The sequence below is a fragment of the Phocoena sinus genome, chromosome X, assembly GCF_008692025.1.
Source record: "Phocoena sinus isolate mPhoSin1 chromosome X, mPhoSin1.pri, whole genome shotgun sequence".
Taxonomy (NCBI): Eukaryota; Metazoa; Chordata; class Mammalia; order Artiodactyla; family Phocoenidae; genus Phocoena; species Phocoena sinus.
The window spans coordinates 101,553,082-101,696,671 of NC_045784.1; the positions used below are offsets into that span (position 1 = coordinate 101,553,082).

Consider the following 143,590-nt stretch of genomic DNA (forward strand, 5'->3'; position numbering starts at 1 on the left):
GGGGCTTCCCTGGTGGTGCAGTGGTTGAGAGTCCGCCTGCCGATGCAGGGGACACGGGTTCGTGCCCCGGTCCGGGAGGATCCCGCATGCCGCGGACCGGCTGGGCCCGTGAGCCATGGCCGCTGAGCCTGCGCGTCCGGAGTCTGTGCTCCGCAAAGGGAGAGGCCACAACAGTGAGAGGCCCGCGTACCGCAAAAAAAAAAAAAAAAAAAAAAAAGGAGCCAGACACTGAGAGGGGGCGGAAATCAAGGTAGGAGAAAAATCAGTAAAGTGTGGAGTCTTGGATGCAAATGAAGGGTTTCAAGAAGGATGGAGTGATCATCTGTCAAATGCCACTGAGAGGGGATTTAAATGAGCACTGATAATTGACCACTGGAACTGGTAACACGTTCGTTAGTAACTTTGACAAATATGATTTGGATGGTGAGGTGAGAAGGAAAGCCTGCTTGAAGTGAGGGCAAGAAGGAGTGGGAAGTGAGGATGCAGAGACAGCCCATATAGGTAATTCTTTTTAGAAGTTTTGCTATAAAAGAAGCAAAGAAATGAGGTTATAGCTGGAGGAGAATGTAGGATCAATGCGGGTAGGAGGTTATTTTCACGTAACATCAGAGCTGTTACAATATACTCGTATCCGGCAGAAAGGTTACAAAGTTTCTAGACGCAGAGTGGGAGGAGAGTGAGTATATTTTTTATGGAAGAGGAATTTAGTTTTGAGAGAGTTCTGGATACAGAATCACAAGGTTAAACAGAAAACCGAAAAGCTGCCCTGGAGTGGGGCGGGATGGGTACGGAGGATTTTGATGGAGAGGGAAATCCTCGCATAGACTCGGCTGCCAGATCACAGCCAGAGGAAATGCGCCCTCGAGAACCCGAAGTTTAGCTCCTTTCAGACTACTCACCCAGCACCAGGACCATCTGGCCGCATAAACAGTAGTAGACGTGAAGGGGCTTCTCGCCGTCGTCATACTCCTCGCGATCCCGGGTATCGGAGCAGACTACGGACCGGGAAACTACTTTAGGCATAGCTGAGAGCAGCACCGGAAAATGAAGGCAAAAGTAAGAGTCGCGCAGAAATGACGTCATCCACTCGTAGCGAATCTCCCCTACGTAGGCTGGTCACGTGTCCATAGTAGTCGTGTGAGCTTCCCGGCCGTACCATTAGGCTAAGATGCATCGTGAGTCTCCCAGAACCTGACCTAAGTTCTCTGGGACTGCTTTACTTGGGACACTTAATAATTTAAATTATTCATTTATATTTCTATACACATATACGTATGTATATGCATATATACATATATATAACTAGATATAAGAAAGAACTATTTACACTTTATATGCATGATACAGAGTTTAGGTGTGCCTCCAAATATGATTTTGATTGGCTGTATTCAGGATGAGTACCTAATGAAGTAGAGGAATCTTAAAAATTGAGATCTAAGGCTCCCCTGGTGGCGCAGTGGTTGAGAGTCCGCCTGCCGATGCAGGGGACACGGGTTCGTGCCCCGGTCCGAGAAGATCCCACATGCCGCGGAGCAGCTGGACCTGTGAGCCATGGCCGCTGAGCCTGCGCATCCGGACCCTGTGCTCCGCAGCTGGAGAGGCCACAGCAGTGAGAGGCCCGTGTACCGAAAAAAAAAAAATTGAGATATAATTCACATAACATAATTTACCCTTTTTAAAAAAATTAATTTATTTTTTGGCTGTGTTGGGTTTTCGTTGCTACACACAGGCTTTCTTTAGCAGCTAGAGGGGCTACTCTGTTGCGGTGCGTGGGCTTCTCACTGCAGTGGCTTCTCTTTGTTGCAGAACATGGGCTCTAGGCGCGAGGGCTTCAGTAGTCGTGGCGCGCAAGCTCAGTAGTTGTGGCTCACAGGCTCTAGAGCGCAGGCTCAGTAGTTGTGGCGCGTGGGCTTAGCTGCTCCGCAGCATGTGGGATCTTCCCGGGCCAGGGCTTGAACTCGTGTCCCCTGCATTAGCAGGTGGATCCTTAACAACTGAGCTACCAGGGAAGTCCCATAATTCACCCTTTTAAAGTGTATAATTCAGTGGGTTTTAGTACATTCACAGAGTTTTGCAGCTATCACCACTACCTAATATTTTCATCATCCCCAAAAGAAATCCCATATCCCTTAGCAGTCACTCTCCCCACCTTTTTCCCAGCCACTGGCAACTACTAATCTAACTTTCTCTCTCTGGATTTGCCTCTTCTGGACATTTCATATGAATGAAATCATATAATATGTGGCTGTTGGTATCTGGCTTCTTTCACTTATGTTTTCAAGGTTCAACCCTGTTGTACCATGAATCAGTAAAAAAGTAGTAATGAATCGGTAAAAAGGAACTTCATTCCTTTTTATGACTGAATAATATTCTGTTGTATGGATATACCACATTGTGTTTATTCATTCATCAGTTGGTGGACAATTGGGTTGTTTCCATTTTTGTGATATAAAAAGTAGTGCTACTATGGACATTGGTGTCCAGGTTTTTGCGAGAACATGTGTTTCTATGCTTTTATGTTTTGTGAGGACGTATGTTCTCTTGGGTGTTTACTTAAGAGTGGAATTGCTGGGCCGTATGATAACCTTATGTTTAACTTTTTGAGGAACTGCTAAGAGTGTTTTCCAAAGCAAGTTTATTATTTTACATTTCACATTTACCACCAGCAATGTATGTGGGGTTCTGATTTCTTCACGTCCTCGCCAATAATTATCTTTGTCTTTTTTATTACAGCCATCCTGGTGAGTGTGAAGTGGTATCTCACCGTGAGTTTGATTTGCCTTTCTCTGATGGCTAATGATACTGAGCACCTTTTCACATGCTTATCTTCTTTGGAGAAATGTCTATTCCAATCCTTTGCCCATTTTTAATTGGGTTATTATTATATTGTTCAATTGTGAGAGTTCGTTATATATTTTTGGATACTAGACCCTAATCATGTAAATGATTTGCAAATAGAGGCATCTTAATGATCCCGTTTGCCACAGGTTTAGGGAACATCTTCCACCCTTCCTTCCTCAACCCAGAAACTCTCCCAGAATGCTCTCTGTGGAGGACCAGAGCCTGGGGCAATCCAGAATAAGGACATTGAGACAGTTTGCATTGGATAGCTTCAAGTGATGACACCAAAATAGTGGATATTTAACAGAGAACTTACTGAAGGAAGCAGGAGCTGGTGACCAGAAAACTGACAGGTTAGCTGGAAGAAGTGTGGTGTTCAAGATACACAAGATGTAAACCAATGAGAATGTAAAGCAATCTGCTAGCCCTCAAATGAACATGAGTTAATAAAGTAGAAAAGAAATGTCAAGTCTTAAAGAATCATAACGTTTGCTCCTTAAATATTAGTCCAGTGTCATCCCTATGATTCTATGTTCTTTATAATAGTATTTATTGATCTTCTACTGTGTGTTAGGCACTGTGCTACATACTGGTTGCATAGTGATCAATTATAAATAGTCTCCCTCCCTCAAGTGGCTTAGTCAAGCGCAGGGGTGGGTAAAGGGCTAGAGAGTAAATATTTTAGGCTTTGAGAGCCAAGAGGAAAAATCAAGAACATTATGTAGGTACTTATATAACGAGAGAAAACAAATTTCCACAAATGTTTTATCAATGAAATTCAAAATATAATAATAACTGAGTATAATTTTTTGCATAATACAGATCTCCTAATAAGAATGGCATTCTTTTATGGAGAGGATAATATTTCACTTAATTAGGGTTCAAAGTGAGTGTTTCCTATCATCAAATCAGTTACAATCTCAATACACTTATTATTTTTTTTTTTGGCCATGCCACGCAGCATGTGGGATCTTAGTTCCCCGACCAGGGGGTGGAACCTGTGCCCTGGAAGCACAGTGGAAGCGCAGAGTCCTAACCACTGGACTGCCAGGGAATTCCCCTGTTTTGGGGTTTTTTTTCAATATATTTTTAAAGGTTTTTAACTTGTTTCAATTGGTCAAGATTTTTAGGAACCTCACTTTTAATCTGTAATAAAAGTTTACAACTTGATTTTTTTAAGAGTTAACAAACTGCAAGCACCTGTTAATAAAAAATCTGTTACAAATATTTATCCATTAATGCTTGTCTGTAATGAAATTTATGTATTTCATCTTTGAGAAAAATCTTAACACAGATAAGTACTGCCATATACTGATATCAATCCACAGGCACCTCCGGACTTCCCCGGTGGTCCAGTGGATAAGACTCCATGCTCCCAGTGCAGAGGGCCTGGGTTCAATCCCTGGTCGGGGAACTAGATCTCACATGCATGCTGCAACTAAGAGCCCACATGCCAAAACTAAAAGATATCACATGCTGCAGTGAAGATCCCACGTGCCGCAACTAAGACCCGGCGCAGCCAAAAATAAATAGACAGATAAATAAATAAATTTTTTTAAAAAGAATTGCAAAATGGTGACAATTGAGCATTAAGTCAAATGCAAGGTCCTTCTGAAAGCAGAGCTCTATGCAGTTGTACAGGTTACATGATTATGAATCCAATTCTAGTTTAAGAGAACTGGCTTCATAGGCATGTAAAAAAAATCCACAGGCATCTGAGTTTTAATTGAGCATATTCATCTCTTAGATGGCACTTATAGAATTCTATCAGATTCTTCTCTTGACATTTGCCTTTCAGTATGTTGTTACATTGCAGAATAATCAATTCCACCTGAAGTTTAGGTGGAAGCTCCTCAACTGCACAGTTAGATTGCTTTTGAAATACAGAAATTTCCTTTGCACTTGCATCAGGGTCCAAAAAGCACCACTGGAACTGTAATCTGAGCTCAGAAAATATATCCACTGCAAATTTGCATGGGATTGCAAATCTTGATTTTTTGTTTTAACATTTGACAGCACGGGAAGCAATTAAGTAACTAGACATTACTTGTGGTTCAAAAACCGTCAGTTGTCATCGAAGTGATTTCACTGCAGTATAAATTTCACATGTAAGCAGAGTTTTGCCTTGTAAGTTTAGGTTAAATTTATTAAGTGACATTGTTACCTCTACAGCAGAAGCTAATTCCACTCAGTGTTCAATAATAGTGGTTGAGGGTGATTCTTCTGGCTCAGAAAATTCTCAATCCCAGCCACGAGCTATAAAAATACAAAAACAAACAAACAAAACAACAACAAAAAACCTTACAACTGCTAAGTTGTTGAACTGCCGTTGGTAGGGCAAGTCAGGATATTCAGCCTCTTTTTCTGACAAAAATTCATGAAATTGACAATGGTTTAGTCCATGAGAGTGAATGAAGTTCACTGTTGACACGAATGGTTGAATAACACAAGATAGATTAAAATGTTTTCCTGCGAAGTACCTGCTGTTCAATAATATGTAACAAATAACTATAGGATTTAAACAACTTACATTTTCGCAAACTTTGTACATTTGTCCAGCTAAGCCTTTTTCTTCTTCATACACGTTTGAAGTGCATCTTAGCAGATTCTGCTTCAGGTTGTATTGAATTAGTGGTCTCTTCACTTTTTTGAAAATATTCTCATTTGCCATCATCTACAGATTATCCATACAGGCCAATTCTTCCATCGCTTTAAACTCAGCATTGACTCTTCAAATAAACAACAACAACTGAGGAGTATTATTAAGATCTGTCAACTTATAAAGAGACAAGGAAAACCACTTGAAATAATTTGCCCTGTTTTTTAAATGACTATTGATGTTGCTTCCAATGTCCTCAACTTTTTGAGCTGCTGTTCTTGGTGAAAGGCTAATAGTCTTTTAAAAGTTCATTTTCCCTGGACACATTTCTTTGGCTTCTGCAATCAAACACGATTTAATTAACTCACCATCAGTAGATGGCTTTCCTTGCTTGGCTAACAAATGAGCCACTCAGAAACTTACTTTGGCAGCCACCTCATTTTCATTTTTAATTTTTGTGAAGCATTTTGCTATGGTAAGGTATTCTATTTTAAACTTTCTAATTTTTCTAATCATTGCTTTCCTGTGAACTGGGAACATTGTAATGAGCACTTAGTTTGGTAATGTCGATGTATATCATATTCTTTTAGCCATGCTACAGTGTCATTGTGTAATAAACACAGTGTTTTGACATCTAAATTGATGACCAAGTAATCTACACTCCACTGTGCCTTAAAAGCACAACATTCAAAATCCACTTTTATTTTCTTGTTTTGACATGCTAGGTATGCACTTGTAATAAAAATAATAATAATAATGCCAAAACACAAGTGATACGAGTGGTACCCAAAATGCTGTTGAGATATAACTGTGTCACCATGGTTCGTAGTGTACCGACCAACAGTGGGAAGTGATGAGGGCACCACATACACTTTCTGTCACAGCTACTCCACTCTGCTGTTGCAGCACGAAAGCAGCCATAGTGAAACTTTATTTATGGACATTGAAATTTGAATTTCATGTCATCTTCATGTGTCATGAAATATGATTAAATACTATTCTTCTTTTGATTTTTTTTTCAACCGTTTAAAAATACAGAAAAACATTCTTAGCCTGCAGGCCGTAGGAGGAATGCTGGCAGGCTGGATTCGGTTTGTAGTTTGCTGGTGGATGTGGCTGATTTGTTTGAATTCTCACGTGCAACACTGTAGCCATTTGTATTAGTTTCCTTTTGCTGCTGTAACAAACTACCACAAACTCAGTGGCTTAAGAAAATTCAAATTTGTTATCTTAGGGTTCTGGAGATCAGAAGTCCAAAATCAATCTCAGTGGTCTAAAGTCAAGGTGTCATCCAGGCTGATTGCTCCTAGAGGCTCCAGTGGAAAAGTCATTCTCTGCCTCTTCCAGCTTCTAGAGGCTGCCAGCAACCCTTGGCTCCTTGGCTGGTAGCTGCATCACTCCAATCTCTACTGCCATCATCACAGGGCCTTCTCTCTGAATTCAGACTCCTCCTTTCCTTTTATAAGGACCCGTGTGATTATTATCAGGGCCACCTGTTTAATCCTGGATAATCTCCGTATCTCAAGATTCTAAATTTAATCACATCTGCAAAGTCCCTTTTGCCATATAAGGTAACATGTTCACAGGTTTAGGACATGGAGATTAGCACATGGAGGTCTTGAGGAGGGGTGCATTATTCAGCCATGCCTTTGTTTTCCTCTATTCAGCAGTTCAGCAGGTAGTGAAAGCCTATGTTCATGGCCCTAATTTCCCCATTTCTCTAAGCTTCACCATTTCTCTCTCCTCTCTCCCTCCCCCATCTCTTTCTCTCCTTGTGTTCTAGGGGCTATAAATGGACAGCATACTACTACCTTTACTGCCAAGAACACACACTGTGACAACTGGTGTCTCCTGTGTAGGTGATCCTCTTGATTTGTCTTCCAAGATTATTGGAGTCAAGAAAAATCTTTTGATTTTATTTTCTGTTGTTCCTTGGTTGTCATTTGTACTGAATTTTATTGATAGAAGTGGGAACTATAGAAAAATAAAATTCCTTGCCTTCACTGGCTAACAGAAATACAAACTCCCAGCCTCATAAGGCAGGAGATGATATTTTATTTGGTTTCTCTCTCCAACCCCAAATAGTTGAGGAAAATCACAATCTATTCTGCATTTTGAAAACAAGAACAAAATTCCACAATTTCCCTAGTCATATAGTCCCATATTTTTCCTCCCTTTTAGGAAAATGCTCAGATCCTTGCCTCTGAACAATTTGGAATTTTTAATCTTCTCTGCAGCTGCATTGCTAACACACTTTTCTTTAAATTGAAAAGGACCTCTAGTTTCTTGACCCCTGTTCTTGGGGGGAAGGGGGGATGCTTGCCTGTGAAGAGGGTATTTCTTCAAGATATCAAGGTGAGAACGGGATGGAAGGGATGCTCGGCCAGCTCTGCTATAGTTAGTATATTCCAGCCCTATAATCGCCTGTGCTGGAGAACAATCTTCTGTGTGCTGCTTGCTATGACAACCCTGCTTCTGATGGGGAATGTGAGGGCACAGCGTTCCTGCAAAGCAATTCCATTGTGCAGTCAGGGAACACTCTCCCCACATCCCAGTGCCCCAGGGCTTCCAAACTGCTTCGGTTCACGCTCTTGATTTTTCCTCATTAGGTAGTCAAAGAGCTATTCCTTAGCTATACAGCAAAGGAGTTGCAGAAAACAGGCCTGCAACAAACTCAAACACATCTCTAGCCTTCAATGAGTTTTAGACATTTATACCCAGTCCCTTATATCCAGGAGCCTCCCAGACTCTCTCCTCCTCTCCAGTACATTCTATGCTGCTTCTCAGTAGGATGTTTTCAGTACATCTCTCTTGGGCTCAAACACCTACAAAAGCTGCCTATCAAGCCTAAATTCCTCATCCTCGCATTTGAGGGCATTTCATTAACTTCTGTCATCCTCACTTTTCCAAGCCAAGGTCTCGTCGGTCTGCATTAGCCACTCTAATCTGCCCACTACCCCCAGATCCTGGTTAAGCTCCATGTCCATGCTCGTGCTGTTGCCCTCATAGAAACTGAGTTTCTCCCTCCCAAGCCCTGCTTTCATCTCTTCTGAAACAGCTTTGAAATAGACCCATTCCAGGAAGCTTCTTCTAACCCCACCAGACTGATGATTCCCTTGCTGTACAGCCCCTCAGCATCTGTGGATTCACATGTTTCTGCTATGTATCTTGCTGCTGCTCTGGAGGGAGAATTCTAAGATGCCACCCCCTTCCTCAAGATTTCTGGTCACTTCTTTCAGCTATTCAGTCAAACACTAATCTAGGTTCTGCTATGAGGCAAATTTGTAGATGTAATTAAGGTCCCAAATCAGATGATTTTAAGATCAGGAGATTATCTGGGGTGGGCCTGACCTAATCAGATAAGGCCTTAAAGTGAACTGGGCTCTTCCTGGAGAAAGAGATTCAAACTGTGAGATGAAAAAATATATATACGTTAAAAAAAAAGTGTGAGAGGGATTTGATGGGAGAGAAATTCTCTGTTGCTGGCTTTGAAGATGGAGTAGGCCACGTGGCAAGGTATAAAGGTAACCTCTAGGAGCTGAGACTGGTCCCCAGCTGGCAGTCACTGAGGAAATGGGGCCTTCAGTCTTACAGCCACAAGGAATTGAAGTTGGCTAACAGCTTGTGGTAATTTGTTAAACATCAATAGAAAACTAACGCACTTGCTTTCGTAGACCTTGCTTTTGTTGATTTCATATGTGCGTATTAGTAGACTGCAAGCTCCTAGATTAGAGGAAAAGGAGGTTTTAAATTTATTTTTGTAACCCCTTCCCATCACAGCCATAATGTGATGCTATTAGGGAGATTTGCCTTAACTCATACGTTGGAGTTAATGGGAGATATAAATCCTTGGCCATGAGAGTACTTGTTGTAAAGCAGCAGCTAGAATCACTACCACTGTCAAGTGCCTCCTGCCTCCCATGTTAAAAACAATTTCCTGCACATCTGATATCTTCTGGACATCTTCACGCGAATGTCTCACTAGTCCCATGAACTCAGTAAGTCCCCAAATGTCCTCTCCCAAAACTGCCCCTCCCTCTCTATTCTGTAATTCTGGTAATGGCACCTTCAAACCCCCAATTATCTTGGAGGTTAGAACTTGAGCCATTGTTTGTTTGTTTGGCCACGCCACACTGCAGTGCACCGTGGGGCTTGTGGGATCTTAGTTCCTGGACCAGGGATCGAACCTGTGCCCCCTGCAGTGGAAGCGTGGAGCCCTAATCACTGGACCGCCAGGGAAGTCCCCAGAACTTGAGCCATAGTTGACTCCTTCCTCTCTCTTGCCCCCACATTCTATCTGTTGCCAGGTCCTCTCCATTTATCCCCTCCTCTCCATGTTTATTGTCTTTGCCTGGTTCAGTATCTCTCACCTGGAATACTTCAAGAGTCTCCTAGTTGCTGTCCTGGGACCCATCTCTGATGAGCACAGCTCTGATCATGTCGCTTTTCTGCTCAACCACCTTCCAAGGAAGCCATTAGCTTGTCATTCAAAACTCTCCATGACTTAACCCAAACCTACCTTTCTCATATTTTCAAAAATCCTTAAATGAGTATTTTGCCTACATTCTATGTTATTTTGGGTTGACTTTTTTTTTTTTTTTTTCCCGGTACGCGGGCCTCTCACTGTTGTGGGCTCTCCCGTTGCGGAGCATAGGCTCCGGACGCAGCAGGCTCAGTGGCCATGGCTCACGGGCCCAGCCGCTCCGCGGCATGTGGGATCCTCCCGGACCGGGGCACGAACCCGTGTCCCCTGCATTGGCAGGCGGGCTCTCAACCACTGCGCCACCAGGGAAGCCCTTGGGTTGACCTTTTAAAAAATATTCTTTAAAACTGTTATTGCTTTTGCAGGTCCACATACTAACTGTGACTCTTCCCTGCAACCTGCAGCTTTTTCACGTGCATCTTACCGTTACTTTACTTCAGACTCACTGCTCTTCCAATTCTCTGCAGTCGGATATTCTCATACCTTGGACTCTTCTGAACATATATTAGCTGCTTGGCTTGTTGAACTGCCAAGGGGAAATGTGGTTCCAGAGCCAAATTGTGAGTGCCCAAAGCTAAAGCCTCATTCTGCTTGCCTGCAGCTCTCATTCCCTCCCCCAGGACACACAACACCATTTCATTCTGCTTTGGGGTGATCATTGGCCTAAATGTTGGGACCCAAATCCCGCACATTCACCCCATAGAGGACGGACCCACATTTCATAGAGAAGCGACCCTCGACCTCATAGTCGAGGTCGATTTATTCTTTGGATTTTCAGTCATTTTAAGCAGTCACACATCCTCCTCCCCAGTCTCCCGTGTCCGCAGGGGGTGTGTCCCCTAGACTTCCGGCTTTTGGACAACCGGTTTTGCCTCCACCCACTCCCACCTCGAGATCTCGAGATTGCGACTTTCATCGTTCTTCTCCCCCCTCAGCCACTGTGCTCACTTTAATAAGTGATCTGATCTCAAAAAAAAAAAAAAAGAGAAAGAAAGAAAGGGAAAAGAAAAAGGAAAACAGAAAAGAGCTTCCCAGGGTTCGTCTTAGAATTGGCAAATAGAGGTGCACCCCCTTCCACCACCCGATCCTAGTGAGTTCCAGGCAATTACGTGCGGCCCGCAGCTCGCCTCTCCACCACACCCCCGCCTCCCGCCCGGGTTTAATGACCTAAGCAACTTTCCGTCCCCCCCCCCCCGCCCCGTCTTGGTACGGCCTGTCCGGCGATCGGCGTTCCACCCCCGCCCTTTCCTTCTAGGTTGGTTCAGCCCCCGTCTACTCAGGGGTGGTGCTCAGCCGGCGCCAGACAGACCCTCGACTTCGGAGAGGCAGTGCAGTTCCTCTGGGAGCGTCCCCCTCGGTTCCTTCAGCTTCCCCAGCCTCCTCGGCCGCCTTACCGCCGGCGGGGACGCGAGAGCTCGGTGTATGCCCCACCCCTGACCCCGCTAGAGACATGTCCACCCCGGCTCGGCGGCGCCTCATGAGGGACTTCAAGAGGTAACCCGCCCGGGACGCCGGGGTCCGGGGGCTGCGGCCGGGGCGCAGGGCGGGGCCGGCGGAGGGCCGGGCGGGCCGCGGGGCGGCTGGCGGCACGAGCGGGTGCCGAATTGCGGGCCCCCTGTCTGTTTCCTTGAAGGTTGCAGGAGGATCCTCCAGCCGGAGTCAGCGGGGCTCCATCCGAGAACAACATAATGGTTTGGAACGCGGTCATTTTTGGGTGAGTCTGCGTTCCGGGTGGCGGCGAGGGCTAGGGACGCGTGTGCCCTCCGGGACCGGCCCGGTGCGGAGGCGGGGGCAGAGGGAGAGTGTTTGGGGCTGGCTGGGCCTAGGCGCCTCCCCGGAGCCTGTGCCTCGATTAGCTCGGTTCCCGCTGCCAGGGGAACCATTTGGGGTACTAAGGGGGGCGGGGCGGGGAGTGGTGGCGCTTCGGCGCGGCGGCCTGCCCGGGATTTCTGAGCCCCAGACCTCTGCTGGTAGTGGTTTTGCGACCCGGGAAGCGGTGGTTTACCAGCGGCGGAGCGAGCAGGGCTCGTAATAGCCATCTCCTCAGATGAATCGGGGAGAGGGGAGCCCCGAAGCGGGAACTGACTGGTTTTTCTCTGTGTTGCAGGCCTGAAGGGACCCCGTTTGAGGATGGTAAGAGAGTTTCTTTACCCACCTTTCAGGAGGCTGATCATCTGGGGAAAGGGTTCCCAGTCATCCTGGAAGTGCCTCCTACTTAGGAACCCGCTTCTCCCTAGCCTCTGCCTACTAAAGGCTTGAGTGGAATCCAGTCTGTGGCAGGTTGTTCTGGCTATTGTCCGCTTGACTAGAACTGCATCTTTTTTATTGCTTCTTAAAAAAAAATCCGGGTAAGGCAGTAAAAGGAGCATCATACCACTGATGTTAAGGGTCTGTGAGGTTTGGGCTGTGATCCTGCTAAATTCAGCCCCCCATCAAGATACTGAGTAAGTGTCAACCCAACCACTTGCTGATAGGCTCAGAGAGCCCAGGGACCATTTGATTCAGAATTCTTCACAAGGGCGGGAACTGTGTTCAGCAGGTGCTTAATGTGTGTTTGTTGGATGTTGAGTGGATGCAAGCATCCCTTGCACACAATTGTCTGGTTTCTACCGTCTGGCATTGAGTGCCTGTCAGCCTCACTGCTTTAAGATGGTCTTTAATGGCACCTTTAATAGCCAGTTTGAGCATAATGTTTCTAATTTTTAAATGAGTTTTCAGTATGTGCTTTTATCAAGACTTGATGGTCAGTAATCTCAAAGCAATTTCACAGTTGAGGGGAGCCTTAATGTACTGTCTTGACCAGTGTCCAACCTACTTCAAGGTACTACATGTACTTATAGGTACCTGATTTTTAATGGGTTTAGGTTTGACTTTTAAAAACACACGTTAGTTGCTTTTTAAGGATTTTTTAAAGCTTCCTATTTTGAGATAATTATAGGTTCATGTGCAGTTGTAATAAATAATATTACAGAGAGACCTTGTATACCCTTCACCTGCGCCCCTGCCCCTTTGGTAACAAGTCATCTTGAATGACTATGCACAACCAGGAAATTAACATTGATATAGTTTTAGTGCATTCAGTTGTGTGTGTGTGTATGTGTGTGTGTTTGTGTGAATGTAGTTAATTGTTTTTGAAAGCTTAATACATTTAAAAAGATGATTAAAAGTATTTTAACTACTAATCGACATCTTTAATATCTTGAGGTATTTTTAAAAAGAAAAGGATCTTTCTGTAATTTTTTTCTCAATGACTTACCTTCCTTTGGTCATGTAGCATTTGAGAGATATTGTACACATATGCACACACATATGCACATAACTCAGTTTGAAGGCGGGAACAAAAACATTTCTGCAAACTACTAAGTACAAACTTATGTTGCCAAGTCAGTTTGCTTTTTGATGCTACCAACCACAAGATGTTGTGAGGTAGGTCAATATTAACCAATTCTATGATTTGTCTCAAACACTCAACATTTCCCTAGAAGACTGTAGACAGTAGCCTAAATACTTGTAGTTTCCTCTCTACCTTTACCCACTGGGTGGATATCACTGCTCTTCAGTGCTGCAATAAAAAGAAATGACGGCAGGGGAGTGTGATCCTCAAGCCATGCTATTGATACTTTGGTGCAGTAAATCATTTGAACTGATCCTGATCTGTAGCAAGAGCTAGCTAAGCTTAATTTTCCTCTACTAGGTTGGTGCTAGTTCTTCATACTTAAGTTTTATGTGCAGATTAGCTGTGTATTTGCTTTAGCTCCAGCAGGCTTTGTTTTCATTGGCTTCTTTTTTCCTCCTGATTTTACTCAGACTGCTTTACGCTGGGCACAGCTTTATTACTAGTACACCACTTTGCTGGGGTTGGCAACTTAAATATTTCAAGGGTGCTTCTCTCGTTTTAAGTGGTATGAGTTGAAAAGGTACTTGTGGAATCCATTATGTGCCTGGACCTTCCCCCTTGACATTACTGGCTCTTTTTTTGATGATGTGTATCTCCACCCTGACATTGCTGAAAGGAATTACTCCGGCTAAATGACAGTACCCTTTTCTCATTCATTCTTTTGAGCAGTCTGCTATCCATGGATGCTTTCTCAGGTGTCTAGAACACTGACCAAGTTTACAAGAAATTTTTTGACCATTTAAAAATCCCTGTTATTTACAGTTAGGGAATTTACTGGAAAGGCCCAATTAGGGACAAGTGGCATAGTTGATTTTGCTGTTGCCAATGTATTATATAAATCAACAGCTCCAAAACTACTTTTGCTGCTTCCTTGTAAACCATTTGTAGTGGAGGTTTCTGGAACAGCCAGACCCTAGTTAAAGAGATGAAATTTTAAGAGAAGGAACTCTTAAAGGTGTTTGATTTAACTTTACACACTTGAAGGTAAGAGGACTATGTTCCCAAGAGCTTACACTACCAAACAAAACATTGGGGAGAAATACTTCCTCATAAAATATCTTGGTATGTATGCTGAATACGAAGGTTAAGGAACAATGTATCCTCCATCACATCATCTGAAAATTGTTAATAGACACAGTAAGATACCAGTACTTGATTTTCATAATAGATATATTCTTAAGAATTTGGTGTCTTTTAAAAAAAATGAATCAAAGTCCACTAGGGGTGTTCTTAAGGTAAATAAATCCTATGATGAAGAGTATTTAGGTATTATCTTAAAAATCAGACTTTTTTCAGTCATCCAAAAAGAATTTTTTAAGTACATGTACTTTGCTTTCTCCTCAGGGGTCACAAACTGGTGGCTAAATGGCAGAAAACACCTACAGAGGTGCTTTCTTTGGCCAATACAATATTTTCAAAAAATTGAATTTGTGACAGGCAGAACATACACTCTCTGCTTTAACCATATCACTCCCTATTGCCATACACCAGCCATTTAACTCATTTATATAATTTTCCTGGTCCCTATACATAGATGGATTAATTGATACTTTCCTTACAATGTTGTGACCTCCTCAGGAAGATAAAAAAATCAGTACAGATTTATACAACAATGGTGAGGCTTAAGTTTCCAATTATTTTAAAGCCTAGCCTTCTAAATATTCAGAGGACAAGCTCTAGTCTCGATTGCATAGTATTAATTCTCAGATTTTAAATTTCCTTAACATTTGTTTTGGATCTCAGAAATTGGATTGAGAGTTGTACTAAAGAGGTTCTCATTGTTTAAGGTGGCTAAAAGTATGAAATATCCCTTTAAATGTGTGCTTTGAGTAAGATTTAGGTACGTCCTAATTTATATTCACATTGAATATAAATTATCTTGGTTTCACTTCTCAAGATATTGAATGAGCTGTTCTTAAAGACTTGATTAACTTCTTTGGTAGCTAAGTAACCACCTTGTTGAACTTTTAGGCAAGCATTAGGCAGAAAGTTCAAGTCAAGGGTTTTGTGAGCCATCAGCATATGTACTCAACTTGCTTTCACTGTGATTGATGTAGGTCAGAAAGAAAGTACTATTTAATATTTGAATTCATTAATTGTATTTTTCTTACTGATAGTGAAGTTTGGATTTTTGGGTTTTGCCTCCTTCAGCTGGGTCTAGAGATATGAAACTGTAGAATTATTGTAACTAAAATATTTATGAAGCACTTATTTTGTGTCACTGTGCATCTTTCCCTCATTTAAACCTCACAACAATGTTATGTAGCAGGTACTATTATTAACCCTATTTTACAGATGAGGAACTTGAGGTTTACTCAAGTTGAGCAGTTTCCCCAAAGGTTTCATAACTAGCAAGTAGCAAAGCAAGGATTTGAACCCAGATCTGTCTGACTGCAAAGCTTCTGCTCTGCCCCACTGCACTCCACTGTTTCCACCTACGCCTGCCTTCTGTGTGACTTTACCACCTTTAGGTATCATATTTAATGATGGTTTTAATTTAAAGTACTTGGGAGCTCTGCATGCTATTAAATCTGCCCAATTTTAGAGCAGTTTTTTTAGAGCAATTTCTTGATGATAAATCTCTAAGCTATAATTTAAGCGGGTATCAACACTGAGCCAAATGTGTTTATACTTGAGATACATAAGGAAGCTCAGAGTTTTGAACAGTCATTCCCACTTTTCCTTGCGTATTATAATATCAATAGAACTGAAAAGAAAGAACTATGCTTTCTTCCTCAAAAATAGGAAGAGTTATGACCAGGTGGTGATAAAGGTGAAGTGTGTTCTGATGGACTATAGCATGTTTATCCATTCCAAAATATTTTGCTTTTTGTCCTTAGTTATAATACATAGTAACTTCAGATCTGACTTTCAAGTTTAGGGAGTAACTATAGTTGGGGAATATAATATGTCTCCATATGTTGCATTTTTAAATTTTTATATATTTATTTATTTATATTTGGCTGCGTTGGGTTTTTGTGGCTGCACAGGCTTTCTCTAGTTGCGGCGAGCGGGAGTTACTCTTCGTTGCAGTGCGCGGGCTTCTCATTGCGGTGGCTTCTCTTGTTGCAGAGCACGGGCTCTAGGCGCGTGGGCTTCATTAGTTGTGGCACGCGGGCTTGAGTAGTTGTGGCTCGCGGGCTCTAGAGCACAGGCTCAGTAGTTTGTGGCACACGGGCTTAGTTGCTCCGCGGCATGTGGGATCCTCCTGGACCGGGGCACGTACCCGTGCCCCCTGCATCGGCGGACTCTCAACCACTGTGCCAGCAGGGAAGCCCTATAGTCTTTTTTTCTTAAGTGGAAAGGAGGAATGGAAGCAAGGAGGAAATAAATTGCTAACTCGAAGGAACCAGTAACAAATTATACTCTATCTGAAGTGTGGTCTATTGTATTAGAATAAGTAATTTATTAAATGGACCAGAGTAATATAGTGGAACGTGCATCACCTTAGATAATAACTGATTCCTTAAGATTACTTGAAGAAATTTCAGTCAGGAAAAAACAATTGCCCAGTTGTTTTCTTGAATTTATTAAACCCAATTAAAAATAACATTTTGAAGAAAATAATCTCCCCAAATCACAACATCCAACAATTCTTTTTTGGTGGGGGGCGGGGGCGCGCTGTGGGGCATGCGGGATCTTAGTTCCCCGGCCAGGGATCGAACCAGTGTCCCCTGCAGTAGAAGCGCAGAGTCCTAAACACTGGACCACCAGGGAAGTCCCCAGCAATTCTTCAATGAGATCCAGTTTGTCCATTTCTTATAAATAAGTCTGTTAACTTAGTATACTTTAGGGCCTCCTGCTACCTTAGTTGACACACATTCAAGAAAAATAATTTGTTTCAATAGTAGCGTAAACAAACATCATTAGAAAGAAATTTACTGGAGACATGAATGCAATCTAATATGATTTTTTAATTATTTCTGCCATTAATTCCTACCATTAGTGTGAATAATTGAGTTGGTTTTATAGTGAAGTAGCTTGTGAGTCATACTTAAGGGTTTTAAAGAGGGACTGTGAAGTTTTTTCTGGCTTACATTCAATTATGTTTTCATTATAGAGTTGCTATTACATGAAGAGGAGCCAGTGAACACTTTTCTTATTTCCTGCTATTTTAAAAATAATTTGATTACTGATTTGTATTTCTAGCATTGGTTTTTGAACTTTGTGCTCTCATTCTTTCTAGTGCATTTAAAAATCACCATTTAAGATGACAGCTGATTAAAATTGGCCTTTATTAAGGTCTTTCAGTCTTCTCAAGGAGGAAGGCCACGTTTTGGCTCTAGTTGCTTGTCATTTTAAGGATGTCTTCAAAATGTACAGTGGCTAAAGTTATCCTGCAGGCAGTAATTTTGAGTTTAAAATGGCTGTATTTAAGTTGAGGGGAGAATAATGGAAAAACAGAAAACAAACCACCTTTGAGTGATGGTTCTTACAGTGTCTGTCCATTTTTAGGGCAATCCCTGGAGCTGTATCTCTTACCTGGTCTCTTTCCTGTCTACTCTATATCTTTGCGTTATTTCATATAATACTTGAAAAAAGAAGTCATGTAGTATTAAAAACAAAGTACTACCGAACGAAGTGATAAGTAGGTTTTCTTAACCCTTTCTTTTCTAATTACAGGAACCTTTAAGCTTACAATAGAATTCACTGAAGAATATCCGAATAAGCCACCTACGGTTAGATTTGTCTCTAAGATGTTTCATCCAAATGGCAAGTATCACTTTTAATACAGTATTTCAAACTACTACACTGTTTATTTGGGAGGTATTCCACATTTCCTATTTGTCTGTAGCACCTGAGTATTTGTCTAGGCATCTTGCTGTTTCCTGAAAGCTGAACTTGTTCACGGTGGTCTGTTGCTGTCTTGGTCTGTGGTCCTAGAACTGAAGCAGTGAAGGGACATTGCCTTTGCTTGGAATCTGAGAGCCTCCTGGTTTGGATGATTTTATCATTTACTTACTAAACAAAAATAAGGATGTTCTTGAGGTTTCCTTTTAATGTAAGGCCAGATTGGGGTAGTTTTGTGTTGTGATTATTTTCACTAGCATTTAGAGCAATAGTTTTCAGCTTTGGATGCAGATCAGAATTAGCGTGGGACATTTAAAAGCCATGGATGTCCCGGCCCCACTCCAGACCCACTGAATATCAGATTCTGTGGTTGAGTCCAGGTATACGGTATATTGGAAAAGTGCCACAGGTGATTCTAACTTACTATTTTGCTCTTTTATTTTTTTTTCTAGTAGTAAGCCTAGAACAAGTTGCCTTTTATTCAGGTTAATCATGTATTTTCCAGGGTATCAGATATTTTTATCTTCATACCAAAATGAAACCTTGTGAACTCTCAGCTATCTTGGTTATTTCAGATAGGAGATAAAGTTTAAAAATTTAGTGGAGTGAATTTCCCATAAGTCTATCAATGATGAGGAACCCTCTTAAAAATTGTGCGTGGTTTCCTGGATAACAGGGCAGTCTTTTCAGAATAACAAGCATTAGGCATCTTCCAGTTTTATACTGATTATGTTTGACATTCTCTGATCATCCTGTTTCACTAGTAGTGATTATGACACTTCTTTTAGGAAGGTAACTAAGAAGCAGCTAAGTAATCTTTTTTAAACCTCAAAAGCAAAGTATTCTTGACTGTATTTGTCTTGACTATGATATTAAAACCTTAATGGTTTTGTTACGTTTAACATAACCTACTTTTATGCTCTTAGTCTATGCAGATGGTAGTATATGTCTGGACATACTTCAGAACCGTTGGAGTCCAACATATGATGTGTCTTCCATTTTAACATCCATACAGGTGAATTTTCCTTAATGTGACTATGGCCTTTGATATGTTTATATTAGCAATTGTTTTTGAAAGTCATAAGTAAAAAGTAGGTAAGACCTAACCCACCAGAAAACATATATGTTTGCCTAGCTACTAGCAGATTAATGTAACTGTACATTATTATGCTAAGAGAGCAAATTTAGCTGCTACCTAGGACAATCCGAGTGTGTTGAATATACATATTGGGTTGGCCAGAAAGTTCGTTCAGGTTTTGCATAAGATGGTACGAAAAACCTGAACAAAGTTTTTGGCCAACCACGTGTATATGTATATTTGCATTGAGGAACTGACTTTTTACAAATTGTCTCTATAGTCTCTTTTGGATGAACCCAATCCCAATAGTCCAGCAAACAGCCAGGCTGCTCAGCTGTACCAGGAGAACAAGCGGGAGTATGAAAAACGTGTTTCTGCGATAGTAGAACAGAGCTGGCGTGACTGTTGACCCGGGTGCAGGAAAAGAAGCAGCTGGTCATAAGAAAAATATATATTGATGTGTTTGTCACCTTCCTGTTCATCAGTGTCATTACATTTACTTTATTAAAAGCAAAATAGCTGTTGTGCTGTTTCCATCTTCCCTTGCCGGGCTTTTCCTACCCCTTCTACCCTCTCCTTAAACATCAGAAAACACCCTCTATGAGATCAAATGTACTGTACCTGGGTTACGTGCAAAAAGTCACTAATGCTTAATTAATTCCTTTTCTGTTGTATCTCATTTCCAGTTTTATGGCAGTATTGTGTTACTGTACTTTACACTAAGCTTTTAAAATGAATGGTTTTACAAGTGGTGCTTATGCATAGCTTGATGACCAGAATGTTATTTTTAACAGAATGATTACTGAAGCGTTTCACCCTGGCTGGTCCTTCACTTTTGTTGGATTTAGAAGTGAATTTTTGGAATATGGCCTATAGGAAACAGGGAAACAAATCCACATAAACATTCATTTTGAGAGAGCAACGGAAGCTAAAGAGGCTGTGATACTAATATCAAACTAACATGAGTTGTGTTTTGTACTGGTAGGAAGGAGAATGTTAAAGGGCTCAGCCAAAGGAGTGCAGCATAGTAACTGACACTTCCTCTCCTTGCAAGGTGTTCGATGGACACACCCAAGCTAAGATTCAGGATACTGAAGTCTTCTGGATTTTCACTTTTTAAAGAGGTGTGGGAGCAGAGGAATGGAAACAATCATTAGTTTTTAAGCTAGGGAAGGTTGGAGATCCTTTAATCCTTTTAAAGGAGCAGTGCTACCCTAGATGAACAAATTTATAATCATTGTTTTTTTAGAGTTTTAATTAACCCAAGGAAGGGAACATGTCTGTGGTAAACTATTTTCCACTCAAATCCTCTGTTAATGCTGCATGCTTTAGTTTCTTCCTCCCTTTCAGTATTATAAGAACCTTAAAGTCAATGTCTGTAATCTTTCTTTGGATATTTATACTTTTAGATTGACAGTACCTTTAAGTAGCAGTGTGGGACAAAGCTTGTAAATGTTTTGTCTGATGTTCCATTGTCACCTTTTGTGCATTTATCACTCTTCTGAATTCAACTTTGCACAAGTAACCCATGTAAAAAATGTACATTTTTCAAAACTTGTAAATAAAAATAACCTTAAAATTTTGTAGTCAAGGTATAATTATATTTTAGCTCAGTATGAACTTTTAGTATGAATTTATTGGACTCTCATATCTACTCATTCCCCCCCTTAAAATAAAAATTATGGTAAAAGCAAAAATACAGATTCTGGGAGAGGGAGAAGAGTAGATACTGCTGGAGAGGACGTATTTTCTTTTCAGTCATAAGTGTTTAAAGCTTTTTTAAAACGTGCTAACAGAATGTAAATCTATTAGGTGAAACAAAGTTACTTCACCACATATTACAGTCAATCGAGGGAACGAAATTGTGGTAAGGGGGGGAGAAGTAACCTGGAGATTTACCAGCATCCTCAGAGACCAAGATCTAACTTGTTGATCCTGACAGTCCACCTCTTAAAAAGGCCCTAGCTTAACAAACAAACTAAATAATAAAATGGTATTTTAAGTCTCATGTAAAGCTTGGGAGTACAGGTATCCTCAATGTTACCTTGTTTAAACAAAACTCTGCTTTCTTCTGAGGAGCAATCTATCTCATTTTAGAGACAAGGACAGTGACTGTGGAAACTCACTTCTTGGGGAGGGGGGGTGGGCGCTAATTGAAATTAAGTCCTTGTGGTGTGTGTACCCATACATCCTCTAAGACATGGCACTTAAAGGAGCCTCAACATGAGGGAGCTCATCCTACACTGAACACATGGACTGGTTAGTTTCACCTAGAAGCAACATCCTTAAATGCACTTACTTTCTCTTAAGTCCATTTCTACTTCAAAGTAGAATGACATTAAATTGGTCTTTATTTGGCAGATCAGTTTTACATAAATTTCTTCATCCTACTGTGGCTGGATATCTTTTTTTTGTTCTTTTTGTTTGTTTGTTTTTGCCACACTGTGCAGCTTGTGGGATCTTAGTTCCCCGACCAGGGACTGAACCCGGGTCCACGGCAGTGAAAGCACTGAGTCTTAACCACTGGACCTCCAGGGAAGTCCTGTGGCTGGGTTATCTTAAATATTGACACTGTTACTTATACTTGAAAAAATTAAGGTGAGATTGGGAATGTGCAAGTTTAATATTTTTTTTTTGTACACCTCCTGAGAAACACTATTCCCAATCGCTTTCGTGGGACAATCCTTTTAAAATCTTACAACGGCGTCAACAAGCTGACCTCCCAAAGCATCATATCCATGGTCAAAGGCACCACAAATCATTCATTTCAAAGTTTAATGCTAATTTGCCTTTTTTCTTTACAGTTTTTTTAAACAAATGCCACAGGCTGCCTGCATACAATAATTTATAACAACAATAAACCAGATTTGTGAGGTCCCCTTTTGAATGGCAGAATTGAACTTGAACCTTCAATTCTGCACCTGCTGGTGTGGCAAAGAGGGTATGATGAAGAACCAAAGCTGTAATTAAAGTCCTTTCTTCAGGACCCATCTCCAGCTTCAGGAGTTACTCATAGCACAGTGAATGCACCGTATACTATTTTAAAAAGAATCCCAACAGAATGCAGGAAATTTCTATTCATTTTCTAATCAAAGGGGAGGGGAAAAAATCCTCTCCTTGAGGGGAAAAATAAACAATAGGTCTGTGAGCCTCAAAGCTATAAATATAACTGAAAGCAGAGTTAGTTCCTCAGTATAATATATTTAAGTGACTCAAATAAAACTTAAAACTGCTCATGTACCTGCGCAGGTTTTATAGCAAGGTTACTGGGTTAAAACGGCTGCCATCTCAAAGAAAGGGAAAATACAAGAACCAACAAAAAGGGGACAAAACACAACAGCAGGGTTGTCAGCAGCTCATTTTTGCCAAACCCATTTCTCAACATTCTTTATTCTCAAGCAAGAGTTAAATGACTTCACCCTAATTCCACATCTATACCAAGGCAGATCTAAGAAGTTAGGAAATCTGGACTCTTCAATCGAGAACCAAATATACACTTGGCCCCATTATTTCAGAGCTTAACTATATTAATATTCTGTTCTATTGAACTTATATAGATAAACCAGATTTGTGTAACACTACCCTACTCCTCCAGCCCCCAAATCATTTTGGGAAGAGAAAAGAAATGTAGAGACATGAGTTTTCACACTCCTTAATCCCCAAAGCCACTCTTACCCAAGAGAGTTGAAGCCTGGCTTTTCTAACACTAATTGAACCACAGCTTCTCAGAGTTGGCATGAGACTTGTAGGTAAAAAAAAAAAAATCCTATAAAATCTATAAACATTTTAGCTTAGTTCCCTTTGCCACTGTTAAAACGTTAAGTGCCAAAATAAAATGCACACCTCATTTCCCTTCCTACCAACATTAGGAAAGGCCATATACTGCAGGACAAAGGAGTTAGTGGAAAGCAAACATCACTTACTGTGTTAATCGCTGTAGGTGACTAAAAGTCACAGAGGTCCAGGCATAAAAGTTAATCCCTTTATATTTTTAAAATACTGATTTAACTACAATGGACAGCTTCTTAATGTAAAATATAAATAAGAGGGGAAAGGAAATTGTTCATTGTGGGCCAATTACATGTCAACTTTGGTGCTATATGTTTTAAGACACTGTAAACAACCTAACTGTTCTAAATATGAAGTCATTGGAAGTGTTTATCAATATCAGTATTTATCTCTGAATATTAACACTTGATTTATCTGAGATACAAAAACAAAATCACGTAAAAGTAAACAGCCTGAGATTTGGTTGCAGCCAGCAGGTTGGTCCCCAGAGAAAACGTGATGGGTGGCTGACTGGCTGTTCGTATCTGCTAAGTCATTATGTTCATCCACATGTGCTCTAAGTGTTGAAATATTTTGTGCAAACGCCACTTCCCTTCTCCAAAGACCCAAAGTGTCGCTACCAGGCTGCTTCCCAGAAACAAGCACACCACCATTTTGATCAACTTTGGCTCCTTTTTATTCAGGAAGCATACACTAATCCTTTTTATACAGTTTTCTTTTTACATTCCAGAAATAAGCGAAAATAGCAGTTTTAAATATGTTACAAAGTTGGCTTTGGGGGCTAAATAAGCTTTTTGAGAGAGGGACCAGCCAACTAACCTTTTCATCAAAGCACCAATGTATCTTCAGTCTTTTACCAAGCTCCACCACAGCTGTGGCCACCCTGGATGTGCTATACACCCAAATCATGTGAAAGCTATAACGGAGAGTTGCTGCGAGTCTCTCTGCAAGGCACCAAGAACAGACAGTTCCAGCTTCCTTTCTTCAGACTGAATCAAAGTTTTGGGAACTTTTCAATTGCTCTCTTAAGTAGTGCTCTCTCAGCATGAAGACTAGAATTTGTTAACACTCATATATCACAAGATACAGTGTATCACTTCCAATATCCTGGAAACCACATGGTAGAAGTTATAAATAAATGAACACTAAAATTACTTTAAGAAAGTTTTACATCATTTAGTTGGTAAGGACATTTACACGTACAGCACAATTTACTATTAAACATTCTATAACTGGCTTCACATAAAGATGAAAATAGGTAATACAAAATGACCTGACATTTTCAGTGAAGTCTGGAATTAAGACTGTAGTTTTATTGTAGTCAATATCAACTTTACATATTGTTGCAAATTGCTGTGCTATGCCCTTTAAAATGGGAATTTCTTTCTCGGGGTGAAATTCCATTTGGATATGTGTTCTTGCTTTGTACAAACTACTAAAATCTGAGGGACACAGCAATATCAAAGACACAAACAGTAACTGCACGATATTATCTGCTGGATTAAGCTAACACAAGTGGACAGAATTCTTCAAGTTCCAGTATCTAATAAAGCACTATATGAAATGAACAAGGTGAAACATCTTAATGAATATACTCTGCAACCAGAACATGTAGCATTTCTTTAATTCACAAATCTGCCTCATTAGGCATTTACAAAATAAATTAGTAAGATCTCAATTTGCTTGAGGCATCACAAGCTCGTAATGCCCCACTTGGCCTTCCTGTTTGAGCTGGTCTAATAAATCCTCCTTCCGTCTTTTTCTACCTACCACCAGGTACCTATCGTGGCCCACCCCATGAGACTTACTCTTAAGACCATACTTCTGGGCAATCTGATGTATTTGCTTCCGCTCATCATTAGTCAGCTCTGTAGAGAAGGTTAAATCCGTGTGGCTCTCCGAGCGGGCATAGTTTCTGATGATCTGTTCAATATCTCTCTTGGCAATTTTATTTACCCTCTCTACATCAAGACCAAGCCCTTCCCGCTTATGCTGCTCTTTGACAGAGATTGGCTCCCGAATGCCCTCACCAGATTTACCTAAACCACCACCCGTCCAACCCATCTTTCTCAGCAGCTGATTTCCAATGTTATCTTCTTTGATTTGTTGTTTGTAAGCCTCCTCTGCTGAGCGACCCTGAATTTCATTTCTTGAGATCACATCTTCAATAGCTCCTTTCTTCAAGTTGTTAATGACAGTCGGCTGGGTCTTTTTGAGGGTTTTCACAGCTTCCCCAGCAGCTTCATATTTGACAGTTTTCTTCACTCCAACTGCTTCTGCAATTACTTCACTCTCTAGAATCACCTTGCATTTCCATCGGAGTCCTGTCATTCTTTCATAGACATATTCAACTGTCATTCGATTAAACTGAGCTGTGTCGTTCAGCGTGCACACAGGATTTGAAGAATTCTCATAAACCACGAGATCCTTTATATCTTTCTTCTTCCCAGTTCCCCTGGGTGAAGAGCCTGTTTGGCACTGTGAACTTTTGACAGATGGGTAAGTGGGTTGTGTTTTTTGAAGGATTTTCAAAGCCTCATCAGCAGCTGCATGTTTACTTGTTTTTTTGGTTCCATAACCTTCAGCTAAGCAGTGATCTTGCAAAAACACTCGACAACGCCACGTACGATTTGGCATCATCTCATATTTGTATTCAACAGACATTTTGTTGTATGAGGCAGAATTGTTAAGGATACCAATTGCATCATTTGCATTTTCTGTAAGGATAAAATTGGTCCAGTGTTTGGCAGAAGCATTAAAAATCGGCTGCCCAGAAGCATCTTTAGCCAGCACCACCAGCTCTTCTGGTGGTTTCAGAGCTGGAGGGAATTCATATGAAGGCATGCCAATCTGACACACCACAAGGTCCTCTCCAATCGTGTGCTTGAATTTCCGTCGGACAACCCTAACTTCAATACGTTTCTGCAAGAGTTTTACAGCTAGCTCAGTAGCTCGATCCCTGGAACCATTCTTGCTGCCAGCATAACCTGTAGTTAAGTAGATATTTTGGCATCTAACTTCACAAGCATAACCATCTGTTAGAAGTTTTTTATTTTTGGGGATGTCAGCAGGAGGGATTTCTTTTAAAGGAGCGTATATATATTCAGGATTTGTCTTACATGCCTGAATACAACGAGTTAACATATATGTGTAATTAATTTTATCAGATCCAGAGGTCATCTCTGGATTAGAAAGGTTCTTCCAGATAGTTGCTGTTAATTTTTCAATGAAATACTGCTTCTCGGCTACCACTGACTCAGGAAACGTCTGTGACGGTGAAGGCTCAGGAGCTGACTGGCAGTTTGCCTGCTGTGATGTGCTGCTGGGGGCAGGGTTCCCACTGTCAATATACATGTTGGCTGTTACAGGCTGGTCTTTTGTGAAAATAAATCCTGATGAATCACAATACTGAGAATTTCCATCTTGTATACTGAAAGAGTCTTGAGTATAATCTTGGTAGATGTCTCTTGGCATGCTGGCAAAATGTGTTTGTTCGTTTACCTCTTTTGTTGGAGGGCCATAAGGATCTTCCTGTCTTTCATCTTTTGAACTACTAGCTACAAAATGCACAGGCTCAAAACGAGGTCTCACATGGAATTTGGAACCGGCTTGCTTTTTAGGAGGATTTTGACCTATAGAATGAGTGAAATTTACAATTCATTAAAAAAGGAATATTTCAAAAGAACCAAGCAGGAAAATAGTACCAACCATATTATTTTCGCAAACTATATTGTTGGTACAAGATACTTCCCATCACAAAAACTTCAGGTCATTTAGGTGAAGGTACTCAAATGTCAGTGTAAGATTCCAGCATAAGGAGGGATGCTCCCTGTCTTTCCATGTGTAAGGGAAGAGATCTGATAGAAAATATGCCATCGACTCGGGTATGCAGGTCGCCACCATGCATGACTGCTAGATGCTTCTACATCTAATGCGTTAAAGCACAGGTGAAGTGTACCGAGTAAGAGGTTGTTCCACTACGATCTCATACCACCTGTGCTGAAAAGCTCCCTTCTTAAGGACTGCAAACGGAACAGATGGCTCTAACGCAACAGAGATGATGAGCAGAGGCATTTACGAAGCCTCTCTTTTGTACCAGAAGTGACTGACTCTGTGATGGTGCTTTTACATGGTTGTGACTGAAAAATCAAATTAAAAAAATTGTCAAAAGATCCCAAAGGTTTTCAACTTCAAAATCTTAGTTCTGACCTATTCTGCACAAAAAGGTGTTTGCTATATTTTATTTCTAGAACAACTGGAAACTAATGATTTATGGAGGATATCAAATTTAAAGCTATGGAAGGACTCTGCTGAGGCTATACCAGACACTAGAGCTTTCTCCCTATAACACTGTTTAGTAGAAAATTGGTCCACGCTGGACCCATCCAAGAGGATTTAGTTACTTAGATGCTCAAATGATCTAGAGTATAAGGTTGTTCTATTTAAAGGGAGGTTCCATGGCACGGACTTCAAGGACAGCATTATAGGGTGAGTTCAGTATTCTTAGTTTTCAGTTCTATTTAGCATCCTAAAAAAAATGTATAAACTGAAAGTTAAAATTTTACATTTGTGTAAGATCCAAAGTTACCAATGTTATTTAAAAAATCATATACCACACTCATATCATTAAAAAAAAAAGCCACACTGTTTCTTCAAATCCCACCTTCCAGAAATAAGTATACTCACCATCACATGTTGAGAGGTGACGTTTTTGACCTCTGGAAGGTTTGGACAGCATCAGATCATATGAAGGCATCTCCCCAATATCAATACCTTCAGCCATTTGGAGAATTTTTTCCATCAAGCGTGGGCTGTACCTATTTAAATTAATATAATCTACAGTCAAAACAGATAAGAATGCAGTTTTTGAAAAAGTTTCTAGATGACCCGTCTTATAATTGCTCCCATAGGACTTTACCAACAGAGTGTCTTGGCTATAAAACTGAAGAATCTGCCATAAAATAGTTATGTTATCAAATGAGTAATTATGTTACTATCATTAGGAGACATACAAACATAAAAATCAAGAAATTTAGGAGAAGACCTTATCTTTAATTTGAACTACAAGTATCCATATAAACTCATAATTTTCCTCTATCATATATGTATATTATGTGTAAATAATTACATTAATATATTTACAGAAGTACTAAGAGTGTTAATAAGAGATGGGTTGTGGGACTTCCCTGGTGGCGCAGTGGAAAGACTCTGTGCTCCCAATGCAGGGGGCCTGGGTTCGATCCCTGCTCAGGGAACTAGATCCCACGTGCATGCCACAACTAAGGAGTCCGAAATTAAGGAGCCCACGTGCTGCAACTAAGGAGTCTGCCTGCTGAAACTAAGACCTGGTGCAACCAAATAAATAAATAAATAATAAGGGATGGGCTGTTAACATCCAGATTGTGGTTTCTATCACTTCCCACCAAAAGGAATCAAGAGTCCCGAGAGAAATGGTTGGATCGGATCCAAGTCTGGGGCAAGAAATGTATAAGGTGAACCTGGGAGATATTTTTGTGCCTGGAAACAAGGAAGCTGTCAAAGACCTCAGGGGTTGTGTCAAATGGACTCAGAAGTGAGCCAACTTGAGTATCAGTGAGAATAATCACAGTGGACTGAAACACATCAAATATTTTAAAAATCCATTAGTTCATAATAATACTTACAAACTCATTATTGGTCACCTTTGTAGGGAATCAAAACATTATTCCAAAAACAGGTAATGAAAGCAAGCATTTATCTGGCATTTTCCTGTACAGACTGTACCTCAGAGAATCTAGAGAGTTGATGAGGAAAATCTCTTTTACAGAAGCATTCCAGCTAATAAATGAAGGAATGATAGATTACTACCATTTTGCGACCCATAATGCAACAATAAGTGATCATCAATGGCTGCTAAGCTTATCAGATGAAAAGTTGATGGAGAAGAACCTAGAAACAGACCCATACGAACGTGCTCAACTGTCGACAAAGCTGCAAAAGCAATCCAATGGTGGAAGGACAGCCTTTTCATCAAATGGTGCTGGACCAAGTGGGTATCCTTAAGCCAAACAAACAACCTCAACCTAAACCTCACACCTTACACAAAAATTAACTCGAAACGCATCACAGACTGAAATGTAAAATGTGAAACTAAAAAGCTTTTACAAAAAACACAGGACAAAATCTTCAAGATCTAGGGCTAGGCAAAGAGTTCTTACATTTGACACCAAAAGCATGATCCATTAAAGAAAAAGTTAATAGGGCTTCCCTGGTGGCGCAGTGGTTGAGAGTCTGCCTGCCGATGCAGGGGACACGGGTTCGTGCCCCGGTCTGGGAAGATCCCACATGCCGCGGAGCGGCTGGGCCCGTGAACCATGGCCGCTGAGCCTGTGTGTCCGGAGCCTGTGCCCCGCAACGGGAGAGGCCACAGCAGTGAGAGGCCCGCGTATCGCAAAAAAAAAAAAAAAAAAAAGAATAAGTTAATAAAATGGACCTCACCAAAATTAAAAACTTTTGTTCTCAAAAGACCCCATGAAGAGGATGAAAAGACAAACTACAGACTGCAAGAAAACATTTGCAAACCACACACTTGACAAAAGATTAGTATCTAGTATAAAGACCTCTCAAAATGCAACAGTAAGATATATACATATATAATGTGCATATGTGTATATACACATATATATGTGTACACATACATATAAATGAACAAAAGATATAAACAGAACATTTCACCAAAGAGGATATACAGATTGCAAATAAGCACACAAAAAGATGTTCAACATCATTAGCCACCAAAGAAATGCAATTTAAAACCACAATGAGATATCACTCCATACCTATCCGAGTGGCTAAAGTGAAAAATAGTGACAATACTAAATGCTGACAAGGATGCAGAAAAACTGGATCACCCGTACACTGCTAGTGGGAATGTAAAATGGTATGGACACTCTGGAAAACAACTTGGAAGTTTCTTATAAAATTAAACATGCAATTACCTCACAATCTTGCAACCGTACTTTTGGGCATTTATCTCAGAGAAATAAAAGCTTATGTTTACACAAAAAACTGTACACAAATGTTCAAAACAGCTTTATTTGTAACAACCCAAAACCGCAATCAGCCCAGATGTCTTTCAACAGGTGGTTAAACTCTGGTACCACATACCCCGTGGTACTCGGCAATAAAAAGGAGAAAACTATTGATACACACAATACTGTGTATGAGCGGGAGGGAGATGGATGTGGTTATAAAAGCACAACATGAGGGATCCTTGTGGTACTGGAACAGTTCAATATCTTGACTGTGGTAGTGGATATGCAAACCTACATGTGACAAACTGTACTGAATTAAACACACAACACACACACACACACACACACACACACACACACACACACACCAGTACTAGTAAAACTGGGGGAATCTGTGTAGAATCAGTGGATTGTAACAAGGTCATTATCCTGGTTATGATATGATACAATAACTTAGCAAAATGTTGTCACTGGGGGGAACTGGGTAAAGAGTACAGGGCACTGCTTTGTGTTATTTCCCTACAATTACACGTGAATCTATAATTATTTCAATAAAAATTTCAATTAAAAAAAGCTGGTGGAGAACTTTATAATCTTAATATCACTAAAAATTGGACAACCAGACCTGTGTCCCTGATGTGATATGACAGGACAAAGATCTAAAAAGTGTTCTTGCCCACCAAATAATTGAACTCAAACCTCATCAAGCCCATAACTCCTAGAAACATGTTAAACACCATCACAAGCATACAGCCAGCCAGGGACTTCCCTCGTGGTCCAGTGGGTAAGACTCCATGCTCCCAATGCAGGGGGCCCTAGTCGGGGAACTAGAGCCCGCATGCCACAACTAAAGATCCCACATGCCACAATGAAGATCCCGCATGCCGCAACTAAGAGCTGGTGCAGCCAAAATAAATAAATATTAAAAAAAAATACAGCCAGCCAAATCCATAATGAAGGAAACACTATGCGACAGCCCATTTCTTCATCAAATAAACAGCATGAAATAAAAGGAGAGGGAATGGTTATAGGTTAAAGGAGACAGATCAACCAGATATGCGTGGACCTTGTTTGGACTGTGAATCAAGCCAACTGTAAAAAGGTATCCTGAGACAAATGCAGAAAACTAAACATGGACTAGGCATTGGATGATTTTAAGAAATTATTGTTAACTTTGTTGAGTATGAATAATGGTATTATGAAAAATTACCTGGTACAGATATATACTAAAGTATTTGCAGGAGAAATGATGTCAAGATTTTCTTTAATATACTCTAGACTGTCTCCCACAAAAAAACTGGGGGCAAGATGAAATGAGAAGGGTAGCATGACAGACTTGATAATTGCTGAAGTTGAGTAATGGGCACATGGGTGTCCACTAAACTATTTTTGTGTGTTTGATTTTTCCACAATAAAAAGCTTTAAAACATACAATTTTTAAAAGGACTCCTTTATGAAGTAGATTGGAGCTTGACAGAATATCAGTTTCCTGCAGAGAAACAAAACTATGGGCTCATGGGAAGTTTTGGTTATCATGGGGATCTACTCACCCTTCCTACCTTCAGAGCCTTTCCCAGCCTACCAGGGACCACTGGACTGCCAGGGAATTCCCCAAGCAAGTTCTGAAAATGAGTGACTAGCACACCTCTACATGAATAGGTTCTGAACTTGAAGGAGGATAACATTTTCCATTTTCAACACAATAGGTTCCACACCCTTCAGATGTCTTTCCTTGCAAAGCAGAGAAGTGACATGGTGGCCTTCACTGACAGATTACCTGGAAGCCAGCCCAGTTGTAACCCGCACTTCCCACTGATAACTGCTGCTGCTAGCACCAGTGTTTAAACGCCAAGAGTAATTTTATTTTTATTTACTCTTATCTAAATATCAAAAGACATCGCCTAAAACGTCATACATTGTATATATCACTTTCATTAAGATTTGGGAGTCCAATTTCCAAGGTGATGAAAACAAAAGATTATGAAAGTGAGACGAAGTCTACAAATCTTAAACTGGTATTGCCACTCTTGCTACCAAAATTGGCACTACAACCAACCCACTCACCTTGAATTCCAGTCAAAATTCGCCAGACCTTAAATTATAGTCTGATTCCAAATACGGTACACAACTGTACATGGCATGTATGCCATACAGTGTTCACGAATGATGCATTTGGGGCCTACTCCATTCATTCACTTTTTCTCTCAGGTTTCTTCCAGCGTTATTAATGATTATACCTACTTACTGTTCTCTATTCATTACATCTGCCACAAAATTCAATATCACCCATAGGCTATAAAAATAAACCTCTGTGTTAGTTGCCAACACAGTCGTCTTCTCAGCCCTTTATTAGGAAGTCATAATACTGAAGAAGCCCAACCAGCTGAAAAAATAATGGAACAGACCGTATAGTGCCTAACACTTGACTATTCAAAGAACAATGCAAATATTAATCTTTGCATTAATCTTTACTATGAAGACCACTAGGATTTCTGTCTCCAGAGAGTAGCTACCCGGGGATAAAAAAGTGGTTCCACAAATTTGAAATAAGCCAAGGCAGTAAAGCTTTCATTACTCAGTTTTCCGTAGTGTATTTTTTGTTGTTGTTGTAGTGGATTTAAAAGGAACACCTTTACTCCAGAAATTTTAGAGAATCCACCAAGGAAAGCATCTACAAACCCAACCACTGATAACTTCACTAACATTTTGGGGTTTACTTTTTATTCCTTTTTCTATGCTTCCCATACCACGTCCCCCCACCACCCCCAAAAAAACCACTATCAGGGCTTCCCTGGTGGCACAGTGGTTGAGAGTCCGCCTGCCGATGCAGGGGACACGGGTTCGTGCCCCGGTCCGGGAAGATCCCACATGCTGCGGAGCGGCTGGGCCCGTGAGCCATGGCCGCTGAGCCTGCGCGTCCGGAGCCTGTGCTCCACAACGGGAGAGGCCACGACAGTGAGAGGCCCGCATACCGCAGGAAAAAAAAAAAAAAAAAAAAAAAAAAAAACCACTATCAGATCATCTATGTTGATTTGTAATCTGCTGGGGGCGGGTGTTGTTTTTCTTAATTTACTATGTCATAAACTTTCTCTCCATGTCATTACCACATGAGTTTTAATGGCTATGTAGTATTCTATCTTACGGTGGGACCATGATGTAAAGTGTCAGTAAGGCAAGTCTAATAGAGTAATTTTAAGATGCATGCATATTATGTAGTTAAGTCTGTTAATTCACCCATTTGGTTGTAAATGCTTAAAAAAGAAAACCAAAAAGCCCCAGCAAGTCTCTAAGGTTTCCAAAGATAGTTTATTATGCTCCAAGCTTTAGGAAATCACAACTGTCCCACCATACCTAGCATACAAAAAGATGATGTCTAATGGACAAAGACATCTGACTTCATGAATCTTACATTCTTGAAAAAAGACACGTGCATATAGGTGTATACTTATGATATACAATGGCACCTGAAATTTAATGAATATTCAGTAATAGATGCTTTCAATTTTTAAAAATTTATTAAACTGCTCTACTAGGTCCAAATAAAAAAGCTGAGGTTTGAAAACTAAGCAAAGATTAGAATTTCCAAGTATAAAATTATTTATGCAAAACTATTCTTAAGACTCCTAACATAGTCAGTAAATAACATAAAACCAAGATTATTGATACATCTTTTGAAAGCTCCCACTCATACTTCATTAACTGGTGACTGATGCACTCTACCTACTACGTGCGAGGTTAGCTTCACAACATGAGCCCAGCTAGCATCTACCTTCCAAACACCAATCTCAATCAACAAGGAAGAGACAAAATAATCAAGGTGGCAAAGCTGATTTTATTTTAGGCTATATTTTCTCTATTAATTAATATCTCATCAAAGGTAATTAGGCCAGGATTCTGTTTCTAATACTACTGATGAAGAATGACTGGAAAACTGAATGCTCCAGTTAACCAAACATTCTGCTTTATTAAATATACATACACTATTGACAATTTTAAGTAAAAACTGCAGAGGTCCCTAGGCATTCATATGAACAATTATGTCAGTGCTGTAGATGTAGTTGATTAGAAGACTGCACTAACTTTTCATTAACCACAAGACAATCTTAGAAATTGCCTACAGAAAACAATCTTGACAGGTTGTTTACTTTTATGAAGCAGACAAGAAAAAGTGAAGAGAAATAATTTCAGCTATTTGGGCTTCCTCATTGCCTAGACTATGAGGGAAAAAATGATCAAAAAGCAGACTGGAAAACATTGCTTTATTTTATCCTATAAGGCAATGGTTCTTATAATGTAGTCCCTGGATGAGCATTTTCTAATCAACAGTATTATCTGGGAGTTAGTTAGAAATGCAAATTCTGGGGTCCCACCTCACACCTACTGAATCAGAAACTCTGGGAGTGGAGCCCAGCAATGTGTTTTAACAAGCCTAACAGGTGATTCTGATGCTTGCTTAAGTCTGAGAAACATGTTACAGATAGTCAAGAAGATATTCAAACTTGTTCTCTGACAATCGCCACTATAACCAAAAAGAATGAAACATGGTTTACTTCCCTGCACATTTGAGCTCCTCCTCCTCCTGGCTTGGTCTTATGATCAAGGAGTTTTCAAAGATGTCCTTAACCTAGGAGTTCTTTCAGCCCCAGCTAAATCAGAACACAGAAAGTCCTGCGAGTGGGAAACAAAAGGCAAAGAGTTCCCTTCTTGCTACTGTTTATAATCTGTTCTGTAAGTCACGGGATGAGCCTTGAACAACAAATTAACAATTTTAGAGGAGAATGGGCTGTGTCACCATGTACTCCACAGTTCCCTTGGGAGAAAAGAAGAGTCTTCCGTCACAGAAGAATAGACCAGAAAACAAGAGCTCTGCCAACATCGACATTAACAAGTACTGGAATACAGATTTTACCCACCTGAAGATGACAGCTAATATAAAGCCTGCCTAAAGTGGGAGACTGCACTTGGTCCCTAGCTTCCAAGATTCTTTATTGCCTCTTCCATTTCTCCTATATCTAAGTTATCAGGTACAATGCAAACATTACTCTTCAGTTAAGCTACTGGATAATGTTATAGCAATTCTTGTATTGATTGAATTGACTTAACTACAATGCAACATGACGACAATACATGTGTTGATATATACTATACACAAATGTGCCTGGGTGAGTGCATACACACAAATGCTCTGGATGCCTGAGCTTTTAACACTATCACTGGCCCGGTTTATGTTTTTAATGCCCTAGTTATGCTCAAGGCTGTTGTTCTCGGGATGAAATCCTGAGAGATAATAATGACTTATGTCCGTTACTTGCTTTCACTCCTGGTCCATCCTTCCCTATAGCAGCTGTGTCTCAGTGCAAAGAACATCGGAAGACTTGGGTCCCAGCCCCAACTATGGGACCTTGGAAAAGTCACTTAACTTCTTGGCTTCCGTTGATTTAGCTGTAAAAATGAGACACCACTCAATTTCTAAGGTTGTTGTATTAAATGAGATACATAAATGTTTTAAGTATTTTGTACATTACAAAGCTGTATTCATCTGTTCATGCCACACATATTTACTGAGCAGCTATTATGAAGAAGGCACTCTTCTAGGCACTGAGGATAAAGGTGTGAACAAGAAAGCAAAAACCCTTCCCCCAAAGGAGCTCACATTCTTGTGGGAAGGTAAGATTTATCATTAACACAAAGGATGGTTATTCTCCTCACCTATAACTTTTTTTTTAAGGATTCAGATTCCCCATGGCCTTCTGTGATATTAAGGAGATCTATGATTACAGGATAAAGGTACCTTTTCTACTGCCAGAATAATATTGTTAAGTGAAGGTCAATTAGATTTATCTGACTTGATTAATTACTGAGGCTTCCCCAGTTGTAACCAGTTCCTCCAGTGAAATAATCATTATCTCTGGAGGCAGAAATTACACTAACCTAGAGTAGAAAAAAAACACATTTGTGTTATGAAAGCAAAACAAAGTATCACGCTGGATGCTATGTTCAACAATTTTAAGCACTAACAGTAGACAATCCTATTTATCTATATCTGTTACAGTCATTCCTGGAACTGAACTGGCTTTAATTGATCTGATCATTTTCCAGAATTTCTTATCCTTCCTAGTAAAAAATTCACCGTGAGGCAAGAGTGTCCAAAAAAGAAGCCTCTTAGTCTATCAAAGGAATGATTAGTCTAGTATCGGGCCTGTTTGAGGGTTCTGTATGACAGTGGTCCAAGTAGTCTGTTGAGAAAAAAAAAATGCGTTGGAACCATACCGCAGTCTCCATTGAATGCAAAGAGCTTTCAAAGAGGCCTGTTCAGAACACAGGCCAGGTTCTAGGAAAGGCGGGTAGGGGACTCATACCTAAAACCTCACCCAGAGGCCAAATGTTAATCCTTCTGATCACAATGAAGGGGAAATGCGGGCAATCCTTTTTTACAGCAGATATATCCATTTCTTTGTTTGCATCCATACACATTATGCGCAAATCTACAAGAAGGCGGGCCCTGCGGCTGAGATACCTCATACACACCGCCTCCCCAGGAGAAGACAGTACAACCCAGCTGAGGAGCTGGTGTTGTTTAATTTAACGGGGATGGAAAGGGAGACCAGTCAGGAGGAGACTAGAATTAGAACCAAAGAGTCCCCCTCCCCTCCCCCCACAGACCCTCAAAGCCCCGACTGTTGAATATTCTTTGCGGATACCGCATCCCTGGAAGGTCCTACGCAGGTCCGAGGTTCTGCCATTCGTCATTTCCCACGCCCTCCAAAAACACCATCACAATGACCACCTCTCAATAATCCTCTCCCAGGTGCTTCTTTATCTCCATCCCTGGTCCTGGAGGGGCCGCTCCCGCGATCCCCGCACCCTTCTAGCTGTTATGTCATCCCCTGCCACCTAGCTCGGCCAACCCCCCCAGGCCAACAGTGAGCCCTCTGGAGTCCTCCAGCACCTCCAAATCTCCAGTCTCTTAAGCCCTCATCCATACCCGCCCCCCCCGTCCCTATCCCAACCCTCATCGCCGATTCCCCCCCAACCCGGGTCCCTAACTCGACCCTCACACCTTCCTCACCTGCAGCCCAGGAAAACGTGGTTGGTCCAGGCAGCGGAGAGCGCGAGGAGCTGGTCTAGGGCAGCCCCGGGATAGCTGTGCAGGTGCCGACAGATGAAGCTGCGCCGCAGAGCCCACTGCCAGTCACTTTCGTGGCTATAGCGCCACTGCTCCAGCACTGGCTCGGGCGGGGGCGGCGGGAGGGGCGGCAGCGGCGGCGGCGGGAGGGGGGGCAGCGGCGGCGGCGACAGGAAGTCGCCCCCCAACAGCAGACGTCCGCCAGCCATCTTCTCCGCCCCCAAGCAGGGACCCCAGGGATGAAGCCGACTCGCTACCAGAAGAGAGCGGGAACGGGGGTCGGTGGGAGGGGCCGGGTGAGGATGGGCGCGCCGAGGCGCGAAGACCAACTCTCAGGGGACTGGAGTGTGTGCGTGACGGGCGATGGCTGAAAAGGCGAGCACCAGCTCGCGTCCCGGCAACCCGGGAGCACGCCCGTTGCACTCCTCCAACTCGTGGAGGAGCAGGAGGAGGGCACCCGCCGCAATCACACGCGCGCCGGGGAGGCCGAGCCAGGCCCCGCGCTCCGCACCTCCGGCTACCCGCAGACTCACGCACTGCACTGGGAAGGAAAAAAAAAAAAAAGACACCAGCACGCTTTGCTCCCCTTCCTCTAGTCTACCTACCCGCGTGCAGCCCCGAGGTTGTGAAGCCAGTGCGCTTGCGCCGCGGCTGTTCCCTAACTTCGAAATCCCGTCACTGAGTCTCGCGCGACGTACGTTTTTTTCCCTTTCCTGACGACTACGGGCCTTTGACGCACTGTGATAACGAGCGGGGGGCGGGGCTCCAGGAAGGGGATTTTTGGAAGGTTCTCTGAGGCTTGGGAACCTTTTTCCGTTAAGTCCCTGGAAGGCTCCCACAGGTGATTCTTGGCAGCAGTAGCTCGCCTGATGCTTTTCCCTGGGTTTCTGACAGTGGGACCGTGTACTTTGGGAGGGACTTGGGTTTGAAATGTATTTTACCCTTTTTATTTTTTAAATGTCAGCTCTCCGAGGCGCCTTTTCTTCAGAGGATTAGCTTTGTGTTTTACTGTGAAGTAGTACTAAAAACGAAATACTTAGAAAATCATCCACAGCGCCACTTCTCTAGTCAACCACTTTTATCATCCATACTGCATCCCAATTGTTGACAAGCATCGTGTTTACACAGTAGTGATCACGATTTCAAATAATTCTGTATTAACTGTATCAATTTAAAACGTGCAGAATATTACAAAATGCAAAAGAAGCCCCCAAAATAGGGTTAAAAGCTGCACAGCAGCAAATGGCTCAATCACTCTGTAGGCAAACGTTATTACTAGACGCGCGGTTCTGCTCCAGCCCAATTCCTCAATCCCTGTCTGCCAATCTGTGCTATGGAAGTAGTTAATGAGTGTCTGTCAGCGGGAATTTACACAGCACCTACTGTGTGCTCAGTATAGTCAATACAAAGGAAAAAGAAACTGGGTTTTCTCTGTTGTCCTGGAACTGATTACAGTGTTAGTGGGGAGAAATAGTCCTGCACAGAACTCAATGTCCCACGGCAGCAGGACCGTTGGATGAGGTAGCTTTGACCCACTGTCCCCTTTTGTTTAACGATGTATTTCTCATTATGTGACACATTTATGTGTAGGGGTGTGTTGGACTGAGAAGAGCAAATTACAGCATTGTTCACACTGTTTCATAATGATCTATTTCCGTGCCTGTCTCTCCCATTACACAGGGAGTGCTGTCTTTGACTCTGATAGGCATTCATGTTTATTGAAATAATGACAGTCTTTGAACCATCAAATCAAAGAACATGATACTAGAAAGGAAGCGTAGAGACCATAAACTCAAATCATCATTGCATGAGTGAGAAAAATAAGGCCAGAGAGGTGTAATGATAGCTGAAGACCGTAGAGACCAATCCCGGCAAAGCTGAGATCAGAATCTAGGTCACCTGACTCATCATCCAGTGCTCCCCCAGTCACTTGCCATTGCATTGCTCTGTGTTTTCTTTCTTTGCAGTGTGTACCACCTTCTGAACTTTAAAAAAATTTGACTCCTCCCCACCCCCCGTGACAGCCCCATGAGAACAAGGAACTCATCTGTCTTGCTTTTAGCACCTATACCTGGCTCCTGTAGGAACTCCACAGGTATTTGTTGAATTAAATGAATGATTGAATGAATGAAGGCTCTTCCTGTTGTCCCAAACTCGTGAAATTCATTTTCTTGGGGCCTACATTTTAAGCTGATTTGTAATTTTACAGTTAGATTAATTTCAGCCTAAGATGCCAACTTTCATCAAAATCAACATTGCAATCAATACACAGCTTTCGGGACTTCCCTGGTGGCGCAGTGGTTAAGAATCTGCCTGCCAATGCAGGGGACACGGGTTCAAGCCCTGGTCCGGGAAGATCCCACATGCCACGGAGCAACTGAGTCACAACTACTGAGCCTGCGCTCTAGAGCCCACAAGCCACAACTACTGAGCCCGAGAGCCACAACTACTGAAGGCTGCGTGCCTAGAGCCCGTGCTCTGCAACAAGAGAAGCCACCGCAATGAGAAGCCCGCGCACCGCAACAGAATAGCCCCCACTCGCCACAACTAGAGAAAGCCCACGTGCAGCAACAAAGACCCAACACAGCCAAAAATAAATAAATAATAAATAAATAAATTTTAAAAAGAAGTACAGATAATTATACCAAAAGACCATAGTGTTAAAAAAAATACACAGCTTTCTTAGAAAAAGAGTTGAGAAAATAAAAATGCCTTCCTCTCACCTTGGATGAAAATTCTTCCATCATACAGGAACAAATAATTCCAATCTGACTTGTGAATTTGGATTACAGAGTGAAAGGCAATGAAATTGATGTTAGAGGCCATTTGCTCTGGAACAGCCATAGCTGGAGTCCATTTGTAAATCCTGCTATGGAATAAGCAGTTTCATCTCTAGGAAACAAAACAAAAATTCCCATGATTCTCCATGACCTTTCCCTGGTAATCCTTCTGATCAAAAAAAGCTTTCAGCCAACCTATCTCAGCCTATTCCCTTCTCACAAGCCACAGATGTTTTCTCAGTGAGCAGGAATTGAAACCCCTAAGCAGAAGTAGATTATCGGAATAATGGTTGAAGAGAGGTGTAGGAGGGGGCTCTGATAACAGCAGCCATTGCCATCCTAAAACAATCCAGAAATATCCTGTGATCACCTGTCCTCCTCCCCTCCATCATCCTTCTCTGTTCTAACACAGGCTCCTGCCACTGTTTTTACATGAAACACACACACAGAGTCTGACAGCTCTGAGCTTCCTTCCCTGCCCTTTCCTGTGGGGAAGCCAGTGTGTGATGAGAGGAGGGAAACCTGGAACCTGGCTAAGCACCACCCTCATAAACTATCCCAGAAATTAGATCACCAAAAGTTCTTGACCAGAGTATTTTGCACTACAGTAGCCTCTTGAGGAATGGCTACTAAATGGATTAAAAGCAATAGCTAGGAGCTGGCCAAATCCCAGTAATTTGAGCACCAAAATTATTAAGGAAAAGGGCTTCCCTGGTGGCGCAATGGCTGGGAGTCCGCCTGCCGACGCAGGGGACGCGGGTTCGTGCCCCGGTCCGGGAGGATCGCACATGCTGCGGAGTGGCTGGGCCCGTGAGCCATGGCTGCTGAGCCTGCGCGTCCGGAGCCTGTGCTCTGCAACGGGAGAGGCCACAACAGTGAGAGGCCCGCGTACCACAAAAAAATAATAATAAAATAAATAAAAATTATTAAGGACAGTTATGAGCCACTGAAAAAATAGGAAGTCATAAGTCCACAGTGATACCAAGTAGATAAAGAAATAATGAGAGAGAAGGGAGGGCCTTTGCTTACAATAGAATACCATGTGCTGACTGGTAAATATGAAGGGAATGCTGGAGTTGGAAAATCATCATTTTGTAGATTGGTTCAGGCAAGAATTACCAATAGATGCTAAATCTAGGGGGAAATGTTTGGTGAGGAGTAGGATATTTGCATGGACTTATACTTTCTCCTCACAGATTGTTTACTAGTAGCAAAGAAGGGGAAAAAGCAGTGATTATATAGTGCAGAGACTGGGCAACACCTTGACCCAAAATGAGAACAGTCTATTTTTTAAATGGGACTTCAAAAATATCAATGTCATGGAAAGACGAAGAAAGGCTGTTTCAGATTAAAGGAGACTAAAGAAACAGGACACAATGGGTGATCCTAGAGCCAATCTTATATGGCAAGAAAAATTGCTGTAAAGTATACCATTCAATAGATTAAAGCGGTGTAACGATATTAAATTTACTGAAGTTGGTGACTGTGGCTATGTAAGAGAATATCCTTATTTTTAGGAAGTACACACTGGAATATTTAGGGGTAAAGGGCCATGATACATGTAAATTACCTTCAAATGGTTCATAAAAAAATATTATGTATCTCTATCTATCTAGATACAGAGAGAGCCTGAGTATAAATGATAAAGCAAATGGGGCAAAATATTATCAGTTGGTGCATCTGGGTCAAGAGGATGTGGGTATTATTCTTGTAGCTTAATTTCAAATTTAAATGTTTCAGAAGTGCAATAGTTCCCTACATTGGTGAAGAATCTCAATCTAGCTACCTCTTAATCACTTTTTATTGTGTGTCCAGCACTCTCCTGGCCCTCTGGGGGGCCATGAAATGATGTTCCTACCCTTAGGAAGTTTAACCTCTCTTTAGGAATGAAGTCCCTCAAACGAGAAGCAGAGAAGATTAGAAAATTTCAGCCAGGAGGTTAGAAAAGGAAGAAGAGATCAAGATAGGTGAATGGGGTCAAGAAGGGCTTCAAGGAGAAGGTAGGCCTGAGCCTCAAAGGCAGGATTTAAATCAGTAGAGGATATTTCAGATAATGTCAACAAATAGTTTGCATAACTCAGGGAGAGGCCTGTGCAGAGACTGAATGGACTGGAATGGAAACGGCTATTAGGAAGTATTGGAAAGTATGGTTGGGTAAATAAGATAGGGCCAGTCTGTAAGTTCCTCAAGAGCAGTGTCTAACTGATCTCATGCAAAGTATCCCCCATAGCAGAGGGCACTGGACCAAATTCACGGGTGGTGTCCAATACACCCTTATCACTTGATTAAGAAAAAATAATTTCATTGAGCCTAAAACCAAGATAAGAAGTTTGACCCCAATCCTATACATAACAAATATATATATATAATTTTTATAGGTATTGAGCTGAGGGCAGGGACTTTCTAAAGTCCAAGCCAAACAAGCTAAGAGATAGTACAGGACCTGGCTGGACATTGACGGAAGGTAGTAGGTCCAGGTGGCAAAGCCAACGTGAGGTATCAACTGTTCTAATGCAGAAGTCTTTCAAGAGGTGTCCTCATTTTAAAAGAATGGCCTTGCAAGAAAACTGTCCTTTTAGCAAAGGGATGAATCTCCCCGAGCGGGGGCATTTTGAACACAAAAGGACACTGCTTAACCTCAGTGCTTACAATTGGAGCCCAGTTTGCTCAGCCTTTTTGAGGGTATTAGCGGCCTGGTTCTGTCCCTAGAAGTAGTTGGCCTTCTCACTGCTCAGCAGGGCCCCAGCAACTGGCTCTCAGAGCCCCAGCAGACCCTTGCCCCCATCTATGCTCTAGCAAAACTATATGCAAATTTTAGTTAATCAAACCCATTTCCCCACTAACTTGCATTAAAACATCAGCCATTTGTCTTCATTTCTGATTTCTTTTGACCAGCCTGTCACTTTTTTTAAAATAAATTTATTTTTGGCTGCGTTGGGTTTTCGTTGCTGTGCGCGGGCTTTCTCTAGTTGTAGCGAGCGGGGGGGCTACTCTTCATTGCGGTGCGTGGGCTTCTTATTGCGGTGGCTTCTCTTGTCGCGGAGCACGGGCTCTAGGCGCGTGGGCTTCAATAGTTGTGGCATGAGGGCTCAGTAGTTGTGGCACACGGGCTTAGTTGCTCCACGGCATGTGGGATCTTCCCAGACCAGGGCTCCAACCCGTGTCCCCTGCATTGGCAGGTGGAGTCTTAACCACTGCGCCACCAGTGAAGTCCCCAGCCAGTCACTTCTAACACCTTTAGGCTCGAGGAGGCATCAACAAGCACCAAAATGCATTAGAGGTGGGGTCAGCAGACCGTGGCCCACAGGCCAAATCCCGTCCACCTGCCTGCATTTCTATGACCCTCATGCTCAGAGTGGTCTTTACGTTTTAAATGGTTGGAAAAAATCAAAATAATAATAATTCAGAACATGTGAAAATGAAACCCACATGTGAAATTCAAATTTCAGTGTCCGCAAATGAACTTTTATTGGCACACAGTCACGTTCATCCTTTTACATATTATCAACGGCTGGTTTTGTTCTATAGTTAACAGTTGAATAGTTGCAGAGACCACGTGGCCTGCAAAGCCTAAGATAGTTACCAGCTGGCCCTTTACAGAAAAAGTTTGTTGGCCCCTGCCCTAGAGCAATGGTTCTCAGTTTGGGGCGATTTTGCCCTCCAGGGGACATTTAGCATTATCTGGAGACAGTTTTGGTTGTCACAGCTGGGGATGGGATGGTATAGTGTGCTACTGACATCTAGTGGGTAGGGATGCTACAGTGCACAGGACAGCCTCCACAGCAAAGAATTATCTGGCATCAAAAGACTACAGTGCTGAGGTTGAGAAACCGTGGATTGGAAGAACCTAAGAGACTTCTAGTAAAGGGGAAACTCCATCCTTAACAGGGATTCCGTTTAGTGAACACCCAGATCTTTAATTTACGTTAGCTCATGGAACCTTCGCAATCACCCTGCAAGGGAGTTACTGATATTCTTCTTTTACAGGGAAGTTTTGACCACAACTTGCCCCAGAGCATACACTGCTGGCAAGTCTGTCTGGCTCCAGAGCCGGTATTTTTCCACACCTCAGTGCCTGCCGGGGCTCGGTGACGTCACAGGCAAGTGTTGTTCCCGCTCGGCTGCCCCCTAGTGTGCGAGCTGCGCAGACGCAGGCCAGTGTCGTTTCCCCCGGTAGCCGCTCAGACGCCTCCAGGCCTCGGTTCGAAGAGGGTATCGACCACCCTCCGGTCTCCAGCATCTGGCCATTCGGGAAATGAAGCTGAGGAAAGGAAACCGCACCTCGACGGCGACCAGAATTGTGAAAACTGACCACTCTCCCTCTTGCCCGCTTTAACGCTGGCAGGGACAAAAGGAGGATTCCCTCCCTAGGAGACCCTATCCATAGAAGGCTTTTCAAGTCACATCCATGAATTTTAGGGATGCTCACATCACAGTATTAAATAAGAGAAGACATGCAGGGCAGAGTTCTTTTCCTTCTGGAATTAAAACTCACCCGAATCTTATTCTGTAGGGTTTGGCAACTCCACTTTCTCCATCTATTTATTATCCTGGAAGATAATGAGCTCAACGCATCAGTTAAGTCCATGCTAATGAAGGAAAAGTAAAGGACTTCCTGCTCACCTCCACCTCACCCCATGGAAATTTCAAGCCCAGGTGGGGGGAGTAGGCCCAGCAGCCTACCCAGGAAGGTTGCAAACTGGCTGATGGTGCCTCCCTGAGCTCCTCGGTCACCCCCTTTGAAAGGAAGCCACCCACTCCTCCTAAGGCAAACCGCGGTGGGCCCATCACCTAATGATCACACAGCCGTTGAGCATTTCTTTGAATTTTATTGAAAATTGACATGGACATTAGAAAGGTATCAAGCTAAACAATGCTGGTTTCGGGATGTTTCTCCTGGCGAATGAAAGCCCCAGAGGGCCAATGACTGGTCACATCTCTGAGCAAAAAGAACAAAGGAGAAGAAAGGAAAAACAGACTCTGGAAAACATGCAAAGAGGCTCTCTCAAGAGACACAGGACAGTGGAATGGCAATGGTTGTAGGGATATATGGGAATGAGCACATTCACATGGTATTTTGATGCAAGTTAAACCAATGAATTCAAGGCAGATTTATCAACATCAAAGCTCTCCCTCCAGATCCCAAGTTGAGCAGAAACTTCTCTCAAAACCCCAACTGGCCTTGGAAGGTTGAGTGGAGTCATTTTGCTCTCACTAAGCTTAAACTCCCCCGACTCTCCCTTCTCCACCTGAGAGTTAGTAGATCCACTTCCCCCACTTGCTGGGGGGTCTGCAGAAGGTCTGTGAATGCTGAAGAAGATATGAATGTTGCTTGACTTTCTCATCCATATTCAGAAATGTTTAATAGTGGCTGTAGACAGTCAACACATTGAACCAGAGAATTGGTGTTTAAAAAGAAAAACAGAAAACTCAAACGAAAACTTGTGAACAGTACTTCCACACCCACAGCTGAGGTCTCCTGCCTCAGTCACTTACACTTGGGTGAGTCGTCCTGCAGTTGTCTCTCTGAGGCTACATTTGGTCCATTCTCCAGCTCGGATGGTTCTTTGCATGCCTTGTTAGGTCGGACAAGACACTTCCATTTAAAATACCACGTAAGTTGGGAGAGAGCGTCTTGCCTGGACACAGGGACACAATGAACACTTGTGTGGTGTGTGTGTGTGTGTGTGTATGCGCACGCACTTTGGAGGGAGAGGGAATTGGTTGGTTTCTGATTTGAGACAATATGGAACCCTAACTCTTCTACAATGGCAGTCTTCTCCTTTAGACTTAGTGCAGCTGCTGAAGACAAGATTAAAAAAAGCTGGAGAGGGAGAAAGAAAGAAAGAAAACATGAAATTAGCTAAAGAAAAAGGATATTCAGAGTAAGACAGGGTGAGGGAAGTGGGCAGTGTGAGGTAGCACAGAGCATACTTGGAGAAGACAGGTGAGAAATGGGGTCACTGATGGACCATCACCACAGGGAAATGTGCTGAAAAGGTTTTAAGAACACCACACACCAGTTAAAAGCTTCTTGTTTTAATTAAAACAAAAAGAGAGAGAGCACATATTAACAGCCACACGTGAATGCCAAATAATTAAAACAAAAAACATAAACAACAAAAAAGTGATCTGTACTGCAGCTAGGAAAAGCAAACTTCTTGGCTTAAGAGACATGAGGGGTGTGTGTGTGTACACGTGGGGATTTTTCAAGAAAACCATTCTATCCCAGTCTCGGCTGGGGTGGGCGTGGAGCCGGACACAGACCATTTCTAACGACTGGTTTTGTTTCACCAGAAGTAAACAGAGAACTTCGGGTATTTTTTAAAATAGTAATAACTGTACCACTTAAAAAGTCTTTTCACTGAAGAAGGAAGAAAACCTTTCTGTCTACAGTGAGACAAGCTACCCAATAAAATAAGCATTTTAATTCTTTTAATAGCCTTGGTTGACTTCCTAGAGGTCTCGTGTTCACTCACAGGGTAGATTTTTGTTTACCAAACTTCCTTGATGACAAGGATCACCTAGGGCACCTGTTAAACATCCACACCCGCACGCCCCATTCCAGACTCCCAGGAAAGCTGAGCAGCTAACAGGTGCCTGGGACTCTTATCGCCAGCGGAAGTGCTCAGTTCAGGAGCTGGCCTAGAGTCCTCTGCTTTGCCTGTCCCTACCCACCCCATCCTCGAATATTTTCTTACGGGATAAAAACCTCAAAGGCCCTCTAATACTAACTATTCATTTTCTCTGGAACATCAAAAGACTTGTCTCTAGGAACATACATGAACACGTTGAGTCCATCTGTAAAACGGCTCTGGACTCAGGACACACTGAATTTAGCCTGGCTTCTGCCATGAAACAGGACTGGGGCGTCTGGCAAGTCCCTTCATTTCTCGGGGCCTCGATTTCCTCTTACAAGAAAGTGGGTCCTATCTGTCTTCTGGACCAAAATGTCTCCCTTCATACAAAATTCCTGCCTAGTCTCTGAAGGTCTCTCAAAGGCTGGGTGGCTCTAATACCTTTTGAAGTTTTCAGAGCTCCCCAAGCCTCAAGTAGTTAATCTGTAAACAAATGCAAATGAGGGAGCCTCCGATTTGTAATGCAAATAATTACAGCGGATGGAGACCGATTAGTTGTTTAAGTTTGGGATTCTTGGGAAGCAGCCGTGAAACTGGTCACAGAAACATCAAAGCTACAAATAAGCAGCCTTTCCCAAGGAGACCTGACAGCCCTAGCTTAGCATCTCCCTGAGCTACTGGCTGAGTACCCAAGCTTTTTTGGTTTTTAAATCTCCGAGCACAGGGTCTCCGAAAATGCTCCACGGTGTGACTTGGATTTTCTCAAGAAACTAGCTTATGCTTTCGCAGCACCACCTTCATACTTGCTTCTGGCCACTCACCAATCAGTGACTCACCAAACAATACATGTCAAAACTGCACTCTTGCTTTGCCAACAAGAAAAGATACAGTGTGTGCATTTGTTTGCTTTGCGTTTTTTTCTGCTTTTTACTTCCTGTCATTATCTATTATTGAAGAGAGAACTCCCCTTCCCATTCTCAATACTTCAAAAAGGCCTGAAAATTTCACATAGCCTTGTTTGTGTGCTCTGAAAGAAAGTGACCAAAAAAAAAAAAAAAACCCTCAAAAATAAAAAAGAAGGTCATGGTCAGTGCCAGTGGGACTGTGAGGCAGAAATCAAAAGAAGAGGTGGGGCTTGAAGTGGAAGTACATGGCAGGGGCAGGGGACCCAGCTGCCTGGCGCTCCAAAGGAAAGCTGTCAGTTACAATAGGAACCTTGGCTTAAAAGGCTAAATGGAGTCCAGTCCAGCTGTAGCAGGGAATACTATTCAGTACACAGCCATGGATTACTGCAAAGGAAGGGCAGAGAAACGGCGTGTTAGCCACAGATCGTTGCCAGGTCACTCCAGCTCTCACTCTCTCACTGGCCAAACACCAAAGGCCACTGTGCCTCATGGCCCTGACAGTGGAGGGCTCTCAACTTCAAAGGGGCTCCCAAAGCCACTATCTGATGGGCCCCATCATACAAATCAGGGCTGGAAGATTTTTAAAATACCAAATCCTTAGACTGGAGACAAAGTTAGGGACCTTCCAAGGCACACCTCTTTTCTCCTGTCCAACTGATAGTCTCACCTCTTCTTATTGTGGGGCACACGCAAAATACAGATTGAAACTCATCATCACATTCACCAAATAGACTGGAAGATTCAGAGCAAAACTGAAAACACTGATTCTTTGACCACTCAGTTTAGCAGTTTGTGACAGGGGATGATTATACCTGCTACTGGCCCTGCCTTATTGGGATGGTGTGGCCTCCTAAGGGAAATTACAGAGGAGATGCTGAGACACTTCATAACAATTCCCTAAGACACTAGGTTGGTACTAATATTCAGGTTTATTCTGCCTTCTGCATCTGTGGGGTACTCAGAATAACAGAGAGGGGAAATTTATACTTTCTTCAGCAGTCGTGTTGTCTGGGAAGGGCTGGCTGTAAGTAAACTCGTTCCAGGTTTTTAACACAGCTTGAGTGCAATGATTTTGAGTGAATCAAAACTGGAAAGGGCTGGGCTGACAGGCCAGGAGGAGAAGGCACCAAAGGATTCTCCTTCTGGAACCCTCTGAGAAGAGGCTGTGGCTCTCCTGTTGCGGGCTGAGGGACGGTTGGGGAAGCCAAGTGACTGCGGACTAATGGGGAAAGCCATGCTGACTGGTGCTCACCCAGCCATGGTGGATGCAGATACCTCAGGGGAACAAGCAGCAGCCAGAGCTGGAACAGGGAAGCTGGTGGTATAGAAGAGCAGGTGGGACCCCTGAACATGCTACAGCCCAGCAAAGATGCAGTGGGGAGTGGCCGGCTGGGGGCGCTGGGAGGGGCACTGGGATGCAGGATGCATCTTTAAACCACGTGACTGATGGCTTCTTGACCAGAGGCCAGACGCCGTCCTCAGACTCTCGGGCTTCTATAAACCTTGGCAGGAAGAAAGGAGAGGGCACGGGTTCTGTGCCCACAGACGTGTTAAGCGGGAATTAGAGACAGGGAAGCCCAGCTCTGTTGCACAGGAAAAGGGCGTCTACAGGAAGCCCAAACTGAAAATGAAAACAGAAGTTGGGTTAATGAATGGATGGATTAATGTCAAAAAAAAAAAAAGGTTAGAAGAAAATGTCTTGATGACTAATGGATAAATTAGAATATAGCTGTGTTAGATGGTCTTAAGTCCTTATCGCACTGGCTTCTGGGAACATGCTTTCTCTCTCATTCACCCACACACCTCTGAGTGGCGACCACAGTGGCATTAGCTAGCAAAACAATTATCAACAGCCACAAGAATACTCCTCTCTTCTTAATTACTAGGTCCTGACTAGTGCCCCCCACCCAGACACCTTGTAGAGGAGTACCTTTAGCAAATCTCCAGGTGGCCTTGGGCCACGGCACAGCACGCCAGGCTCTCAGCCACTGAGTGCCTCGCCCCATAGGGAAAGCAGAGGAGGTAGAGGTTTCACCTTCGGAGAGTCCCAGTCCACTACCTGGTACCCCTGGGGCAAGATCTGTTCGAGACGTGTCTGGGGGCAGTAACTGGGCTCTGCACTAGGGTCCGACCACAGTCACCTGAAAACCTGAACTATGGAGATCCATTATTGGTTTGTGTTCACACTGCACTTTGAACTTTCTCCCATTTAAACTTCATCCTTGGGACGCAAGTTTGACATATGAGGAGGCTGAGAAACACGGTGAGGCCAACGGACTTGCCTGAGGTCACAGAGAAAGAGTCACAACCAAGAGGCGCAGCGCCCGAATCCCTTGGCTGTTTGATCAAGACTCTTTCCTTCACGCCACAGTGCCCCTGAGAACTCCTTGCCTGTGGATCTAAGCCCCTGGTTATTTTTTACCTGAACACATTTATCTCATTAAATAAAGATACTGGGGAGGGACAGTTAAAAGCACATGCTGAGTATGTTTGTACAGTCAGAGTGAATACATCCACACCTACACACCTACACACACACACTCACGTGAATGGCAGTGTATACCAGGAACTAGGAGTTTTGCGTTCTTGTTCCTCGCTATGTGAGCCTTGGCAAGTCTCTTAAATTCCCCACTCCTCCATTTGTTCATCTTGTCAACTGAAGATTAGCCCTTCCTCCTCTACCTCACGGGACTGTTGTAATGTGAAAATGAGGTACCATATGGAAAAACACTTTGAATAGCATGAAAATGTAATACAAATGCTCAGCTCTATTTTTCTTCTTTGTCTACTTCCTAGGGGAAGAGAAACCTATTGAACACTGCAACAGCCTATGTCCTGGGCTGCACGGGAAGGCTGAAGTATTTTGATATGTGTGTACCGTCCGTGCACTGGGCACCCCCAACCAAGGGTCAAGGGGCCAGCAACCACTGAGACATAGCACCTGCAACTGTGTGCCGGTCACAGAGGAAGGATTTCTCTTGCAATTGCAGACAGCTGCCAGCAGTGCCTCAAGCCATTTCAAAACCAGCAAGGAACAGTAAGCCTCACTCTGCCTGCACTCTAGTTAATGAGGGGTGGCCTTTGTGATCCACCCCTGAAATGAGGGCTTTGGGGGATGGACGGGTTGCCTTTGCCGCTTTCAGACCCCAGGGAGCCAAGGCCTCCTTCCCCTGTTCGGTTTGGAACTGCTTTTGTGGTGTGTTGGCGAGGAGCATGCCAGAAAAAGCCAACCTACTCAGGGTCGGGGTTGGCTGTTCCCACTGTTTGCCAATTGCCTCTCACTTGTAAAGTATGGCTTTAATTATAGTTTTGCCAGGACTCATTTTAGCAATGGCCATCACCAATGATTTACTCTGGGAAAGCTGAACCAAATTGTGTCAAAGAGCATTAATTCGGGTTTCATTAACTGAAATCTAACTGAACAGGATGCAACTTTCCTGTTGTCCTCATTGAAAATGGGGTGGGGGGCCAAAGAAAATACACATGAACTGAGTGTCGGCCTCTGTGCTGGGCACTGGGACTGCAGCCACGGACAGACACTCTCGGAGTTGTGAGTCTTCCTAGGTGGAAACCTGCTGTTTCATTCAAGTCAGCTAACAGGGCTCCAAGACTTGCTTTTAAGCCAGACAATAAATCATTTCATTGTTCTTTTCAGGTTGTTTCCTTTGGCCCGATTTCACGGGCCTTATGTTTCAGAAGCCTCTATGGACTTCCTCTTCGGGATTTGCCTGAAAGTAGGATGTTTTGCCAGCTGCCCGAAGTCCCCAGGGCAGTAGCTACAGCAATTAGTTCGGTGACTAACAGCAGGCTCTCCGTTTAAATCATAGATTCCATGGGTGAGTGGGGAGAAGTCTCAATATTTTATAGTCCCTGACCCAAACAAACCAAATGTAAAAGGCATTTATGAGACAGCCGGGGTATTCTGAACACTGACTAGAAATTTTGTGTGAACGAACTGTTCATTTCGGGGGTGTGATAATGGTGGCGTTGTCGTTATTTATTTTTTTTAAGAGTCATGAGCTCTTAGAGATGCATGCTGAAGTATTTGCAAATGAAATGATATGGGTTTCGCTTTGCAGTAATCCAGTCGGTTTGGAGCAACAGATAAGACAGGATTGGCGTATGTTGACAGTTGTTTGGGGGCTGTGTTGTGGGTACGTGGGGCTGCATTGTACTGTCCTCTCTCTTCTTTTGTTCCTGCTTGAAAGTTTCTATGGTAAAGTTTAACAATGGTAATAAGCCTAATTATGTTAGATTTAAAATATTTATGTTCCTCCCCACTCACTACCTGAGTCCAGTTAAAAAGACAGAAGCAGCTTAATCATCGCTATAACCAACGTATAAACTATGTGACGCCAGGGGCTGCTGTATTCACTCCTGCAGACGCAACACCTAGCCCTGAGGAATCCATCTTACCAACGGTTACCTGCTTACCTACTTATCAAAGGTGTTCATGAAGCTGGTACTTGGAGAATTAAATATTCTATAATATCTGAGAACCTTCATTTTCTTCCACTTTTATTATAGTTTTGGGGGCCAAACGAAATTAGAGAACTTGAACCCCTCAGGTAAGAAACAGCCACCAGAGGGAAACAGAGAAGCAAGTTTCCGTTGGCTCAAAACATTCCCAAACCTGGGCGCCAAGGCTGACCGTGACGTTGCGGAACAGGGCTTGTGAACTCAACAGTTCCCCTCGTCACAGCAGTTCAGTTAATTTTGAAAGTAATCATGAAGGCGCCTTTAGAAAAAAAATGGCCAAAATTGAAACTTCAAGTATTGATCACAGGATCTACCTATGCTACCTGGCTGTTCTAGCAGCAAAAGTCTGAAAACACCCCACTTGTAATCAGGAAGGCAAACATTCCCACATGTATACTTGAAATCACACCAGCCTATTTTTTCATAATATAAGTCACAAGAGAATACCAGCTAGGACAATGAAGCAGCTTCTTTGATATTAGATACGTGTGTTGGGCAGGGGGTGGGATTTGGGGAGATGTGCTCTAGAAGCCACTGCCAGTTCTATTTAGAGTTAATAAAGCTTACCGGGACCCTGGGTCTCATGCAGCATGCAGCAAACAGCAGAGTTAACTGTAAAACAGTAAAAGCTGATGAAGATGGAGTGAGCTTGGGGAGAAATCAAATATTATGAATCAAACATAATATTATGCTGACACAAACAATGAAGAGTTAGAGGTCAAAGGAGATTAGGAGGAGTGGGGAGGGGAAGAAGGGAGGGTGTGCTGGTAGGGACCCCCGAAACACCGGTACTCTTTCTTAACCTCTTTAAGGGCAGCCAAAGGAAGTTCTCAGTATGTGACTCTATTAGATCCGATCACCATCTCTCAAGAAGAAATGCTTCTACCCCTACTTCCGCCCTCAACCCCCGCCGCCCCATCATCACCACGGGACAAGAATGACACAGGTCTAATGATGGGTCTTCCAGAGGTTAGCCAACTGTTCAGGGAATTACATAAAAAGCCGACACCTGGGGCCACTTATATATCTGGAAATATGGAAGAGGACAGGCTGTTTTGTCAGGCTCTCTTGTTAATTGGAGATGCCTCGTGCCGGTGAGGTTTTCACTCATCTCAAAATTGGAAAAGGATGCCATCACCAACTCCAGGTATTCCTGGAGACTGGAGAGACCCCAATCCCTTATTGGGGTCCTCTGCCTGGGGGTGGGGTGGCAGTCAGTTAATTGAGGGCAACGAGGAGAAAGCCTGGTCTGGGAGGAACTTCCACTGAACAGCTCAATAGGGACTATTTATAGTTGAGTGTCAGTGGGGTCCCAACAAATGAATCTCCTAATTCCTGCCAGCAGGCTGTGAAACTGCCTCAGGGACTGAGTTAACAAACACCACAGGACTATGAAGGCCGGAAGACGAATTTAGACTTTTCTGATCTTAAAAATAGGAATCCATTCCTGCCGGTGCAACTAACACAAGTCAGTTAATATACAGTGTGCCCAAAGAGGCTTTTCTCGGGCTACCTGAACTTCATCTATCAGGTAAAAAGTTACCACAAAAAGTTAGTCTGTGACTTTGACACAGAGTGTGAGATTCAGTAACAAAAAATCTCTGGACTAATTGGTGAAAATACCCAAATTACACTTTTGAAAAAAGAATATTCATATGGCAAAACTGAGTGCCTTTAAATATAAGCTATTTTACTGTTGTATTTTATTGTTGGTGAAATGTTATACTGTTTTACCCTTAAGTGATAAGTCAGGCACAGAAGAAAGGATGTTTCCGCCTTCCGGCAAATATCCAATAGTTGAGTCCAGCAACAAGTGGCTAAGAACAGAAGGCAATGACCAGGGACATGTTTCAGATCCTCGGGCCGCTTTAGTAAGGACACTGCTTGACACTGCAAATGAGGGCTCCTCCGGTCACACTGCACAAACAACTAGAGCGCAAGGGACCACCGGATGTTTTCCTGGTGTTGTACAGGTCCCGTCGGAAATGCTTTTCTCTTCGCTGGTTCTGGGATAAGGGATGGATAACTTCAGCAAGCAAGGCCTGGGCTTGGGTCAGGGATACTGACCCACATGGTAACCAAGAGCTCATGCTATCCTGCCTCACCAAACGCCAGGGGAGACAGATGGATTGTACAGTCATCCCCGGCGTGGAGGATGGTGCCCGCGGAGGGTACTAGCACCTGAGGGTTCCCCACCAAGTCCCCGGTACCCCAGGCTGGGAACAACAAAGCAGCCGAGAGGGAGGGACTGGAAGGGGTGAGAAATCAGGACCAGGTTGCAGCCTTCAGCGGCAGCACTTGAACCCTGTTGGCCGCAGCCGCGAGAACTGAGCGGGGGGGGGGGGGGCGGGGGGGGGGTCTCCAGGCACGGAGAGGTGAACCACCTTAGACCTAGGACAAGCGAGCAGAGGCCTGTGAGCTGGATAGGCTCCAGCCTCCCAGGGGAAAGAGGGTGCCCAGAGGCTCCTGCTACCCTCTCTCTGCACTTCTTTCTGTTCATCTCTTTCCTGTAACTTTGCAGCTTCTCATTGTTTCCTCCCTTCTTTTTTCTCCTGTCTCACATTCCTTTTGCTTTTCCTCCCCCTTTCCCCCCTCTCCTCCTACCTTGAGTTTGCAGCGTTTTCCCAAGCGGGCCGAGCAGAGGGGCTGGGCCTCCGGGGCCACACACCACCCTCCCCTACTCTCAGCTCCCCAAACTCAGGGAATCCGAAGGTCCAGTGGGGACACCGAGATCAGCCCACAGCTGGCCTCGGTCACCGCCCTGAGGGGATGAGCAGGAGGGGAGAGAGGCCCTCGCCCCAGAGCAGCCCACTACTTACTTCTTCTTCTCTTTGTCTCTTTTCAGAGTCTGTGAGCCTCCAGCCTGGGAGCCCTGGGACTGGAGCAGCTCGGCTGCCGTCTTTCTCTGTTTGAAAGCGTTCACTTCATCATCCAGGGATTTCTTCTTATCCTCCAGCTTCTTCTTCTCGTCCTGGTGTAGTTTCTTCAGACGGTCAAACTTCTCATGCAGCTGGCAGGGAAGCACAGGGAGTTTGGGGAGACCCCCTGTGAGCAGATCCCAGCTGAGCCCGGGGGTGGGGTGGGGTGGGGATGGGCAGGCTTGCGACCCTCAGGACCCTGGGACCTGACGAGCCATTTCTGCCAGGGACGGCTATGATGGCACCAAAGGGCACCATGTTCTGGATAGTTCCCTTCTGCCATCTTACCTCTGTGTTTCTGCTGCGGAATATGGTCAGGGAACCGTGCATTCTGCTTAATCAAGCATTTTATTTAAAAGAGTCCCCAGAGTTACTACATATGGATAAAAATAACATCAATGATAATATAGAACATTTACTGAGTGCTTATTATAGGCCAGGCACTGACTTTTATAAGCACTTTATATGTATTAGCTCATTTAACCATCACAACCGCCCTATGAGGTAGATTCTGTTATTGTCTGCATTTTATAAGGAAATAGAAGGTATGAGAAGTTAAGGAGTTTGCCCAAGGTCAACTCATTCTTTTTATTTATTTATTTATTTATTTTTGGCTGCATTGGGTCTTCCTTGCTGCGCGCAGGCTTTCTCTAGTTGCGGCGAGCGGGGGCTATTCTTCGCTGCAGTACGCGGGCTTCTCATTGCGGTGGCTTCTCTTGTTGCGGAGCACGGGCTCTAGGTGCGCGGGCTCAGTAGTTGTGGCCCGCGGGCTGTAGAGCGCAGGCTCAGTAGTTGTGGCACACGGGCTTAGTTACTCTGTGGCATGTGGGATCTTCCCGGACCAAGGATGGAACCCTGTCCCCTGCCCTGCATCGGCAGGCGGATTCTTAACCACTGCGCCACCAGGGAAGTCCTTCAACTCATTCTTTAGATGATTAAATAATGACATCTCTCTCAATATGAAAGGGGTCCCTGCCTTTTCTTATTCCCTCCAATCAGGGAGATCATGGGGAGTTGCAGAGAAAATTTCAGCAGTGCCGAAGCTGGTCAAAGACAAGACTTGTTCTTGGACATGGAAGGAGATAAAAGAATTTTAGAAAATGGGATGATTGCGGAAACCTCAGCTTTGATCAAGGGGAGGCTTAACTAGCCCTGAATAGAGCCAGAGACCCAAAGGAGAAGAGCAAGAATATTCTGGCATGCCACTGTGATAAGTGGATCAGAGAGCTAGGGGTGTAGGTGGTAACAAACTAGAATGTGATAAACTACGCCGAATAGTAAGAGCGGCCCAAGCATCATTTCACTTTCTTTTGAGGATTCAGGAGGGAATGGAGGGTTCTGCAGCACTCACAGTACACTGTGAAGGAGGTCACGTGTCCTCCAGGTATCTGGGACTGTCACTGAGTAAGGGGTGGTGGATGACAGACCTGCTGTGTAAACCAGCTTTTGCTAGTCACTTGGGGCAGGCTGGTGGTGGAAGCTCTGCTGATCAGTTGCTTTCGCCTGGCTTTTGTTCACTGGCCTTTCATTCATTTTCTTTATCGTTGAGATCCCCTCACCTGTCTTCCTAAAAGTACTGGGTGATATTATTCTTTTGAAAAGTGAAACTGAAATGAAGTCAGTTCTCTTGCCATGGGCTTTGGCAATAACACCGGACAGCAGATTAAAAGAGGAAGAGGCTTGGGAAGTAATTAAGTGCTTCCTTTCTTTATGGGTTTCGAGGCCCAGAGAGCTGAAGCAGTTGCTGACGTGACCAAAACTGTGGCCGAGGCCAATTAATCTGGCAGCAGTAGGGGAATCGGTAGTGGGACCTTGGAGGCAAGGCAATGGTTAGAGGGCTAAATGCACTCTACTCTATTAGTCACGGCTTAAGTAATGAAAACTCCAGATAGACCATCAAGCCTTAGTTTAAAGACTTGCTAGAGCCGCACAAATGTTTCTTTAATGCTAGCATGAAATGGAATAGAATATTCAAGTGGATGGGGAAATGCAGCAGCTGTCACTGGTTTAGGATTCAGCAAGGTACCTAGGACTCCCCGGGACCATCTTTCCTCATGGCCCTCAGGGCAAGCAGGATGGAGCAGGACTGCGAAGAAAGTGATCAACTGTCCCTACTGGGCTCCGAACTCCCAGAAAGGGTGGGGGTGGGGGGGAAATATCAGCCCGCCCCCGACCTCGAGGGGCTAGGTCAGGTCTTGACTCTTGAGTGGCGCTGCCCGATAGAACTTTCTGTGGCATGAGGGTTGAGCATTTGAAATGTGGCTAATGCAACTTATAAACTGAGTTTTAAACTGTACTTAATTTCAATTCATTTAAATTTAAATAGCTACATGGGCTAGCAGCTACCATATGGGACAGTGCGGCTCTAGTGAACTAAGTAACAGAGAATGAGAAAACATCCCGACCTTGGGGAATGAGGGATGGAGAAGACACAGATCTCACAGCCTCCTCTGTGCCAGCCAAGGCACGGTGACAGATGCTGCGCCCCGTTCCTGCCCGGAGGCCGCAAGACTCCCCCAGCTGCTCTCTTGGGGCAGGAACCCCTGTCTTGCCCAAGTTCAGCCTCCTTTTCCTTCCCACCTGGCACGCAGGCTCACATTTACCTCTTTTTCTGCCTCTTTAAGTTCAGCTTCTTTCTCTTTGACTCTCTGGACGAACATCTGTCTCATCTCCTCTTCTTTTTTCTGGAGCTCCCCTAGGAACTCATTCCTTTTGGCCTCATACGTCTCCTGTAAGCTGCGAACATGGTCAGGTTAATTCCCCTGCCTTTGGAATGGCTCCTGTTCACTGAAAACTGGGCCCAGTGATCCTCCCTGGGTTCTCCCACCCTCTCTTCCTCAATTCTGTGGGACGTGCAAAAGCAGAAGCATAGAGCTATGGGCACCTGGACTGGCACGTGACAGCAGGGTCACGGGGTGCTGCGGGGTTATGGGGCCACCCCAGTGAACCCGAGAGATATCTGAAACTGATCACATTGATGGACGATTTCAACAAACACTTGATGAGACTCCACCACGTGCTGGACACAGAAATAAGTGATACCATGCTAGTTACTCAGTATCTAGAGCCAACAGCCACTGTGCCTGCCAAGGAACTCACAGTCTAGTGGGAGATGCCTGGGTTAAGTCTCCCTGCCCCCGGCCTGGACTTAGTTTTAAAGAAATAGGAGTTAGCCTGGTGAACAGGAAGAGGATGTGTGCTCCGAAGAGGGGAGCCTGTGGAAGGGCACATGTGGAGAAGGAATGGCACACCTGGCTGGAGTAGTGGGAGATGAGGTTCCTGAATGTGGCAGGAGAGAGCAGGCATTGGATGCCATGTTAAGACTTAGATGTTTTAAGCAGGGCTGACTTGATACAGTTTGAAAATGGGAAAGACCGCTCTGGGCATTGTGTGAAGGACGGACTTTCCAACAATCCAAGTAAGAAATGACAGGATCTTAATTAACGTCAAGGGCTGGGAAGGAATGTGGGAATGGGAGACAAGCGAGGGAAGCAGAACTCCCAGGACTTGGGAGGAGTCAAAGATGATTCTGGTTTTTCGACCTGGGCAACCAGATGAATGGTGGTGCCATGTACTACGACAGGGAACACTGGAGAAGGAGTACGTTTAAGGAGATGAATTAAATTTGAGACAGCTTGAGTTTCAGGTACATCCTCTATGGGACAGCCAAGTGAAAATATCCAGTAAGCAGTGGGATCACTGGGTTTGGAGCTCAAAAGTAAGATGTTAGCTTAGGAGTAATCTATTTCTAGGTGGTAATTAGGGCTGTGAGAGTAGAACGAACCAGCTGCAAAGAACATAGAGAGTGAAAAGAGCAGAGGCCATCAGAAAGAACGGGGAAAGGAAGAAGCTGAACAAAATGAACCTGTCAATGAGGCTTTGAAGGAGTAGCAGCGCACGCGACAGGACTGAAACCAGCCAGACCAGTGCTAGAAAAGCCAACGGCAGAGAGAATTTCGGGAAGGAGGCAGAGGGGACGAGTATCAAATGCTATGTTGAGACTACAAAAAGATGGGACTCAGAGGCCACAGTGGAATTGGCCGTGAGTATGTGACTGCTGACCTTGGAGAGAGGCGTCTGCATTCAGTGGTGCAGTGGAGGCGGAAGCCAGTAAATACGGAACAATTCTTTCCCCTTCCCATCACAGCCAAACTCCTTGACAGGGCGGAGGCTGGTGACGAGGAGCAGGGTGAGGGAGAGTTTCTTTAGGATGAGAATGTCTGCCTGCAACATGGAAAGGAGCCAGCAGAGAAAACGTGCAGAGGGCAAAAACGTGGGAAATGGTGGTAGTCAGGATGGAGCCGACCTAGGAGGGGAGGAGACTAGACGACACCTCTTCCCCCGCAGGTGCAGATTAAAGCTGTCGGAAGGGAAGGAGGGAGAAAGCAAAGGCAACGCCCACTAGAGAGACCAGCATGTTTTCCTCCAACTCCAGGGGCTCCGGCAGCCCCTGTCCATGAAAGGGGCGTTCACTCGCCCCTCCAGAACCAGGCATCCCCAAAGGAATGGCTATGCTTTGCCCCCAGGTTGGCTTTCTGCTGTGAACAAGTACTGTGGGATCTCAGAGGCCATTTGAAGGCCATCTTATCCCACGAGCATCCCCCTAACTTGCTTATCGAGGCCTGACAGCTCCTGAAAGGGGACCTGAGCTCCAATAAAGGACACCACGTGGTAATTTACAATGTGGGGCTTACGTCACACATCATGCATCTAGATCAAACACTTAAACATATAGCTCCCATCAGCATAGTTATTTGAAAGCATTTGAAGCAATGTTTTCAAAAACATTCCTCTTCTCTGAAAGCATCTTCGATTCTGACTTGAAATGTCAATGATTATTAACATCCTGTGGTCAAAACAAAACTTGCCCTTGAACACAAACACTAAGGACAGCGACTGAAGAGCCAGAAGTTCATCAACACTTGTGCAATGACTGCTGCCTGGTCCCATCTGGTTTTGATAACAGGGAGGGGGCTAGAGAACAGACTGGAAACCCGACGGAGCAGAAGGAGCCTGATGTAGAAAGTAGGGCAGTGGCCAGACACAAACTGCCACGTGGCGGAACAAGGCCCGGGCTCAGGGCTCGCAGCTGCCGTGTGAATGCTTGTGGCGGCGATACAACCGGCCTCGCCCATCCCCTGGCCTCCTCCCTGCCCCCACCCTTATAAGCAGGACAGCAATGCTTACCAAGCCCGTCCTGCCACAGCTCCCCCTGGCAGGTGTACCAAGGCAGAGAAGGGACGGGCAAGTGGAAGTGGCGAGCGACTTAGCCCTGTGGCTCCAGGTCTGGGCACCCGTGTCTCACCTCCCCTGTGAATTCTCCAGGGCGAGGCTTCCCCACCGCCCCCCCGCCCCGCCCTGCATCGTGTGCGCTGAGCTGAGCTGGGCCGGGCTGGTGGGAGAGGTACCTGAAGGGTTTGCTGTCGGGGTCGGTGTCCTTAAAGCCCATCTCCTCCAGCTTACAGCGGCGGTACAGCTCATAGTGCCGGCTGTGGGTCTGCTCCCGGAGGTCCTCCATGTTGACCCGGATCAGCATCTCCCGCAGCTTCACAAAGTCGCAGTGGGCTTCATTTTCAACTGCACAGCAGTGGTTGGGGTATTGGAAAGGAAGGTCACAAGAAGCAGAAACGGACAAAATGAGACGGGAAATGTCTAACAGTGATCGCCTTTCAATCTGCGTATATAGAGCTCGCAATTTTGCCTCCTAATTGGCTTTTCTACTAAAAAGGCAAATGAAAAGTTACAAGAATGACAGTAATGGAAAACTGCAATACCGTAAAAATATCTAAGAAGACATTCATTAGCACCTCAACCCAAATTCACCCATCAGACATTCACAGGAATGTTTGCTCCGCACCACTTTTAGGACGATGGCAAATGCACATTCAACCATCCATCTGATAAATACTTGCAGAATTTCTGTTCCCAGGATTGTGTGAGGCACTGGAAATTCAAAAACATGGAGTCTTGCCTGTAGGAGCTTCCAGTTTAGTGGAAGAACATGATACAATGCAAAAATTACCAACATGGAGGTATATAGCCAAGGTGCAACAAAAACCCAGAAAAGCCCGGGGGCCTGAGAACTCCAGGGAGAGTGAAGGCTTCAACAAAGAGATGACAGACCCCTAAGATGACTCTTGAAGGAAGGCTAGGAATTAATCAGGCAGATAAGGGACTCATCCTTGCAAGATCTCAATGAGGTCAGGCAAGGTTACACAACTAGAAGTCGCAGGGTTAGGATTGCAATCCAGGTCCTCTAAAGGAGAGACAAAGGCTATGACCAGGCGCCAAAGTCCAAAGAATAAGGGAGAAGAACTAGGACATCAATAGATGACAGTGACAAGGAGGGATGTGGACCACAGGTGCGGCCCATCTGTATGGTAGAAGCTTCAAAGGAGGTGTTTTTAGAGGGTGGATAATGGCCTGATGGCAGCAATGATGACCAGGACAGAGTGGGCCCCACTTTCCAGCCTGAGTGAACAAGCTCCCTCCTCAAAAGAGTGTGGCAAAGGTCTGCGTTTGGGGCAGTGGCCAAGAAGGACAGAGGTGTAGACCCGATCCCAGCAAGGGGACTTCGGGTCACGAGCAGTGCTCTGGCACGTGTCTCCGGGCATGGCTCCACCTTGCTGGAATGGAGAGATGTGGCCTGACCACATGGGGACAGTAGCATCTGAGATGATGAACAGGCACAGTCACCCCAGATTCTGTCTCACGGGTCTGGGAGAAGGTTGTGGGGACAGGGAGGGACACGGGGATGACAGGGTGGGGCAGGGTTGCAGCATATTGCATTGCGGTCATCAGAGCAATCTTTCCAAAGCCCAAATCAGCTCACATAACCCCTTTGCCTAAGACACATTGCCTCTGGGAGAAAGCCCCTCGCTGTCATAGAACATATCAGCGTTAAGTCAGGCAACTCCTCAGGACAATCTCCTCCTCCATCCCTGGAGAGTGGTCCCTGATGGCCAGTCACAAGGAGTGACTCCAAGGCCCTGCAAGGCCCAGACAATGCATGGCTTGTCTCACTCAAACAGAACCACGAACTCCGACTTACAAGAAACACTTGGAAAACCCCCTTTGTTGGTTGGGTGTGGGGTGGTCTGAATCCGAGTATGTCATTGGGACCACGTCTGCTAGCTTCTCCTCATTTCACCTCAGGTTCCTGTCTCTCAGACTCCAAAATTCACTCCCAGGGTGGGACTGTTGGTCCAGAAAGCATTTGCAAATGTTCTGGGAGGAGCATCCCCAGACCCAAATGGTAGAGAAGACCAAAACCTAGCATGGTTCTGATGACCAGCGTTGTCCTTACCCGCGGCAAAGCCAGCTATCGCCGGAGGATGTCTGGCGTGCCCCAGAGCCTGCCAGCCCTTGATGTGATGTGGACAACTTCCCACCAGCTTCTGGTTGTTTGCTCAGTGGCCGGAATGAGTTTACAGTAAACCAGCCACCCTCTCACACACGGTGCCCCTGCCGTCTGCCACCCAGCGTATGGATGGAGACTCGGAGGACCAGACACCTCGTACACCCATGGCAATGTCCTGGGCCTTATCCACTGAACTGACTAGTACCACATAATATGTGTCAGGCAGACCACAAAAGGAAATTTCCTGAGCCCGTAGGCAATACGTCTGTTTTTAATTTGCAAAATAATCATACATACAAAAGAGTGCTTGAAATGTACAATTTAAAGGTTTAAAAAAAAAAAAAGAAGAACACCGATGTATCCATGGCCCAGGTGAAACGTTACCAGGGCCCTAGAAGTCCCTTTGAGTCCCTGATCTCATGCCTCTCCTTCCCTGCAACAAGACTTAACCACTAGCCTGAGTTGGGGATTTATCCTTCCTTTGGTTTTCTTTATAGTTTTACCACTTATGCATGAATTCCTAAAGTTTAGTTTTATCTACTTTTGGAATCCATATAAATGGAATCATACGGCCTGTCTTCTATGATTTACTCAGCTCAGTGTTATGTTTCTGAGATGCATTGCTGTAGATGTAACTAAAGTCCATCCATTTTCGTTGCTGAATAATATTGCATTATTTGAACATTCCACAATTCTCCCAATCTATTTTTAATGGCCGTCTGGCTTGTTTCTAATTATTTGCTATTATGAACAGTGCTGCTGTGGACACTGCTGTCGGTCTCCTGGTACACTCAGGCGAGTACACGTGCTTTCTCACACACTCTTTCCTACCCTACTCCAAGTACATTCATTTTTGTTTTAAGAATGCTTTCTCCATTACAGACGAAGAGAGCCTGCTCACCGCAGAGAATCCAGGTGTGGAGCCAGAGTTTGCCTGCTGGCAACACCTACGGATGTTTGAGGCCCAAGCTGAATGAGTACAGACTGGGGACAAGTTAGGGACTGGTCACACAGGGGCTGAGGACAAGCAAAGAGACAGACAGAAGGGGATCCCTGAGCGCAGCCCCCCTCCTGGAGATTCACTCACCCTGCACCGTGCCCCAGGGATACTGCCGCACCTTCACCATCTTGTTCCCTATCTTCAGTTCTTCTGTGCTGCCAATGACAGCAAACGGCAGGTGGGCCTGGAACGGGAGGCAGACAAAAGCTCTGAACTCCGAGGAAAGGCACTGAGCAACCCCCAGTTCAGCTGCTGGTCATCGCCAGCGCTCCAGCTGCAGTGTCCCTCACTGTCGCCATTATCAAGAGACCTTTCTTAAGCTCCCGAGCTGTGTAGGGAGAATAGGCCTAGTCCAAGCTCCTGCTGTTCAGAAATTCACAATCGAAGGTAACAAGGACACGGCCGAGTGCGTAGGGAACAGAGACAGTAAGTAAGCAGAATAATAAGCAGATACACAGATCAGCCAGCTGGTCAGTCTTCACAGTTGCCGAGGGGAAGAGCCTTTGGAGCGCAGGTGAGTGGGATGAGGGGGGCTATGTGTGGAGAGAGACTAAAGGAGAACCAAGGGGCTGGGATCACTGCCCCCCCTTCCCGGCGTGTGACAGCGCCGAGAATAGGCACATACAGAGACCACACTGCTGACTGAGATGGACACTCCTTCCCCAGAGCAAGAGCTCGCATTGAGCTCTTGAGCCTAGAAGTCAAGTCCCCAAGCATTTACCCACGTGCCCATCCCTGTGCGGGGTTCTGTGTCAGGGGCTGTACGGGAAGCAAAAGGAGTAGAAGACACACTATCTCGCCCTCGGAGAGCTTACACTCTGGTTGGGGAAGACTGAATTACGTACCCCAAATCACATAAGACAGAATATGCCCAAGGGCTCAAGTGTATGGTCTGGTGCCCTGTACACAGTAGGTGCTTAATAAATACTCCTTGAATGGCAGTGGCACGACCACAGGAATAGCAGAGGAAAGAAAAGTACAAAAGCTTGCAGGGGAGGGGGGTAACAAGGAGCGAGGCCTGGAGAAGAGGCAGCCACCCCCATCTGGTAGCGTGGGACCTGGGACACCGGCACTGCACCCCATTCCACAGGGAGCCAGCCAGGTTAGAAGTCTGAGTCACCACCGGCCAAATGGAAGCACTGAATAAATACTGTTTACAAACCAGGTGATCCTGGGTGGAGTTTTAGCCAAAAGGGCTTTACAGAGAAGGCACAAGTCCACTGGAACAAGCTTTCTTAGCCTGCTTGGAGAAACAGGCTTCAATCTCAGATATTCTGACCCACTTGCTCACTCATCCAGTCTACAAATATTTACTGAGCTCCTACTATGTGCCAGGCATTAAGAAGAATACAACTCCGAAAAAGCTCAGAGCCTGCCCCTGGCAAGTGCACAGTGTGGTAAGGGAAAGACGCACCAACAGTGATAATACAGTCAAGGTCCAGACTATGAACAGAGGCTTGAGGGCTGGAGGAACTCAGAGGAAGGAGAAGCTAATTCCGTGGGAAGTCAAAGCAGGCTTCACAGAGTAGGTAGTAGCAATCGTACTAACGGGATTGGGAGCTATGGACCTGACATTAGCAGCAGCTCTGTTTCCCACGTACCAGGTGCTCTACGTTGCATTATCTCACTGAATCTTTACAACACTAGGAGGTAGGTATTCTTATTATCCCCATTTTATAGAAGAGGAAACTGAAGTCCGGAAGGGCTAAATGACTTGCCAGCAGCCACACCGCAGTAAGAGGCAGAGCTAAGGGCGGAATCCAGGTCTCTCTGACTTCAAAGCCCACCCCTGCTGGTCTACCACTCCCTTTTGGGGGGTTCGAGCAGCAGATGAGGGGAACACTCTAAACCCTGGGGGTGAACTGGCCATGCAAGGCCAGATTGTAAGAGGCAGTTGAAATCTGATCTCACAGCCAACCCTTCCTTTCCATTCTCCTCTAACTCTGCACCCCAAGAATGTTCTTCAGAGTGGAGGAACACAGGCGTTAGTCAGGAGCTCAGCCCCAGGACACCTGCTAACCCCCCGAGGTGCCTGGCCATCCAGCTGAAGGAGCTCCCCCTTCACCCCCTCTCAGCTGCTCTCCAATGATCATCTCAGGTGTTCCCACTTCAACGGCTGTCCCCGAAGTGCGGACAGAGGACAGAGGGAAAGATGAGGTTATGGATATGGAAGGTGGGTGATGGGTGGAGGTGGGAAATGTTTCATCAGTCCCAGTAGGGGACCGATCACGAGGGTCATTGGGCGTGCGACATATAGAGCATGGGATGGGGGGCAATGAAATCCTGAAAACTCTGCCTAAGTGCCAGAGCGTCTGTGACCTCTGCCAGCTGGCTTTGCAGGGGGGGTCATCTGGACACAACTCATTCCCCCTCAGAGACCCAAGACACATCGGGAGCCTCAAATCCACCCCCAAACACTCTCAAGGAAAAGGCTGCCTGCAGGCTGCCCCTCCCGCAGACAGCCCAAAGCTTCAGTCACACGAAGGGGCAGCCATGGCAGAGGGCGAGACCGAGGGAGGAGATGTTGCATCATTCTCACGCATCCTGGGCTCTCGGCTGAAAGTGATGGAGGAGGAGGGCATGTGAAGTGGGAAGTACTTCTCTGGGCTTAAGAGCAAAAAAAGAAAACAAAATCCAAGACGAGAATAAAGGCATTAAAAAAAAAAAAAAATGTCAGTATTCCCTTGGGACTGTTATTTTTATCTCCAAAAGACATTGTTAGTTAGAATGCCAGGGTCACTTACTTTCCCTCCTCCTTAAACTGCTGTCATTTTATCCCTCCCCACTCTAAAACACACAGCCCCTGCCACGGCAGCTCCAGAGGGCTCCCGAGGCCTCCCACACACACTCCTTTGCAACTGGCATCAAAGTCTGTCCTGATAAGTATATGCAAGGATATCATTTCCAAGTGCTCCCAGGCAGATTTCATTTGATTCTACTACACGCTTACAGGGCGGTTAGTATAAACCCCATTCGTGATTTGGAAAACTGGTGCAGAGAAAAGTTAACCGAGTTGCCCAGGTCCCTAAGTCCCGTGCCCAGATCTTCCCAGGGAGCAGTGAGGACACCGCGCTGTAGCTGCCAGCCTCTCCCAACCACCCAGGGCTGGAAGTCAGCTCAGCTTTAACCATGCTGCTCTTGAGACACTGATGGCTCTGAAAACCAGAGTAGAGTCGAGCAGAGCAGGGAAAAGGTAAACCCTCCAACCAACCCCACCTCCAGGGCTGATACTCTGTATGTGTGGGCCCAGGGAGGAGAGGGAAGATGCAAGATGGCGCAGCTGCTGAAACCTGGACAGGTTCCTAAGGGGACTCCGTTTTACCCTCTCTCGCCCAAGAGACCTCGGATGCCCCAGTCTCAGAAAACTCCACCAGGAGATAGTCCCAAGCCTCCTCCCGGGAGTCTGTTCCCAGACTCACTACCTTTGCAGCCTCATACGTACCTTAAATTCCTCTCGGTACATTTTAAAGTGTTTGATGATCCAACTGGCATGATTATTGTATTCTGGTTCCACGACACCCATTCTACTAGGGAGGTTAGATGACCATCCCCCTAAGCCTCGTGAAATAGAGTGTCAGGACCACTGTTTATCTCTCATCTGGTAATACCCCGAGTGGGTGTGGTTTCCTCCCAGGGGGACAGTATTTCCCAGTCGTTCTGCCGGTTATGCTGGCCTCCATTCTAGGCTCCTACCGGTGACCGAGAATTGTCTGATTCTCTCAAGTCAACCCTCGGTGGTGATGCCCACAGAAGTATGTGCCAACAATGGAAACGGCACTGCTGCCTCAGGAGACAGGCTTGTGCCTATGGGTCTCCCTGTGACCCTCCCGGTCACCCACGCGCTCTCACTGGGCCCAAATGCCTTTGCGGGGGCCAAACCCAAGACCTCATAGGCAGTCAACTGACTGAGCCGAGTCGAGTAACTGGGCCTAGTCCCTGGTCCCTGGCCATGATCTGAAGCATTCAAAGAACAACATTTGATCTGAACCACATAGCAATTTTAAGCATTAAAATCTACAACCTTGAGAGCTCTCAGAGCATAGGTGGAAAGGAGCACGCAACAAGACCTCTCCCTCCCTTCTCTTTCGCCTCAAGCTGAAATAAGGGTTTTCAGAGCCACCCAGAAGCCCAGGGGAAGGCTAGACCTCACGACTCTCATTTCCTGCCATGAAAATCCCTAGTGGGGAGCTGCAGGATGACTGGGGGCTCTTCTGCACTTGGGCAAGAGGCTTCTTCCCCTCTTCCAATCCAGTTCCCATGACAACTGGCTGGGGTGGCCGAGGCTGTGAGGCTGGAGTCAAATTCAGAATTGAGAGGCCAGCACCCGTTCCTCCTACCAGCTAAGCCCGGCTCTCCGATGGTGCAGCTTCATATGCACGGCTTGTCCGAAGACCCAGTTTGACACAGTTGCTCCAGTGGCAGGCAGGCTCAGCAATCCTGTGTATGTATTTTATAGCAGCAACTCCCCACCCTTCCCCCATCACGACACACGTAACACACAGCGTTCACATGCACGCCCCCTCCCGTGCACATGCCCAGTCCAGGCACGCTAGCTGTGAGCCACCCGTCTTTCCCACTCAAAAAAGCCTGGGGGAACGCAAGGGAATGAGTGCTGAGTGACGCTGTTATAGGGCTAACCCGGAATCCACTCAAATTTAGTTTTTCAAAGTGAAACACTGGACTAATGTAAGAAAGGACCCAGAACCCCTTCACAGCCAAAACAGCATGGTTGAGGACTGCTGCTTCGTAGCACGGGAAGTTTCTGACCTTGAGGCCAAGGCTGCCCGAGCTCCAAGCAAGGGCCCAGAGCTAAGTCGAGAGCAGAGCCCAACGTGATTGCCACTCCTGACCCACAATGCAGCCAGAGGTCGTTTTGTGTGATGCCCTGAGATTGCTGAGGACTCTTCGCCCCTATCTGTCCTTAGCAAAGCAAACCACAAGCCTGAAAGCTGCCTAGTGACTTATGGAATCCACGTTCAGAAGGTATCTATGGGGCCTGCTGTTCTGAGGTGACCAGGCGCTTCCAGACATCAGTGCCTGGTGACGCTTCTCTCTAGGCTCCAATTTTCTTGCAGACTAGGCACCCTTTCAGGTTTTCTCATCATGACAGAAGCTAGTTTCCATCAAAACGCCCTGACTGCGGGAGAGGATAAACACTAATCTTTTTTTTTTAGTTTTTTAATGCTCATGACCGGTCAGAGAGGCTACAACTCCACCTCCCACAATCCACACAGCTCTACCCTTGGGCCAGATTTCTGTCAAAGATGATGAGGGACCTCTCATCACAAACATATCTCGGGTGTATTGATGGGCAGGAAGTCAGGCGAGACAGTGACTTGCTGCCCCGCTATGCTAATTTGTTGGCCGATTCATAGGAGGTGGCAGCTGACGCTCTAATGATAACTTAGGGGGTGGCGGCAGCAGGAACGTTTTCTAAAAATGGCTTTTATTACAAGGCATTCCTGAGTTTGGCTATACCCAGGCATTATGTCATTAGGAAAAACCGATGCCTCTCAACAGAGAAAAAGAAATCTGTTCCCAAAGCAGAGGCTTTCTGCAAGCTATTATCTGTCTCCTTGAAATCACAACATTGACGATTTCGCAGCAACAGCATCAACACATTGTAAAGAAGGGGGAGTGCGGGAGTGAGAGGAAAGATGGCAAAGCGGTTGGTTGCGCTTTTTTTCTTCAATTCATTCACACTTAATAAAGCAAAGCGTAACCCTGAAATTTAAAAATAACATTTCTCTAGTCACCAGAAAAATTGGAGGCTATGTGTCCCAGGGGCAAAGGGCTTGATTATCTGAGTACAGATTAGCCTCGAGTCTCCAAAGCCAGCCAGCTTTTTCAGCCTTGCCTTCTTTCGCCGCATCAATTGGTCAGAGACAAGGACCGTTTGCCTTGCCGGCAGTCCCACGGGGGCTGCCTGGCCTAGACCAGTGTGGCATCGGAGAGGAGGGTGGAAGGAGAGGTCTGAATCCCTGAGACTCGGATAATGAAAGCTGACTACACTAAGATGGATGGTGACGTCTGACTGCTATTTGGTAAAATAATAATAATTAAGGGCAAATGGCCAGAAAGTTGAAGCCCTGTACTCCCACTCACGTTCATGGTTCCGTTGACCTCTGCCACCGCTTCATCATCCGTAGGAAACTGGTAGATCTGGACTCCATTGCTGACAAGCTCGCTGGTGATTTTGATTTTGAACTTTGTTAGCTCGCTCTTAGAAATGGCATCTGATTTGGCAATGACGGGGATGACGTTGACCTAGAGAAGGGAGGAGCAAAGCGGCGTCATTGTTGGTAATCTGCAGCTGATAGCGGCATGACCTAGGACTTCTACCAGCTGCCAGAGGGAGCAGCTCAACGCAGTAGTCCAGGACTGGCCACCTCCATGGCCAAACAGCAATATAATATACCACAATGAGTGCTTACTGTTTGCTGGGCACTGAACTAAGTGCTTTACAAGGATTAACACAATTAACCCTGACAAAAAACCCTCCCAGGAGGTATTAGTACCACAATGAGAAACTGAGGCACAGAGAGGCTAAGCAGCTTGTCCAAGGCCACAGAGCAGGTTAAGTAACAGAACTGGGATCCACATCCAAGTTCAGCCTTATTCCTAAGTCCACAGTCTTAACCTGCCAGCTCAGATCCAAACTGCTGAGCTATGCGATATCTTGATATCAAGGTCACTGCTTGGGTGATCTGAAGCAGAAAGATGAGAGTTGGGAATCGACAGTGGACAAGGGGAGAGGTGGCAACTCCTTGCTAACAGCAAATTGTCCCAGCCCATCGGCGCAGGCTAGCCCCAGCCAGTATGAAAGGAACCACATGCGAAGGGAAGAGGGGCGGGGCTCTGTGAAGATGCACACCTGGCCCTCTTTCTGGCAGCAAACATTGATGAACCAACCCACTTACGCGAAGACGACCCTGTGTTACCAATGTGATCTGAGACTTAGCCAAAAAGAGTTATACTGCTGGAGTCTCATGATTAATTTCTGCATAAAGAAAGCAGGTACAGGGCTTCCCTGGTGGCGCAGTGGTTGAGAGTCCGCCTGCCGATGCAGAGGACACGGGTTCGTGCCCTGGTCCGGGAGGATCCCACATGCCGCGGAGCAGCTGGGCCCGTGAGCCATGGCCGCTGAGCCTGCGTGTCCGGAGCCTGTGCTCCGCAATGGGAGAGGCCACGGCAGTGAGGGGCCCGCGTACCGCAAAAAAAAAAAAAAAAAAAGGAAGCAGGTACAAATGCCCAATTTTGGACAGCAGGAGAAAGGACTAATGCTACCCAAAGTTCAATCCACCTGAACCTCAATCCTTGAAATACCTCCAAGAAGTGACAAGGGTTTTACTGCTTGAGGGTATAGAAACCTACATGCCTGAGTGAGACACAGCACAGCTAAGCTCAAGTTCACACAGAAAGCACAGTTGGTCCTGCCAGCAGACTCCAATGGGCTGGCATGGATGGTACTTGGGCCCTGAAAAGAGCTCTAGACTTAAGACAAATCCCACCTCCTTTGCTCTTTGCCTCAGGAGCGCCTCTCAAGGCTGACACTGCAGCTTCAGGTGCTGGTCAAAGAGAGACTGCACCTTGGAGGCACCTCCCTTAAAGCCTTGGGGCGTGGGGACCGAAGCCCTTGGCAAGGTGGCAACGCTTTTCGCCACGTCCCCCATTGGCACGTTGTAAACACAGGCCTACCTAACTCAGCTCCTCCGCAAGGCCGCCAGCCGCATCACTCTGCTACCCTCTTCAAGACATGCGGGATGTGGCGACATTTCCCAAGCGGCCCGTTACTCGTGGGCAGTGAACTCACTGCTGTGAAAAACGAAAAACTGCTCCTATTTCGATGCTAGCTGAAACTCCGTTTTTATGGTGAATGTGCTACTAAACAACTGCATATAAAGTAGATTTTTTTTGTAAAATAAATTCCCTGGAGTCAGAGAGAGCTCCGTCTGAATCCCAGACCCATTACAAGTTGTCTGACCTGGAGCAAGCTACTTGACTGTGCCTCAGTTTCCTCCTGTGTAAAATGGGGATAATAATAGTACCCACCACACTGGATTATTGGAACGATGAAATAAAAACAATGCCTATAAAGTACTCATCACAGTGCCAGACACATATGAAATGTTAGGGGAGGAAACGTACTAGTAATTAGGCTTTTTAAAGAATCCTGTGGTCGGGCTTCCCTGGTGGCACAGTGGTTGAGAGTCCGCCTGCCGGTGCAGGGGATACGGGTTCGTGCCCCGGTCCGGGAAGATCCCACATGCCGCGGAGCGGCTGGGCCCGTGAGCCATGGCTGCTGAGCCTGCGCGTCCGGAGCCTGTGCTCCGCAACGGGAGAGGCCACAACAGTGAGAGGCCCGCGTACAGCAAAAAAAAAAAAAAGAATCCTGTGGTCGACTCTTTTGCACAGCCAATTCTTTAACATGAAGAATCACTGTCTAATTTATATCGGATGTGGGACTTGCATTTTTCAGTTTATCTTAAAGCAGGATGTGCCTGATTCCCACAGCCATCTTCCTTGGGTATGGAGGCAATATAACCTGAGTTCAAATCTAGGCTCTGCCAGGAGCTGGCTATATGACAATGGGCATGTCACTTAACCTCTTAGAGCCTCAGTTTTCTCTTCTATAAAATGGGAGGTAATGATAGTGTTTGCCTTACCGAGTTGTTGTGAGGATTCAATGAGATACTCCATGAGGTACTTTTACAGTGGTGACATATAATAAGGGTTTAAAAAATGTTAGCTGCTATGATAAAATTATTATTGATAATAAGAATAATAACTTTTGAAGTCAAGTTTGCATGTTTGATTCTAGTAAAGGTCAGTTAACATCAGGACAAAGGAAAAACACCTTTGCATCGCCAAAGCCTAAGGCCCTAGACCCAGACAGCCGTCTTGCTTGCATCCACCTTTATTCCCAAGAGGCATCAGGGCAGAAAGACAGCTCAGGGAAGACTCATGCCCAGTGCTGGGAAAACATCACAAAGCATACAACTCAGGTGCTGGGTCAATTAACATCATCTTTATGGAGGGACAGGGAATGAAGGGGAGGATGAAGATGCCACAAAACCTCTCCTGAGCTCTGGCATCTGCACTGCACAAGAGACCAGCAGGAGGGAGCCCAGCTTGCCCTGCCTCCCACCTGCCCTCGTCCCTGCCTCCCAGGCCTCGGTACCTTACTGTCCAGCTTCTTCATCGTCACTAGGTCCAGAGACTTCAAGGAATGACCCGTGGGGGCAATGAAGTACAAGCAGGCGTGGATGCGGGAATCATGGTAGTTGTGCAGTAACCTGCGAATCTTCAGCTCCTCCTGCAGGTAGGCCTCAAATTGGGCGTCGATGAATTCCACAATGGGCCTGTAGCTAAAGGAGAGAGCAGGGAAATGGCCAGACCACTTCAAAAACCTGGATTTTGATAGGCTTCGAAACTCTTATAGAAGTTGAAAATGTCCTTGGTAATCCGACTCTCCCCATCCAGCTGGATTTCTCCATCTCCTCTCAGTGGGGCCTCCAACTCCGTCAGACTGGCCACCTCTTTGGTCCCCACGTGAGCCAACCATATGCCCATCAGTGCGCTTTCTCTCTAGAATGTGCATTTCTCTCTTCTCATCCCAATCCTGCCCTCCCAGGCCTCAGGGCTCGGATGAATGCCCATCTCCTCCACAATTCCCCAGTTATGCCAGAAATCCCTTCTGTGACCCAGGAGTGTAAAACAGAATTATGCTATTGGATCGCTTACTGTTGCTTCACAAGGATTAGTGTTCCCTCAAATAGACTGTGTCCATGTGAAGGGCAGGGACAGTTAAGGGCCCTTCTCTGCCCCCATGGGGCCCCGATGCAGTGTGGAGCCCACTGGCAGTATCTGTGGATGGGCTGATTGCACACCAGGCTGGGCTCATGTCTCCACTTCCTGCATCTCCCCCGCAGTGCCTAATACTCAAGCTGGTACCCAGTGGTGGTCAGGACCTCTCCTTGACCCACTGCTGGGGAATCTTCCAGAACACAGTGGGTTCTGCTCAATCTTCCTGGGTTCGAGGCGCTCCCCACTTGGCTCCCCTAAGGTCCAGATATTTTTCCAGTTCTCATTTCCTGTAAGGTCGTGACTTTAAAATCTACGTGTTCGGACAAAATTTGGTAAAGATAGTCCCGCCTGCACAAAATTAACACATGTGCGCACACACACACACACACACACACACTGCACGCCCCACCCCCCAGCTCACTGAGTCTCCAGGCACGGCGCTCCCGCGTGGCTCCAAGTCTTGCTGGGAGTCTCCTCTCTGTCCTGGGAAGCTTCTCTGTTCTCTCCCAGGCCATTCCTGCCACCCCTGCAGCCTCTTCCTGCTCTAGCTAGGTCATCTTAGCCTCCGCCCTGCCTCTGTTCTCATCTCCCTGTCTGTCCGCTGCCCCTCCCTCCAGGGCTTCTCCCTTCAAGCTGGAAGAGGTTTAGCATCTGGCCCGGGACAGGGAGTCTGCAGAGACCACTGCGGGAAGGGAACACGATTGAAGGAGGAGCAGCAGCTCCCACCCTGAGCCTTTTTGAAAGATCCCGCTAGTAGAGAAGGCAAAAGAGCTTTTTTTAAAAAAGAATCACAGAATTCTAGATTCTGAGAGCTACATACAGAGAGAGCCAGATGATGGGTACCTCTGGAGCCTCAGAGAAAAATCTAAAAATATAGTCCTTTCTTTTTCCTTTGACCCCTATGAGTCAAACATTGTTCTGAAGGGTAAGAGCATCAAAGAATCTGTTGGTTGCAGAGATCCTTAGAAGGTTCCTGAAGAATTAGGAGTGGGGGCGGGGGGATACATCCCTTAGGTTTATCCAATTAATTTTCAGGTGACAGGCTCACTTGAGTGATCTAATTATGGTACTGCTACATTTTTTCCCTCCATTACATAACTTTTTTACTTCTTTTATTTTTGCAGTATGCGGGCCTCTCACTGTTGTGGCCTCTCCCGTTGCGGAGCACAGGCTCCGGACACGCAGGCTCAGCGGCCATGGCTCACGGGCCCAGCCGCTCCGCGGCATGTGGGATCTTCCCGGACCGGGGCACGAACCCGCGTCCCCTGCATCGGCAGGCGGACTCTCAACCACTGCGCCACAAGGGACGCCCCTGGACCATCTTTTGTTGTCATTCTACACATCACATGCCCCTTAGCCCTGCATGGTCCTGGTCACTCCCATGGCCTCAGTTATCACTGCCTCCTATCCGCTTCCTAGACACCCGGAAGTCATCCCAGTCTCCTTCTCCCACGTGCCAGTCCTCACTGCAAACGCAGCTGTCAGAAGCTCCCCTGCTGGAAACCCAGAAGGCCTGGTCACAGACATTATACTTGAACAGCACCATCTCAGCCATCAAAGCCAAGATACCATAAGGTCAGGTCTACTGGAACAGTGCCCAGAGTGACAACACCTAATCTACTCCATCCTTCCAGCCACCTCTTCCCTCTATGCTCACTGCTATTCCACTCTCTCCTCATGGACTCATCACCCCTCAAAAATGTGTCCACTGTGCCCTCTGAAACCCCTGAACCATGGTAAACAAAATTGCCTACCTCTTTACCACTCAGAGTGTGGTCCTTGAATAGGGAGCACTATGGTCACCTGAAAGCTTGTTAGAAATCAAGACTCTCCAGTCCCCAACCCAGACCTACAGGATCAGAATCTACATCTTATTAAGAGCCTCAGTGGCTTGTATGCAACTTTAAAGTTTGAGAAGTGCTGGCCTATATCATCTTCCTCTTCACAGAACTTGCCTTACCTCTTCACACTACTGGTAACCCAATTCTCCCCTGAGGACCCTGCAACCCTGAGGACCCCGCAACCCTGAGGACCCCATTGCCTGGCAGCCCCCTCCTATGTAGGCTTCTTTTTTTTTTTTGGCTGTGTTGGGTCTTCGTTGCTGCGTGCGGGCTTTCTCTAGTTGTGGCGAGCGGGGGCTACTCTTTGCTGCAGTGCGCGGGCTTCTCATTGCGGTGGTTTCTCTTGTTGTGGAGCACGGGGGTCTAGGTGCGCAGGCTTCAGTAGTTGTGGTGTGCAGGCTCAGTAGTTGTGGCACACAGGCTCAGTAGTTGTGGCACACAGGCTCAGTAGTTGTGGCTCACGGGCTCTAGAGCACAGGCTCAGTAGTTGTGGTGCACGGGCTTAGTTGCTCCGCAGCATGTGGGACCTCCCCGGACCAGGGATCGAACCCATGTCCCCTGCATTGGCAGGCGGATTCTTAACCACTGCGCCACCAGGGAAGTCCCCTGTGTAGGCTTCTTATTCTCCCACAACCTGTGTATGTTGGGCTCAGTGTGTGGGCATTCAGGTAGCCCCTCAGCGCCACTTCTAGGGCGTTACTCCTCTACCTCAGTGTAAAAAACTGTCTCCGTTTGAGGCCTGTTCCATCCTCTTCTGGTGGTGCCTGACCTCGTCTTTCTCCCTGTTCTGGTGACTGCAGTGTGCTTGAGGACAGGCCATCAACCTTCAGCCTCTTTATTCCTTGATCGCCTCAACTTCACCAACCTCCAGCTCCCTCTACTTCAGCCACCTACACATCATACCATTCGCCAGGCCAGCTTCACCCAAGACAGCTTCTAACGCCCCACTATCTGACCACCACTGCACAACTTCCCAGCTCTCCTATGCTTTCAGTCTGCCTAAACCTGATCTTTCACCTCATAGAATCCTCTGGTACCTTGACCTCTCCGTTATCTCACAGGATATCAACCCCCTCCTGGCCTCATCTCCTTCTCGGCCCAGGCTGACCCCCATAACTGATTGTCCAAAACGCTTTTGTCAACTCATCTCCCACCACACCCCTGCTTTCTACCCTCCTTGCCTAGCAAAACTGCTGGGCTGAATAAATTTCAGGATCTGCTTTCTGCTCCTACACCACTGCTGCTGAAGTTGACTCGAAGCAATCACAAAACTTTGGGTCTTGGGGACTTCCCTGGTGGTCCAGTGGGTAAGGCTCTGTGCTCCCAATGCAGGGGGCCCGGGTTCGATCCCTGGTCAAGGTACTAGATCCCATGTGCATGCCACAACTGAAACCCAACGCTGCCAAAATAAATAAATAAATAAATATTATACAAACAAACAAAAACCTTTGGGTCTTGGTACCCAAATTCCTGGCCTCCAACCTCATTATAGGCCTTTAAAACAGCACGACAATCCTTTTGCCCGGCCTTGATTGGCTCCATTCCTACTGCTTTCATTGACCATGCCAAACTTTCAACATTTTCCTCAAGCTTCAGAACTTATTCATGACCCCTTCCCTCTCACAAGACGGTATTATCTTCTACTTTATCAACAAAATCAAGGTCACCCAGCTCACACTACCCCAACCCACCTCACTCCCTCCCCTTCCCTGTTCCCCTCTGGTCTCTGAGGATGAAGGGTCCCTCATCCTGTTCAAGGTCCACCATCCCTTGTGTACCTGATCTTATTTCTTCCAGGCTCTTTGAGAACCTGGCTTCATCTATCAGCTCCTCACCTACTACTGACTACTCCCTCCCCGCAACCTATAAACAGGCTTAATTAAGTCTTCCCTCATCTCAAAAAAAAAAAAAAAAGGTCTGGGCTTCCCTGGTGGCGCAGTGGTTGAGAGTCCGCCTACCGATGCAGGGCACACGGGTTCGTGCCCCGGTCCGGGAAGATCCCACGTGCCGCGGAGCGGCTGGGCCTGTGAGCCATGGTCGCTGAGCCTGCGCACCACAACGGGAGAGGCCACAACGGTGAGAGGCCCGCGTACCGCAAAACAACAACAACAACGACAAAAAAAAAGATCTTTCCACAGCCCAGTCCTCCTCAACCACACATTTCTCCCCAACTACTGTCCTGTGTCTTTTCTTCCCTTAGCAGTCAGGTTTCTTTTCTGCACCTACCACAGGGTCTGGCATGTAATAGGTGCCCAATAAATATTTAATGCATGGATGGAGTAGATGAAAGAATAATCTACTCATTTATTTATTTTTACTTCTCGTTCATTCCTCAACGCACTGTAGACTGTTTTCTACCCTCACCAGCATCCTAGTTGAAACCTTCAATGGATACTTTGGGGCTTTTTTTGTTGTTGTTGTTTGAAGTATAGTTTGATCTACAATGTTGTGTTAGTTTCAGGTGTACAGCAAAGTGATTCAGTTATACTGTATATCTTCTTTTTCAGATTCTTTTCCATAATAGGTTATTACAAGATATTGAACATAGTTCCCTGTGCTATACAGTAGGTCCTTGTTGTTTATTTTGTCTATAGTAGTGTGTATCTGTTAATCCCAACCTCCTAATTTAGCCCTCCCCCGCTTCCCCCTTTGGTAACCATAAGTTTGTTTTCTATGTCTGTGGGTTGGATACTTTTGGTTTTAAATGATGAAAAGTTAGAGGTGTTTATTTTCTTTTTCCCATCAATGTATATATCATTCATTCATTCAACAAATGTGTACTGAATACCCACTCTAAGCCAGTTCACTAGCTTGTACTCATCCTGCAAGATTTCAAGACTTAGCCCAGTCATTCCTGATCACCTCCTCTCCCCTTTCAGCAACCTGCACCCTATACTCCCGCCACCAGGCTTGACTGCTGCTCTTCCTGTGCGCACAGGCCCCCTCCACATACCTCTGTTACTGTACTTACCACATTATGTAGAGTTTGCATACATATTTGCCCCCTCTACTCAACTACAAGCTCCTTAACTAGAGACTGTGTCTTATTTCTCAGTAGCCCTGGCACCTCACACTGTACCTGGCACACAGTAGGCATTTAGTATTTTATAAACTGAACTAGATCTCCCGCATCAATTGGTTACTATTTTCTATTTCTCTCACATCTGCCCCCTCCTCTCCATCCTGGAAGCTTCTGCTCCTGTTCAAGCCCATGTCATCTCTCCCATCCTCATAAAACTCACCTGTGACCTTCTTGCTTCCCTCCACACACTGCTTTATCTTTTTCCCAGCTCAGAAAAGCTTTTTAAAGGAGCAATGTATATCCACTTTATCTGCTTCTTTTTAAATTTTTTCAACTCTTTTTATTTTTTAAATTAATTAATTGGGTCTGCACTGGGTCTTCATTGCTGCACACAGGCTTTCTCTAGTTGCAGCGAGCGGGGTCTACTCTTCGTTGCGGTGAGCGGGCTTCTCATTGTGGTGGCTTCTCTTATTGCGGAGCACGGGCTCTAGGCACGCGGACTTCAGTAATTGTGGCATGTGGGCTCTAGAGCACAGGCTCAGTAGCTATGGCACACGGGCTTAGTCGCTCCACGGCATGTGTGATCTTCCCAGACCAGGGCTCGAACCCGTGTCCCTTACATTGGCAGGCAGATTCTTAACCATTGTGCCACCAGGGAAGTCCCCAAAATTTATTTTTAATTATGCAAAGAATACATGTACTTAATCTACCCTCCTCAGAGGTAACTACTAATAGCAGTTACCATTTTTACTTTGTTGATTATTCTTGCAGACTTTTTTCTCTGCTTCTATAAACAGAGAGAGAGAGAAATGTTTGTTTTACTGGGAAGGGGCAGATTTATACAAATGGCATCATGACCTGTGTATCATTCTTCAACTTCTTTTTTTCACTTAACAACATGTTTATGTAAGTATATATAGATCTAACTCATTCTTTTACACTGCCAAATACAGTTCCATGGTATGGTTGTACTATAGATCATTTAGTTGCCCTATTGGTGGAAATTTAGACTGTTTAAAAAAATTTTTTCGTTCCATAACCAATGCTGCAGTGAACATCGTTTTTCTATGCTTTTTATGAACATGTACAGTTGTTTCTCTAGGCTATATTCCTAAAGGTGGACCTGCTGGATCATAAGATATTCACATTTAAAATTTTAACAGATACCATCAAATTTGACCTTTACAAAATCTGTATCAATTTATACTCCCAGCAACATGAATAAAATTACCTGGTATTAATGGATATTATATTTTTATGTTTTATTTTTGCAAATCTGATAGATGAAAAAAAGACTTCATTGTTTCATTTTGCATTTCCCTACTCACTGATGAAGTTGAATGACCATCATTTCATATGTTGATGGGCCATTTACATTTCCCCTTCTGTCAATTACTTGTTTATTTCTCATTGAATTGTAGAAGCTCTTTTTACATTTTAGAAAAATCCTTTGCTATACAGGTTGCAAATATTTTCTCCTCATCTGTAGTTTGTTTTTACTTTTGTTTATAGTATGTTTCAATAGACTATTGACTGAAAAAATGCACAACCTAAAAGTTGAGAATTATGTTTTATTTGGTGGACAAAACTGAGGCCTTAAGCCCAGAAGACAGCTTCTCAGAGAGTTCTGAGGGACTGCTCCAAAGAGGTAAAGGAGGAGCCAGGATATACAGGGGTTTTTGCAACAAAAACCAGGTAGTCAGAACATCAAAAGATTACTGTTAATTAAAGAAAACCAGACATCTCAAGTTAATGAATGTAGCACTTTTCTATGTATGGGAAGAGACAAGAGTCTGGCTGGGCTCATTGAAATCATGCCTTTGACAGGCATCTTAACTATCCAGGGCCAGTATCCTGCTTTTCTCCACCCATTCTGAGTCCCCTCAGGGTGCACTGTTGCAGGTGGCCTCAGTGGCTGCTGGCTTGATGGCCTCAATATCCTTTGTTTACTGAAAAAGCAGGAGACATTTTTCATCCACAAGAAAAAGGTTTTTGTTTTTGTTTTGCTTTTAATTTTAACAAATTTAAATCTGTCAGTCTTCTATGACTTTTGGATCTTGTGTCATGATTAGAAAAGCCTTCTCTAAGGGGTCAATAGCACAATAACTGAGGCAGAAGAATGGATAAGTGACCTGGAAGATAAAATAGTGGAAATAACCACTGAAGAGCAGAATAAAGAAAAAACAATGAAAAGAACTGGGGACAGTCTCAGAGACCTCTGGGACAACACTAAACTCACCAACATTTGAATTATAGGGGTCCCAGAAGAAGAAGAGAAAAAGAAAGGGACTGAGAAAATATTTGAAGAGATTATACTTGAAAACATCACAAATATGGGAAAGGAAATAGTTAATCAAGTCCAGGAAGCACAGAGGGTCCCATACAGGATAAATCCAAGGAGAAACACACCAAGACACATATTAATCAAACTATAAAAAATGAAAGAAAAAGAAAAATTATTGAAAGCAGCAAAGGAAAAATAACACACAAGGGAATCCCCATAAGGTTAACAGCTGATCTTTCAGCAGAAACTCTGCAATCCAGAAGGGACTGGCAGGACATATTTAAAGTGATGAAGGAGAAAAACCTGCAACCAAGATTACTCTACCCAGCAAGGATCTCATTCAGATTTGATGGAGAAATTAAAACCTTTACAGACAAGCAAAAGGGAAGAGAATTCAGCACCACCAAACCAGCTTTACAACAAATGCTAAAGGAACTTCTCTAGGCAGGAAACACAAGAGAAGGAAAAGACCTACAATAACAAACCCAAAACAATTAAGAAAATGGTAATAGGAACATACATATCGATAATTACCTTAAATGTAAATGGATTAAATGCTCCAACCAAAAGACACAGACAGGCTGAATGGATACAAAAACAAGACCCACATATATGATGTCCACAAGAGACCCACTTCAGACCTAGGGACACATACAGACTGAAAGTGAGGGGATAGAAAAAAGATATTCCATGCAAATGGAAATCAAAAGAAAGCTGGAGTAGCAATTCTCGTATCAGATAATATAGACTTTAAAATAAAGACTATTACAAGAGACAAAGAAGGACACTACATAATGATCAAGGGATCGATCCAAGAAGAAGATATAACAATTGTAAATATTTATGCACCAAACATAGGAGCACCTCAATACATAAGGCAAATACTAACAGCCATAAAAGGGGAAATCGACAGTAACACAATCATAGTAGGGGACGTTAACACCCCACTTTCACCAGTTGACAGATCATCCAAAATGAAAATAAATAAGGAAACACAAGCTTTAAATGATACATTAAACAAGATGGACTTTATTGATATTTACAGGATATTCCATCCAAAAAGAACAGAATACACATTTTTCTCAAGTGCTCATGGAACATTCTCCAGGATAGATCATATCTTGGGTCACAAATCAAGCCTTGGTATATTTAAGAAAATTGAAATTGTATCAAGTATCTTTTACGACCACAACGCTATAAGACTAGATATCAATTACAGGAAACGGTCTGTAAAAAATACAAACACATGGGGGCTAAACAATACACTACTTAATAACCAAGAGATCACTGAAGCAATAAAAGAGGAAAACAAAAAATACCTAGAAACAAATGACAATGAAAACACAACGACCCAAAACCTATGTGATGGAGCAAAAGCAGTTCTAAGAGGGAAGTTTATAGCAATACAATCCTACCTTAAGAAACAAGAAACATCTCAAATAAACAACCTAACCTCACACCTAAAGCAATTAGAGAAAGAAGAACAAAATAACCCCAAAGTTAGCAGAAGGAAGGAAATCATAAAGATCAGATCAGAAATAAATCAAAAAGAGATGAAGGAAATGATAGCAAAGATCAATAACACTAAATTCTGGTTCTCTGAGAAGATTTAAAAAATTGATAAACCATTAGCCAGACTCATCAAGAAAAAAAGGGAGAAGACTCAAATCAATAGAATTAGAAATAAAAAAGAAGTAACAACTGAAACTGCAGAAATACAAAGGATCATGAGAGATTACTACAAGCAACTCTATGCCAATAAAATGGACAACCTGGAGGAAATGGACAAATTCTTAGAAATGCACAACCTTCTGAGACTAAATCAGGAAGAAATAGAAAATATGAACAGACCAATCACAAGCACTGAAATTGAAACTGTGATTAAAAATCTTCCAACAGGACTTCCCTGGTGGCACAGTGGTTAAGAATTCGCCTGCCAATGCAGGGGACACAGGTTCGAGCCCTGGTCTGGGAAGATCCCATGTGCCGCTGAGCAACTAAGCCCGTGCGCCACAACTACTGAGCCTGTGCTTTGAAGCCTGCGAGCCACAGCTACTGAGGCCCACGTACTGCAACGAAGAGTAGCCCCCACGCACCACAACAAAGAGTAGTCCCCGCTCACCACAACTAGAGAAAGCCTGTGTGCAGCAATGAAGACCCAACGCAGCCAAAAATAAATAATAAAAAAAAATCTTCCAACAAACAGAAGTCCAGGACCAGATGGCTTCACAGGCAAATTCTATCAAACATTTACAGAAGAGCTAACACCTATCCTTCTCAAATTCTTCCAAAATATAGCAGAGGGAGGAACACTCCCAAACTCATTCTACGAGGCCACCATCACCCTGATACCAAAACCAGACAAAGATGTCACAAAGAAAGAAAACTACAGGCCAATATCACTGATGAACATAGATGCAGAAATCCTCAACAGAATACTAGCAAACAGAGTCCAACAGCATATTAAAGGATCATAAACCATAATCAAACGGGGTTTATCCCAGAAATGCAAGGATTCTTCAACATACGCAAATCAATCAATGTGACACACCATATTCACAAAATGAAGGAGAAAAACCATATGATCATCTCAATCGATGCAGAGAAAGCTTTGGACAAAATTCAACACCCATTTATGATAAAAACCCTCCAGAAAGTAGGCATAGAGGGAACTTTCCTCAACATAATAAAGGCCATATATGACAAACCCACAGCCAACATCGTCCTCAATGGTGAAAAGCTGAAAGCATTTCCACTAAGATCAGGAACAAGACAAGGTTGCCCACTCTCACCACTCTTATTCAACACAGTTTTGGAAGTTTTAGCCACAGCAATCAGAGAAGGAAAAGAAATAAAAGGAATCCAAATCGGAAAAGAAGAAGTAAAGCTGTCACTGTTTGCAGATGACGTGATACTATACATAGAGAATCTTAAAGATGCTACTAGAAAACTACTAGAGCTAATCAATGAATTTGGTAAAGTAGCAGGATACAAAATTAATGCACAGAAATCTCTAGCATTCCTATACACTAATGATGAAAAATCGGAAAGTGAAATTAAGAAAACACTCCCATTTACCATGGCGACAAAACGAATAAAATATCTAGGAATAAACCTACTTAAGGAGACAAAAGACTTGTGTAAAGAAAATTATAAGACACTGATGAAAGAAATTGAAGATGATACAAATAGATGGAAAGATATACCATTTTCTTGGATTGGAAGAATCAACATTGTGAGAATGACTCTACTACCCAAAGCAATCTACAGATTCAATGCAATCCCTATCTAACTACCGCTGGTATTTTTCACAGAACTAGAACAAAAAATTTCACAATTTGTATGGAAACGCAAAAGATCCCAAATAGCCAAAGCAATCTCGAGAAAGAAAAGCGGAGCTGGAGGAATCAGGCTCCCTGACGTCAGACTATACTACAAAGCTACAGTAATCAAGATAGTATGGTACTGGCACAAAAACAGAAATATAGATCAATGGAACAGGATAGAAAGCCCAGAGATAAACCCACGCACATACCATCACCTTATCTTTGATAAAGGAGGCAAGAATATACAGTGGAGAAAAGACAGCCTCTTCAATAAGTGGTGCTGGGAAAACTGGACAGCTGCATGTAAAAGTAGGAAATCAGAACACTCCCTAACACCATACACAAAAATAAACTAAAAATGGATTAAAGACCTAAATGTAAGGCCAGACACTATCAAACTCTTAGAAGAAAACACAGGCAGAACACTCTATGACATCAATCACAGCAAGATCCTTTTTGACCCACCTCCTAGAGAAATGGAAATAAAAACAAAAAGAAACAAATGGGACCTAATGAAACTTCAAAGCTTTTGCACAGCAAAGGAAACCATAAACAAGACGAAAAGACAAACCTCAGAATGGGAGAAAATATTTGCAAATGAAGCAACTGTCAAAGGATTAATCTCCAAAATTTACAAGCAGCTCATGCAGCTCAATATCAAAAAAACAAACAACCCAATCCAAAATTGGGCAGAAGACCTAAACTGACATTTCTCCAAAGGAGATAAGCAGACTGCCAACAAACACATGAAAGAGTGCTCAACATCACTAATCATTAGAGAAATGCAAATCAAAACTACAGTGAGGTATCACCTCACACCAGTCAGAATGGCCATCATCAAGAAATCTACAAACAATATATGCTGGAGAGGGTGTGGAGAAAAGGGAACACTCTTGCACTGTTGGTGGGAATGTAAATTGGCAAAGCCACTATGGATAACAGTATGGAGGTTCCTTAAAAAACTAAATGGAACTACCATATGACCCAGCAATCCCACTACTGGGCATATACCCTGAGAAAATCATAATTCAAAAAGAGTCATGGACCACAATGTTCACTGCAGCTCTACTTACAATAGCCTGGAGATGGAAGCAACCTAAGTGTCCATCAACAGGTGAATGGATAAAGAAGATGTGGCACATATATACAATGGAATATTACTCAGCCATAAAAAGAAACGAAATTGAGCTATTTGTAATGAGGTGGATAGACCTAGAGTCTGTCATACAGAGTGAAGTAAGTCAGAAAGAGAAAGACAAATACCGTATGCTAACACGTATATATGGAATTTAAGAAAAAAAACAAATGTCATGAAGAACCTAGGGGTAAGACGGGAATAAAGACACAGACCTACTAGAGAAGGGACTTGAGGATATGGGGAGGGGGAAGGGTGAGTTGTGACAAAGCAAGAGAGAGGCATGGACATATATACACTACCAAATGTAAAACAGATAGCTAGTCGGAAGCAGCCGCATAGCACAGGGAGATCAGCTCGGTGCTTTGTGACCGCCTGGAGGGGTGGGACAGGGAGGGTGGGAGGGAGGGAGACACAAGAGGGAAGAGATATGGGAACATATGTATAACTGATTCACTTTGTTATAAAGCAGAAATTAACACACCATTGTAAAGCAATTATACCCCAATAAATATGTTAAAAAAAAAAAGATGTGGCACATATATACAATGGAATATTACTCAGCCATAAAAAGAAACAAAATTGAGTTATTTGTAGTGAGGTGGATGGACCTAGAGTCTGTCATACAGAGTGAAGTAAGTCAGAAAGAGAAAAACAAATACTGTATGCTAACACGTATATATGGAATCTAAGAAAAGAAAAAAGGTCATGAAGAACCTAGGGGCAAGATGGGAATAAAGACACAGACCTACTAGAGAGTGGACTTGAGGATAGGGGGAGGGGGAAGGGTAAGCTGTGACAAAGTGAGAGAGTAGCATGGACATATATACACTACCAAACGTAAAATAGATAGCTAGTGGGCTTCCCTGGTGGCGCAGTGGTTGAGAGTCTGCCCGCCAATGCAGGGGACACAGGTTCGTGCCCTGGTCTGGGAAGATCCCACATGCCACAGAGTGGCTAGGCTCATGAGCCATGGCCGCTGAGCCTGCGCGCCTGGAGCCTGTGCTCCGCAACGTGAGAGGCCACAACAGTGAGAGGCCCGTGTACAGCAAAACAAACAAACAAACAAAAAAACAATAGATAGGTAGTGGGAAGCAGCCGCATAGCACAGGGAGATCAGCTCGGTGCTTTGCGACCACCTAGAGGGGTGGGATAGGGAGGGTGGGAGGGAGGGAGATGCAAGAGGGAAGAAATATGGGAACATATGTATATGTATAACTGATTCACTTGGTTATAAAGCAGAAACTAACACACCGTTGTAAAGCAATTACACTCCAATAAAGATGTTTTTAAAAAAAGCCTTCTCTACCCCCAAAGTTATAAAAATATTCTCTTATATTTTTTCCTCATATTTTTAGAAGTTGTTTTCAATCCAACTGGAATCTATTTTTGTGAATGGTGTTTGTGTGGGATGGTCTCATCTTATGTTTTCCTAACGGATGGCCTATTTTCCCAGCACATTTTCTTTTTGTTTTGTTTTGGTTTTTTTGTGTTACACGGGCATCTCACTGTTGTAGCCTCTCCCGTTGCGGAGCACAGGCTCCGGACGCGCAGGCTCAGCGGCCATGGCTCACGGGCCCAGCCGCTCCGCGGCATGTGGGATCTTCCCGGACCGGGACACAAACCCGTGACCCCTGCATCGGAAGGTGGACTCTCAACCACTGTGCCACCAGGGAAGCCCACATTTTCTTGAATAGTCTATTCTTTCCTTGCTAACTTACAAATGCTAAATTCCCATAGAAACATGGATTTGATCTTGGACTCATTTTTCTGTTCAATTGCCCCGTTTGCTATTCTTTTTTTTTAATAAATAAATAAATTTATTCATTTATTTATTTATTTTTGGCTGCGTTGGGTCTTCGTTGCTGTGCACAGGCTTTCTCTAGTTGTGGCGAGCGGGGGCTACTATTCGTTGCGGTGCACGGGCTTCTTATCGTGGTGGCTTCTCTTGTTGCGGAGCACGGGCTCTAGGTGCACAGGCTTCAATCATTGTGGCACAAGGGCTCAGTAGTTGTGGCTCTCGGGCTCTAGAGCGCAGGCCCAGTAGTTGTGGCACACAGGCTTAGTTGCTCCATGCCATGTGGTATCTTCCCGGACCAGAGCTCGAATCCCTGTCCCCCACACTGGCAGGTGGATTCTTAACCACTGCGCCACCAGGGAAGTCCCTCCTTTTGCTATTCTGATGCCTTTACTTCCTTACCTCCCATTCACTCATGGCAATCTAGTTTCTACCCACAATTTCCCTGGAATTATTATTCCTAAGTGTATTAATGACCTTCATGTTGCCAAACCCAATGGATATTTTTCAGTTTTTATCTCTCTGGACACTATTTATCATTCCCTCACATATGCTACATAATACAACTCTCCCTTGATTCTTCTACCAATAAAAGTCACGATCATGACAATATCTTCTGTTCGTTAGTTACCCCGTGCCAGGCACTGTTTAAGCGTTTCCTATGCCATACACGTGGAGTATGCCTCACCCATAACCCTCTGGGTAGATATCAGTATTATCACCATCCCCACTTTACAGGAAACTGAGGCATAAAGAATTTAAGTGCCTAGTTGTAGTGTAAGCCCTGACAGTTGTAACTTGCATTTTTGTAACACAAGTGTCTGATTTAAGCTTTGATTTCGGAGGCATCCACTTCAAAAAGGCACCTACTTCAAGGACAGCTATCACGAATAAACACACTGCCAGCCACAGAAAGATAAGGAACCAGCCCCGTCCACCCCCCCACCCCAGGCGTCCTTGTTTTAAAGATATTGGTGCATTTCTATAACTGACCATTTAGGCCACTTGTTTTTTTCTCTCCCCACGTGTTAAATTCCTGCTCTTATGTTTTACATTCACCAATAAAGAGTAAGCCCGCAAAACCACAGGCCGCCTACCCTCGATCCCTATGAAAGCAGAACCCCAGGCCCAGGTGCTCTCGCTCTCTTTCTCTACCCTCGACCTCGCTGTGTAGCCCCGGGTGTGCCTTGTCCTTTCCAGAAACTGTGAGTAATAAACACTTTGTTCCCCTCCAAGTTTCCTGACGGTTATTACTGAGGGCGTCTTGCAATCATAATAAGAACCACAAGGGCCGGTCCAGCCGCAACATTGGTTATGGATAGGCTGAGACCAGCACAAAATGCTTGTCCAAGATCCCTGAGCTAATAAGTAGCAAGATGGGATTTGAACCTAGGTCTGTCTGAGACCAAAGCCTGAGTTCCTAAGCACACCCCTTTCCAGCCTGTCCTCTGTCTCCCTCTTGAGTTCCTTTTGCTTCAGCAGCTTTCAGATGGTGCCCTTCATGATATGGCCTTCGTCACTGCTCTTCTCAGTTTGCCCCTGCACCCTGGGTAAAGCAGGGCCTTCTGATGCTCTCTTTCCGTGCAGCTGCACTGACCTATCTATGTCCTCACGGCCCTGTCAGAATGGAGAAAACACGGCTTTTTATTACAAATCCCTGGAGCTTACTCCACTTCTGTTCCCCAGCCCATTTCCCGGAGGCTTCTCATTTTTACTTATGCGAGTTTGTATTATTTGATATAAGCACGTATCACATTTATAATCAGGAAAAACAGTAAGGATATTAAAAATAGAAGAGAAGTAGGTTAGCCTCTAACGGGCAAGAGAAGTAGATTAGCCTCTAAGGGGCTCTATCAGTTTGGCCCTCCCAAACCATCATTATGCAGGCGTTTTCCAATGTTAGATATGTCGACTATATGTTACTGAGAACTGTGAAAAATTTAATGGACGAGATGCTGAGCGGTCTGCAGCTGAGATTAATCACTCATATTGTGACCCAAATAGCCCCTTTTCCCCAGGGTTTAATTTATTCTCCACCAAACAAGATTAGCACAATAGGCAGGCCTATACAGAGCAGAGGTGTCCTTCGTCTAGAATTTCAAATGGAAAACAGAATTCAGTTCAATTATTAAGGAGCTAAATATATTTATTCACTATAAGGCAATGAGTATGGCTGTTGTTATTTTAAGGGAGAAATAGAAGAATTTGGGATACAGTTCATCTGAGAAGCAAGGGAATCCTCAAAGGATGAGCACTGCTCGAAATGATGAGTGACCTTTTCTGGGAAGAGCACCTGTGATAACCATGTGACTTTTAGTTAAATGCAGACGGTGCCTGACGCCCTCCCCCTCCCTCAACCCAGCCCTCATCTCGTCCTCATCTGAGCCTCACTCCAGCCCTCACTGGCACACCATTCTCAACCACCCACAGTCTCTCCTCCTACCTCTCTGCTTATTCCAGCTCGGTCTCTTTCCAGGATGTCTTTTCCTCCATCTGCTGACTTAACATCCTCAGGTTTTTATCTTTAGCCCAGCGTTCATCTCACTCGGCTCCAATCCCTGGATGATCTTACGTGTGTCTGTGGCTGGAACATATCACCTATACCTTGATAACCCAAGTCTGTTTACAGCGCAGACCCTCTCCTGACCTCTAACCCTGCATATTCAGCTGCCTATCCTCTCTCGATGGTCCGCAGGCAGCTCAAACTCAACACTTCCTAAACAGAGCTGATTCTTCTTAAACCTGGTTCTTATGGTAACTCTTACTGAATGCTGCCAACCATCTGTCCACCCTCCAAAGCCAGAAATCCAAGCCTCATTCTAGGTTCTTCTTTTGCCCTCCTAACCCCCAAGTCCTGTTGAGTCTACCTACTCAGTAGTTATCAAATCTATCTCCTCTTCCCTGTCTCAGCACCTGTGTCATCGCTGGCCTCGATCAAATTGGTCCAACAGTCTCCTAATTGGTCTTCCTGCTCTCCAGCCCATCTCCATACTATCCCAAAGCCCCCTCTTCAAAGGCCAATTCGACTACATCATTCTACTTCATAAAGCTTTTCAGTGGCTCCTTATCTACACATTCTACAAACCCCTCCATGATCTGGTCCCTGCTTACCTCTTCAGGCTCATCTCCCCTCACTTTTCCCCCAGCTCACGCCAAGCACTGGCCCAGGGGCACAGCAGGTATTGCAGGGCCCCAGGTTTACACGATTTGAAGGGCCCTCCAAGAGAGATCAAACAACACAATGACTAGAAATTAGTTCCAGGGCTTTGGAGGTGCGTGAGCAACTGAGGGCCCTGAAACAAGCTTCACTAGCTTCACAGTAACTCTACCCCTGGTCTAGCCAAACAGAGCAAGCTCAGTCCCCTAGAACTTCCACATCCCTTTGCCTCTGTACAAGCAGCTGTCCCTGCCCGGGATGGGGTTCCCAACCTTCCCTTGTCTGTCCAGCAAAATCGTTCACCCTTCAAAGGCCAGCTCAGGGGCACCTCCTCTGTGCAGGCCTCCCTGACCTCCCTGCATGGAGCTGACTGTTCTCTCCTTCATGTTCTCATTGTAGCTTGTCCTTTACCTCTGTGTACCCTGTCCTTTACAGAGCAGGTCACACTCAAAGGAACTTGTTTGTTTAAGACCAGGTTTCCCGTGAGTCTTTGCCTCAAGGGCAGAGACAAGGTCATTCCTTTTTAGACTGTCGGAGCACGGCAGTACCTGGCTCAATAAATAATGTCTGTCGAATGGAATAGAAAAACATCCTCCTTTTGGCAAAGCGTGTGGAGTAGAACACTGCAATAGACAGGGACCCTGGGCGGAGGCGGCGCTAGTGAGCTCTGCTGCCTGCCTGCATCACCTGAGAGGTCCAGCGGGACCCCAGTGGTGAGCTCCTCCCCGTGGCCTCCCAGTAGCCTCCCCGCCCCACCGCCTCCCTTACCTGTCCTCCTTGTTGATCTGGTCCCCGAAGCCCACTGTGCTAACAATTGTGAGCTTTAGCCCCACGTTGCTTTCTTGAAGGTCATATGTATTGGACTGGAGCTGGACACCCGGCTGTGTGTGGGTGGCTGGCTCCCCCTCGAACTTGGTGTTGAACAGGGTGTCCATGAGGGTGGACTTGCCCAAACCTGTCTCTCCTGAAAAACAAAAGAATGAATTATGATGCATTCACACAATGACCACGCAGCCATTACACATGTTTCGGATACATATTCACTGACATGGGAAAATGTACACGGTAAGACACTAAGTGAAGAGCACGTAGAACTACATGGACTATTTGATCTCAGTTAAGTGAAAAAGAGTATAAGGAACTGCACCAACATATTAGCAGTAGTCATCTCAGGATAGTGGAACTGGGGTAATTTTTCTTTTAGTCTTCATATTTTTGTGTTATTTGAAAATTGAGTATGCATTGTTTTTATAGTCAGAAAAAGAAACCATGTTAAAGGCAGTGATGGTGAGGTAGAGTTATGCCTAGAAAAACACTGGAAGGGCGTACAATGTACTCTTACCAACGGTCATGTCTGGGTGGTGGGGTTATGTGCGCTTTTCACTTCTTTCTTTATGCTTTTCTCTATTTTCCAAGTTTTCTACAAGGAACGTGTATAGCTTTCATAATAAAAATTTAAGGGCTATCTTCAAGTTTACAAGAAAGGGACAGCAGTCCCTCATCAAATAAGTATCCTCTCCTCTCAGTCCCCACCTCTCCCAGCCAGGCCCAGACAGCACCCAGATATGCATCCCAGTGGGGAGACCATTTTTAGCTAATGGAGAGGGAATTTAGCAGGCCACAAATTATTCTTCCCTTTAAATTTCAAACAAGCCAGTCAGTTGTTTGTTTAACTAACAGGCTGCGGGATACTAATAAGTTAAACCCCTGGAATTTCAAAACCACTGGCTTTCGCACCAGGGCAACGAGTCGGGGAAGGGCTGCGGGGACTGGTGAAGGTTTGTGGAGGTTATTCCTGAGAGACGCAAAGGATGTCAAGTCACTGCCAGGAACCAAGGACTGCGCTTTGAAGACCCGGACTACCCTGCTGTTCCGCTATCATCACCCCTCTTCTCCCTCTGCCTGCTCACAACCCTTGAGATGTGGGAATTGACACACCTTCCCAGTTGGGAATGGGGGGAGTGGGTTTGTCCTGGGCAAATCCTGGCCTGGAAGGTCCCCTCTTGTGACCGACAGCACATATCTGCAGGGCAGTCCAGGGCTAGGGTTCGAGCTGCACAACCCATAACCGTAAATGGTCCATCTCCCCTCCCACCTCTGGGTGTGTCTAGCTTTGCATCTTGCAAACCTCTTTTATCCGGAGTAATGAGCTATGAATGCAGGAGGTGCTTTTAAAAATATCTGTCTATGCTGAGAGCTTTCTGTATGTGGAGGGATCAGTGTGAGAGAGAGAGAAAACAAGGAGAACATTCAACTCAGCCTGGCTACCCGGCTCCCCAGCCCAATTTCAGAGCCAGGTCTGACTAATGTGGTTGATTGCCAGGGTGGAGGGAAATGGTTCCTCACACAGATCGTGCTTCCAGCCAGGATCTGTTATACCTGCTAGCAGCAAAGACTCTCCCAGAAGAGGCCCTTTTCTCCCTCCCTAAAGGAACAGGAAGTATTTGGGTCCCCAGAAAAACTTGGTGAGGTGGGAAGTGGCAGACTTGGCTAAGCAGCGGAAGACATCGCCCCCCTCCCCACCCAAGGTGCGGGTGCCGCTCCACTGCAAAGGGGCCGGCACCTCTGAAACGGGAACACAGGGTGGCTGCCTCTCCCTAACTCGCCTTCCCTCTGGGCGTTGAAGCTTAAGCTACATTTTCGCCGGCCTTTGTCCGTGCCTAATACATTGTCCATGTACATCCCCACTTTCAGACCCTCTCTCCCGTTCTGTGAGCTCTTTGCTGAACGCCCCGCAGCTCCTAGATCGGGGCGGCCCCTGACTCCCCAGCACCCAGAGCTGGCTCCCTGACTCCCTGATCCTAAGACTTCCCAGAGAGCAGGGGATGGGCAACTTCTGGTACTCCCCGGAGCGCCTAGCAAGAGGCTCACACAGAGGCCTCAGGAGCAGTACCACAGAGGGAAGGGCCCGCCCTGTTTGCGCAGCTGTAGAAAGGCAGGCCGGGTGGGCAGGGCAGGGCAGGGCAACGGAGAAAATGACCACCCGGACGCCTGCCAGTGCAAAAGGGCTGTGGAAATTAGATGCTCAATGATGAGTGTCTGGAAGAAAAGACCCGGCGGGTGTCTAGGGAATTGTGATAAATGCAGCATGAGAAGAGGGCAGAAAATCAAGTGTGCTTGTCCCGTTCCAGTTTTCCATCAATGTGGAGCCTGGGGGCGGGGAGGGGTGGGATCTCTCTCTCTCTCTCTCTCTCTCTCTCTCTCTCTCTCTCTCTCTCTCTCTCTCTCTCTCTCTCTCTCTCTCGATCTCTCTCTCTCGATGGCTGCCACAGACCCAGCCTGAGCCTGGGATGTTGTCCTGGGCCCGGTACTGAGCGGGGGAGGGGAGCCACTCTCGGCTCAACTCAGATCAGGTCAGCAGATTCCACACCCCTGCAGGAAGGTAGGGACTTGGCAATTAGATTCCAGCAGGAAACCTGAGGAGTCACGAGGGGTCAATTTCTCTCTCCTCCTCCCTCCTCAGAGTGTACAGCGGGGTTTCTTAACCCTTTTTAAGTCATCTCCACCAGCCCAGAGGATTTCCTCTCACTTGACTTAATGTAGATAGGATCCTGGAAACACCAGCTTTTAAAAAAAGAATTCAGGGCTTCCCTGGTGGCGCAGTGGTTGAGAATCTGCCTGCCAATGCAGGGGACACGGGTTCAAGCCCTGGTCTGGGAAGATCCCACATGCCGCGGGGCAACTGGGCCCGTGAGCCACAACTACTGAGCCTGCGCGTCTGGAGCCCGTGCTGAGCAACAAGAGAGGCCGCGATAGTGAGAGGCCCCGCGCACCGTGATGAAGAGTGGCCCCTGCTTGCCACAACTGGAGAAAGCCCTCGTACAGAAACAAAGACCCAACACAGCCATAAATAAATTAATTAATTAATTAAAAATTAAAAAAAAAAAAAAAAGAATTCAATTTAAAACATGGAATATGAAATCTGCTTTTTCAAACTATACTCCCTGGGCTAGTCTGATGTTGACCTCTCTACCGGGAGTTCAAAACCACTGTGACAAAGAAAAGCTTAGCCCTTTTCCTCATCTGCTGTTAACATTTGCATCCTCTGGTACCTTGTGCAATTAAGTCCTTGCAAGTGATGAAATGCAGAGTCCCAGGCAGGTTATCACTAAATGACTGTGACCTAAGCCTAGCCCTTCCCCTTCTCTGGACTCCAGTCTCTTTTTCCATAAAATGAGCAGGTTTGAGTAGTAATAATAACAGCTACTGCTCCTGGAGCACTTACTATGTGGGCGCCACTGTAAATACCTTACATATATTTCCTTATTTATTCCCTAAAATAAGACTGTGTATTAGATAATACTACTATTTGTCCTTAATTTACAGATGGATTAACCGAGCCACTTCCTAGCTGTGTGAATGTGCCCCTGCTCTTCAGCCTCTCTGCACGTCACGTTCCTCATCTATAAAATGTGGAGGAAGAAACTGGCCCAGGGTCACAAAAGTGGTATGTGGCAATGCCAGCATTTGACCGCAGGCAGTCTGACACTGGAGCCCATGCATGTTCTAGTGCGTCCCATAGGTGTGATATGTTGTTTCATTCAGTCATTCGACAAATATTTAGAACCTTTAATAGGACCCAGGCACAGGTTTAGGAGCCGGGGATACAGCAATGATCAGGAGAGCTAGTCTCTTCCGGCTCCGAATGTTGGAATAAACCAAGAGAAACATCTTTGAGTTCAACCGGAAGGTGTCCAAAAGGGAACTCTCCAGGAACTCCTGTTGGCCAAGGGAGCCTATGGATGGGGATGAGGTCCTGCCTGGCTCTGTGACCTTGCCCTCTACTTCTTCCTGATCTTGCAGAGACCTGGCAAACAGGGGTGTGCTGGAGCCGGCTCGCCCGGCTTCCTGCAGTTCTTCCCAAGCCCATGTGCAGTGATGTCATGTTGGCAGCTTAAAACCAGCTATGGTGGGAATAATGACAGCACAAAAATTGGTAAATGCTACAAACCACGGCAACTTTTCTCCTGAGAGTGGGTGGTTTGACGCTGACCAGCACACCACCGCTGGCAGCCTGTCTCAGACAGGTGGACGGCTGCCTCTCCCAGAGATGGAGAGATGAAACCATCGCTCCCTAACCCTGAGAGAATGCTAGCTGCCCTTCCCCTCCTCCTGCACTGAGCCTCAGTCCTGCTTCTCTTGTATGTTTTTTTTTTCCAAGTTCAACAGAGCCTAGTTGAGCCTGGAATCCTGAGCAGTTTCAAAGTAAATATTAGCATTATGACCCTTTGTGCTCGTCACAGGCATTCTCTGTTGCTGGCACATTCAGAGGGCTGAGTCTCTTTGGGGCTCTTTCCCAGCAGAACGTTTGCACTGCCGACTCTAGTCGTTCCTCCAACGCCTCCTGTACTATATCTAGAATCCTGGGATCCGAGTGATTTCCAAAGCTAAGCTAGTAGACTGGGAGTGGGCTAGTAGATTTTTTAGAACAGGAGGGGGACCTCAGCCCACTCGGTAATTACTGTCAACCATAGCGTCTGTTGGAGAGGAGCCATAATATGCTCACACCCATGTGCCTGGCCCTCTAAAAATAATGATCGTAGGTGTCATCATCAGTGCCCTTATGTATAAATTACGCTCTTGATTCATAAAAATTCTCCCTCTCCATGCCAGCATGCACATGCGCACTTATGCACGGAGGGTACTCACTCCGCTAGGCTGGGGCCTCTGATCAGCAGCCCAGCACCACAATAAACAATACTGTGATAAAAATATTCTAGATCTCTGTTAATAACCAAAGCCAGTGTTACCATAATTTTACACTTAAAATGCCCTATCGGAAAAGAAAAGAAAATCCTTTGGGGAAACATATTCTATGCCCAAACAGAACCATTTTATAATCGTCATTAAGGGAGTAAAGTTGACCGTTATGCACAGGCAGTAGGCATGAAAGCATGGTCGCTGAAGGTCCTGCGAGAGAAACGATCACCTTCAGCAGCCAAGCTACGGATCCTTCGCCACGTCGGTGACGCTACCCAGTCCCACGGCTGGGCTGAGATTGCAGCCTTAGAGCCACCGTAAGCCGCCTGTGACTTTGGCCCAAATTGTGGGTTCTCAGAGCAATGACAGGCTTCTGAGCCCAGCCAGAGAGGCGGATGCATGAGTTGCAGGCTTTTTTTGGATCAGGGATGGGGAATGCAGTTAACCAGCCTGGGCGGGTGCATCCAAGGGGTGCACCTGCACGGCTAAGAGGGGAGCTATTAGGGCAGCCGTTTCCTGAAACTTCATAAGTAGAGAGAGAAAGAGGAGGTGACTCCTTGGGTGTGAGGGTCTCCTTTCTACCCTTCCCCTCTTGGAGGGTCTGTCCTGGGCAGTTGAGCGATTCCATGCCTGCAGGTGCACAATGAAGCAGCTGCATATGTACGATGCCTGGGTGGGTAGGGGTTTACTATTTCTCCCACTTGGGGCTTCCCTGGTGGTGCAGTGGTTAAGAATCCGCCTGCCAATGCAGGGGACACAGGTTCCACCCCTGGTCCGGGAAGATCCCACATGCCGCAGAGCAACTAAGCCCGTGCGCCACAGCTACTGAAGCCTGCACGCCTAGAGCCCGTGCTCCACAACAAGAGACGCCACCGCAATGAGAAGCCTGCACACCGCAATGAAGAGTAGCTCCCGCTCGCGGCAACTAGAGAAAGCCCGCGCGCAGCAACGGAGACTCAACGCAGCCAAATATAAAAATAAATAATAAAGAAATAAAGAAATATTTCTCCCACTCACTTTGCCTTGAGCTTGGCTGCCTCTTCCTCCGGGCCCTAGGGGAGCCTGTGGACCACATGTCCAACTACCCTACACTGCCGCCCCCAGAGAGCCATCCTGACCTATGCGGCCTCCCTCCTAAAGCTTCACTAGCCCACCCAATTGCACTTGGTTTGAGAGACTGACGGGTGTGGGCCTGTCACTTCACTTCTCATCCCCTCAGCTTCAATGCAGGTCACCCGGAGCTCTGGGAGGAATGCCAAGGGACTCCAATATGTTCGTGTGGAAGTTTTTCAGTAATCAAATGTTATGTGAAATAAGTTGGCCATCAGCCAAAGATGGGAGAGATCTGGCAGTGCTAATACTGGACGTGATGGTATTTGATCTTGATGTCGATCACCATGACTGCTGTTTATTTTGTATCCCTCTCCTAATAGCACCTCATCGTAACCATGGGTAGACTTTTGGCATCTGAAGAATTAACAGCCTAGATCTGGACTCTCAGGCCCATGATATGTAAATCCGTGAAGCACATATTTTCATCTCATAGGTTCCAAAGCTGGTGCGTGAGAGTGAGTCATTTCACTAGTGAGTGAGCCTAGCTGACTGCCTGTCAACCATACTTATAAGTGGCTTTGTTTTCTCTACTTGTCCTTGAGTGTGTAGCTAATTCTCCGACAGAAAATGATCTGAGGAGTGCCAGGGAGGGAGAAGAAAAAACAGAGTCCAAGAAAATGAATGACCTTAGTTACAAAACAGAACTTTAGACTACATTAGAGAGTAGAATATCCAATTCAGTAGTGGTTCACACCCTCAGTATGAATGAATTCCCCGTATGCTCTGTACAAAAACAGGAAAAGGCAATTAGCAAAAGTGTTCCGACCGGGCATGAAAACTGCCATTATTATGGTATTTATAGAACCATTAAGGTTTGGAGGTATGTCACTAAAAATATGCAGGTACGCCTTACTGCACTGTATATTGAAAATTTTACACTGTGATCGTGTTTGCAAATTTGGGATTATTTAAGGTCTAAGGAGAGATTCTCAAAGAATGTCAAGGAACTGCTGTTCCTGAGACTTGCTTGGCTGGTGCTTGACAGTTTCCAAAGTGCTTCTGCATTCTCAAGAGATGTCTCTGGCAGTGGTTACCAAAGCAGTGGGAGGGACAAAGGGTCAGGCAGACCTGGGTCCCTGTCATGGCTCTGCCACTTATTCTGTGTTGCCTCAGGTAAGTCCCTTATCCCCCCGCCTCCCCGAGTTTCTTGGTCTCCGTCTGTTCCATGAGGATACGAATGCCACTTGGTCTGTTCACTTCCCAGAGTCCTAGTAAGGACCCAAATTGTTAACATGGGAAAGTGTTTGAGAAATGTAGTGAGTGGCTCCTGCGGGGATAACTCATGCGTTCATTTCACATACATTATTGAACTCTCTTCGTGCTGTAATTAGCACAGTAGAGGTGACTAAGACATGGTTCCCACACTTGAGACTAAAGGTCCAGGCACAGATACACTTAAAGGGAATAAAAAGAACTTGGCACACAGCTGTGTGGTGCCTGCACAGAGCTCAAACTGTACCAAGCACAGCAGGGCTGCAGAGGAAACAGACAGACCCAACCCACTGCCCACAGCTGGTAAGCAGGCATCTTTCCACAGCCATTACCTCCCTCCCAATTCTGCCCTAGCTCCTATTTTCTGCAGTCAGAACAAGCCTGATAAGAGTAGCTGAGCCAGCCAGCTCCCTTACAGAATTTCCACTGGGTGTCACGCAGCTCAGCTCCCCCCAAGGTATGGCCCCGCATTCTGGTCTGGGCAGGGAAAAATGTAACTACAGCCAGCTGCTCACCAAAGCAAGCAGAGGGATAAAAGAAGAAAAGGGGCAGAAACACTCCTGCAAATAGATCAGAATGACACACTATTGAACCTAATGACCTGCAGAGCCACACCTAGCCATTAAGGATCCATATTCTGTAATAGAATTTCCTGCTATGGAAATACTCACCCACGCACAGGATGTTGAAGCAGAAGCCCTGGCTGATTGACTGATTCACCAGCTGGTCGGGCAAGCTGTCAAACCCCACATGTCCAGCCAGGGGGACAGTTCGGCAACCTTCACCCTAATTTGGAAGGGGAGGGAGGGGAGAAAATGAAAATGTGCTTAAGAGCAACCTGGGTCTCACTTCCCCATCCAAATGCTCTCTGTGCTAGGAATTAACACCCACTGGGGCCCATCTCCCCTTAGCTAGTCCCTGATCCAAAGCAAAATGACCCATTCGCTTAGAAATCATGGATTCTTGGGTACAGTCATCCTTGAGGCTCCATAATGAACGTCACATAGTTCCAGACACAGCAAACTACAGAGGCGGCTTGTAAGGGGTGGGAGGGCGGGGGGGGGGGGGGGGGGGTCAGGGGATGAGAAGGTTCCCAGCCTTGGGTTAATTCTCCTCACAGAGACTCAGTTTCCTTTCACATCTGTCAAATGACATAATATTACCTTACAGATGATTGGGAGACTCAAATATGCCAACACATGTAACGAGCTTAGTACAATGCCTGGAATACATATAAGTGTTCAGTAAATATGACAAAGGGACTTCAAAAAGCAATTTCTCTTCTTGGGACTTCCCTGGTGGTCCAGTGGGTAAGACTCCTCGCTCCCAATGCAGGGGGCCCAGGTTCGATCCCTTGTCAGGGAACTAGATCCCGCACGCACACCGCAACTAAAGATCCCTCATGCCCATGACTGCCATCTGGCAAGATTGTTACCCTCACATATCTCACCCCACACCCTCCAGTGGAGTAGTCTCAACAGACAACCATATGCCATCATTCAGTCCTGGGTGGTATATTCTGGGCCCCAGAGGGGTACCTGAAGACAGCTGGGTTTTATGAGTGGCCTGCATCACTCAGGGCTACATTCACCCCCTTTTGCTTTCCCTCACCCTTTTCTCCATCTTTTTATCAAAGCAATCAAAAAAAGATGTAAGGGGCTTCCCTGGTGGCGCAGTGGTTAAGAATCCGCCTGCCAATGCAGGGGACACGGGTTCGATCCCTGGTCCGGGAAGATCCCACATGCCGCGGAGCAACTAAGCCCACGTGCCACAACTACTGACCGTGAGCTCTAGAGCCTGCGAGCCACAACTACTGAGCCTGCATGCCACAACTACTGAAGCCCGCGCACCTAGAGCCCATGCTCCGCAACGAGAAGCCACCGCAATGAGAAGCCCACGCACCGCAAGGAAGAGTAGCCCCCGCTCACCGCAACTAGAGAAAGCCCGCGCGCAGCAACAAAGATCCAACACAGCCAAAAATTAATTAACTAATTAATTTTTTTTAAAAAAAGATGTAAGTTTCCCACTGTTCATTCTTGGTCCTCAAGACTGCAGGGGAGACAGAAACCTAAGAGCCAATATGCTTTCTCGATGGAGCCTCCTACTCAGCAGGCATCGGAAATTGGGAGGGACTCAGAGTTGAGGTTTCCTGAGCCATATATCATCACCCCCGGCTGCCTCTTCCTGTGTCCAAACTCAGCACCATGAAACTTCAAGTGCTCCAGGGCGTCTGGTCCAAGTGCCAAAAGATGAGGAAAGGGAATTTTCAAACTGAAGACAGTGAAGGCAGCGGGGAGAACTCCACATCTTATTCTTAAAGATTTATTTCATTGTCAAGCCTCACCCAAACACCTCCCACGTGCCCACAGTTATCTCCCACCTAGCCCAGTGCTGTGAGAGCCCTAAATAGCAGAAGAAAGAGTATGGCCTTTATTCCCTAGGCAATGGGGTTTGAAAGGGGCATTTTGAGTGTTTTGAGCAGGGAGGGCCATGACACAAGTAGTCTTTTCAAAAGATCATTCCAGCTGCAGGGCGCTTGATCGATGGGAGGAGAGAAGGAGAAGGGGCAGGAAGACATATTAGGAGAGGACTCCAATAACGCTGAACTGGCAGAGTGACAGACAGCCAGGCACTGTGACGATTAATGCTGCTTGAAGTGAACTGATCTGACTTGGGACTCAGGAGGGAGGAACAAATTTGAGAGCCGTCCTACAGAAAGGATGAGACTCGGTGAATGATTGGGCAGAGAGTGCGGGAGCAATCAAAGCTATAAGGCTGCAAGGTCCTGCGCCTGGGAGATTGGATTGATGGCACCAAGGGCAGAAAGAGGGAAGCCAGGAAAGGGTGCTTTAGTGGAAAAGTCGAAGATTCTGGTTTTAAATAGCCATTATTTTAAAATTACACTTATCAGGTTTTTTATAAGAGTAATCCATGTTCGCTGTAGAAATTTTAAAACATATGGAAAATTATAAAGAAGAAAATAAAAATCACCCATAATATCACTCTCCAGAGACAGTCACTTAGTATTTACATGTATTTCCCTACAGTCTATATATAATACTTTTTTCTTTTTTTTTGTTTACAAAATAGGGATAATCCTGTATATTCCTTTTCATCACCTGGCTTAATAACCGGACACTTAATATAGTATGGATGTTCTCTTGAGTAATTAAGTATACTTCTAAAACATTACTTTTTTGGCCACATAGAATTCCATTGTGGGAATTTACCACATTTTCTCAACCAGTGAAATGTCTTCCACTACTAGACATTTAGCGTGTTTCCAAGTTTTCAACATTGTAAGTAATAATTCTTGTTCTTACAGGTTTGCATAGTCTCTGATTATTTCCTTAAGCTAAATTCCTAGAATTAAAGCCTGTTGGGTGCAAGGCCACACACACTGGAAAGACTTTGGTACACACCGAGAAATCATTCAACAGAGAATATTACAAATGTCTATTTCTAACGCCAGTATGCGAGAGTGTCTGTTTACACATACTTAGACCAGCACTGAGTTTGAGGCTTTTTAACCATTGTGAATTGAATCACTGCAAAATGGCATCATGTAACTTCATTTGCATTTTATTAGTGAGAGTGAACTTTTTTTATTGTTCAACTACATATGTGTATTGTGTCTGTGTATGCGAGTTGCCTATTCACGTCTTTGTCCATTTTCTTAAAATGGGTGCTTGTCTTTCTCTTCTGGATTTGTAAAAGCATTTTCTATACTAAAGAAAACAAGATAGTTTTGATTTTATGGTGACACATCTACCCACTAAGTACTTAGCAATATGGGATTGTAGGCTCAGGGAGAATTCAGGACTGAGATATAAATTTAGCAGTGAGAGGTATGAAACTGGATGTGTTCTTCAAGAGACAGTACAGGGAGAAAAGAATTAAGGACTGAATATAAGCAATGCCCACAAGTAAGGAATGGGAAGATGAAGAGAATTCTTCCAAGGGGTGGGGGGATGATCAGAAAAGTAAGAGATGACCCAATAGTTTTCTGTCACCAGAGGCCAAGATTGAAGTCAGGAAGAATTACAGAGAAACGTCCATTGGTCTGGATTTGGTAAAGTCCACTGGTAACTTTCAGAATCCTTTTTTCTTCTGTATCTTTTTACCCGGTGTCCAATATACCTAAGTTAACTGGAAGGTTTGGGGACTAGGGAACATGGAATCTGGGTAATGCGTCTTTCTTGCTAATCAAGATTTAAGCAGCAAACTGTCTGTCTCAATCCTTGTAGTTGAGAAAGCTTCGAAAATGAATTTGTATATGCAGTTCCTGCTTTAGGAAATCCTGCCTAGCGAGCACCATTCACTCCTGCTTTGATGAATCTTAGAAGATGTCAAGGTCACCGTTATGAACATCAGTCCTCATTGTTCAGAGGTAAATACGTAATGGTGAAAAGGACAGGACACTGGGCTGAATGGACACTGACCCCTGGACAGCCCCTGGAAGTTTCTTCCCTCTTCCCTCTCTAAACCTCCGATAGCTTATCTCTTTCCTCTTTCTCCTTAACGTGGCCGGATTAATTGAGGTCCTGACTGCTTTGATTGCAGTCAACTGAATGTTCCCTGGATTGCAAAGTGCACAAAAGGAGATGGAACTGGCAACTTGGCCCAGGACGTCTGACACTAAAACCTTAAGTTATCATCTTGAGTAGCAGGTGGTGCCACGTTTGACGCTTTGAACTGAGAGGCTAGAAAGGCCACAGCCACCAAAATGTTAAATGGCCCACCTCCCGTGACCTGCAACCTCCCCTCGGGACCTACTCTACAGAGACTCACATGCCTGTACAAAGGTCCATGTACAGTACAAGGAAACTCATTACAGAATTATTTATAATACTGAAAACCTAGGGAAAAAAACCCCGGGCTTCCCTGGTGGCGCAGTGGTTGAGAGTCCGCCTGCCGATGCAGGGGACACGGGTTCGTGCCCTGGTCCGGGAAGATCCCACATGGCTCAGAGTGGCTGGACCCGTGAGCCATGGCCGCTGAGCCTGCGCGTCCGGAGCCTGTGCTCCGCAATGGGAGAGGCCACAGCGGTGAGAGGCCCGCGTACCGCAAAAAAAAAAAAAAACAAAAAAAAACAAACAAAAAAAAACCCTAAATGTCCGACAATGGGGAAAATATTAGGTTGGCCAAAAAGTTCGTTCGGGTGTTTCATAGGTTGTGACAGAAAAACCAGTTAACTAAATTACGGTACGTGCATATTCTGGAATATTCCTCAGCCATTAAGAAGAATGCAGTAGATCTAGAAACAGAGTCACAGAGGTAGAAAACAAACTAATGGTTACCAGGGGGTAAGGGCGGGGAGGGATATATTGGGAGACTGGGATGGACATATACACACTACTATATATAAAATAGTTAACTAATAAAGCCCTACTGTATAGCACAGGGAACTCTACTCAATACTCTGTAATGGCCTATATAGGAAAAGAATCTAAAAGAGAGTGGATATAAGTGTATGTATAACTGATTCATTCGCTGTACACCTGAAACTAACGCAACATTATAAATCAACTCTACTCCAATAATAATTTTTTAAAAAATGCAGTAGGTCTATAGGTACTGATCGGAATATCTCCAAGACATAATATAGAATAAAAGAAACTGTAGAACAATAAGCACAGTATGAGGCCATATATGCAAAAAAAACCTCTGCGTGTATTTGCACTTAAATGTATGTGAGAGAAAGGGGACTAAAAAGGCACACACCACACCTAGAACTCAGGGTACCTCAGGGGAGGGGACTGGAAGTAGGGGCTTCCTCCGGGGGTAGTCAGTGTGCTTCTGCATTGTTTGATTCTTTTACAGCATGAATGTATTCACACATTACCTGTGTAATTTAAAAACCATTTTTAATACACGAAAAGCGAGTTCTGGCTCAGCTTTGCAGCAGGGGTAATTAGGCTGCAGCGTCTGAGAGGAGCTAAAAGGCAGGCAAAAATGAAAGCGTGCTCCTGAGAACTGGGAGAGGCCCCACTCCCCTCCCCAATTACGTTTCCTGTTTTCTCCTCATCTGCAGTCACCTGCGGTCTTGAAATACGTTATACCACATTTCATATCACAGGCAGAAACAACGCTTTCTCTTCCGCCTCCTCCCCCGAGGACACACCGATTGCGCGTTTTAATTGAATAGTCGGAGGTTCGTGTTATGAAGTACGAGTGAGGGCAGTTCCAGCTGTGCATCGTTTTCCCCTTGCTGTGATTCTGAAAATAAAGGGTCCCATAAGCACCCAAGTGGGCAACCCCTGCCCCCTCCCCCCTTCCAACCTTTGTGGCACAGGACGCAAGCCATGTAGGAAGCCTCCGGAAACCGAGGGCGCATCTGTGTCGACGGAGAATTTCTGGCCTCCGTTTAAAACTGGGGTGGCCAAGTTAGTAGCTGTCATTCTGAAGGACAAGATCAAAACAAAAAGTTTGGAACTCATGGCCAAAGACCGGGCTTGTCCCCAACTTTCTCCTCTGGCCTTGGCACAAAGATGCTAGGAAAGGACAGAAACACTGAAATAGGATTATCTCCGGCAGCCCCATGTGTCCCTTACTGGTGGGCCTGATCTCTCACACCTTCCCTTCCTCTATCTATCTCCCTCCCCAGCTCTGAATATCAATCTCTGAGAGACCCTGCAAATCTTCAGCACGTTCAAACTCAATGAATAGTTCAATGATGCATGATGGAATATTAAACAGCTGATAAAAATAGATTCTAAGAATATTTAATGGCATAGGAAAATGATCACCAAATACTGTTAGATAAAAAACTGTGTATACAAGATCATCCCAACCATGAGGAAAAAAAGTATGCATGCATTCTTAAAAACTTGGAAGAATATATACCAAAATGGTGAGAATGGTTGCTTTTGGCTTGGAGGGGCTGTAGGAGCTGCTGCTTTTCTGTTTTCCAAATTTTCTACAGTAGGTATATTTTACTTTTTTTTTTTTTTTTTTTTTGCAGTACGCGGGCCTCTCACTGTTGTGGCCTCTCCCGTTGCGGAGCACAGGGTCCGGACACGCAGGTCCAGCGTCCATGGCTCACGGGCCCAGCCGCTCCGCGGCATGTGGGATCTTCCCGGACCGGGGCACGAACCCGTGTCCCCTGCATCGGCAGGCGGACTCTCAACCACTATGCCACCAGGGAAGCCCCATATTTTACTTTTATAATCAGAATTTAAATATTATTTTTTTAAGATTCTATGATGATACTTTCCTAGGCAGGAAAGTGGCCTCAGATATTTTAGCAAAATCTTTAGTTACAGCCAAAAAGTTGCTTTATGTACAGATAACCAGAAAATTTGGTGAAGTATTCAGCTTTCTGGCAGTTTTATTGTATATAAAACATTTATTTTCCCAATAACACAATAAAACCTTATTATTCTTCTTATTGTAACATATTTATATGCAATATAACATTATTATACAGTATGCCTTATTCTTATAAGGATTCATGTGAACCAGAAGTCAAAGTCAAATCACATGCCCTGAAACATGCAGCAAAAAGTCTTGCTGAAACAGTCAGGTGGATGATAGCCCTATCTGTTACCTCCAGTGTTACCAAGGGAGTGAATGCCACTTATTATCCCATATTATCAGCCATAAGAACCACAAGAGCACTGCTAAGTTCCCAGAGGTTAAAACAACAACAACTCCAGTATGCCTAACACATCAAACCTCACGATTTCCCTGGCTCCAATTAAGCTGAGCTGAGAGGAAACTGACAGTAGTAGCGATGCCCTGAACTGGGAGAGAGAAATCTGGGGGCCTTTCGGAGGAGAAATGAAACCTGCCAAAGCTAGCAGCACCCCTTAGGGGCCCCAGTGCCTTTCAGTGGGGGAGCAGCTTAGGGGATCCTGACGAAGCACAAAGGAAACCATCCTCACCATACAGGGAGAAGGCCCAGTTTTGGCAAATCCAATAGATGGAACTCTGGATTTAATACACCGGATCAATTCCAGAGTGGCTTTTCATTCTATAGAAGGATTCACAGCAGGATTCTATTAAATATCCAGCTCTCCTAGTGCATGTAAAAGGGGATTCAATAGACAAAAATTCAGCTGTCATGTACCTTTATAGGAAGTCAATAGCTACATACACCTACACGGACGGACAGACAACATGTGAAGGGTCGTTTGTTTCTATTCCAGTTCCAGAGACCCTGCTGAGCTAAAAGCACAGACTTGCTTTCTCTACAGCCGTCTCCCCACCCAGCTCAAGGAGTCAAAGCAGGGAAGGGGTGGAGTTAAATTCCGCCACCTCGTTTGGAAGCAGAAGCAGAAGCAGGCAAGGACCTAAAAGAAATCAGGCTGGAGGAAACACAAGAAGTGTACAATGTCAGAGCTGGAAACACCCTTACGGATCACTTAATCCAACCCGCGCATTTGACAAAAAGGGAAACAGAGACTCAGAGGCAGGAAGTGGCTTGTCCCGAGTCACACAGTGATCTAGTGGCAGAGAATGGTGCTGGGACCCAGGGCCCTGTCAAGCAGACCGCCGCTCTCAAATGGAAAAGCTGGCTCAAGTGGCGCATAGATTTCTTTCTGCTGCTAGAATTCTGGGACATCGGGCTTGTGGCTGATGCCAGTCGGGAGGAGAAGGGTCATGGAAAATGACCCAGAAGCCCGTGGGCTCACCAAGGCACCTCTGGCCCACACGAGGCAACTGAGGCGGTGGAGGCCAGGAGACGCTGGTGCCCCTCTTCTGCATCTTCTCTCCCACCTCTAGCTCCCATTTCCCTCACTGCTGACTCAAGCCTGAGCCTCAGCCTGGCCTCTGCTCAAGAGCCCCAGGGCTACCGAACCCAACCAGCCAGATTCTAGGTGAAATATCTCCACCTCAGCCAGGGGTGACCCTTGCCCAGGGTGGGTCAACTTTCCCACAAAAGCCTGACAGATTCCCTTCAAATCAGGCCATTTAGAGTTTCCTAGGTGTTCTGGTCATTGTTATCTCCAATCTGTTAAAACGAGAAAAAAAAAAAAAAGGTTTACTCACAGGCCTCTGGATGAACGCCCAGCTGTCCTCTGGGGAGCCTGAATTTGCCTCTGCCTCCATCTGGTCTCATTTAAAGGGGATCTGAAAAAACCCAGTTCCTGCCTCAGCGCCAGTGCTCAGAGCTGGGGGCCTCTGCTGCGAAAGGAAACTGAACACGACCTCACACCTCATCAGGGCCGTGAAAGCGCAGAGCTCTGCTCCGGAGAGGGCCCTGGCAGGAGAAACCTGAGCCCTGGGTCCTGTCCCCAAGAAGGCCCGTGAATCTTTTGCCCAGTCACCTTTAAGTGAGTGGAAGGGATGACCCCACTGCAGGGCCAGTGCTGCATAATTCAGCAGATGGCTGCCTCTAATGAGAAGACACTGCAGAAGCGGGAACGTTATCTCCCCCTCCCGAGCGTGTGGTCCTTTCTCTGTGCAGGCAGCTGAAGCCTCCTCCTGCCAAACCAAGGAGGAAGGGTCTGTGTTTCAAATTTATTCTGCGCGCCTCCTCCAGTTGTTACTTAAAATAATCCATCATTACGTGGCTGGTGGCTCCAAGATTTTTATTTAAAGTATGGGAAAGAAAGAAAGAAAGGAAGGAAGGAAGGAAGGAAGGAAGGGAGGGAGGGAGGGAGGGAGGGAGGGGAGGGGAGGGGAGGGGAGGGGAGGGACGGAAGGAAGGAAGGAAGGAAGGAAGGGAGGGAGGGAGGGAGGGAGGGAGGGGAGGAGAGGGAGAGGAGGGGAGGGACAGAAGGAAGGAAGGAAGGAAGGAAGGAAAGGAAGGGAGGGAGGGAGGGAGGGAGGGAGGGGAGGGGAGGGAAGGAAGGAAGGAAGGAAGGAAGGAAAGGAAGGGAGGGAGGGAGGGAGGGAGGGGAGGGGAGGGTAGGGAAGGAAGGAAGGAAAGGAGGGAGGGAGGGAAGGGAGGAGAGGGAGAGGAGGGGAGGGAAGGAAGGAAGGAAGGAAGGAAGGAAGGAAAGGAAGGAAGGAAGGGAGGAAGGAGAAGGGAGGGAGGGGAGGGAAGGGAGGGGAAGGAAGGGAGGGAGGGAGGGGAGGGGAGGGAGGGAAGGAAAGAAGGGAAGGAGGGAGGGGGAGGGAGGAGGAGGGAGGGAGGGAAGGGAGGGGAAGGAAGGGAGGGAGGGAGGGGAGGGAAGGAAGGGGAAGGAAGGGAGGGAGGGAGGGGAGGGGAGGGAGGAGAGGGAGGGGAGAGAGGGAAGGAAGGAAGGAAGAAAGCCCACACATAGCCATGACTGTGCTATCTGGGGTTTAAGCTGAGAATCTTTTTTAACATCAGAGTCTTCAAAGCACCCAAGTATACTCTTCTCAACCTCCATGAGTATACTGAGGTGGGGTGGGGGGGTCGCAGTGAAAAGAGGGGGAAGAGGGGACATGGCAGGATTTTTATTTCTTGGAAACATGATGAAAAGGCCAGTTTTTTTTATATAAAAACGAATCTGAAAAAAAGAAAAACGAGTCTGTGTCATCTGGAAGGTGTTTCATTGCTTCATCCACTGACCAGCAGTAACACTTTGGACTAAGTCATTTGGTCTTCCTGAACCCATAAAATGAAAAGAACAGTAATACTCATCCAGGAAGCTGCTGGGGAAAATGAAATCATACAGATGGAAGCGTTTTGAGATCGTTGAAAGAGACATGTTACACTTATCTATGGTATTCTTTTTCTTTCTTTTCTTTTCTCTGTCTCTTTCTTTCTGGAATGTGGTTTTAACGTAAATGCAACTGAAAGCACTCCTCAGTTGCGCACGATAATACAAAACCAAGGCTCCGATAATCCAGAAACCCATGCAAGTCCAGAAATCAGTCCTCTTTAGTTCTGGAATACCTTTATCCAGGGGACTTATCTTTCGAATTAGTTTTGCTCAGGCTAATGCAATGGGTTCGCTCCCTTACAGCACAAAAAGGGAGGGGCCGTGCTGGGTAACAAAGCCAGCAATTAATAGAAAATTTACAGCAGAGACTCTACAAAGTAAATGCTGTGCACATGACTGCAGATCAAAATCTCATTATACTATACAGACAAATCGCTCGGCTGTAATGCAGTTTTGTAATAAGAATGCCGCGAACACTCACATTTCCAGGTTTTAGGATATGAAGAGGAAATGGGGCTTATACTGGCCTCTCACGGGGAAGCTCTGAGAGGGCTGTCGTGTGTGCCGTGGCCACCACTATATCCCCAGCACCTGGCACAGGGCCTGGCAGAGTCGGTGCCCAATAAACACATGTTGAAGGAATGAATGAAAATAAAAGTGCGTGAATTAACAAATGAAATGTTCCCAGCCTGGGAGCAGAAGTGAGATCTCACCCATCTTCACACCTACCCTTTTCCTAGTTAAAGCCCTCAGCAAGCCTTTCCTGTCACCCACCGCCCCTGTCCACTGCTGGATCAGGTCCCCTTGTAATGAATTATCCTAGCGGGCAGCAGCACTCCTCCGCAGCACATCACAAAGATAATTGTAATTATTTGTGTCCACCTCCACTACTAGACTGTAAACTCCCTGAGGGCAGGGGCCATGTGCGTTTGTGGGGAGGAGGGCGGACATTGTAATTTCCCTCCAACTTTTAATTTTGAAAAGTCTCAAACACACAGAAAAGTTGGAAAATAGTACCCACGGCCTAGATTCAAGAATTTTTAATATTTGGGGCCATGCAAATTTTCTTCAGTGCTGTATACACAGTAGAGGTATGGGTGGATATTGGGGTTTTCCTCTCCCTGCTTGGGGCACCATATGACTTTTAGTGCGAGGTGGGGAGATGGCTGAGGCAGGGCACTTCAATGGGAATCAAGGTTAAGTGTCATTTGATAGCAAGACCAGAGTGCAGCCACCTGTAGGCGGTTGCCTTGGGATAGCTGCCCCGGGACAGTTGCCCCAGGACCAGTTGCCCCAGGACCAGCACAGCTAGGGCAGCGTTAGGCCCTGCAAGCTCTTTCTTTAGGGAGAAAGACCATTACCTGGCTGCACCGTGCCTTGCCAAGTTACCTTGGACAAGTCATGGAACCTCTCAAGAGTATATATTAACAGCAGCCCAAGCCACCTCACAGGCAGGGGTTGGGGATGGAAACATCCCAAGAATCTTCTATAGTTCTCTAATTATTTCACCGTGTCCACAATTTGTCTCTCCAACTACACTACAATAAGCGTAAAAGCCAGGAACTATGTCTACTACTTTTTTCTGGTATAATTGACCGGAGCCAGCCATAGTGCTGGACACTTAGCAGTTAATCAAATAAACACTTGTGGACATGATGAAGAAACAGTTTTGTCCTACAGAATCTTTGTGGTGTTCATTCAGATGGGATGGGATTGTATCATGTACACAAAAGCTGAACTTCCAAGTTGCATGCATGCCCAAATAAGGATCCTATCCAGCAACTCTAAGGTCTGTTTTTGTCACTAATGATGTTACCTTACAAGCCAGTGACCCTCAACTGACTCTGGAAAGGACAGCCCATCCCTCACACACACACCAGAGCACTACTTGCAGGGCACCATGTCTCAGAGCTCATTAAAAAGAACTCCTAAGCCAGGCACACTTAGGTTTAGTCTCCAGTCTTCTTCTCCCAAATCCTGGATACTCGTTCCCAGGAAGAAACAGTCAGCAGCCAGACGTCCAAAGGCCTCCCGAGTTAATTCCATCTTCCCCTGGTGAATTACAACTTCTTGCAGACACAAAGGCAGGCAGAGAGACAAATGACACATAAACAAGAGCTTCACTGGCTGGGGGAGGGGGGGCATGGAGAGTGACGTCAGTTTTCCCAGAAACCCATTTATCACGATAACAAGGTCTCAAGTGCTCGGGCTGCTCTTTCAGCTTAAGAATCTGGCATACAATTATGTTCTTCATCATACAGTAGGGCAAGGCCCGCCAGAGCAAACTGGAAACAAGCAAAGCAAACCAAGTGGCCCTAAATCACCCCCACCTCCATTTGCAGAACAAAGGGGATCTCTGGGTTGCCGGAGGTGAAACACAACCTTCTGGAATGTTCCCCTTTGCTACATCGGCCCTGCAATCTTAATTCAGATTAGGGGGACTGGTGAGAGAGTATGGGCAGGTCGATACAAATTAATTAGCTGACAAGAAAAATCACTAGTGCCCTTCTTGGTCACTAAGGATGGAGCAAGTGTAATCCAGGAGACTAAGTCCTCTACTTAAGGCATGCCATCTCTAAAATGCAGATAATGGAGGAGCAGAAAGGTACTCTGGGAACCCTCAAAACACTAAAGCAATACAGATTACAGTGCCAATCTTGGGGAGAAGAAAATTCTCTCAAATTCCATTATCACAGAGCACTGCCTCCCATCTTCTGCTGGTCCTTCCACATCATGACTGCATAAGGAGCTCCATGCTGGGGTCTTTCAGGGGGGTGGGGGAGGTTCCAAAGAAATCACCTTGCCCTTCCAAACAAGAATAAGAGGATGGAATAAATGTATCCATTTCCTGGAGAGGAAATGCTATCAGACTCTGGATTCAGATTTTGAAAACAAATCAGTTTCAATTACACCAAATACCTAGAGGCTATGTATATTCTTTGCACTGAAATTGCATTGCATGGACTATTTCCTTAAATAAGTAAGCCACAAGGTTTAGGGTGTGTGTGTGTGTGTGTGTAGTGTCATGGGATCTGACCTTCCTCTACTTCACTCTCCTTCCTCACCTCAGGGTGCTGGTAATTGTGGGCTTCTTAAAATCCCAGATACCCATGGATGAATAGAAAGGCTAGGTTGTTCCCTCAAATGGAATCATCCCCTCCCTTGGCAACGAAACTTCTGGTCTAAAAAAACAAACATGGAGCCTCGGGTCACTTCAGTATAATTTCTCTGCACATCCCAGTCTGGAAAACTTCAGTTCGTTAAATGAAGATTTTTTTTTTTTCCAGAGTCGGCTGCCAACAAAAAGAGAGAGAGGGCACCGCTTTTGCAAGCGTCGCACTGATTTTCCTTAGTCCCCATAACAAGAAGCCAGCTCCACAGGTTTTGGCACACAAGCCAGTTACACTGAACACGCACCGGAGACAGATCCCCCTGCCCAGAGGCCCGCAAAACCCTGGTCAGGTGCTCAGAAACACGCCAAAGTACGCAGCCAACCACCTACAGGCCAGCGGACTGCACCCCACAAAACGCACAAATGGGACCCAGAGGCACACAGCACAAGCAGACGGCGAGAGAAGCGTCCGGACACAGGGACAAGCACCAGAGAGGCGAGCACACTCCAAGAAACTGGCGGACTCATCTAGGGTCACAGACAAGCCGGGCACCGCCGCCCGCCCGGGGAGGCAGGAGCGCGCGCGCGTGCACTCATACACACACAGTGATACACACACAGACGCAGTCACATATGTAATGCATATGGAGAAACCCTACCCCAGCCAATCACCTCCCCGCCCCCCTCACCACTCGCCGCCTCCTGCCCCAGGCTCACCCCAGCCCCGAGCCCCTCTGGCTGAGGAGGCCCGGGTCCCGGCGGGCTGCGGGGCGCAGGGGCGCGGCCCGGCAGCCGGAGGGAGCGAGGCCAGGGTGCCGGGACCCGGAGGGCTTGGCGGCCAGTGCGGCCATTCATTCGGCAACGCCCCAGCGGCGGGGCCGCAGCTGCAGCCAGGGAGGCGGCAGCGCCGACTGCAGCTCTTGGGCAATGCAAGTTCAGTCGCTGGCCCGCAACCCGGACCAGGCCCCCCACCCGCACGCCAGCCACCACGGTTCTGGGGGACGGGAGGCCAGGGGAACTGAGTCGCTGACCCCGCGCCTTGGCTCCTGGACGCTGCCCACTGCCCTCCTCGCGGTGGAGGTGGCGGCGGCCAGGTCCCCTCGGCCCTTCCGAGGCCCCCGGCCCCGGCGCTGGCACCCACGCCCCGCACTCACCGCCTGGCGAGCTATATCGGTCGCTGCCATCGCTCCTGCCTCCGCCAGGGCTGCCACCGGCGCCTCCGCAACGGGAGCTTCAGCACGAGCTACAGGAAACCGTTGAGCTCCTCCGACAAAGAGAAAGTGTTACACTTCGGACGCGACCAAGTCCGGTGGGGGGAGGTGCAAGGGAGGGGCCCCCTCACCGCGGCTCCAACCTCTCCTCTATCGCCCACCCCCTCGGAAGTGGGGTGCGGGGAGGGGGCGGATTTAACGCGCCGCTTCCCTCTCCCGCGAGCCTAGTTCCGGCTCTCCCTGCAGCCTCAGTTGTAGGCCTTTGCGAAGGGGAGCGGGGGCTCCCCTCGGTGACCACGTCCTCTGCCCCCCCCCCGCCACTGGGCTCCGTGGTACGTCCCGACCTCTGCTGAATTGTCACACACCCCCCTGTTCTCGCCTTACATCCCTGAGTCCCCAGACCCCGGAGGCTGGAAGGGAGCCCCCGCCCTTCGCCCCCGCCGCGCACAACTCGGCGGCTGAGCCCTGCGGTCCTCCTCTCCCTCATCCCCGCCCCCTGTACCCCCTCTTCCTCCTCACCGAGATCTCTGGGTGCTTGGAGGGGAGCGCACGCCGCTGGAGTCTCGCTGCTCCACCACACCTCCCCCCACCTCCCCCATCCCGGCCCGGGAGTGCTGCTGGGGCGGGGGCGAGTTGCGGCACCTGCCGCCCCAAGGTGGAGCTTAGAAAGGAGGCGGTTGGGGGGAGCCGCACTGCGGGCCCAGCAGCTGAGCTGTGACCTGCGGAGTCCGAGGCCAGCGGTCCTGAGACGAGACGCCCCTTCTGCCCTGGGGTTTCCACGCGGCGGGTGCTGTGGGCTGTCATTTCCGAGCTCACCACCGTTGGGTACTTCATACAAACGGACCCCACGCCTCCTCTCCCCACCGAGCCCTAGACGCTCAGCGTGTGAACGGAGGCTCAGACGACTCACTCCCTAGTAGTGCCTGGACCGCCGGGGAGTCTCAGGGGAGGGGCTTGGGGCTGAAGGCTCCCAGCTCAACTGAAGGGGATATTGGGGAGGAGCGCGGAGCTGCCTCCGGTGACTCTGTCCCGCCCCCTGATTTCCCCTTAACCTTGGGTCAGCCGGAGACTAGGCGGCCGCGGCGTGCAGGAGACCCTCCTAAGGCAGAGGCTCTGCCCGCCTGCTTTCCTTTTCCTCCCGGCCCACCGCCACGACGGGTCCCCTCCCTTGCCCTCGGCGCCTCTCCCCGTCTCCGGCCTGTCGCCCCGCACCCCCTCTCCTGGGAGTGGCCCCTTGTTAGCTTCTAGTGACAGGCGAACCCTGGCAGGTTTGGCGTGCCCGAGGCCCGAGCGGGCAGGGCAATCCACTCCACTCCACTCCTTAAGAGGACAGGTGCCCTGGTCTCGGAGAGGGACTCAGACCCTCGAGTGGAACCCGGGACCGCGGGGGGAGACAGATCCATGGGCGAAAGCTGGGCCCGCGAGGGGGCCGGGATGCAGCGTGGGAAACGGCCCAAGGCGGGAGCGGCTGAGGCGGGGGCAGGAGGGAGGAAAGAAGAAAAACGGGAACCAACGAGAAAGAAGGAGAAGGGACCCAATCCAGAGGCCCGTGCGCGCGGGGAGGGGGGAAGGCAGGGAGCTCTTTACGTGCGTGCGAACCTTGAGAACAAGGACTCCGCAAAATGCGTCCCCCAGTGCCTAGTTCGGGGCCTGGCATCCACCAAGCCCCCAATTAAGCATTTCCTGAACAAGCGGGCAGAGGATTTGGATTGGGAGGAGGGGTACAGAAGAAAGAAGAGACACAATCAAGAGGTGACTGTAGGGACAGAAGAGCCAAGTATTGGAGGTGCCAACTGTGCTGGAGACCTAGGAGGCGCCAAAAGAGAAGAGCCTGGCACAATCTGGGACAGTACAGGGGAGTTCTGTAGACAGACAGCGCAGGCCCACAGGGCAGATGGTGGTGGCAGAGAAGAGGGGCGGCTGTTGTCTCCGAGGCCCACCAGGGCGCTGGGACAGGGCCTGGGCGAGGCGCCAGGCCCTGGATTGGGGTGGTAGCCACGTGCGGGGACAGGGCAGTATATGAGGAACCGCTGTAAGGTTGGGCCGGGACCGGATGGGGGCGGGGAGTCAGAGGGGACTGGCCGCTTCCAGACTGGGTGTCTGGCAGGAAGACAGGTCTTCCCTGCAAAGACTGGGGCATGGAGGACGGGGAGGGGCTGGAGCTCATTAGCTCGGACCCGGACGTGGGATCTGGGTGACTGCGGGACGAGAGGCGCACATTTGGAAAGCAGAGCTGAGAGCTGATACCCGGAGCCTCGGCGAGCCGGCGGAGGGCCCAGCAGAGCTGGGCTGGCTGACTGCGGGGCCCCCGGGGAATCCTGCTTGCCCCCAGCAGCACCGCCCTCCCGCCTTAGCGCTCCACGCTCCCCAAAGCTCCGTGCATTTCGGCCCAGCGCTGGGGGTACCTTAGCGGGGAACCCTTGGTGCCCCGCCAGTGTGCCCCCCTCTGCCCAGCTGTCCCTAGGGACCCTCAGAACCTCGCGGAGGCCTCCGCCTCCAAAACGCTAGACCTCGCAGACTGGAACCAAGTGTGTAACTCAAGTCTCCCTCAACCCCTTGGTCCCTCCAAGACCTGTCACCTGCGTCTGCAAGTGCCTCCTGGGGCTTGGGCTTCCCGGTTTCCGTGGGGTGCGGCTTGCTGTTGATGTGTGAGTAGGTGTGCATTTGTCTGTGTCAGTGTGCGTCAGTGTGTCTGTGTGTTTCAGTGCATGTCAGTGTGTGTGTACTGGCATGTGCTTACTCCTATGTTTGTATTTGTTCTTGTGGACCTGCCAGTGTGTGTGTTTCAGTGAGTGTGTCTGTGTCGATGTGTGTGTGCCAGCGTGAATTTTTGGTGTGTGTTGGTATGTATGAAAAGGTGTGCGTGCCGGTATTGTGTGTGTGTCAGTATGTACATGTCAATGTGTATGTCAGTGGCTGTGTGCGTATGTGTAGAGAGGTTTTAGCTCACTGCGTTCTGGGCTTTACATACCTTACCTGACTCAATGCAGGAGGCCAGTAACTGAATGCTGTGGATTATAATACTTATTTAAACAAAGAAGCTTGGAGGGAGGGAGGGGAAAAAAATAAAATGAAAACAAAGAAATTTGGAAATTCGCTGGGTTTGTCTTTGGTGCTGGGTCACTTGCCCAGGCACGGGGCAGACACGGGAGGGCCGAGGCAAGAGTCAGTTGCTCCGACCAACTGACGAGTGGTCAGTTGCTTCCTTGAATGTCTGTCCCCGTTGATGAGTGGGACCAAAAGATCCCCTTCTTGAAGAGGCACTGTGGACCCTCAGGCCCTGCCATGAACATGCCTTCATGTTCGATGTGTCCTGGTGGGGTCCCTTGGGCCCAGCACAGTTATCTGGCAGGTGCTCAATGTTTGTTGAGTGAATGAATAAACGGAAGCCTGTAAATGTGGTGTTTTCAGTGTTTCCACTGTCCTTAAGGAAGCTGGAGCAAGCAGCGACTTCCCCAGGCCAGCAGGTGACTGTCATTAATTTGCTAATGTTGTTTGTGGAACCAGACTCCCCGGGGAGGGGAAATGGCCCTCCCTGCTAGATAGGAGGGGGCCTAATTATAGTTAAGCTTTAGCAAAGTCACCCCGATGGCTGGGGCAGGGGGTGCTCAGACTGGATGGGGGAAGGGCACAGGGCAGGGGAGGAGGGCAGTGAAGTGGAGCTAAGAGCTCAGCAAAGGGCTTTGTCCTGAAACTGTGGCTTTATGAAAGGAGAAAGAGGATACTAGAGTTGGTCTAAAGTGGAGACGCTCTGAGAAGCATCTGAAAAGTAAGTTCAGAAAGCTGGAGGAAGAGGACAAGGTGAAGCAGAGGGAAAATGATCTGACATTAACCAAATGCAGACAGTGCTGATAGAACCAGAAACTCAGTGAAGGGGCTGAGTCCAGATGAAGTAAGGATTCCTTTGTGCATCGTTACCTGTTGCCCCTGGCTCGTGGCTCTGATTTTGTATTGCACACACATAATGTAGACGTATTTTCTGCTAGCACAAGTGTTCTTTTGAAAAGTGTTTTATTTCATATGATGCGATATCCTGTATCAATTATTTCCTCGCATTCTAGAAAGACCGTCATGACTTCCAGCTGCCGTGCCACCTGAACCAGTTGGAGAAGCTGTCCATTAGATGGTGAGGAACCACCGAAGGGTTTTGAGCGGGGTGGGGGATATGAATACATTTGCAATTTTGAAAGGTCACTCTGGCTCCAGGTTGGGGAGAAGATTGGAGCAGAGAGCAATTGAAGCGGTTAGGACTCAGGAACCAGAACACCGTTGTAGCAGTTCAGGCAAGAAATGATGGTGACAGGGACATGGGACTGGAGTAGCATGGAGGGAACAGAGTCCGCTTTAAAATGGGCCACCCATTAAGGGCCTTGTGTGCCCTGCTAAGGATGCTGAGGTCTCACCCTGTAGGGAATAAAGAGCCTTTGAAGCAGTGTTTCTTGGTGGACAGTACCTGAGCTGCATCAGAATCACCCTTACTGCTTCTTATAGAGGCCAAGGCCTAGACCCCACCACAGACCTGCCGAGACAGAATCTTTGTTCGGTAGAAGATTTCCAGGTGGTTGTGAGGTGCATCGCAGCTGTAGAACCACCATGTAAAGGTTATTGAGCAGTGACATGGCAGTGAGATCCATGTTTACACAGCACACTTGAGTCACCACAAGAAGAACTCATTGAAGGAGGGCAAGACCAAAGACAGGGAGACCAGTTAGGAGGCTACTGCCATAGTCCTAGGCTGGCTTTCTGTGTTGGGCAAGAGCCAGAACTCAAGAGAAGGCTGGGCACACTGCCCATATCAGGGATACTAATTGTCCTTAGACCCTGATTTGTACACATAGACTTAGACAAATGATACAATCTTGTGTTTCCTCAAACAATTCTTTTTTTTTTCTTTTTGGCTGTGCCAGGTCTTAGCCACTGGACCACCAGGGAAGTCCCCCTCAAACAATTCTTGTTCACCACAATTAGTCCTCAGTGGTCTTCCCAGAATCAGAGTTAGTCTAAGATGTGTGATCATGTCAAATGCGTTGTGTACCTACCAGGGCACTGCACTAGGCACTGGGAGAGGTAGAAAGAAATATGAGGTATGGCTTCTGTTCTGAAGGAAGTTCCTGTCTAACTGGGGAGACGAGATATATATGCACTAAAAGTCAAATAGTAAATAACAAATGTGTCTTAAGGCAGTATCCAATATGAAGCATAGACAATAAATACCAATGCTCTATTTCTGTTTTCTTTTTCTTTTCTTTTGTTTTTTGCTGCGCCGTGCGGCTTGCAGGATCTCAGTTCCCCGACCAGGGATCGAACCTGGGCCACGACAGTGAAAGCGCCGAGTCCTAACCACTGGACTGCCAAGGAATTCCCCCAGGGCTCTAGCTCTTAACCTAGTGGTGATCACATGGGTGTTTGCTTTATAAATATTGATTTTTGCTTTATCTTTCTGCTTTAGGAACTCTTTGGGATATGTGTTACATTTCACGAGATAAAAGAAGGTTTAAAAAGACAATAAGTTCTGTGAGTTGAGTGACATTCACCCACAGCCCCTAGACATGGTACAGAATCTAGAGAAAGAAGGTCTCTACCCAGTGACCCTGCAGTCTTCCACAGATGAGCCACCAGCACTGTGAAAGGATTGAAATAAGCCACATAGGTGGAATCAAGATGATAACGACACCTCAGTGAGATACTGGCATCACCATCACCACCATTAGTCATCGGTTAAGGTGAAGTCTTTTTTTATCAATCTGTCAATGCTTTGCGTTTAGGTATTGATTTAACTTTGCATTCATAAACATGTGCACATGTAGGCGTGTGCTCACGTACATGTGCGCACACACACACACACACACACACACACACACACACACACACACAGCCTCTTATTCCAAAACAGATTTTATGGGTCAATAAACTGGGAATAGAACATCGGTATCAAAAAGGAGAATTTAGATATGCTGAATCTAGTGGGTTGATATAATTGCCATGATTAAGCTTTAAATAGGATTCTTAGCTTCTTGGAAGATATAACAAAAGGAGAAATACTAGCTGGCTTAGTTTTATGTATTTTCTGTACACAGGGATCACTGATTCATTAATCTCACAAATATTAATAGATAACCTACTGTGTGCCAAGTCTTAGACTAGCTGCTGGAGATCATTGGTGAGTAAAACCAAACTTGGTCCTGGCCTTCATGGAGCTTATGGTCTAGTAGGGAGGACCGACAAAAATCAAATAATCACACACATAAAATGAAGAAATAAAACTGCAGTAAGAGCAATTAAGGACATACTTATTGGGGGGGGCGGCGCAGATTTGACTTAGTCTAGCTTGTCAGTGTAGGAGGCTTCGTGGAGGAAGTGATGTTTAAATCGAGATCTGCGGATTAAATAAGAGTCAGCTAGGTGAAGGGAGGACGGGAGTGGGATGGGCATTCCAGGCAAAGGAAAGAGCATGTTCGAAGGCTGTGTTCAAGAAGCGGAAAGGAAAAAAAAAAAAGAAGCGGAAAGGAAGCTGGTGTTCCTGGAGTACAGACGGACTGGAGGGGAATGAAATGAGGCTGCAGACATAGGCACAGAGCCAGATAACTCAGGGCCCTCGGCCATTGTACAGAGCTGTTTGGACTTTTTTACCCTAAGCCATGGGGAGCCACTGAGGAGTTTGTGACAGGAGTGTGGCATGATCAGACTCGTGTTTTGAAAAGTTCCTTGGCTTCAGTGTGGAGAGCATATTGAAGAGAAGAAAATGGAGGCAGAAAACCAGTTAGGGGAATTCCTTGGCGGTCCTGATTAGGACTCGGCGCTTCCACTGCAGGGGCACGGGTTCGATCCCTGGTCTGGGAATTAAGATCCCGCATGCTGCACGGCACGGCCAAAAAAAGAAAGAAAGAAAAAAGAAAAAAAGTTAGGAGGCTCTTTTAGTCTTCCAGCTGAAAGATCATGGAGGCTTGTACTAGGGCAGTAGAAGTAGAGATGGAGAGAAGAGAACTTATTGGGGAGCTATTTAGAAGGTAAAGACAACCCAGATTTGGTGATGTGGGAGACGAGGAAGACAGATATGCCGAAGGTGACTCTTAAGTTTCTGGCTTATATGGTCCTGCAATTCGTTGAAATGGGGAACACTGGAGAACGACAGGTTCGAGGAAGAGAGAGAAAGTCTTTGGCTCCAGTTTGGGATTAGCTTGAGTTTGAGATGCTTTTGAGACATTGAAGGGGAAGATGTCAAGTAGGCAACTGGAGCTCCCAGAAGAGGGGCCAGGACCAGAGCTATAAATCTAGAAGTCATTGGTGTATAGGTAGTGTGTAAAGCCATGGGAATAAATGAAATGACCTAGGGAGAAAGTAAAGAAAAGGACCCAAGACTGATCCCTGAAAAACACCAGCATTTCGAGAAGAAGAACCTGAGAAGGGAACTGCAAAGGAGAAGCTAGAGAGGTTGGAGGTAAACCAGGATCACGGGCTGCCGAAGTCCAAGGACAAGAGGATTTCAAGAAGGTAGTCAACAGAATTGAATACTGCCAAGAGGTCAAAGGAAGTAAGGGAAAACTGTTCACAGACTTTAGGGTCCATGAAGGTCATTGAGCTCAACAAGAGCTGTTTCAGGGGAGACATGGTGGCAAAGAATGGCTTGAGCGTGTGGAAGAACGATTGGGAAACGACTAAATGGATTCAGGAAATATAGTCAGTTATTTGGAGAAGTTTGGCTGTGAAGGAAAACAGAGATGGTAGCTGGAGAAGGATGTGGGAGGTTGGAGTTTCTTTAAAGATGGCAGAAAAGACCTGCGAAGGTTTGAATGTTGTTGGAAAGGATCCAGGTGAGAGAGTGATAGAAGATGTGCAGTAATATGCTGCTAAATGTTTGACAGCTGGTTCTCTGAGAAGAAAAAGAAAAAAGCAACCCTGATATGCAGCATTTGCTTATTTCCGTGGTGTAAATATTCTCACCACAACTGATTTCAAGCTCTCAATGTGAGTGAGTTCTCAAGCCCTGCAAGTAGGCTCCCACACACCACCGAAGGCAGAAAGCATTGAAATATTTATCAGTTACCTTTTTCTTTTGTCAATTTCTTGTATATGTCCTTTGCCTGCTTTTATACAGGAACACTTTTTTCCTTGTTAATTCATATGAGCTCTTTATATATATGGATATTAACACTTTGTCATTTATTTATAGCGGACTTTTGTGTAAAGAAGTTTAAAATATTTGTACAGTCAAAATCTATCAATATTTCTCTTTATGATTTTTTCCCTTGGTGTTCTGCATTTCTTTGTGAATTAGTAAATTGGCCCTCTGCTTTGATTTATGTGAAATTGGCTATCATGAATTAGCTTTCCTGAGGCTGAGGTGTTTTAAATCTCAAAGGTGATGAACAGACTGTGGCTCTTAGTGAATCCACCAAGGTACTAACCATCTTGTGAGTTCTCCTGGTGGCCAGGTAACACCCCTAACCTCATCTTTTCAATTCATTATTTCAGATATCATACTAAGACAGAAGGCACTTGCCAAGAGCCTGCCCTCTCTTTTAAAATTTCTACTCCAATAATTTGAATCTGCGTTTCAATCACCTGCACAGATATTCTCCCTACCACGGCAAATAAGACATTCAGGGACTTTTAGTAGCTAGTGACATGATTTCTATCATCACCTGCCGAGAAGGACCTCAAGAGATAATCAGACCTAGTATTTTGCTCCTAATAGAAGTAAGTAAAGTAAAATTGTAATCATTGGGCTTCCCTGGTGGCGCAGTGGTTGAGAGTCTGCCTGCCAATGCAGGGGACCTGGGTTCAAGCCCTGGTCTGGGAAGATCCCACGTGCCACGGAGCAGCTGGGCCCGTGAGCTACAAATACTGAGCTCTGCGCGTATGGAGCCTGTGCTCTGCAGCAAGAGAGGCCGCGACAGTGAGAGGCCCGCGCACCGCGATGAAGAGTGGCCCCCGCTTGCCACAACTAGAGAAAGCCCTCGCACAGAAACGAAGACCCAACACAGCCAAAAATAAATAAATGAATAAATAAATTTAAAAAAAAAAAAAAAAAAATTGTAATCATTGACTTTAGCACGTATTTTCCATACTCAACTGGTCAATATTAAATAACTTGATAAAGTAGATTCATTCACCTCAGGCCATATTGACTTGCAGCTAATTCAACCAAGCCTGCTCATGGGTAATTCATGTTACTTAAAATCAGACATCCCATAGTGTCAATCACCAGCTGCAGGATCAAGTCAAGGATACGGCCAGGGCTTCCCTGGTGGCGCAGTGGTTGAGAGTCCGCCTGCCGATGCAGGGGACATGGGTTCATGCCCCAATCCGGGAAGATCCCACATGCCGTGGAGCGGGTGGGCCCATGAGCCACGGCCGCTGGGCCTGTGCGTCCGGAGCCTGTGCTCCGCAACAGGAGAGGCCACAACAGTGAGAGGCCCGCGTACTGCAAGAAAAAAAAAAAGGATACAGCCAGGGTTTCCAGGGTTGGGTAAGCCAGTGGAATGAATTCACTTATTCGTTTATTCAATAAAGGTTTACTGAGCACTGTACATAACGCTGAGCACTGTACATAACGCTGGGGATACAGCAGTGAACAAGTGCTATTATGGAACTTACAGTCTAGGTGGGCGTGGAGGGAAAGACATACAGGCTATTATAATACGACGTGATAAAGAGAACCACTGGATGCTACGGGGCCCTCAGGGGATGGGTACCTAATTCTGGTAATTAAGTAAGCCTTTCCAGAGGGAGTGATGACTAAGTTGAGACCTGAATGGCAGTAGGAGTTGGGCGAACAAGACAAAGGCAATGATCATCTCATCAAGCTGAGGTCTAAGAAGAAAACACTAGTAACCAGAAATGGGTGGAGAAATGCCAGATGGTCAGCAAAGGTTCAGAGGTGGGTTCCAGTGGTGTGAGTCCATTATCTTGAGCTAGAGTCAAAAACCAAGGGTGGGGCTTCCCTGGTGGTACAGTCGTTAAAAATCTGCCTGCCAATGCAGGGGACACGGGTTTGAGCCCTGGTCCGGGAAGATCCCACATGCTGCAGAGCAACTAAGCCCGTGCGCCACAACTACGGAGCCTGAGCTCTAGAGCCCACGAGCCACAACTACTGAAGCCCGCGCGCCTAGAGCCCGTGCTCCGCAACAAGGGAAGCCGCCACAATGAGAAGCCCGCACCACAACGAAGAGTAGCCCCTGCTCACCACAAGTAGAGAAAGCCCGCACGCAGCAACAAAGACCCAATGCAGCCAAAAATAAATAAATTAATTAAAAAAAAAAAACAAGGGTGAGCATGGATGTATATATTGCAGGTGGGGGAGTAGGTTCCAGAATTAAGAACCTTTCATTCTCCTGCAGAGACATGGGGCGTGGGGACTTTGAAGAGCAAGTACTTTAAAAAAAATATTTAGTTGTTTATTTGGTTGCACTGGGTCTTAGTTGCGGCACGCGGGCTCTTTAGCTGCGGCATGCATGTGGGATCTATTTCACTGACCAGGGATCAAACCCAGGCCCCCTGTATTGGGAGCTCGGAGTCTTAACCACTGTGCCACCGGGGAAGTCCCAGCAAGTACTTTTTAAAGTAAGCAAACAACAAGGTCCTACTGTAGAGCACAGGGAACTATATTGAGTATCCTGTGACAAACCATAATGGAAAAGAATATGAAAAAGAATATGTATATGTATAACTGAGTCACTTTGCTGTACAGAAGAAATTAACACAGCATTGTAAATCAGCTATACTTCAATAAAATTTGAAAAAAAAGTAAGCAAGGGGCTTCCCTGGTGGCGCAGTGGTTGGGAGTCCGCCTACCAATGTAGAGGATATGGGTTCGAGCCCTGGTCTGGGAGGATCCCGCGTGCCACGGAGCAACTAAGCCCGTGTGCCACAACTACTGAGCCTGTGCTCTAGAGCCCGTGGGCCACAGCTGCTGAGCCCACGTGCCACAGCTGCTGAAGCCCGCGTGCCTGGGGCCCGTGCTCCACAACGAGAGAAGCTGCCGCATTGAGAAGCCCATGCACCGCAATGAGGAGTAGCCCCTGCTCGCCACAACTAGAGAAAGCCCGCGCACAGCAACAAAGACCCAACGCAGCCAAAAATAAATAAATAAAATAAATAAATTTATAAAAAAAAAAGTAAGCAAGGCAAAAATAAGCATGCCTCAAGTGCAGGTAAGATCTTAGCAGAAAGGACAAACACCCTTTCTGGAAGCTTGCTTTTATATGGAATGCCCCATTCCCACTCCTTGGAGGGGGCATATGTGACCTTTGCTGAGCTGGAATAGTACTGAGGTTCTGTTAGGATTATGGCAGGTTATTGATTAATGTCATGCTCCATATTGTAGAACTCAGGGACAGAACGGAGTGTTTTTTGACCTGTTGGCAAATAGTCAAAGTAGCTTCCTGAGGAAGATCTGGGCTTCACTATAAGTAGCTTCATGGCCCACCTCCAGAAGGCATATGACCTTCCATTTAGGTGAGACCAGAGGTCGAGCTTCTCAATTTTCATAACAGAATATCTACCAACCACTTCCTCTATAGGTTTCCAAAATAAATGGATCAGTCCTCCATAAACAACAGAGAGAAAATACTAGCTAAGCCATTATCAGAGATGACAGGTTTAAATGGCCTGCCATGCAGTTCTTCTTTTAAAATTAATTAATTATTTATTTATTTAGCTGTGTCGGGTCTTAGTTGCCGTGCATGGGCTCTTCATTGCGGCACGCAGGCTCACTAGTTGTGGCTTGCTGGCTTAGTTGCCCCTCGGCATGTGGGATCTTAGTTCCCCCACCAGGGATCAAACGCAGATCCTCTGCATTGGAAGGTGGATTCTTAACCACTGGCCCGCTAGGGGAGTCCCCTGCCATGTAGTTCTGATCACAACTCTAGATAAGAGAACTGAAATTTTAGGAAAGTTTGCTTGGGGTGTGGCATCCACATTTTTTCAATTGTAGGTCACATGATAAAAGATGGAGATATGTACAGGCTGCATACATTGATGGTAATACTGAAATATGGCTTGTTGGCTGGTCAACTATATGGACTGTAGAGACAGTAATACAAAAGCATCCCCCAAAAGTTTAACCAACTGTATTCATTCAAAAGCACACATTGGTAAGTCTGTTGTTGGTCATTGGTCAGTTTTGATTGATTCAATAATAAGAGTAGAACACTGAAAAAAAAAAAAAGAGTAGAACACTGACACTTAACAAAATGACCTGGAACAGTGAGACCTAATTCAGTCTGGGGCTGTCTTTTTTTTTTTTTTTTTTAATTTTTTTTTTTTTTTTTTTTTTTTTTTTTTTTTTTTTTTTTTTTGTGGTACGCGGGCCTCTCACTGTTGTGGCGTCTCCCGTTGCGGAGCACAGGCTCCGGACGCGCAAGCCCAGCGGCCATGGCTCACGGGCCCAGCCGCTCCGCGGCATGTGGGATCTTCCCAGACCGGGGCACGAACCCGTGTCCCCTGCATCGGCAGGCGGACTCTCAACCGCTGCGCCACCAGGGAAGCCCTAATTTTTTTTTTTAACATTTTTTATTTATTTATTTATTTTAGTTTTGGCTGTGTTGGGTCTTCGTTTCTGTGCGAGGGCTTTCTCTAGTTGCAGCGAGCGGGGGCCACTTTTCATCGCGGTGCGCGGGGCTTTCACTGTCGCGGCCTCTCTTGTTGCGGAGCACAGGCTCCAGACGCGCAGGCTCAGTAGTTGTGGCTCACGGGCCCAGTTGCTCCGCGGCATGTGGGATCTTCCCAGACCAGGGCTCGAACCCGTGTCCCCTGCATTGGCAGGCGGATTCTCAACCACTGCGCCACCAGGGAAGCCCCTGGGGCTGTCTTATGCTGACTTCAGAGACAGACTCCTGATGCGGGCTTCAATTTTGGCAGTTTTAAGAAAGAGAACACACCCTCAGCTGCATCAGGAGGACCTTACTTACCTTGTCTAGAGCTTGGCCATCCAACCTAAGACGTTGGGATAATGTTCACCTGCAAACTTCTGGGTGAATCCAGTTCACTGAGCTGAACGTTGACACACACTAGTAGTGGGTTTGATAATTTAGTTGTAAGCAAAGTATAAACGAATAAATGACAACCTAATACTGCCTGTACTCCCAAGACAGTCATAAAAATGTCTTTTAAAGTATATTTTGGGGCTTCCAGGGTGGCGCAGTGGTTAAGAATCCGCCTGCCAGTGCAGGGGACATGGGTTTGAGCCCTGGTCAAGGAAGATCCCACATGCTGCGGAGCAACTAAGCCCGTGCGCCACAACTACTGAGCCTGCACTCTAGAGCCCGCGTGCCACAACTACTGAAGCTCGTGCGCCTAGACCCCGTGCTCGGCAACAAGAGAAGCCACTGCAATGAGAAGCCTGCGCACCGCAACAAAGAGTAGCCCCCGCTCGCCACAACTAGAGAAAGCCTGCGCGCAGCAACGAAGACCCAATGCAGCCATAAATAAATAAATAAATAAAATTTATTTTATCTGCCTGCCGATGCAGAGGACACGGGTTCGTGCCCCGGTCCGGGAAGATCCCACATGCCGCGGAGCGGCTGGGCCCGCGAGCCATGGCCGCTGAGCCTGCGCGTCCGGAGCCTGTGCTCCGCAACGGGAGAGGCCACAACAGTGAGAGGCCCGCGTACCACAAAAAAAACCCAGAAAACAAAAACTATTATACTAGAGGGACTTCCTTGGCGGTCCAGTGGTTAAGACTCCGTGCTTCCACTGTAGGGGGCGTGGGTTTGATCCCTGATCAGGGAACTGGGATCCCTCATGCTGCGTGGCATTGGCCAGGAAAAAAACCTATTATACTAGAGAAAAATAAAACCTATCAACCTCTTCTGACCACCTCACCACTGTGCCTTAAACTCCCCTGGGCCCTCTGCATCCTACCAGGCTACACGAAATACAGGACAATCAACAATTCCTGGCACCGGCCAAGCATGGCCCAGGCCTGGAAGCTGGCTCTGACCCTGCTGTTATTGCTCTTGCTGTTTTGGCTTACAGAGTCCTGACTCTGCGTATCTGGCCTAAGGTAAGAGGCTCCTTCCTCCAGTCCTGGGCTCTCAGGATCCTGTGGTCTAAACTCTCCTCTGCACCCCTCCCCTTGCACCCAGGGAAGGGATCTTCGCACAATTGTGACTTATTTTCCACCAATATAGTGCAGAACTCTTCAAAATCTATGAATGCATTGAACTCAAGAAGGCTCTGCGATGGAAAATGAGGGATTTCCAGTCACCATCTGCCCAATCCACATGTCCAGTTGGAGTCTGCATTTCCTTGAACAAATCAACAGAGCTTTTGTTTGTCCCCTGCAGTTTCAAGTTCAATGTGCTCAGATGTCTTGTCACATCCATAAGAAAATATAATCTTGTGAATCACTGGAGGTCTAACAAATTGGATTTGGGGACTCATTCCAAAAAGTCCTTGATTGGAGATGGCAGCTCAGTAAATCTGCATACTTGGGATCAATCTCTTCTAAATAGCTCATAAACTGCTCGTGATTAAAGGCGTGAGCACAGAGGAAATTCATAATCTTCATTGCTTTCTCCATCCCATCATGTGGTAAACTGGACCTGCAAAATTCATGGCATGAGGTATGAGGCAATGACAGCTGGGCCCACCAAATTTCTCTTGGCTTGAATACATTGTTTAAATCTTATTTGCCTTTCAAAGCAGGCGCTCCATGTATAACAAGTGAACTTTTCCATGTTTAGAACTTTTTAAAGTCCTTTTAAAAAGCTGGTTGGGACCTCCTAATTCATGTGCGTTGGCCTTAAAAAAATAGCATGGGGACTTCCCTCCCAGTCCAGTGGGAGCACGGGTTCGACTCCTGGTCGGGGAATTAGATACCACATGTGGCAACTAAGAAGTCCGCATGCTGCAACGAAGACCCAACACAGCCAAAATAAATAAATTTAAAAAAAGCATGGACCTCGGGGCCAGACCCTTTAGGTTTAAATCTCAGTATGTCTCTTGCTAGCTATATGTCCTAGGCAAAATGCTTAACCTCTTTGTGCCCCAATTTCTTCTTTCCCTGTAAAATTCAGGTGATGATAATAAGATTACCTATGTTACGGGGTTATTATGAGGATGAAGTATGTTAAAATTTATAAAACGCTTAGAACAGTACTGACATATAATAAAAGCCATTAAGTATTAGTTATTAAGTAAATTAGATTGGTTAATTTATCTAAAAATCTCAGGCAGGCACAAACAACAACTCCCCTTTCCCAGGCCATGTTTGGGTCTGCAAGCTTCGTGTCAGACACCTTGGATGTCCATTCACTCTCCTGGGTACTCTAAGTCCTCTTCTTCAGTCAAATTAGAGCACTTGAAACCCGTGTATTTGGTCACCTTTGCAGGATCACTTTCCCTGAGTTTTACTTCTAATGCTATACCTTCCACTTTTTTTTTTTTTTTTTTGCGGTACGCGGGCCTCTCACTGCTGTGGCCTCTCCCGTTGCGGAGCACAGGCTCCGGATGCGCAGGCTCAGCGGCCATGGCTCACGGGCCCAGCCGCTCCACGGCATGTGGGATCTTCCCGGACCGGGGCACGAACCCGTGTCCCCTGCATCGGCAGGCGGACTCTCATCCACTGCGCCACCAGGGAAGCCCATATATCTTCCACTTTTGATCATTACAATAAAGAGTCATGTAAAATGCTTTTCTGCTGACTATTAAAAAATATTGTTAAGGACAATATCCAATATAGTACATATTTGCACCTCTAGCCCAAACTGTCCAGCTCCAGCCTCATGTATGCAGGTGCCCGTCTGGCATTGCCACTTAGATATTTCAAAAGAAACAGACTCAACAAATTCAAGAACAAATACATCATCTCCTCCCTGCTCTTGACCCTCAACCTGATTTTCATCAGTGTTCCACCTCTCAGAGAATGGCACCACCATTTAGCCTATCACACAGATCAGAATCATAGGAGTCATCCTTTTTTTTTTTAGTGCAAAACAATAAATTTTTATTTGTTCACAGTTAAACACAAACAACTGCCTTGACATTTTAGAACATTCTAAGAAGGACAGCAAACACTTTTGATTCCAATTCCCATTCACTAAGATTGTACCATTATATTATAAATGTAAATTTATTATTAATGGCACAAGTAACACATGAATCCATTCTTTTTTTTCTTTTAAATTAATTTTTATTGGAGTATAGTTGATTTACACTGTTGTGTTAGTTTCTGCTGTACAGCAAAGTGAATCAGTTATACATATACATATATCCACTCTCTTTTAGATTCTTTTCCCATATATGTCATTACAGAGTATTGAGTAGATTTCCCTGTGCTATACAGTAGGTCCTTATTAGTGATCTATTTTATATATAGTATTGTGTATATGTCAATCCCAATCTCCCAATTTATCCCTCCTCCCCCTTCCCCCTTGGTAACCATAAGTGTGCTTTCTACATCTGTGACTCTGTTTCTGTTTTGTAGATAGGTTCATTTGTAGCCTTTTTTTAAAGATTCCACATATAAGCGATATCATATGATATTTGTCTTTGTCTGATTTACTTCACTCAGCATGATAATCTCTAGGTCCATCCTACATGAATCCATTCTTTTTTTTTTTAAATGTCTTCTATTTATTTTTATTTTTTTGGCTGCTCTGGGTCTTTGTTGTGGTGAACGGGCTTCTCATCACGGTGGCTTCTCTTGTTGCGGAGCACAGGCTCTAGGCATGAGGGCTTCAGTAGTTGTGGCTCGCGGGCTCTAGAGCACAGGCTCAGTAGTTGTGGCACATGGGCTTAGTTGCTCCGTGGCATGTGGGATCTTCCCGGACCGGGGCACGAACCTGTGTCCCCTGCATCGGCAGGCGGACTCTCAACCACTGCGCCACCAGGGAAGCCCCTCCACTCTTATTTTAAAAAGAAAACAAAAACAAAAGAATAAAGTAAAAGTTCCCTTTCATCAGTCATCTCCAAACCTAATCTCATCCCTAGAGGTTACCAGTGTTTGACATACATCCTTCTAAAGCACTGACTCTGTATGTGTATCTATATGTGCACTGAAAGGGAGTGAACTCAGATATAATGTTAAACGAAAAAATATTGCAAAACAGTATTTACAGTCTGGCACATTTTTTTAAACCCTCATTAGCTATTATTTCAGTTCTGGACACAAATCCAATGTGTGTGGGGGGTGGTGCTTCCCCACACCCACAAGCAATTCTTGGACACCAGCAGGGTGACTGAGAATTCAAATCAATTCTTTTTTTTTTTTTTTTTTTGGCCATGCCAGGTGGCTTGTGGGATCTCAGTTCCCAGACAGACCAGGCTATGGCAGTGAAAGCCCAGATAATTCTAACCACTAGGCCACCAAGGAACTCCCTCACATCAGTTCTGTTACAATTTGATCGTGTCAGATCCCACAGGTTAAGGGTTCAGTATCAAAAGATGCCCCCCACCCCGACTTCAGATGCTAACTGCAAGTTCAGGTCACCTATGCTTCTGACCAATCGGCTATAAATCAGAGGTTCACATGACCCCCTCCTCAGGTTCAATTAATCTGCTAGAACAGCTCATCATACAACTCAGAGAAACACTTCCTTACATTTGCCAGTTTTATTAAAGGATATGTTAAGGATACAGATGAACACCCAGATGCAAGAGATGCACAGGGCGAGTTCTGTGGGAAGGGGGTGGAGCTTCCATGCCCTCTTCAGGTGCACTACTTTCCCGGCATCTCCAGCTCTTCACCGATGTGGATGCTCTCCGAAGCCCATACGACTGGGATTTCGTGGAGGCTCCATCACATAGTCATGATTGAACATTAATTCCATTTTCAGCCTTTCTCCCTCTTCAAGAGAATGGGGGACAAGGGCTGAAAATCCCAAGCTTCTAATCATGGCTCGGTCTTTCTGGTGACCAGCCCCCATGTAGGAGCCATCCAGGAGCCCACCCAGAGTCGCCTCATGAAAACAAAAGACACTCCTACCACCCAGGTAATTACAAGGGTTTCAGGAGCCCTGTGTCAGAAACCAGGGTTAAAAACCAAATATTGGAACAAAAGGTGCTCCTACTGCTCTCGTCACTTAGGAAACTACAGAGTTGCAGAAGCTCTGTGCCAGCAACCGGGTCAAAGCCCAATACTTATATTTTTTATTATCTCGTAACTATGAATTCTGTATGCCAGAACTGACATCTTTATGATATTGAGTCTTTCCATTCCTGAACATGGTGCATCCCTCCAAACATTCAGGTCTTCCTTTATGTCCCTCAGTAACAGCGCAAGTCTTCACTGTGCTCAACAACGATGTCTCGTAAATAGTTGGCATACAATAAATACCCGTTGATGATTATTTCATAAGGGTTTACTTGGGAATTGGAGATCAAGAAGACAGAGCCAACCTTAGGGAAAAGCAGTGACTTTGGGTCAGTTACTTGTCGTGCCTCAGTTTCCCTTTCTGACAAATGGGCATAATCATAGTACCCACTCCAGAGGACTTCTGTAAGAAGTGAGATAATTCATGCAACTTAGAACAGTGAGTGCCTGGCGCATAATTAGTGCCTGCTTCTCATTAGCTGCTATTACTGTTGCTAGCTACTTGGCCTTGGCCATATTCTTTAACCTCTAATCTGTCATTCAATCTCTCATTTAATTTGTCATCATTCCTCACTTGATTGCTCTAAGGATTCAAAGTGCTTCACACATAATAGGTATTCAAATAACTATTCCCTTGGTTCTTTATATGGTAATAGTAATATTTAACATATGAACACTTGCTTTATGCCAAGCATTTTATCTATTACCTTAGTTAATCCACTTAATTATCAAGAAAACTATACGGAAAAGGTGTGATATTGGGAAGCAGGTATCCCTAGTTTAAGAATGAGTAACTTGGGACTTCCCTGGTGGTGCAGTGGTTAAGAATCCGCCTGCCAATGCAGGGGACACGGGTTGGAGCCCGGGTCCGGGAAGATCCCACATGCCACTTAGCAACTAAGCTCGTGCACCACAACTACTGAGCCTGTGCGCCACAACTGCTGAAGCCTGCGCACCTAGAGCCCGTGCTCTGCAACGAGAAGCCACCGCAATGAGAAGTCCGTGCATCGCAACGAAGAGTAGCCAGCCCCTGCTCACCGCAACTAGAGAAAGCCCGCGCGCAGCAACGAAGACCCAATGCAGCCAAAAATAAATAAATAAATAAAAGAATGAGTAACTTGAAATAGTTTGCGACTGGCCCAAGGGCATATCCTAAGTGGCTCAGCTGAGATTTAAACTCTTATTTCTTTTCCAAATATTGACGCTGGAGTGGGTGATGGCCAGTCATTTGTAAATTCAGTGCCTGAGCCATTATTGCCATATGGCTAAAGATTGATTCCCCTTACCGGCTGGATGTGAAAGGCTTTCTTGTCTTCCTCCAAGAATAGGAGCACTTTGCTGCCCCCTAGTGTCCAGCCAAGTTCTTACCCCCAGGTTCCACTTTATTAAACAAAACAACTAACCATCTTTTTTTATTATTATTAATTTTTATTGGAGTATAGTTGCTTAACAATGTTGTGTTAGTTTCTACTGTACAGCAAAATAAATCATCTATACATATACATATATCCCCTCTTCTTTTGGATTTCCTTCCCATTTAGGTCACCACAGTGTCTTAAGTAGAGTTCCCTGTGCTATACAGTATGTTCTTATTAGTTGTCTATTTTATGCATAGTATCAATAGTGTATATGCGTCAATCCCAATCTCCCAATTCCTCCTATCCCCCCTTCCCCCTTGGTATCCATACATTTGTTCTCTATGTCTGTGTCTCTATTTCTGCTTTGCAAATAAGATCATCTGTACCTTTTTTCTAGATTCCACATATATGTGTTAATATACGATATTTGTTTTTCTCTTTCTGACTTACTTCACTCTGTATGACACTCTCTAGGTCCATCCACGCCTCTACAAATGACCCAATTTCGTTCCTTTTCATGGCTGAGAAATATTCAATTGTATATATGTACAACATCTTTTAATTAATTTGTTTGTTTATTTATTTTTGGCTGCTTTGAGTCTTCGTTGCTGTGTGCAGGCTTTCTCTAGCTGCGGAGAGTGGGGGCTGCCCTTCGTTGTGGTGCCCAGGCTTCTCATTGTGGTGGCTTCACAGGCTTAGTTGCTCCGTGGCATGTGGGATCTTCCCAGACCAGGGATTGAACCCATGTCCCCTGCATTGGCAGGCGGATTCTCAACCACTGCACCACCAGGGAAGTCCCTGTATCACATCTTCTTTAACCATCTTTTTTATTCCCATAATTTCCCTCTAGGAAAGGTGTTACCTTGGGAGAGGCAAGGAAAAAGAGTGATTGAGGGAGACTGTTGTTACTGGTTTTTTGCCTGTTTTTTAACATAGAGGAGAAAATCTGAGTGTCTCTTACACCATCCAGCATGACGTGCCAGAAATGTCTGAGAAAAAGCAACAGAGCAACACAGCATTCTGACAGTTCAGCCTGCAGAGCCCCCCACTGCTGGATTTCTCCAAGCAGGGTCCCAGTTTCCATCTCTGTGGAAATGTCTTCTCCCTCCATCCCCTGCCTCAGCTCCTGGACCTCACAGGAAGGATCTGGGGAATAGGTGGGAGGGTCACCCCAGCTCCTGGTTCTGCCCCCCGTTGCTCTATTTACCCACAGCTGGCCCTGGCCCTCTGGGCACATTGGCACATCTAGAGGTCCTGCTTGTAGGTGGGGGCAGCATGGGGATTCTAGACAGAGCCAGGACTCCTGGGGTGTCTGGTGTGGACACCCAACTGTCAGCTACTCATGGAATGAAGAGAGTGGGCAGGCATCTGCTACAACATGATCCATTGGTATGAAATAGAAGGTGCAGGGAGATTCCATTCATGTATTTTACATATGCACTTACAGGTATATATTATGTTTCATATACACACATGCACATATGTTGATGCCTACATACATGCCAGAGGAAGTTATGTCAAAATAGTAACAATGTTTAGCATCTAGGATGTAGGATTGTGGATGGGTTTTCCCTGCACTTACCTGTATTTTCAAATAATCTCTAGCAAATATATATTAGATCCACAAGCCCTGATTCTTGGTCACATTCACCAGAAAATAAACCTGAATAGCCATAGGTCCTGCATGTGACAGATTTCAAGAATTCAGTCTTACTGTCTCTAAAACCCATGCTTAAACTTGTCAGATCGTGGGTCCTAATTTGGGGGTGGTGGAAACTAAGTCACTGTGGCAGAGAGGTTAGCACCTGTTTCTAGAAACTTTGGATGAGGGGCAGCATGTCAGGATTAGTCTGGAGAACAGGGATCCCAGGAACCCTGAGAGCACCTACTGAGAAAGAAATAGTTCCCCCTTTCCCTCCTTTCTATTCCCTTCTTCCCTCATCTGTTGGTTCATTTATTCGTTCAGACAGAAAACCTTTTCCAAATACTTATTGATAGCTGTGCAGGCACTGGACTAGACTCTGGGGATACAGGGATGAGAAGACCCAGCGCCTGCCCTCAGGAAGCTCACTGCTTACTGGAGAAGACAGACAGACAAATCGCATGAGACTCAGACATTAACTGAGGCCTGTACAGGATGCTGCGGGGTCACCGAGGAACGATTGGCTAACTGCCTGGAGACATGGGAGCTTCACAAAGCTGGTGACAGCTGGGTTGGGTCTTAAGGGATGAATAAGAGTTTTCCAGGCAGACTAGGAGCAGGAAGCACCTTCCGAGAAGAGAGTGCAGCATGCGCAGAGGCACCTAGGTGTGAAGGAGCCTTGTCGGATTTTAAGCTGGGAGGGCAACATGGTCAGATTGAGTCACTCTTTGACTCAATATACGTGTGCCACGGGAATAGCTCTGGAGGTCCAGTGGTTAGGACTCTGCGCTTCCACTGCAGGGGACACTGGTTCGATCCCTGGTTGGGAAACTAAGATCCTGCATGTCGTGCAGCGTGGCCAAATATGTGTGTGTGTGTGTGTGTGACACACTGCGCTAGTAGTGGGGGTGATGGCAGTGAAAAAACCAAGTCCCTAAACCTATGGAGCGCACATTCGAGTTGGAAAGACTGACACAGAGCAAAAGGGATAAAAATAAAGCAGGGGACGGGACGAGAGAGAGACCAGAGGGTGCCATTTTAGACACAGTGGTCAGGGAGGCCTTCCCTGACCAAGGGACGTTTGAACAGGATTGGATGAAGTGAGGGAGCAAAAGGATCCTGAATGAATGGAGAAAGATCACGCCAGGCAGAGGGAACTGCAGGTGCAAAGGCCCTGAGGTGAGAGTGTGCTTGGCATAATCAAGGAACAAGCAGGTGGGGTGGGGGAGGACTAGAACAGCATGAGGGAGTGAAGGTCGGGGTGAAGTTAGCAGGAGATGGGGTGGGTGAGGTAGAGGAGGACCCGATCACAGAGGGCCTTGTGAGCCACGCACAGCAAGAAGTGGAGACCTCCCTCTGAGTGGGATGGGGAGCTTTTGCTGAGACTACTTGTTGGGTTATGAGAGGAAAGTGCGGCATTACAATGATGCGAAGGTCTTCACCCAAGCAACTGGAAGGCTGGAGATGCCATTAAGTGACGTGGAGGAGACTCGGGGAAAGCTGGGGAGGACTCCAGTTTAGACGTGTTGAGTTTGGGAGGCCTATTAGACCTCGAAGGGGAGCTGTCGAGCAGGCAACTGGATCTGTCTGTCTAGCACCCAGAGGAGGGTTCAGAGCAGCAGGGGGGACATTTAAAAACCTGACACCAGATGAGACCCTCAAAGGAGGGAATGCACAGAGAGAAGCCGTCCAAAGCCAGGGCCCTGTGGCTCTGCAATCTCCAGACGCTAGAGGATGCTGAGAGGAGGAGCCAGCAGAAGGCATTGAGGATTCACTGACTGGCTAGTGAGATCAAAGGAAAAGCAGGAGAGCTTGCTGTCCCAGAAGCCAAGGGAAGCAAGGGTCGAAGAGAGGACAGAATGATGGACTGCATCAAATGCCCGGAGAGCTCCAGTAAGATGAGGACTCAGAACTCACCATTGGACTTGACAGCAGGGAGGGAGGCCGTGGATGACCTTGTCACGCTCCCGCCTCATGGGCACGCAACCTGTGCAGTTGGACAGTCCGCTCTCAGCAGGGTCTTGCGCTAGTCTAATGCTCTTCTGTCGCCATCTGGAAACTCTTAAGCAACTTTTTCCAGTGGGTTGGATGATGACCCCTCTCCCAAAAGGTATGTCCACCCGAATATGACCTTATTAGGAGAAAGGGTTTTTGCAGATGTACTTAAGGTAAAGATCTTGAGGTGAGATCAGATTGGATTAGGGTGGGCCCTAAACCTAGCAACAGATGTCCTAATGGGAGGAGAGCGGGGAAAGACACACAGAGAAGGTGAAGATAGAAGCAGATATTGGAGTGATGCATCTATAAGCCAAGGAACGCCAAGCGCTGTCTGTGGCCATTGGGAGCTAGAAGAGACACGAGGAATGGATTCTCTTTCAGAACCTCCAGAAGGAACCTACCCTGCTGACACCTTGATTTTGGACTCCCGGCTTCCAGAACTGTGAGAGAATCAATTTCTGTTCTTTTAAGCCACCCGGCATGTGGTAATTTGTTACGATAACTGTAGGGAAAAAATACACTTTTGAACAGAGCCCCACGTATTCACTTTGCCTTGGGCCCTGCAAATGATGTAGCCGGTCCTGCCTCGGCAAGTACGGATTCTGAGGCTTGGTGGGGTATGAACGTTATTGGAATGTGTTCAAGAGACAATGGGAGGTAAAAAGTAGAGACTGCCAGAGAAGACAATTTGAATTCCAGGCAGTCCTGCTGCAAAAGAGGGCACAGAAATGGAATGGTGGGCTCATGGACACATATCCAGACAAAACTCTAATTCGAAAAGATACATGTTCATAACAGCACTATGTTCATAACAGCACTACTTACAATAGCCAAGACTATATGGAAACATATATATACACACACACAATGGAATATCAGCCATAAAAAAGAATGAAATAATGTCATTTGCAGCAACATGGATGGACCTAGAGATGATCATACTAAGTGAAGTAAGTTGCACAGAGAAAGATAAATATCATATGATATCACTTATATGTCGAACCTAAAATATGACACAAATGGGGATTCCCTGGCGGTCCAGTGGTTAGGACTTGGCACTTTTACTGCCGGGGCCTGGGTTCAATCCCCGGTCAGGGAACTAGGATCCCACAAGCCTCAAGGCTCTGCCAAAAGAAACAAACAAACAAAAAACTAAAACTAAAATCTGATACAAATGAACATATCTATAAAACAGAAAGAGACTCACAGACATAGAGAACAGACTTGTGGTTGCCAAGGGGGAGGGGAGTGGGGGAGGGATGGAGTGGGAGTTTGGGGTTAGCAGATGCAGACTGGTATATGTAGAATGGATAAACAATGAGGTCCTACTGTGTAGCACAGGGAACTATATTCAATATCCTGTGACAAACCGTAATGGAAGAGAATACGGGAAAGTATATATATAAACTGAATCACTTTGCTGTACAGCAGAAACTAACACTACACTGTAAATCAACTGTACTTCAAAAAAAAAAAAGAGGGCTTCCCTGGTGGCGCAGTGGTTGAGAGTCCGCCTGCCGATGCAGGGGACGCGGGTTCGTGCCCCTGGTCCGGGAAGATCCCACATGCCGCGGAGCGGCTGGGCCCATGAGCCATGGCCGCTGAGCCTGCGCGTCCGGAGCCTGTGCTCTGCAACGGGAGAGGCCACAACAGTGAGAGGCCCACATACCGCAAAAAAATAAAATAAAAAATAACCAGGTAAAGATAATCAATATGCCAAAGAGGCGTATTCTGGGGTGGTATATATATATTTTTTTTCTATATATAAATTTATTTTATTTATTTATTTTTGGCTGTGTTGGGTCTTCATTGCTGTACTCGGGCTTTCTCTAGTTGTGGCGAGCAGGGGCTACTCTTCTTTGTGGTGCACAGGCTTCTCATTGCAGTGGCTTCTCTTGCTGTGGAGCACGGGCTCTAGGCGCATGGGCTTCAGTAGTTGCAGCAAGAGGGCTTAGTAATTGTGGCGCACGGGCTTAGTTGCTCCATGGCACGTGGGATCTCCCTGGACTGGGGATCAAACCCGTGTCCCCTGCATTGGCAGGTTCGGGAAGATCCCACATGCCATGGAGCAAGTAAGCCTGTGTGCCACAACTACTGAGCCTGCGCTGTAGAGCCCGCGAGCCACAACTACTGAAGCCCGCGTGCCACAACTACTGAAGCTGGCGTGCCTAGAGCCTGTGCTCTGCAACAAGAGAAGCCACCGCAATGAGAAGCCTGCGCACCGCAACGAAGAGTAGCCCCCGCTCGCAGCAGCTAGAGAAAGAGCGGGCTCAGCAAAGAAGACCCAACGCAGCCAAAATAAAATAACTAAAATATAAATAAATTTTTTTAAAGAAGGAACTCCCTGGTGGTCCAGTGGTTAGGACTCTGTGAAGGCCCAGGTTCAATCCCTGGTAGGGGAACTAAGATCCCACAAGCTGCACGGTGTGGCCAAAAGAAACAAACAAACAAACAAAAATCATGTGTCTTATGGGGTGGGGGGGTAGGAAGAGAGTGGAGGAGGGGTGCCTCCTAGATGCCCCAGCCCTGAGAATGGCTTTTAGCACTACTGAGTCCTTTAAACTCTTCTGTTCACTTTCCAGAAACTATTGCAAATTATAACTTTTAATTGACTCATTGTTATTTCTTTTGAATCCCACAAAAGTAATACAGGGATACATTTTCCTTGGAAAAAAAGAGAAAACATTACAGATATGACTAAACTCTCCTTGGACATCCCTCTCCCACTCCTGGGCCCATTGAGAAGAGCCCTAGTTATAACCACTGTTAGTGCTTTGGTGTGATCCTTCCAGGGCCTATTCCATGCATTGACATCCATATGCATGAATATATACAGGTACAGAGTGGTGTTTTGTGGGTATTCTTTTACATAAATTAGATCACACTGATTCTTGTTGTTCTGCAACTTGCGTTTGTCACTTACCAGTCCGTCTGGGAGATTAACAAACATCTATTGAGCACTTACCCTGCGCCAGGCACTGTTCTAAGAGCTGGAGAGACTTCGGTGTACAACACAAAAATTCCTGCCCTCACGGAGCTTACATTCTAAGGGGGGGAATAAAATAAGTGAGTAAAACATATAGCATGCTAGGTGATAATGAGTCCTAAGGAGAAAAGTAAAGCAGGGAAGCAGAGAAGGGAAAGTAAAAGAGAGGGGATGGCAGGAGGGGCTGCAATTGTAAATAGAATGGTCAGGAAAGGCCTTACCGAGAAGATGTGCAGGAGGTGAGTGAGCAGGTCAACCAGACACCTGGGGAAAGAGCATTCCAGGTCAGGAGCTTGGCTGGCATGTTAAATGAATAACGAAAAGGTCAACTGAGTCCCAGAGCAGGGTGAGTGATGGGGAGAATAGCTGGAGATGAGGACTTTGGCTTTGGCTTTGGAGTAAGATGTAGCCATTGGGCAGCTCTGAGCAGAGAAGTTATGTGATCGGATTTATGTTTTACCGAGAAGTGAGAAGTAGCCGGGCTCTGGATACCCGTTGCAGATAGAGCTGACGGGATGTGCTGAGGAATTGTCTGTGGGATGAGTAATGACTGTTGGGGAGGAAAAAACTTTCCTCTACCCTTCTAGGTTCTTCTGGCTGATCTAGTCATTAAGTTGAAGTGCGACAGATTAACAGGAGAAAATCAAATTTTAATTTGGTACTTACAGAAATTCATAGAAATATGAGACTCAAAGAAATGACCAAAGCAGGCAGATTTTATACCTTTTAGACAAAGAAACAATAAATGTGTGAAGAACTGACAAGACAAAGAAACTTAGGCTTGGGTACTAATCGGTGAAAAAACTAAGCAGAGTTTGTTTACATAACACTTACCCTGTGCCAGGCACTGTTCTAAGAGCTGAAGAAACCTCCCTATCTCTGGCAATAAGGATGTCTCTCTACCTCCTGGCGCATGGAGAGGACCTTTCCCTTGGGAGGTGTATTTCCTGTTTTCAGGGGGACAGAGAGGAGGGTCATAGGGTCCTTTCTGCACTGGCTGTTTCTCAGATAACTTTAATTCAAAATAATTAATATGCCAAAGTGGTATATTTGGGGGTGGCCTGCCCTGAACCCCGTCATGACCCCAAGGTTTTTGGTCTGAGTGATTGAAAGCATGGAGTCTCCATTTTGGAAATGAAGAGGATTGTGGGAGGAGCAGGTCTAGGGGGAAGGCATCGGAGGATTTGGTGTTGAGCCTGCTAAATGTGATGTGGCAACAAGACATCCAGGTGGTGATGCCAAGGAGGCCTTTGGTTATACAGGTGTGGAGTTCAAGATAGAGGTCCCTCACAAATGAACTTACCTACGAAACAGAAACAGACTCGCAGACATAAAGATCAGACTTGTAGTTGCCAAGGGAGAGGGGTGTGGGACAAGGATGGATTGGGAGCTTGGGATTAGCAAACTATTACATATGGAATGGATAAACAACAAGGTCCTACTGTAGGGCTTCCCTGGTGGCACAGTGGTTAAGAATCTGCCTGCCAATACAGGGGACATGGGTTTGATTCCTGGTCCGGGAAGATCCCACATGCCGCGGAGCAACTAAGCCCGTGAGCCACAACTACTGAAGCCCGTGCGCCTGGAGCCCGTGCTCCGCAACAAGAGAAGCCACCACAATGAGAAGCCCGCACAGCGCAATGAAGAGTATCCCCCGCTCGCCACAACTAGAGGAAGCCTGCACGCAGCAACGAAGACCCAACACAACCAAAAATAAATAAAAATAAAATAAATTTTTAAAAGGCCCTACTGTATAGCACAGGGAAGTATATTCAATATCCTGTGATAAACCATAATGGAAAAGAGTATGAAAACAATGTATATATATGTATAACTGAAACTGAATTTGAAGTACAGCAGAAATTAACACAACATTGTAAATCAACTATACTTCAATAAAATAATTTTTTTTTTTTTTTTTTTTTTTTTGGTACGCGGGCCTCTCACTGTTGTGGCTTTTCTCGCTGCGGAGCACAGGCTCCGGACGCGCAGGCTTAGTGGCCATGGCTCATGGGCCCAGCCGCTTCGTGGCATGTGGGATCTTCCCGGACCGGGGCACGAACCCGCGACCCCTGCATCGGCAGGCGGACTCTCAACCACTGTGCCACCAGGGAAGCCCAATAAAATAATTTTTAAAAAAAGATAGAGGTCCCTGGTGGAACTATGAGTGTGGGAGTTGTCCAGTATACAGAGGCAAGAACCATATCCAGTACATATTTAAAGCCATGGTCTAGATGAGACCACTAGGAAACACTAGGAAAGAACAGAGATCTGAAGACACAGCCCTGGGCCACTCCACAATTTACAAGTCAGGGGATGAGGAGGAAATTGCCAAGGAGTCTGAGAACCGGGGAGGTAGGAGAAAAGCCAGAGAGTGTGGTGTCCCGGAGGAGGAAGAAGAAAAGGTCAACTTTGTCAGTTATGCAGATGGGACCAGTCACAAGAAGATGGAGAAAACTGACCCTTGGATTTGGCAGCATGTAAGTTGTTGATGATCATATAGGGAAAACCTCAGTCTTTTTCCTTCATATGTAGGGAAAAACCCAGTTCTTTCGCACTGTGTGTTTCTTCCCCGTACGTCTCCTTTACCTACAGAGAGAACATTTCACTTCTGACACTTCTGGTCACCAGATGTGTGTGTGTCGGGGGGTGTTCCCCACACCAACAAGCAATTCTCGGACACCAGTGGGGTGTCCAATTCAACTCAATTCTGACCCTATTTACCTGGAGATAGCATTAGATTCCACAGGTTAAGGGCTTAGTACCACAAGACTGCCACACGCACCCAACTTCAGATGCCAGTCGCAAGCCAAGGTTATCACCTGTGCTTCTGAGCAACCAGCTATAGATCAGAGGTTCCAATGCCCCCCTTCTTTGGTTTGATTAATTTTCTAGAGCAGGTCACAGAACTCAGGGAAACACATTTACCAGTTTATCAAAGGATATGATAAAGGCTACAGAACAGCCAGATGAAGAGATACATAGGCTGAGGTCTGGGAGGATCCCAAGTGCGGGAGTTTCTGTCCCTGTGGAGCTGGGATGTGTCATCCTCCCGGTATGGATGTGTTCACCAATCTGGAAGTTCCCCGAACCCCCTACTGTTGGGATTTTATGAAGGCTTTCATAAATTTTATGGGCACGATCCATGATTAACTCCATTTCCAGGCCCTCTCCCCTCTCTGGAGAATGTGGGAGGAGCTGAAAATCCCAAGATTTTAATCATGGCTTGGTCTCTCTGGTGACCAGCCCCCATCCAGGAGCCCACCCAGAATCACCTCAGTAGAACAAAAGATGTTCCTCATTGCTCTCGTCACTTAGGAATTTATAACGGTTTTAAGAGCCCTGTGTCAGGGATGGGGTCGAAGACAGATGTTACAACAAGAGATGCTCCGAGTATTCTTACCACTTAGGAAATTGTGAGGTTTTTAGGAGCTCTGTGCCAGGAACCAGGACAGAGAGCAATATATATATCCTCTATTATCTCACAGTGATCTTAACAAGAACAACTTTGGTGGAGTGGAGGGGACAAAAGCCAGTTTAGAGAGTATGTAAAAGAGAGAGTTGGAGGACATAGACTGAGTGGGGGGAAGCAAATGCAAATCATCATTCTGCAAGTGTTAGAAAAGGGGAAGGAGAGAGATGGGGCAATAGCTAGAGGAAACCATTTTTCTTTTTCTTCGATTGGAGCTTAAACAGCATATTTGTGTGGTGATAGAAAAGATCCAGTAGAGAGGGAGAAAATGACACAGGAGAGAGAGGGCAACTGCTGGAGCAAGGTCCTGAGGTAAGTGAGAGGGAATGGCATCGAGTGCCAACAGGTCTTGGCAGAAACTCAGTATAGAATCTTCAACCCTAAGGGTTGCAAAAGACCTTAGAGGTGATTACTCCAACTTTCTTCCATATGCAGTAATTCCCCCACACAGCCTCCCAGAAAATGCTGGTCCAGCCTTTGCCTGAACATCTCCAGTGATGATGAACTGACTACACAGTCTGCCTCTCTGTCAGTTTCACGCACTGGACCAGGCTCTGTGCTCCAGGACCACAGCGACTGACAGTAATATCAATTGCTAAGCATTTTGCAGATTTCAAGCACTCTTTCATAGACCCCCTCTCACTGGATCCTTACAGCACAGGGAGGAAGGTATTATCTTCCAAGCCACTGCACCGATGAAAAAACTGAGGCTCAAGGAGATTAAATGACCAAAGAGAGCAATGACTCCAACTGAGGGTTCCTGAATCCATAGCCCACACTTTCCACTCCTCCACTCTGCCTTAAGTCCCCTCCTCTCTCCCACAGACCAGCCTGTCTGGTTTTGTTTTTTGTTTTTTTGCCGTACGCGGGCCTCTCACTGTCGTGGCCTCTCCCGTTGCGGAGCACAGGCTCCGGACGCGCAGGCTCAGCGGCCATGGCTCACGGGCCCAGCCGCTCCGCGGTATGTGGTATCTTCCCGGACCGGGGCACGAACCCGCGTCCCCTGCGTCGGCAGGCGGACTCTCAACCACTGCGCCACCAGGGAAGCCCAGCCGTCTGGTTTTTTAAAGGCAGCTGTCGTGTTCCCTGTGAGCCTTCTCCTCTTCCAGCTAAACATTCCCAACTTTCAATCACTTCTCACCTGAAGTCCCTTCACTGCTGGTCACCCCTGTAGATGGGTCCCAAAAACTGAGCACAATATTCTTCTGTGTCCCCACCCGCTTTGCTCTGGGCGCTGTCCTGCCATTCCCGCAGCCTGGAATCCAATTCCTGCCTTGGCAAAGAAGCCTCACCAATCTGTTGTCTTACTCGTTTTTCACTCATAAATATGAATAACTTGTATATGTGTTTTTGGTCTCTTTTGTTCCTTTACAAAATCTTCTGTCCCCAGGACCCCTGAGAAACAAGTGTTCTATGAGCACGGAAGGAGGTGCATGAGGCAGCCCTGACATTTAATTATAATTTGAAATGTGTGGAGAAATGTGAACCCTACCCGACTTGCTAGATTAGGCATGTGCGCCCCATCTGTCTTCGGGAGGAGTGTGTCCTCCCTCTGGATCTTGATGAATGAAACCATGTCGGGTTATTGCATCCGCCTGGATTTCCAGCAGCTCTGAGCTTCTGGCAGACAGGAAACGAATCAACTGACTATTCTTCCCAGCC

At 46.0% G+C, this 143,590-nt stretch overlaps 4 protein-coding genes and 1 non-coding gene across 15 annotated transcripts in view; 2 read left to right on the forward strand and 3 right to left on the reverse strand.

Moving 5' to 3' along the window:
* Positions 1-1,072, reverse strand: part of CXHXorf56 (chromosome X CXorf56 homolog) — an 18,044-nt gene extending 16,972 nt beyond the window's left edge. The window contains exon 1 of one of the 2 annotated variants that reach the window (XM_032621014.1): positions 900-1,072. In XM_032621014.1, the coding sequence (XP_032476905.1) occupies positions 900-1,023 (124 nt within the window). In that variant the 5' untranslated portion in view covers positions 1,024-1,072. The remainder of the gene's footprint in view (positions 1-899) is intronic. The other variant, XM_032621015.1, reaches the window with a different exon arrangement.
* Positions 1,073-11,173: 10,101 nt separating this feature from the next.
* UBE2A (ubiquitin conjugating enzyme E2 A) lies at positions 11,174-20,772 on the forward strand. The gene is made up of 6 exons (XM_032621017.1): positions 11,174-11,417; positions 11,557-11,637; positions 12,031-12,056; positions 17,944-18,033; positions 19,038-19,126; positions 19,470-20,772. The coding sequence occupies exons 1-6, from the start codon at positions 11,374-11,376 to the stop codon at positions 19,596-19,598; spliced, it is 459 nt and encodes a 152-aa protein (XP_032476908.1). The 5' UTR covers positions 11,174-11,373; the 3' UTR covers positions 19,599-20,772.
* Positions 20,773-23,636: 2,864 nt separating this feature from the next.
* Positions 23,637-37,797, reverse strand: NKRF (NFKB repressing factor). Its single transcript, XM_032620991.1, has 3 exons — positions 37,061-37,797; positions 27,665-27,795; positions 23,637-26,610 (listed from the first exon to the last, which is right to left on the reverse strand). The coding sequence occupies exons 1-3, from the start codon at positions 37,324-37,326 to the stop codon at positions 24,653-24,655; spliced, it is 2,355 nt and encodes a 784-aa protein (XP_032476882.1). The 5' UTR covers positions 37,327-37,797; the 3' UTR covers positions 23,637-24,652.
* A 6,909-nt stretch (positions 37,798-44,706) lies between these two features.
* Positions 44,707-112,650, reverse strand: SEPTIN6 (septin 6). 10 transcript variants are annotated; one of them, XM_032620999.1, is made up of 12 exons: positions 112,379-112,640; positions 106,527-106,607; positions 98,204-98,318; positions 90,276-90,471; positions 72,319-72,505; positions 69,243-69,404; positions 63,225-63,321; positions 60,186-60,354; positions 57,381-57,513; positions 54,679-54,869; positions 52,427-52,471; positions 44,707-47,764 (listed from the first exon to the last, which is right to left on the reverse strand). In XM_032620999.1, exons 2-11 carry the CDS (start codon positions 106,584-106,586, stop codon positions 52,468-52,470), a joined length of 1,314 nt encoding a protein of 437 aa, XP_032476890.1. In that variant the 5' UTR covers positions 106,587-106,607; positions 112,379-112,640; the 3' UTR covers positions 44,707-47,764; positions 52,427-52,467. The 10 variants fall into 10 exon arrangements, with proteins under 10 accessions (XP_032476890.1, XP_032476889.1, XP_032476892.1 ...); XM_032621003.1 differs by lacking the exons at positions 44,707-47,764; positions 52,427-52,471 and adding exons at positions 52,485-53,865; positions 103,815-103,934 and having other exon boundaries at positions 112,379-112,416; XM_032620998.1 differs by lacking the exon at positions 52,427-52,471 and having other exon boundaries at positions 112,379-112,646.
* Positions 112,651-136,497: 23,847 nt separating this feature from the next.
* TRNAK-UUU lies at positions 136,498-136,569 on the forward strand. Its single transcript has one exon. It is a non-coding gene; the product is annotated as a tRNA-Lys (tRNA).
* The last annotated feature ends 7,021 nt before the right edge of the window (positions 136,570-143,590 follow it).

Bases quoted from the DNA above. Each gene is read 5' to 3' on its own strand.
- SEPTIN6 (XM_032620996.1), bottom strand. From the start codon at position 106,586: ATGGAGGCAGAGGCAAATTCAGGCTCCCCAGAGGACAGCTGGGCGTTC. The intron at 98,319-106,526 runs GTGAGTAAACCT...CTTCCAAATTAG, and splicing joins GGGCGTTCATCCAGAGGCCT to GGTGAAGGTTGCCGAACTGT. The intron at 72,506-90,275 runs GTAAGGGAGGCG...TCTCTCCTTTAG, and splicing joins CAGATCAACAAGGAGGACAG to CTACAGGCCCATTGTGGAAT.
- UBE2A (XM_032621017.1), top strand. From the start codon at position 11,374: ATGTCCACCCCGGCTCGGCGGCGCCTCATGAGGGACTTCAAGAG. The intron at 11,638-12,030 runs GTGAGTCTGCGT...TCTGTGTTGCAG, and splicing joins TGGAACGCGGTCATTTTTGG to GCCTGAAGGGACCCCGTTTG. The intron at 18,034-19,037 runs GCAAGTATCACT...TTATGCTCTTAG, and splicing joins TAAGATGTTTCATCCAAATG to TCTATGCAGATGGTAGTATA.
- NKRF (XM_032620991.1), bottom strand. From the start codon at position 37,326: ATGGCTGGCGGACGTCTGCTGTTGGGGGGCGACTTCCTGTCGCCGCCG. The intron at 27,796-37,060 runs GTGAGGAAGGTG...TAATTTAAATAG, and splicing joins CACGTTTTCCTGGGCTGCAG to GTACAGCCCACGCTTGATGG. The intron at 26,611-27,664 runs GTGAGTATACTT...CTCATTCTATAG, and splicing joins TCACCTCTCAACATGTGATG to GTCAAAATCCTCCTAAAAAG.